Raw genomic sequence first — 143,865 nt, 5'->3', positions numbered from 1 at the left:
TTTACAAGTGAGGAAAGGAGGTTTAGAGAGTATAAAGACAGTGACTAATAAGGGAGGGTTCCATGATGCAACTGCGGGTCTGCTGTCACTTGCATCTCCAGCCCCCTTCCCCAGTCAGTGGCTCTCAGATCCAGAATGTCTTCATGGGGGACTCCAAGGCCTGTCCAGTCCAGGGGTCTCTGCACAGCCTCATGAGAATCCAGCCTAACTACTTTAAAACCCTGATCTCTTTCATTGCTTCTCAGGTTCATGGCTGTTCATGCAAAGGCCACCGCCCCTCCTTACCAGTGGGTAGAGAAAGGAGTCCTAAACTAGGACTCTGCCTCCTAGGTCTAGTCCTGACGTTGGCAGGACTCCCTGTGTGACTTCATGCAAGTATCATAGCCTCTCTGGGCTTTTGTTTTTCCAACTACAAGATGAAGAAGGAGCTTAAACCTAATGGAGTCAAAGAGTCCTTGTAGCTCTGCTATTATGGTTCTGTATTAGTGATGACTTTCCTGGCTACAAGTGATAGAAAACCCTGCTCAAACTGGGTTAGGGAAGGGACAAGGGAGGATTTTCCTGGCTTATCAAGGAGTCAGGAAGCATACTAATTCAGGTACGGCTTGATCCAGGGGCTCTGACAAGGTCATCCAGACCCCACATCTCTGTCACATGCTCTATGTCCAAGCTTTTCTCTCCTGTGTATCAGCTCCACTCCCATACAGGCCCCCCTTGGGATAGCAGGATGGCTGCTAGGAGCCCCAGGATTCCATCCTGTCTTCTGAGAGCCCTGGACAGGAACAGCAACTCCCGCCAAAGGGCCCATGTTGACTCTGCTTGGACAAACCGGGGTCACATGCTCATCCCTGAACCAATCCCTGTGGCCAAAGGGGTAGCATTCATGATTGGCTGAGCCTGTGTCAAGGGAGCACACCTGGATCGCTGGGGCTGGGTGATGTGAGCCCACCTTATGTGGACTGAAACTGGGGAAGAGTGGCTTCCAGAATGAGGGTAACAGATGCCAGACAGGGACACATTTTTAAAAATCCATTTCATGGTCTGAATTACACCTTGTACAATTTACCCTTAAAGAGATTTGCCTTCTGTAAACATATGCTTCTCTGGTGGGTCTACAGAAACCCCGCTGGGTGCCAGGAGTCACCCAGTCCCCAAAGCGACACAGTGATCACCTGTGCTGTCACTTCCCATGTGGCATTGACTGATTTCCTCTCTACTGCAGTATTTTCATCTGGAAAATCATCTCTTTGTACCTCCTTTAGCCCACAGGTAAGCATTACATGCTTACTGCCTCAGGAGTTGGGGATGTATGAGGCCTTTCCTGGTAGTTCCTAAGCCACACTAGCCCTAGAGGAACCTGGGAAACACCTAAGTAACTTTTACTAAGGAAGATGGCTAAAGGTTGGATGGGATTTCTCTGGCTGCTGTAACAAATTACTGCAAACTTAAGAGGCTTACAATGCAAGCTAATTTTCTTACTGCTCTGGAGGCCATAAGTCTAAAATGGGTCTCCTTGGGTGAAAATCAAGGTGTCCACAGGCAATTTCTTTCTGGAGGCTCCAGGGGACAATCCACTTTCTTCATCTTGCCTTCTCCAGATTGCCTACTGTGTGGCACACATGAAAATTCACTCACTCATTCAGTGAGCAGTTATGAAGCACCTGCTATATGCTAGACCCTGCACTTAACCCAGCAGGGTGAAGGCAGTTAAGACAAGGTCCTCTTCATGGACTTAACAGCCCAGTGTGGGACATAAACATTGAACCGATGAAGTACGTACTAATTCATTAACTAATCCATTCAGCCGATGCTTATTAAAGACCTGGCATGTTCCAGCCCTGTGCTAGGAACTATTGAATGGGTGGGATGTAGTCCCTGTCTCCCTGGAGTATGTGCTGTAATGGGGAAGAGAGACAATTAAACACATGTGGCAGTGGAAGAGAGAGTGGGAAGAGGGACCAGCCCAGAATGGAGGTGTTGACAACAGGAAAGGGGCAGGTTCCATGTATCAGTTATCTATGCAGCATAACAAACTATCCTCAAACTTAGTGGCTTAAAACAACCACTACGTATTATTTCTCATAAGTGTATAGGTCAGCTGGAAAGTTCTGCTGATCTAGGATGGTCTCCACTGATTAAGGCTGGGCTTGAACTTGCGTCACTGGAGAGAGAGGTTGAGGCTAGCTCATCTAAAATGATCTTGTTCACATGAGTGGTGGTGGCTGAGCTCGGTGGGGTGACTAGGCCCCACATCTCTCATCTCCAGCTGGCCAGTTCAGGCTTGTTGATGCAGCAGAGCGGGGAGCCCATGAGAGCCAGTGGAAGTGTACAAGGCCTCTCGTGTTGAAACTGGAATAACATCTCGTCTGCCACATGCTATTGCCCAAAGTGAGTCACAGGCCAGCCCGGATTCTGGGAGGGCGGCCTGTTGGTGGGAGGGCACGGCACAGTCACAGTGCAAAGGGTGAGGCTAGAGGGAGCTCAGAGAACACAGCATTTCAAAAACCTACTGCAAAGAGGGTGGATGCAAGAACTGCTCAGGTATTCCTATTTTTCTCAGCATCTCTAGTCTGCTGGAGAGCTTTCACCATCACCCATGCCAGGTCTGACCATGGTGGGAAGTTCTTCCTCTGGCCAGGTCTCCCTGCCACTGCCTCCTGTGTCACCCTCTCTCATCTCAGCCCAGCTCACCTTTGCTCAGCAAACCAGCCTCCCTGCACCTGAGAAAATACCCACAAGGCCCCTGCCGGGCTCGTGCATCTCCAACACAGGAGAGTCCCGACCGCGGGCACCAACATCCTGCTAGCTTGAATGTTCTGCCAGAGGGCTCCTCGGCTCTGCTCTTAATTCCACCCACGAGTCATAAAGCTTCCGTGGAAATAGCCAGGAAGGCCCCCATAGCCTTTTCACAGAACTGATTTCTGGGTTCGCCTGACTAGCGAGGATCTTTCTAGATTTGCAGTAAAATCTGACCTTTGGTTCAACCCGATTTAATGAGCGCACGAGGCTGACAAAGGCCCAGCGTGGTCCCCAGAGCAGCTTTGGGATGAGGCCTCTGGCCATGGGGCCAGCCCTGCCCCGTGATCTCAGGGCCCCCTCCCAGTCCCCACAGAGTCCATGGGGGCAGCTGCGGGGCGGCAGTTTGGGAAACAGACAGCGGCGCCTCTTCTGGAAGGCGGGAGGTGGAAATGCTGAGAGCCGGGAGCGAACTGTTGGGCTGGGAAGGCCGTGCAGGGCCAGCTGGACTCCCAGGAGGCCTGTAGGGCCTGCAGCAGGGATGGCAGGTCTCCGAGCCATTCTGATTGGTCCACTGCAGGGTGGCTGCTGACAGAGCAGGCTACCTGGGTTCACTCCCTGCCACTCACCAGCTCCGGTGTGAGCAAGGGGTTTAACCTCTATAAATTTTGTATATTGTTCAACTGCAAGAGGGGATAAAGCCCACCCACTGTCCTGGTCAGTGTGAGGGGGAGAGGCGACACCCCTTGGAGTGCTCAATAGGTCCCAGCTCCGTTGTCACTGCAGGCTCAGCACATCTCGGTCATTGCAAAGGCGCCGTGCGGAGCCACACCCAGCCCGGTGATGAGAAAGCGTGCGTTCTAGTTCCAGTACTGGTACCAGGAGGCTGGGGAGACACACCCAGGAAAGGAAGACTCACCCCTCTATCAGTGAGGAGAACAGTCCAAGAAAGGCCACTGGCTGTGCCCAAGGCCACCAACAAGAGGGTGGTGGTGCTTAATTTCATAACTCAAATGGCACCTGCTGACCACCCTCCTAGGCGGGCACTGAGCCGGACATGTTACCTGCACAGGCTCATTTTGTGGTCACCCCAACTTGCCCATTCCAGACGAGGAGCTGGGGCCCGGCAATCCCGCCCCGGGCTTTGAAAGTCTGCAATTACACAACCAGGAGCTGAGTGTGGAGACAAGCCTACAAATGGGGAAGGGACCCCGAAGGAGGGGGCTGCTCCTGCAAACGGTCTCTGCTCACGATCGCGAAGAATCTTCAGAGAATGGCAGCTCTAATTTAGGAGACCCATGGGACCAAAGCAGGCCCCCAGAAAGAGACAACTCGGGAAGACAGCTTCCAACTGACTGCCACTTCCTCAGGCCGGTTAGCAGGCATCTTCCACTCACACGTGACAGTAATAATAACAACGGCTGTGATTCGCAGAGAGCTTCACGTAGTGTGTGACTTAAGTGTTCTAGCCGCATTTTCCCACATTCCCTCCCCCTCAGCCAGGGCAGTTAGGGGCTGTTTTTTAACTCCCCTTTTACAAAATGGGACACTGAGGCCAAGAGAGGCTGGGTCCCCTGGCTCCAGGTCCTCCAAGGCGGAGGCAGCAGAGCCAGGCTCAGACCCAGACCCCCAGGCCGCAGACCCCTTGCGCAGCACCGAGGGGCTGATCAGGACTCTTCCCAGGCTGTCCTGTCACTCTGAGCGGCACACGCAGGCTCAGAGAATCAGGGCTGGGCTGTGAGGCGGGGCAGTGCAGTGGCGGGAGTGAGGGTTCTGGAGTCTGGCTGCCATTCTGATCCCCGGTTTCCTGAAATACACAATGGAGATGATGGAGCCGTTGCAAGGATTTAATAAGAAAATAAATGTAAAGTGCTTAAAATTTACCTTGGCACAGTAAACGTTCAACAGAGGATAATTACTTGATCTATTTCTTGCAGAGGAGTATTCCAGGTGGGAAGGGGAAACACAGGCGCTGGCGGCCCTGAAGGTTAAATTCCAAGTCTCCTGGTTTACGGCTCTTCTCAGGCCCCTCCCACGGCTGTGTGTAAACAGGGCCTCTCCCCAGATAGAAATTCTCAGGGCCTCTGCCCCTACCATGCCCCCGCCCTGCCCCCTGACCCCACAGGCACCTGCCATCATGACGGTGAATATGATCCAGCCTGAAGGAGGGGCCTGAGGACCAGGATGCAAAAGGCAAGCTGTCCGGACGGACAGGAGGGAGGATGCTGGCAGCGAGGGGGCCGCCAGCCCAGCCAGGCCCTGCCTCCCGTCCATCTGGCCTTCATCACCGCTGGGAGCAAGAGCTTCCCACACCCCTGCGTGCCCTCCCTTCACCCTGAGCTGGGGGTGGGGGCTGGCAGGCAGGGCAGAGGGCGACTAAAGGAAGGCGGCAGAACGCAAGCTAGCCAGCAGAGAAGCGGGGTTGGCTCGGCACCTGCTCAGATGCCACCTCAGAGGCAGTCTCTGTCATGCCAGTGGTTTCTGAGGGGAGTGGGGAGTCTCCTGTAAAATGGAGGGCTTTGGGTTCTGAGTGCCCTCGGGGCTTCATGGGAGAGAGGGCAGGGCCTGAGGTGGGGAGGGCTCTGCAGGACTTGAGGAGAATTCAGAGCTGGGACTTGGGGGGCAGTCAGGGCAGGAGGAGAGGAGGCCACGGTGGGCAGGCCCGGTGGGTGCTGGCCATCGAACTGTAGTACCCAGGAACCGCTCCATCTGAGGCCCAAAGCAGGCCCACGCTGGGCAGCAACCCCAAATGGGCTTTCATTAGACACGTGTATGTATATTCAAAATGAACAAAATCTACAAAATCCACATTCTCACAGAAAACTCAGGCACACCTCTTCACAATCCCAGACAAGTCCCACCGTGAGTCAGGCACAAATGTTGCACCCCAGGAGAGGACACGATGCTCTTTCCATGACCCCCACCCGTGGCTCCTGGAGCCCCCATTCCCATGAGGCAGGAGCTCCCAGCCACCCTGGACATTCTGTCGAGGTCACACCTGTTTCTGGCAGCCCTTGCAGGCCCACAGCATCGGAGCGGGTGGTTCTGCGGTGGCCCATTGTCTTTACTGCAGGCCAGCGCCTTGAGGCAGACAAGCTCCTGCCCATCCCTGGTGGCAGATTCTCAAAGGCATCCTCAGGGCCTTCGTCTGTCCTGCCTGCCCTGGCTCCAGGCCTGTCCGCATCCACACTTGTCTCAGCTACTCAGAGCACCCGTAGGAGGCACAGGGAAAACAGCCGCTCTTCCCCGCTCGGGGCTGGGGACCCTGTGGGCAGAGGTGGGCACTCTGCTGAGATGCAGACATTCCCGCTCCCCTGCCCCTTGTGTGCCAGCAGGGGACGTGCTCAGGCTTGCCAGCTCCCCAGCTTCTCCCTGGAGAAGGCGACACAGGGCTGCACTGCCCGTGAGTCCCCTTCCACCCCTCTCCAGGGCTCTGATTTTCTGTGTTTAAACTGCAGAACTTCTTTGGAACTCCTCAGGGGGGCGCAAATGGCAGAGCCCCTCCTCAGGGACTTCCTGCGGCCCACCCTCTCCTGCACGGCCCACTTTCGTGGCCCAGGGACTTTTCACATCCTCTACAGAGGAGCAAAGGACGCTAGTTCATACCCCGTGTGTTCCTTCTACTTCAACTCTGTTGGGATGAAAGCCTTAAATTACTTCTCAAAGAACTTTTTGCAAATGGTCCAATTTATTGCTGACGTTTTAGAAGGCCAATCAGTGCAGGTAGTTAATCCAGAACTGGGTGAAAGTTGCTATACTAAAAAGAAAGAAAAGTCTGAAATACTGCTTTGCATATAGAACCCAGGCACAGTCATGTTTTCTCAGAGCAAAAGGACTTCTGATTAAACTTGTAGAAACTCATCATAAGTTTTGAAACCACACTTGAAAAACATACAATGGGCTGACAGTTTTGTGAAAATAAGTTTTTCCAGCTGTTTCTGTCTAGTGTGACTATCGATCTGATACTAATATCTCAATTAATGACTGCTCCATTTTTTCAGTTGCTCACGCCAAAAAAACTTCAAGTCCCTTTCTTTACACTCCACATCAACTAGCAAATCCCTTCAAATCTTCCTTCAAAATATATCCCATGGAATGAATCTACAATTTGGAATATCATTTGATGGTAGCCAAGATGAAGCTGATGGCTTCCCATCCACCAAGGCTGTTCTGTTCCCTTACCTCTTAACCCATTGGAATGTCCTTGGTTATAAGTGACAGTAACCTTGATCAGGCTTAAAGAAAGAGTATTGGCTCATGTGATAGAGAAGTTGAGGGATAAGTCCAGCAGGTGAGGCTGAATCAGGAGCTTACACAACATTAACAAGACCTATTTTCTCTCTGTCTAAAAGCCCACTAGGTACCAGGTTGGTTTTCTTCTCAGATCTTCCCTCATAGTAACAAAACGGCTGCCAGTATCTCTGGAGCTTACATCCCTCTCCAAGCTCTTGCTTCCAGAAGAATAGAGCCCCTGTATCACTGGCCCTGGTTGGGCAACATACACATCCCACAGCTAATCCCTGTAGGCAAGAAGCATGTGAAGTCTCAGTCACTTAGCCTTCAGAGGGAGGTGAGGGCAGAGAATAACCTTTGCTCAAACACTGTGAACTGAGATTGAAGGAGGGTGTTTCTGCAGCACGAGAATAAAACACAGTTTGCCCCACCAGAAGGAGGGTAAATGGAGGTGGGGATACCCAAATATCACATGGCCATCACACCAGGACACTGCCTACCTCACAGGACCCTACCTGCCTCAAAACGGAACAAGAGCCCTAAAAACTTGGAAATACTCCTAAGAAGAGAACTATCTTTTCCAAGATTCCGAGACTATTCCAGTGCCTAACACCTGCCTAGGAATCCTGCTTTCCAGCAAAGCTGACTGTAATTTCAGCCTTTAAAGAATGTCTTCTGATAAACAGGAGGAAACAATGACTATGCAAAGAGCTAAAATATTTATCCTCAAACCATCCCATATGTCTACCCAACAATTCTAGAGATTGTACAAGCATATCGGTTTATGCCTCTTTTAACAGAATTCAGTTACATGACTTTTGTGTAAGAAAAGCTGTAGTTTTTGTTCCGGCTGGTTACAGGTCCAGGTAAGAATCAGGGTTTGTTTTCCTCTGGGAGAAGGTGAGAGGCACAGTGAGAGATAATCAGCAGATCTGCCACGGATAGGTACTACTATTGTCCTCACTTTGGGACAAAATTGAAGCTCAAGAAGATTAAACAATTTACCCAAGGTCACTCAACTGACAGCCTGCCCCCAGAGCTCCCTTCTGTAATAACCACTATCATATAATTCAATTTAATTAGAGTTTCATAAATGCTAATTATGGAAGTAGGATCTAATGATTGGCAAACCCTGTTTTTTATACTATAGCATTCAAACAAATCATGGACATTCAAATATCAGCACTTTGTAAAACAGTCTAATGATGGCAGCAAATGCAGAAAAACATAGGCAAAAAAATGTTGAACAAACAACAAAAATGTTTGATCAAGAGATAAGAACAAGAGGAAAGACCAGTTTTCACACAGATCAGCGGTCCTGCCAGGGAAGAAAAGGCCCATCCCAGGTCCCAGAAGTCAGTTTAACTGGGATGATCAAGAAGAAAAAGGGGATGTATGCAGTGGGGAGGAACTGCTTGAAATCAATAAGAATAAAAGCTCCAGCGCTTGGGCACGCGTGAACATTAAGTGGGCTCTGTGGGCCTAAGAAACACAACTCCACGACCCCCTACAAGTTCCAGAGATGCTGGCAGCCGTTTTGTTACTATGAGGGAAGATCTGAGAAGAAAACCAACCTGGTACCTGGGATCTTGGGGAAATGGCCTTGGGAAGGAGAAAGTTCTCCAAGAGAAATATTATTTGTATTCCATGGTTGTAAAGTGAATAGGCCTCCCCCATCCCGTACCAGAGGAAGGGAAATTTGAAACATGTAATTTAAAAGCTGGATGGCAAGTAGGAGGGGCTGACTCCCAAGGTAGAGTCGCCTGGGGCCTTCTTCAGGCAGGGCTAGAATCTCAGTAGCTCTAATTGTTGGGGGAAACTTTCTGAAATTCCACAGCCTGGTTGACCTTCTTCCTGTTAGGATCAGGTTGCTCTCAAAATCATGATTTCATAAAATGCAAAGAATGAAAGAGTTTCGAGACCATCTAGGACTCTGAGCTCAGTGAGTCTCATGTTGGGGACTGACCTCTAAGGCCCCTGTGGCTGCTTGGAACATTGCATAGAGCAAGTGTGTGAAACTGGACCTGAATTCAGTGATATGGGATGTTCTCCTGTGATTGATGGGCTATGTCTGCTGTGTGCACAGACTGGTACTGGGGAAGCCCATGCGCCGTACGTTTTCAGACCCTGAACTTGGTGAAGCCCCTCATTTTATAGAGGAGGTCAATGAGGCTGTCTGAAAGAAAGCAAACTGTTCTGAACCTTTTGGTAGCTCAGTGGGAATGAGACTCCTGAATTCTAGCCCTGTCTTCCTTTTCCTACTAACATCTGAGGTTGGCAACTAGTAACTTCTCCAGAGCAACTCCTAATGGGCATCCACACTTGACTCAAAGAGGAATCCCTGTTTTTCCAAGAAAATCCATTTCACTTTTCCTTGATTTGCATTCGGGTCTGAGCACGGCATAATTAGAAGACGGAGATGTTTGATATTGGTAGTCACACTTTCCCCCAGGGTAACAGTAAGTGCAACCTTTGATGCTGCTGAAACAACTAACCCCAGATCACAGTGGCTTACCAGGGTGCGGCAGGCTGAAGAAGGGCCGCTCAGAGATGACCACGTTCTGATTTCCAGAACCAGTGAGTAGGATACCTTACACGGCAAAAGGGATTTTGTAGATGTGATTAAATTAAAATCTTGAGGAGGGGAGATTACTCCAGATTACCTTGCTGAGCCCAAGGGTCCTTATAAAAGGGAGGCATAAGGGTCAGAGTCAAAGGAGGCGATGTGTCTGTGAGAGAAGAGAAAGAGAGATTTGAAGATGCTACACTCCCAGTTTTGCAGATGGAGGAAGGGGCCAAGGGGTGCAGGCACTTCTAGAAGCTGGAAAAGACAAGAAGGTAGAGTCTCCCCTAGAACCTCTCGAAGGAAGACAGACCAATCAACACCTTGATTTTAGGAAGTTTAACTTCCAGAACTGTTGTGCTAAGCCACTGAATTTTGGGGACTTTGTTAGCCAGCCACTGGAAACTAATGACATGGTATAAGTTTACTTCTTATTTGTATCTCAATCTATGAAGGGAGGCGGGATTCTTATGTGGCTTTCAGCCAAGTCACAATCAGGCCTCCGGGGACCTCTCCGTCATGAGGCTCTGTGACCCCTGGGGCTCCAGCTGGCTAACGTCCAGTCCAGTGCACCAAGGGAGAGGAGAGGTCCTACGGGAGGCCCCAGGTGCTGGCCGTGGAGGTGCCCTGCACCTACCTGCACTGGGAAGACCAGTCACACCGCAGCACCAAGCTGCACGTGTCTCCTGCGAGCCCCAGAAAACAACCAAAAGGGTTCGATGAACGAATGTGTACTTTTGTCTCTGCACTTCCTAGTCCCCTGTTCCCCCCTCTCTCCTCCCCTGATTCTTTAGGGCTTTGAGAGCCAAGCAAACCCGGCTCTGGTCCCAGTTTGCCACTCAACAACTATGAGCAGCTCATTGCACTGGGCCTCTCTGACCCACTGTATCCTCATATATAAAATGGCAGGGGGGAGCAATTATTATTATAATTGTGAATATATAATTATTATAGACAGATTATTATACAGGTCTAAATGTTAAATTAGATGATGGGATACAAAATAAAAACATTTCCCAGAGGTTCTCAGCCAGTGGTTTTTCAAACCACAGATGGTAGGTACCTCCAGGGGTGGGAGGATCCTCCGCGTGTGATGATTCTGCAGCTGGATAATTACGGCTCAGTTAAAAAAAAAAAGTATAGAGAACCTAACACCCACTCTCAAGAAAGGACATGACATCCAGTCATTCAAGCCCCTGTGTGGCCGTTCCCGAGAACACCTACATCGTGAACCCCAGCTAGAGCTCAGGGAAGCTGAGGGAAAGAAGCCAGACCCCAAAGGCCACACGGTGCGTGATTCCATTCATACGAACTACCCGGAATAGGGAAACCCCCAGAGACAGAAAGCCTTCCAGGGGGCGCAGTCTGTTCCTTTTCTGGGGCTGTAAAGGAAGCCGGCTCCTCTGAGCTTGCGGAGGGGTGGGAAGAGGGAAGGCGCCAGGGGAGGGGGAGGACCAGGGTGTGTGCTGGAGGCTCAAGGCGGGGCACAGGCGGGGTGCTTCCACAGGGAGATGTCAGCCCCACTCCCTGGGTCGCAGGACTCTTACTGACATGGCCGAATGCAAGGCAGGTGTTAACCTGTGACCCCCAAAGGCATTTATATTTCCGTTACACGCTCTCTTTTGATCATCCCCCTAGAGTCGCATGTATCCTGAGGCCTGAAGATAAACTGTTAGTTTTATGGGGTCAACTTTACTCCCACCTTAAAATAAAACAAATGCATTACATGGCGTTTTGGGGAATCTGCATTTCTCATATTATATACCTCCCTTCGGCCTGGAGACAATGCTGCTCCTCCCGGTTAGGATTTGCTGGCTCCTTTCTACCCCAGCAAAGGTTTCCTCTGAGCGCCGGCATGAGCTGCCGCACCCTTCTGGGCACTGTTTCCCATCCAGGCTTCACTCACAGGAACCACAGGAGCAAGATGGGTCTGTGCGTTCACCTTCACCCCGGTGCATGGAGGGAAGAGCACTTCACTTTTGGAGCTGACAAGGAGCTTTCAGAAATCTGTAACATGCAGCTCTAAAAAAAGACTTCCATTGCCAATCTCCTTGTAACAGAAAGAAAAGTGAAGTAGTCAAATGTCAGTCAAGGTATCGCAGCTTTATGAGGCCATACTCCGCAGCCGTGATGATGGATGCTGAGGAAGTGTATTCACGGACCTAGAAAGATATTTGTTTCATGTGCAAAGGGAGGTGGAGGAGGGATTAATGAAGAAGGTTCAAGCAGATGCTGCTGGGCGCCACCCGTGTCCCCTCGGCCTCCACGCCACCTGGGTGCTTCCAGAGCCAGCCCCTGACAGCAGATGCACCCTCCTGGGAGCGGCCCTCAGGCAGTGACTGGAGGGTGGGGGCGGGTGAGTAGTTCGGTTCCTTCACAGAGTATCTCTAAGGTGTGTGGGACTCCCCACGGGACTGACCCACGACAGGAACCTGCTCAATTCTGCCCACCCAGAGAGTCTCTCCTGGGATCAATTCGCAATTCAATCACTTGCCAGTCAGGGCCTGGTGGATAGAGAAAGGAGGGGTTTGCAGCTGGAAGCTGTGGGGTCCACTGGCACAGGGGCAGAGAGCACCGAGGGGCTATGGGACACCTGCTTGTCTGCTATGAGGCAGATGTTAGAAGGCAGTGAGTGCCCTGTGCCCAGGAATCTGAATTTCATACATGCACCTCCACGCTGGGGGGATTCCAGGCTCAACTGGGGCGGAGCCCCTGCCAACCCCACCTCCCGAGGTTGAGGAGCACAGCTGCAGTCTGCTCCTGAGTCTGTGGGGTGGGTAAGTGAGGCTGGCATCTGGCCCCACCCTGGAAGTCCGACCCACCAGGTGTGCAGTGGGCCCAGCAATGAGCACATCACACAAGCACTCCAAGTGGTTCTGAGTTAGGGGTGCAGGGATCACATCCTGAAAAATGTGTGGCTGCACAGTAGATAGTCCTACTGGACAGAGGACACTCTAAGGAGAATGTGTGCCCGTGTCCCTCCTCACAATGGCCAAGGATCACACCTACAATCTCCCCTTGGAGGCCCAGGACAAGGGAAGGAGAAACACCATTTGAATGAATTTCCTATTACTCCCCAAACAGATTACCACCAACTGAATGGCTAAAACAATAGTTACTGTTGACAAGCTATTGCCCCTTCTGCAGGTCAGACATCAGACAGGCTCTTGTTTTTTGCTCAGGTCTCACAGGGCTGAAAGCCAGGTGTGGGCAAGGCTGTGCTCTGCTCCTGGGGCTGGGAAGAATCTGCTTCCAGGCTCATGCAGGTCGCTGGCCAGATTGAGTTCCTTGTGGCTGTAGGGCTGCGGTCCCCAATCTCTGCTGGCCGACAGCCGGGGGCAGGTCTTAGCTCCTGGAGGCGCTACATTCCTCTTGTGCTTTCCACGCGGCCCCTCCAGGAACAGTGGGTTGGGTCACAGTCCCGCTTCAAATCTCCATCTTCCAATCTGCACATCTCTCTAGCTGGAGAAAGTTCTCTGCTGTTAATGGCTCATGGGATTAGATGGAGCCCTCCTGGAAAATCCAGCGTAATCCACCTTATTTAATCAGGTCTGCAAGGTCCCACCTGCCATGGGACACAGCCTGCTCACAGGGTCAGGGGGTGAGCACGTGGGCATCTCTGGACAGCCATTCTGCTCTCGACAACACTGTAGTGCAAACAAAAGCCGACATGGCTGCCCGTCTCCTTTCTCATCTCAAATGGTCCCAAAATCAGAGTCTCCGAGCTTGTAGACCTGAGACAAAGGAGATCAGGAAGCCAAGGAGTCAGGCTGCCGAGAACTGAGAACAAATATTTTCCTCCTTGACAAGAGCTAGGTGTGGGGAGGGGGAAAAAGCCTGCCTTGCTCTCCTGCTCCGAACGCTGTCATGTAAGGGTGCTTGACTTGGAAGCTCAGAGGCCTTCTTGCCACCAGAGTGCCAGGCTAGGGATGGCAGGCCAGAAGGTGCAGCATAGCAGGACGCCACTGCTGAAGTTAAGTGAAGGCATCAAACCAGTCCTGGAACCGCCATCTTCAGATGCTCAGTAGGATTATTTCCTTCTGATGAAAACATTCCTAACAGATATGTGTGATGACTGCGATAATCTGGATTATTGTTTAGCAGTAGTCACTCCCTTTCTTTTGAATTACAGGGAGAGTATCCCTCCCCACCCTATTGACCGTGGACTTGCCCGTGTGACTTGCTCTGGCCAGTGAACATTGTGGTTGTGACACAAGTGGTGGCCTTTGAAGTGCTTGCATGCTTTGGCCTGGCTCTTGCACCCCAGATCTACCACGAGAAAAATATGCCCGGGATCAGCTGCTGCCCCCTCCACCTGGGCCCCAGAGCAAACCCACATGGAGTTGATCATCCACCTCATGGCCTGTAACCCAGCACAGCTGATGCTCAGCCTGGAGCACAGACCCTTGCAGAGCCCAGCCTAGGTCAGCGAAGCCAGAACCAACCCGTCTTGTTGCTGCAGGCCCGGGGCTTAGGCACAGTGTGTTACGTGGCATCATTGTGCCAACTGCTGACTAACACAATGGTGAAAACGCCAGTGGTCTGCACCCTCCCCTTCCCCCAGCACTTCCGAAGTTAGGTAGAGGTGGGTGGTACACTCCCTTGGTACAGAAGCCTCTGCCCACAGTTTGTGGAAGCAGAGAAGCGCGGGGACAGCCAGCCCCTGGCACTCCCCAGCCCACTCAGAGCTGCAGAGGAAAGGTCTGAAGCACTGGGGAACCTCCCAGAGTTCGCTCAGCTCAGACATCCCCCAGTTTGCAAAGAAAGCTTCCTGTGGACCCTGGGGCTGCTCTGCCAGGTGTGGCTAAGGGGCCCAGCCCTCCGGAGAGGCTTTGCTCCCAGAAGCAGAGGGCACTGGTGTGGCCAGTGAGAAGTGAGGACCAGGACAGAGGGGGAGGAGGCAGGCTTGGCAGATGCCCAGGGGACAGCCCAGACCAAATATTACTGGCATGCCTGGGACTTCCTGGGCCCCCTAAGCAACACTCCAGGGAGAAGAGAACCCCAAGTCCCTAAAATTAGGTTTCTGCCACCTGGCACAGAGGGCTTCCAAGAGAAATTAACTTTAGAGTTACAGGTCTTACACCATAGATAGTAAATCAAAATTCACTCCCACTATAGATGGAGAATCTATTTAGTCCCTGTGTAAAGCAGTCAGCTTGCTTCAATTCTGTGTGTCTCAATTCCTACTGGGCTAAACCAAAGTTGGCAAACGAGGGCCTATGCGCCAACTCCAGTCTACTGCCTGTTTTCATAAATAAAGTTTTATTGGAACAGCCATGTCCATTCATTTATCTGTTGTCCATGGCTACAAAAGCAGGACTGAGTAGATGCAAAGAGAGATAGTATAGCCTGCAAGGCTAAAAATATTATCTGGCCTTTTTCAGTAAAAGTTTGTCAACCACTGTACCAAACCACCCCAAACTTTCTTACCAACTCCAAATTTGAATCCCCACCTACTGAGCTCTGCTTCTATTGTGATAACTCAACACACATTTGGGAACAATGCACTGTATTAACAGGAATAAAACTGGTTTTATAAAAGGAAACCAAACCCTTGAGTGGGTCAGGGAGCTATTTCCCACATCCCACAAAATTCTTCAGACTGCTCCCTCCGATTAGCCAACCGGACGCACTGGGGTTGCGAACCGGACAACCTGCCTGGATCACATGGTGTTTGTACCCATTCCTGTCCAAGAAAAGAAACAAATTTGTCTCTATTTGCAGGCCCCTTCCCCAAGCACTTCTCCCAATCCCTCTTCAGCCCAGTGTTCTGAGTGAGAGGCTGAAATGAGAAGAGAAGCTCAGGGTTTGAGTTCCACATGGAAATCGGCTGCAGCCGGACTCCGCCCAGCGCCGTGGATGCCAGCAGAACTCCGACGTTTGTCTGCATTAATCACAGGCAGGATCTGCAACTTGAGCCCCGTGCACCAGAAATGAACGGAAAAAGTGCAACCTGACCACAAAAGTATTATTTCATAAATAAGGCCCTTCAGTAGTGGTTAATTGGATACACATTTTGCAAGATTCAGGGAACATTAAAAAACTATCACACTCCAACGGACTGGCTGGGTTCTTATCACAGCGGTTTTGCCATTTTCTGTGCAATGCCAGGCACCAGGCTGCAAATTCTAGCTCAGAGACTTAATTTTTCCCTTAAGGATGTCACTTCTCCACCCCCACCCTTTAAAAAATAAAAAAAGAGCATGATTGATTTAGTGTATGTTTAACAGCTCCATAAATCACTCAACATACTCGAATCTCATCAAAATTCTGCCAGAAATGATTTCCACTAAAGCAGATGGCCTGTAGGGGAAACTTACTTGGCATGTCTTTATTTCCACCAAGTTTCAGGGAGCTCCTACTGTGTGTCAGCCCTAGAAGGAACCAAGGAGAGTTGTGTCCTCAGTATCCCGGGGGAAGCAACAATTGCAAAAGCTGGAAGTAAAAAGAGGAGGTTCAGGAATAGGAGAAATCAGTGTGAAGATCATGAGAGGCAGGTCGTGCTCCTGTCTGTTCTGAGGCAGTTTAACATTCATAAATCTCTTGTAGAGACAGAAGATCAAATCCAAGACAAGCCTGGAGCGCCATCCCCCACTATGCTCATGCTCTGGGGGTAGCACGGGGACGGCGAAGGGACCTAGCCCCAATGACAGAGGAAGGAAAGGGAGCCAGCTGGGAGGCCAGTAACTTGATACACATCATCTCACTGATTCCTCAGAATGACACTGTAAGATAAGTACAATTATTATACCCAATTCACAAGAACCCCAAGTCTCTTGGGTTTCTCACCTTTCCCATCAAAATGCTCCCGACGACAGAGCAAAACGGGCAGGTGAGCTCCTTGCTGCAAAAGCAAAATTTCCTGAGGGTCTGGTTTTTCTCTGTTAATTTGTTTTTTATGCTTTACTTTATAATATATCTGTTTGTTAAAAGCAGTGTTCTTAATTGTCTATCGGTGAGATTCCATAAACTTTCCCCAGAAGAACTTCCAATAAAATTAACTTTCCCAGAGGAGGCAATTTGTTTGTTCTGGGGCTTTTCTGACACCTTCACCCACTGTCTTGTACCCGGAAGCTAGAAATGCCCCATTTCAGGAAACTCAGCCAGAGAGCAGGGCTTGTAAACTGGTGGCCTTTTGGCCCTCATTTTTCTTTGGCTTGTGTGGTATTTTTAAGTTTTTGTTTTAGAAAAATCTGGATTTCCAGAGGTTCTCTTGAAAAAATAGTCCCCAAATAGCCCTTGTGTGGCTCTGAGTATCTGAGTAGTGGCAGCTTCTTCGGGCTGGGCATGGGTTCTGTAGTTTACCACAGTCCCCACCACTCCTAAGTGTCTTATACCTAGACTATGTTATTGGCTTGTATACTCATTTGGACCCTGGAGGCACTAAGTATTCTTGCCTTGGAGCTACTGGTATTTAGGGTATCAAATGCTGAAAAACCATGGGGTCTCCCCTGGGAAGACAGAGAGGGCCAAAACAGAAAGAAAAATCCATTCACAAAAGAGCCCTGCAAAGCCATGCCGACCTGGAGGGAGAGAAATAGCGCAAATGATGCTCAATTAAGCCTTTTTATTTTCCACTCTACCTCTGATGCTGCTCAAAGTGATGGATTAGAGAAGCTCATTTCCTTTGGTTGGAAAATAAAACCCAACCAGAACGTAAAAGAAAAAGCCGGCGTTCCATAAAACGTGGAAGAATGACGCAGTGGTGTTTGGAACCCTCGGAGCGGAGCTGTTCATGGCTTCCTTCCCTCGGGACGCTGGGTAGCTCCTCTCTCATGGACTAAGATGCGTTTGTCAAAGAAAGTATCAACCCCCTATGACTCTTCAATATGATACTATACATCACTTGAAATAAGCTAGGATCAACACGTTGTTAACTGTTTGATCTCACAAGTCAGAATTAATGATAGGTATTTTGCACAAAAAGAAAAAAATGAATGTTAAAAGCCTATTTATGTTAACTAAAGACATCCCTGCAGCATCAGGGTTGAGTTGGAGGCGATTTCCTGTGGCACAGCTGTTCCACGTTTGTTCGTCTGCGGGTGGGTGACAGCAACTGGTAATCAGAGCCAGATTGAGGGTGCAGGAGCTAAAATGATGGGAGGAGAAGGATCTTCAGATAGAAGACCCCGGTGACCAACGGGCAACAGGGGTCCTGGGTTAGAGTTCAGAGTGAACTCCTGCAGAGCTGGGGATCAATTTCTTCACCTGAGAAATGGACTTGATTCATTCATTCTGAAAATACTAAAGAGCCTCGGCTGGGACCGGGAGTCCCCGGGGGAAACAGACCTGTTTTCATAGATCTTACATTCTGGACAAAAACACTTTAACTGATAAGGAAACAAACAGATTAACAAATAATAAAACTCTAGGTCATGATGCTATGAAAAGAACAAACAGGCTGGGATGTGCCCAAAAGGGACCAAGATGGGTGGTCAGGGAAGGCCTCTCTGAAGAGGTGGCACTGGAATTGAGCCCTGAATGAAGTGAGGTTTGAGTGAGCCAGGCAAATGCCCCCAACAGAATGTTCCAGCACAGGCTGAAGTCCGTGCCAAGGCCCCCAGTCTTGTGACTGATCCTGTCTTCATTTAAAGTTTGAATACTCATCATGGAGTATTTACATTACTTTTGATTTTTTTAAAGCATTGCATTAAAATATTATTAATCGGTCTGACCGAGGGTCTTGGTGCCTTACAGTTTGCACCCTCACCCCTGCACTAGTCAACAAAAGTGAGCGATCACTGTCATTACTGTCATTATTTGGCTTAGAAGCAAATACACAAAAGCTTACCTGGCTACCAGAGGAGGCAGCGTGCAAGGCGCCTTCTGGAACCTTCCCATTCTCCCCAGCCCACTCAAGTTTATGACTCAGGTAGAAAAGACTGAAGCCTCTAGAACCACCTTAGGAGTCTCCGGGCTGTGAGAGGCAGAACCCTCTCTCGTCCAGCTTGTGATCCATGGCAGGCAGCTTGAGGCGCCTGGCAGAACCTGAGGGTGCTAGGCTATGCTGGTGGCACAGGAGTAGCTCCTGGGGAGTTTTAAATTATTCAGATGTTCAGGCAACACCCCTGCCAACGCACTAGAGCCTCTGGGATCTGGCCCAAGCCCCATGGTTCTATCAAACAAGCTGAGGACCTGAGTATCTCGCCAATGGGTTTCAGTCCTGGGCAAATTCACTGTGGATTCAGTGAGACCAAGGAATGACAATGGAATGTTCTTGGGGTGAAAGGGTTATTACCCGGCTTTGTTTTTCCAGCTATAGGTGACGTCTGTCATCCTTCATCTCAGCCTCTGCCCAGAGCACTAGGCAGAGCTCTTTATATAGAGAATACTAGCTTATTGCTTACCGGTGTGGACGCAGCAGCCTAGCAGCAGGCCAGTTACATCATCGAGTAGTTTAGGGTCAGGTGAGGATCCCAGCCATAGGAACTTCCATCTTCCCCACGCTGAGTCTAAGCAGCCAGGCCCCACTGAGGCGTCTGTGGACCTCTACTCCTCTACTTCCATTCAGCAAAGACTCAAGATGTGCCCGTGGGGTATGGAGGCCTGCGCTGGGACCTGCTTATGCTCTGGGGGGACCAGCGGGAGAAGACAGGCAACACATTTATAGCTTCTGGGAAGGCTTTTCCCCTAGACCCCAGCTGGGGTCTCTCAAATCAAACTCTACTGAGAGCCTCTGATTGGCCCAGCTGGGGTCACATGTTGCCCCTGAGCCAATCAGCTGTGGCTACCCAGGCAGGGACTGTGGCCTTAACCTGGCTGCCAAAGGGACCTGTGGGTGGGACGGTGCCCTGGAAAGGCATGGGCTGTCGGGCAGACGGTGCATGCCACGTTTTTACAACAGTAGTTTCTGCTTCTTGGACAGCTGGAGATGAAGATTTAGAAAAAGCCAGGGAAGTTTAGAAAAAGCTGTTTCTGAGGGGCGAAGGGGAAGTTGAAGCTCTGAGCAACACCCCCAGCCTGGCCCGCGTGTGCTCCTTCCTTTCCCAGACCGGGAGGGAGGCTTAGAGCGTCCTTTAATTTCTCGGATTCGTCACATTTGCTGTGCCTGCCCCACCAAATGAGAAGTTTTCTGGAGAGAATCAGGGACCACTGGAGAAGGACTCAGAGCCAGCTCAGCCCCCCTGTGGGGATGGGTTTCTTGTCTGCCAGACAGGTGGAGGCTGGGGAGGGTCACGCTGTCCCCGGCAAGACAGAGACCTGCCTGAAGCCCGCATCCCACTGGCAGAATAGTGGGGGTGAGGACCTGCGGGCAAAGCAGAACGGGAAGCAGCTGACCTTGTTTCAAATATTGCCTCTCAATTCTATCATCACATATTTGTTTGAATTAGCCATCTCTTGCATTCATAAATTTGCTTTATATTGTGAAGGAGTTTCCCCTGTATGTTTGTTTTGATGCTTCACAAAGGCACCTCTGAACACCCCTGGTGGCATGTGAGAGTTTTAGGTAGGACTGAGACAACTCTTTTTCTTTTACATATTTACTTTCAGCTGTATCAGAAAAAGATATAACAAGCATATGAAACACATGACATTGTTTAAGTTGAAGCTAAAGAATGAGAAAAGAAGAGGGGCTGGACTTGATTTATATACAGTGTTGATTAATAATAGGGTTATTTTACGGGTAGAGGTAAAAAAAACATGAAGGTGAGTGACTGAGGTTTGGGGGACGTCGGTTCAGGTGTGGTCACATTTCTGGAGAATCCATCTGATGTGTACTATTGTCTCCAGGTGAAGGATGACGGACGGGGGGAGGCAGTGAGAAATGTGCGTGTCAAGTTGCACCTGTGGCGCTCAGCGCCAGAATGCTGGATGTTTTAACTCTTGGTTCAAAAGTCTTGTCACCTCCACCAAGCTGAGAAGTTACCTGTCACCCTGAACTGTGAGTTTTGCTAAATCACCCCAATACAGTGTTTCTCCAGACTTCTCTAGAAACAGAAAAAAAAAAAACCCCAAAACAGTAAAATGTGATGATTATCACTTTGTTCTCTTTTTCCCCTCTAGGGCTGTAGTTCTCAACCAGGGATGAGTTGGCTCCCAGGGGGCATTCTGGGTTGTCAGGAATGGAGGGGGAGGGATGGGCACATAGCAGATGGAGGCCAGGGAATGGCCCACGAGGCATAGGGCAGCCCCACTACAAGGGATTCGGTCCCAAATGTCAGGATCTGGGACCAAACTCTGATCTCCAATAATGATGACCCCTCACTTCACAAAATCAAATCTCAGCCTGAAGGGTTAGAAATCTGACTCCCTGGTGCATTCCTGAAGTTTGCCCAGAAATTAGCAGTTTGTTGGCTAAAAAGTAAGGAATGTTTTCTCATGAGCGGCCTTCCTATAATAATGTCTTCAATAAGAGCTAACATTTATGAGGAGCCCTCATATTGGGCCGGATGCTGGCCTGACAACTTGTTGTGTAACCCTCACAAACACCCCATCAGGTAGGTACAGCAGGGGAGTCAGAGGCACAGAGAGGTGAAGCCACTTGCAGGAGGTATCACAGCCTCTGCCTTGGATCAGGCCCCAGGTAGCCTGGTTCCCCAGCCTGCACTCTTGACTCTGCTGTTCGTCAAGACAGTATGTAGCCTACGTTGTAAGATCAGATGTTTTCTCTGGGACACTAACGAGTTTCATTATTAAATGTGGAAAAATGCCACCCCTAAGACTTTATTCTCTTGAGTTGGTCTTCATGAAGAAAGAGGGTGCACCACTGGGCCAGGTTATTCCCCTTTATTGCAGTTGTTCCCCCGCTATTTTCCTGTTTGGCCTTAATTCCCCTTTAGTCCTCCAGTGCTGTGTAAACAAGATTGGACAGAGTTCATGGCTTCTGTTCAACTTCTCAGGCCCAGAACAGATCACTGGCTCATTTGAGCAAGACTTTCAGGCTTGATGGTGTGACTGGAAGGATTCTAGGACTGTGCCAGTCTTCACATTTACTTCCAGGGAGCTGAAGTAAAGTCACTATTATATGCCTTATTCTATCCATAGTGCCTATTGCATGTCAGCTAGTCATTATATGCCAGGCACTGTGCACAGGTGTTATTTCATCTCAGGCCTAACTCTTGGGGGGTAGTATTTGTTTTGTTTTTTATCAAGGTGAAATTCACATAACAAAATTCAGCACTTTGACCACTTAAAAGTGTGCAATCCAGTGACTTTTAATGCATTCGCAATTTCATGCAACCATCACCCTTATCTAATTCCAGAACATTTCTATCACCCCAAAAAGGAACCTCATGCGCATTAAGGAATCATTCCCCATTTTCCATCAGCTTAGCCTTGGACAAGCACTAATCTGCTTTCTGTCTCTATGGATTTGCCAATTCTGGACATTTCCTATAAACAGAATCATATATCATGTGGTCTTTTGTGTTTGACTTCTTTCACTTGAGCACCATGATTGCAAAGTTCATCCATATTGTAGTGTGTGTCAGCACTTCATTCCTTTTCATTGCCAAATAATATTCCATTGTATGGATATACCACATTTTGTTTATCCATTCTTCTGCCGATGAGTGTTAGGGTTGTTTTCATTTTTTGGCTATTGTGAGTAATGCTGCTATGATCATACATGTACAAGTTTTTCTTTGAACACCAGCTTATCTTGGGTATATTATCTATGAGTGGAACTTACAGGTCATATGGCAACTCTGTTAGATATAGTTTTAAGCCCATTTTACAGATGAGAAATCTGAGTCATGGTGTAAACTTTCCCAGAAGCATTCAGTAGTATTAGGGCTATATTTGAATGCAGGGCACAAGGCCATAATCACTGGTCTCTCTGCTGGTCATAAATGAGGCTTGGGAGAAATTGCAGATGGATCATATGAACCAAACCCTCATTTACTTATTTAACTTTTATGTTTCCTCAGTTTAGTTTTATATCATTATAAAAGTACCGTGTGTTCACTGCAGCACACCAAATGATTTTTAGAAGCGAGTATATTTTTAAAAAGGCATGATTTAATGGGTCCACATGTTTTACGCAGCTCTTACTTTTGAGGTTCTTTTTATCATCTGTAAATGCCATGGTGGCACATGTGACAGGGTGACACTCAGATTTAATCTCTAACCTTGGGGAGCAGGTCCTGACCCTCAGGGGCTGAAGGCTATGCCGTTCCCAGGACAGGCATTATAGGGACTCCGAGGGCCCGAGCTGAGCCGTCCCAGGAAGCTTGTGTGATCTCCAGAGCCACTGAGGCCTGGCCAACAGGAATGGCCACCCTGAGCCGCTAGCATCAGCTTCCAGGTGAGGGCAACACCTTCTGACCTACATTTATTCTCAGGAAAACTCCTATTTTCCCCTCCCATTGTTAAGATGAAGAAACTGAGGCTTGAACAGGTGAACTGACTTGCCAAATAGCAAGGAAGTGGCAGGTCAGTAGTCCAGTCCTAGAACTGTGCAAGTCTTTACATTTACTTCCAGGGAGCTGAAGTAAAGTCGCTATTATATGCCTTATTCTATCCACATAGTCCCTATTGCGTGTCAGCTAGTCATTATATGCCAGGCACTGTGCACAGGTGTTATTTTATCTCAGACCCAGCTCTTGGAGGGGTAGTGTTTGTTTAAGCTCTGACCTTAAAGCTGGAGAGGTTTGTTTACTATATGCTTTCTGCCTTGGTACCCACAGTCACAGTGGATTCACAACAATCCCAGGAGTAGATATTTCCTATTCTTCATTTTGTAGACAGGGAAACCGAGGCTCATAGAGAGATTTAACTTAGACCATCCATCTAAAGATAGAGCCAGGCTTGAACTCAGGTGCCAAGACTGAGGCTTTTTTTTTACTACAAGTCATTCTTCAAGTTTCAGGTTTTATGAAACATGTTTCCTTGGGCCTCCTGTCCCAGTGGTAAAGCTTCCAGGCTTCCATCTTGATCAGCTGGATGAGCTTTGGTATTATACAGACAGGCTGCTTTCAAGTCCCAGCTCTGGGCAAGTTGCTTAATGAGAAGTCAAACTAAATAAATTAAGGCTTATCTATCCCATGGAGAAATAATAAAGAAATAACCAATTTATCCAAAGAACTTATTTCGTGCCAGCAACTAGGCAAAGCACTTTCTATGTGTTCATTTAATTATAACAACCATCCTTTGATCTAAGTACTATTTTTATTTCCATTTCAGAGATGTGGAAACAGGCACAGAGAGGTTGAGCAACTTGCCTGAAGTCACCCAGCTCGCTCCCAATTGCCAAGCCTGGAATTTTGCAATCCAAGCAGCTTGGCTCCAGCCTATGTTCTCAGCTACCACAGCTTAAAATCACATTGTGGGATACATCTATCAGCATGGAAAACTCCATGAGTTCAGCTCAAAAAGCAGGTAACAAATCAGCATGGATGCCCCTGTTTATTTTACATGTAACACCATGTTTTTTGAGTATTGGCTATATATGCTGGACACTACGGCAAGTACTTGGAGCATATTGTTTAACTTAATCTTCAAGTGGCCCTGTGAGGAGGGCACTACTATAGACATATTCAGGTGCAAAGTTGAAGACTCAGAGAGGTTCGGTCACTTGGCTAGGATCACACAGCCTTGAGCATGGTTGCTGGGCTTCACGCCCAGACCTCCAGGTCTCCAGAATGCACCATGTGGATGCACTCATTGACTGACAGTCACACAGCTCACCTGCCAGAGCTCTGAGCGCCTTCCTGAGCCTGTGGCTGGTGACTGTGATCTGTAGGCATACTGTGTGGTCCTGTTATCCCCAGTGACTCACGACCCCATACCGACCCCACTTGTGCAAGGTGCTTTTCAAAATATTTAACACCACACAGTTGGAGGACAGTACTGGCCGTCCTCCACTGTGTGGACACTGCCTCTTCAGACATTAGGCTAGGGGAGAGCAGGGGAGGGTCTGGGGCAGTGGGAGGGATGCCCAGGGGGCTCAAGGCCAGGCTAATGCCCATGTGACTTGCAGCTTTCACTGTAGCCTAGTGAACACCAGCCCTGCTCTTTGCCCTTGAGATCAGGCTGGCTGGCAGGGGTGCATGTCCCCTGGAGATGCTGCCAAGCCCTGACTCCCAAGCCCCTCATGGGAATGCAGAATCTGGAAGATGTTGGGATCACAAGCAACTTTGGGGAAGCAGCAGAGGGGACATGGCAGGGGACGGGATCAGATGCCCACCCCTCCATGTGCAGGCCAGATGCAGGACAGGAAGCAGGAACCACATCAAAGTAGCAGGCGCCCTGGCTGGAGTGGGAGGGAACCAAGGACGTGTACAGCACGGTGATAAAAACCCAAGCCCCACAGGGCCACCATCCTCTGCAGGCACAGAGCATGGGCCAGTGAGGGGAGCAGCAGTGACGTTGGCCTGAGCAGGCCAAGGTCCAGGATGGCACTGAGGACACCCTGTATCCTGGAGCTGAACTTGGGCCTCTGGTCAGCAGGGGCCACTTCAGGGTGCCAGCTCCGCTATTTCCAGCAAAGCAGTGTGAGGGGCCATGCCCTGCAGAGGTTAGGAGCTCAAGCTCTGGACCCAGCTCAGCCAGATGTTAGGATTATAGCCTTACAACAAGTTACTTAGCCTCTCCAGGCCTCAGTTTCCCAATCTATAAAATGAGAGTAAGAATACCTACCTTACATGCTTGTTGGGAGGACTGCAGGTAGCTAGCCAGTGGCACGTGGGGAACACTGAAAGTCAGCATCCCCAGGAGAGCAGCCCTCAGCGATGACAGACAGAGCTAGTGGGTAAATATACCAGTATCCTCACTGCTCCAAAGTGCACGTGCCTCACTGGCCCCAGAGGCCCCAAATGATTGAGACTCAGCTGCTCACAGCCATAAGCTGTCCTCCTGTTGGCCACCTCCCCTCCCTGACTGCCCCACTCCCCGGCCTCCCTTCCACATGACTTTCTCTCACATTGTCATGGCCACTGCTGTCTCAGCACCAGCTCTCCATGCTGAGTCAGACCTCAGTTCAAATCCTGCTTACACTGAGACCTTAGACAAGCAATGCCATTTCTCATCTGCAGAATGTAGACAACAATGGAAGCCACCCTCCAGGTTGGTTGTCCACTGGTATGTTCCTTTGGTCCGGTGTCTAGTATGGAAATTGGCCAAGGGAAGCCTCACTGACATGGCGCGGGGAGGCCTGCAGGGGGAGCTCTCATGCTCACCACTCCTGGCCAATTGCAGGCCCCACAGGAAGAGACCGACATCTTGCATACTATTTTGGCTACTTTATAGCCCAGTAGGAGGAGGGAAGAGTTTCTGCCTACCCAGCGACAGCCCGGCAACATCCCAGCCAATGAGAGACTATTATAACTCAGCCAATGAGCATCCCAGTTTCCTCCAATGGACTTCTTGCTTATAACAGCACCCCCACTACCTCACCCCACCAACTCTCCCCTTTACTTCTATAAAACAACCTCCTCTGCTTTATTCTCCAGGCTAGCTTGTGGTTCCGTCTGGGTTGTTTGTCCGAAGTTGCAATTCTCTGCTGTCTGTGAATAAACCCATTTAGCTGGTAAAATAATGATAGTTTTATTTTTAAGGTTAACACTAGCTTAGACCCTGGCAGATAGTAACCACTCAACAAATGGTAGCTGTGATTATTGCAGTCACACACTAGCAGCGTTAAGGGCAAGACAGCGAGGCAGCTACTGCCGTAGCTGTCTTGGAATTTGTAGTGATTTAACAAGGGGCCCTGCATTTCCATAGTGCACTGGGCCCTGAAAAGTATGTAGTCTTTCCCAGTGAAACCTCTATGGGCCTCAGTTTCCTCATCTGTAAGACAGGGGTGACAACATAGTAAGCCTTACTCTGCAGCAGTGACACAGGACAGAAGAGTGTGTGCCTGTAAAAGGGCTTTGCTAATAAAAAGACAACCCAATTAAAACACTGGCAAAGGATCTGAATAGATATTTCTGCAAAGAAGATGTACAATCAGCCAATAGGCACATGAAAAGATGCATAACATCATTAGCCATCAGGGAAAGGCCAATCAAAGCCACAAGAAGATAGCACTCCACACCCATTGCAATGGTTAGAATAAAAAAGACAGACTATAGCAAGTGTTGGTGAGGATGCAGAGAAATCAGAACCCTTATGAGCTGCTGATAGGAGTGCCAAATGGTGTGGCCACTTTGGAAAACAGTCTGGCAGTTCTTCAAGAGTTACTTTGTGATCCAGCAATTCCACTCAGGATATACCTAAGAGAAATGAAAATCTACGTCCACAATAAACTTGTACATGAATATCTGTAACAACATTATTCATAATAGCCCAAAGTGGACACAGCCCAAGTGCTCACCAACCAACTGGGGAATGGATAAACCACATATTTCCATATGGTGGACTGTTATGCAGCCATAACAGAGAAGAAAGTACTGACATAAGCTACAGCATGGATGAACCCTGAGAACACTATGCCAAGTGAAAGAAGATAGACACGGACCCCATATGGTATGATTCCACCCACCTGAAATGTCCAGAAGATGGAAATCTACAGAGACAGAACATACCTGGGGCTGGGAGTGGGTTGGAGGAGGAGAGATGGGGGTGACTGCTAATGAGTCTGAGGTTTCTTTTGGGTGCAATAAAAATGTTCTGAAAGTGAATGTGGTGATGGTTGTACAATTCCATGAATATAGGAAAAATATTGAACTGTGTACTTTAAGTGGGTGTGTTGTATGGATGTTACAGTTTTGAAAAGGAGCTTTGCAAATTCTGAAGCATGAGACAGCTGTTAATGATGATGACCACAGCGCAGGGCCCCTGCCCTCACACACATACACACCCACACATGTGCACATCATGTACTTGGCACACACGCATGCTCACATGAACATTCACACACGTGTACAAGTAGGTGCACACATGCATACTCGTGGTCCTGGCTGCCTGTATGCCAGACCTGCACTGCTGCCTGGCTCTAGTCTGTATGTTTGTTCTTCATCTCTAGGAAAATACACCCACTGCCAAGTCCTCTGGGGAGAGGCCCCAAATAAATACACCAAGCAGGAGGAACCCCCCCCCCTTCCTGCTGCTTGCTCCACTCTGCATTCCAAAGCAGAAACCTTGGTCAGAAAGAGTCCCTGGTGGGACAGCATGTGATGTGGACCCTCAGGACCCTCCCCAGGGCAGGGACAGGTTTCTGACCTTGCCAGGAGGTAAAGAGCCTTCTCACCAGGGCTCAGGACAGTGGTGCCCAGATGGGGGGGCCCCCCCTAGCAGTCAACATTCCGAGAGTGTGGTGGTGACTAACGGGGAGGGAAGGGGTGTCTCCCCTCCTCCTCTCCCTCTCACACCCTTTAATCCTTACCTCCTTCCCCCAGAGTTGATGTGTGTCCTCTGACCCTCCGATTCTCTCCCTGTCTCTCCCCATTTTCCCTTCATCCTCATGCAGGGTGGGGAAAACTGCCACAGGCCCAGTCAGGTGGGTCCCTTGAAGAATGGCAAAACAAACCTGATAACTGTAATTACAGCAATAACACCAGTCATTGTGCACTGATTATGCACCATATTATCCTAATAGGCTAAGCATGGTGTTCTTTTTCTTTTTAATCTTCACACCTATGAAGTAGATGCTATAATTATATCTGTTTTGCTGATAAGGAAACTGAGGCTCAAGGAAGCCAAATTAACAGCCAGGAAGCGGGTGGAGCCGGGACTTACCTGCAGGGTAACCGCCATCAAGGCACGCACCTTCTGTCTGCTCCCCTGCCAGCTCCGCCTCGGCCACCGCCCTCCCACCTACCCCTAGTGCCTGCCTTATGCTGGGCTTCCCTCCCTCTTGGTGTAAATCAATTCACTCTTAAGTGTGAGTAAGGTCAACTCATCATGCAAAGATCTGCCTTTTTCTGTTTTAGTTGCTAGTTCGTCCAAATGCATGCTTAGCTGGTGGACCCTGGAAAAGCACCCGTCACGTGAAAGGGCTCCTCCCACATGGCTGTTCCCCTGGAGCCGCCTGGGGGCGCCAAGGACGACCTGGCCGCACAAACGGTGAGAACATCACCTCCAGCCCTGCCCGTGGCCATGAGTAAATCCTTCCAGGCTCTATCATGACGGCCGTTAATATCCAGCCCTAACGACCGCCTGCTCCCTGAACTTCCAGGTCTTGTTTGGACTGGAACGATCTGGACTTCTTGCTTATAATTACAGAGTTGTGCAGGCGGGGCTGCGCCGCAGGGAGGTCGTTGGACTTGGGTGCCCCAGCCAGCAATTTCAGTAATGATAGTCATGCATGCCGTTTATCTTTGGGGTTTCCAGAAATACAGGGACTTTTCCAGACACTTGTGAGTGTCTGTGATATGAGTGATTCAGCTGCACCCTCCTCTGAGGCTGCGAGGACTTGCTCCTTGAATAGCCAGGGTGTTTTCAGTGGCAGTTCAGGGAACATTGAACAACAATGAGTTTAGACAATCAATGGGGTGAAGGAGACCCAGAAGCTGCCCCTGGATAAGTAGTGTCCTGGGACTGAGGGATTTCCTGGGATGCAGGACTTTGAGCTATAAAACCAAGAAAGTCCTGGGCAAACCAGGATGAGTTGGTAACCCTATTCTTGGTGAACCCAGGGAAATTGCACATGTGCGTTTTCCTGTGCTGCATCCAGAAATCCTGCTAAAAAGGTAACAAATGAATTTTTCCATAAAGGTATAGACCTAAAGAACAATAGGAATATAAGGGGGGATAGCAACAGATGATGGACACCCATAAAATGTTCGAAAGTGGATATCAAACAGATGGGACAATCCACTCAGCCCAGCAGAAAAGCTGACTGCTAAGAAGCATGGTGGGTAACAAACCACAGGAGGCACAGAAAAAGCTCTCCCTAATTTTAGCCCCTCTTTGGTAGGAGACAGGAGGCCTGCCGTGCAGAGAGATCGAACCTGAGCTTCCCCAAAGCCAGGGGTGCCAGCACATAGAAAGACAAAGCAGGCCTGTCATGAAAACAGGGTACCTAAGTGCAAGCCAGTATAGGAAATGGTGAGACCTCACCCTGTCCCATCACAGATTGCCTCCAGACCAGAACCAGAAACCAAAACACACAAGTAGAAAACCACAGAACATGGAAGAAACAGAGACAACGGACAGAGAAGAAACCTGCTTAAGAAACAAAAAAACACCCGGTTAATGTCCTCTCAGAGATAAAAGATTGAATCTGTGGAATGAGAAGGAAATGCTATTTTTTTTAAAAAAAAAGAACTTTCAGAAAAGCAAGAATGCTGTAATAAGAGCCAAGAGAATAACTTGAGAGATAAAGGTGAAGAAATAGCCCCAAACTTAGCATAAACACATAGAGATGGAAAACTAGAAGCAGTAAGAGATCAGAAACTTTCAGCTCACTGGAGCTTTAGAAACAAGGGTGGGAGACATGATCAAAACATGAACAATTTTCAGAAAACTAGAGAATTAAAAAAACACACTCTGAGGGGTTGACTAAAAAGACACATGAGGGAATTTTTACGGATAATGGAACTGTTTTATATATTGATTGTGGTGGTGGGGTTATATGATTGTATGCATTTATCAAACTTCATAGGACTATAAACCTAAAGAAAGTACGTTTTATTGTATGCAAGTTTGACCTCAATAAACCCAACAGAGACTAAAGAAAAGAAAAGAAAAAACCTCACACTTTGAGTTTTCAGGGAGAAAGAAGGGAGAAAGTCCATATGCAAATGAACAGGAATCAGAAGAGCCTTGGACTTCTTCGCAGCAATCCTGGACCTACAGCGACTGTGAAGCGCACGGGGCCTTCAAACATCTGGAAGAAAATTATTCTCAAACTAGAATTTTATGTTGGGCTGAACAGTCAAAGTGTAAGATAGAGTAATGATGTTTTCAGATCTCTGAAGTTTCAAAAGTTGCCCCCCATGTATCTCATCCCAGGCAGCCCCTAGAGAGCGTGTCCCAACCATACAGCAATGTAAACTGTGAAAGAAGACACAGGATCGGGAACTGGGGGCCCCTCCCAGGAGGGAGGTGAGGGGATGTCCCAGACGTGCAGCAGACCTGGAAGCCACGGAGAGGGGACCAGGAGTAACTGACACACAAAGACACAAGGGACATCACCCCGTAGGTCACCTGACGTGTATGCTGAGAACATTTTTAGAATTCTTCTGGCGAGTTGTGGAAAGACATTAGTGGTGGCTACAAAGAAAACCAGATTATTTTCTAAAAGGCAATTATAAACTCTAGGAAAAACAAAAGGTTGCATGAGAAAGAAAATGATGCTGTAACGTACTACCTTGTGTGGAGGTCAGCGATATTTACATGGCTATAATTATGTAAGCACTAAATATGCAATTCATCAAAACTTTGGATCAATAAATCAAAAGGATGTGGGAGGAGAAGACTATATATGGAGGTGGTATAAGGTTTTCCATCCTCATTTTTCATAGCAGACATCAGTGGGTAAGATCTAAAATAGGAAATCAAGAAGGAGCAGTATGAGCATATTATTTAGAAATATAGAGGTATTCTGACAACAGAGCTAAAAGAGTAAAAAGGCAACGTGGTTTCTTCTAGAAGGCACTGATGTCCAGATCTGAGGTGCCCAGTCCAGTAAATTTCAAAATGATGGATACCGATATGTATCCCCATTGGGAGTAGAAGCCAGTGCTGGAGAGGCAGGTAGGGCACAGCTGCTCTTTATTACAAATGTGTATTATAGTTTGACTTTTTATTTACCTGCACAAATAGAAATTAAATTATAAAAAAGCAACAAAAGGACAGTTTCTTATGGAAAAAAAGTAATAAAAGGAACTCATTGGTATACACGCCCGAAAAGCAGACGTGGGGGTGGGGTGGCTTGTTTTCAAACACAGCTGGATTCAATGGCTTGGACTGTCTCACCAAGGGCTGGGGTGGCTGACTCGACCCAGCTTGCCCGGGCCTTCCTCAATTTCAGCACAGAAATTCCCACACGATGAGGAAGCAGGTCGGTCCTGGGCAAACCAGGACAGTGGGCCACCCTATCGCGGGCCCGGTTTTTCTGTCTCTGATCTGCCTTCCGCAAGGCAGCGCCATGCTCAGACCCCATGAGGTGGCCACGGAGGCACACCGCCAGTCACTTCACCATTCCTTTTAAAAACCTCTTACTCCAATTTTATTTTTACTCTTCTATTTTTCATGTGTTTAAGTTCTTTTGTTAGACCTCCTAACACAACTGCTCTGTGGGAAGCAGTCCCTCTATAAATCCTAAATCAATAAATCCATCACTCTTCTTTCCCAGCTGTTCTGGCGAGAGGTTCATGGCAGACCTGCCAGGCTTGCCGATGGGTTGGCACCGCCCGAGCAAAGTGAATTCCTTATCCTGAACTATCAGGTTTGCTCCTCTAGAGTGGTCAGCAAGCAGGCAGGACAATTGACAGTCCCCTCTTCTGCTGTGCTTGGTAGGTGACCAGTGAGGTCACTTGTTTTTATTTTAATTTGTCCAGCTACAGGTTTGGGCAAGAAGCTGTTTTTCTGGATTCCGGTTCAGGTTCTTAGCTGGTGGGCCCCCACGTTTGTCATGTTCAAGGCCTGGGGCAGATGCCAAGAGGATCAAGAAATGATTTTTGGTCTGTAGGAGTAGAATCCACCTTGTGTCCCATTATTTGGGCAAGGGGAGCACCTTCCTGGGAGGGTAGCACGGGGGTGGGAGCAGGTTTTGTCCTGGACCCAGGACAAACCTGGGTTCAAATTCCTTCTCCTGACTGACTGTGACAAGTTACTCACTGTCTCTGAGCCAAAATCCTTTTCCCCAAGGCTGTCCCTAAGCCTGCCCAGTGATTTTTGCAGAAGGAGGGCAGAGGTGGCCTTCTGGGTACATGTGGCCCTGCACACAGCTTGGGGGGCCAGTCAGAGCATCCTGCTTCTGGCGTGGTCTGGGACAATAGATGGGGATGCCCAGAGCAGCGCTTGGCCCACAGGAGGTCTGCAGTGCATGGAGCAATGGAGCAACGACTCTCAGACAGCTTTTCTCTTTTCTGTCTCTGGTCCTGCTCCTGACCCTAAATAGTTTTGTGTGCTTGCAAATCCCCCTCCAAAAAACTAATGCAAGTTAGAAAATTAAAAATTCAGTTGAGTAACTCATCAGAATAGGTTTCATAAGACAGATACATCAAGTGTTGGTGAGTATGCCAAGTGTAATGTGACCCATGTAAACTGGCTCACCTGCCTTGGAAAACAGTTTGGCAGAAGCACCTGGAGTGGACAGTTCACAAATCCTGTGGTCCAGCTATGCTATTTACTTCCTAACAGACTCCACAGAGCATGGACATATGTTCACTAACAGACACATGCAAGAATGTTCACAGCAGCATTCTCTTACTAGACAGAAACTGAAAACTACCAAATGCCTATCACCAGTGGAATGGATAAACAAATGTGCTACATTCACACCATGGAATATTATACAGCAACGAAAACAAACACATGCCAACTAAACACAACCCAATGGCAAATCTTACAAATGGAAGGTTGAGGCAAATAGGCCAGACACACATGAGTGAATATGATGCTGATGTACTGGCATAACTTCTAAAACAGGCAAACCAATGGATAAGAATTCAGGACAGTGGTTACCCCGGGGTGTGGGCCCATGACCAGAAGGGATTCTGGGGAATGCGACACTATTTAGTGATTTCTTATGGGTGCAGAGACACCGTCACTCTGTGAATATCCACACTCACAGGTTTGCACCCTTTTCTTGCACGGATATCATACTTCAGTAGAAAACCAAAAATAAATACATTCACATAATCTTGATTGTGTTTCCCTTGTTCAAGGGGTTGTGGGCACTAGGCTGATGGTAACTTCGCTTGTCATCCTGTCTCAGCTGAAACGTCACCTTTTCAAAGAAGCCGTCTCTGAAAACCTGTCCCGACGCACCCACCAGTATGGCCCATACCCCCGGTGATTCACCACTCACCGCCCTGCCCTTCCTCCCAGGTGCCACTGTCTTCAGTGTTGGCTCTGTTGGTCAGTTCTGTCTCACCTGTCTGGCCTCTCAGCCTGAGAGTGCGGGAGAGCAGGATCTTGCCCGTCTCCCTCCCTACTGCGCACCCTGGTTCTGGAACAGTGCCTGGGGCAGTCAGGGCTGAAGTCCTTGAGCACGGGCAGCAGTGACTGGACTGGGCAGACACTCACCATCGGAGGAGAGGGAAGGCACACAGTGTGCTTCATGGCAAGAGGAGAAGGTTGGATCAATGGGCAATTTTTTACCTTTTCTGGTGCGCTGTTCTTTATTTCCAAATCTAGGATCAGGAATAATCAATGTTAACCAAGCAGCCCAGTGGCAGAGACAGGAAGTCACAGCTGGGCAAAACTGGGGAAAAGTGCCATCTGGGGTGAGTCCACCCAGCGTCCCCAGTGCTCACAGGCCCCACTCTGGCTGAGGACATGTGGGCAGAAGTGGGGGCAGGTCTCTGTGCACCCCTGACTCTGGGGTATCGTAGACCAGGTGTGCCGGGCTCTGCCACTGATGCCCTGCCTACACAACCAGGCCTCCAGCCCATTGGACTGTTTACACCCTAGGAATGCCACTAGGTCACCTGGGAAGCAAAGACCCTTGCAATGCGTCAAGCCCGTGGCCGCTGCCCCATCTCGGCCCAGGGCTTCCTCGAAGTCCCACTCAGCGTTATCAGCAGACCTGCTCCAAAGATAAGGAGCTTCGGCTTGGCTCTACTAATGGTATTATTTTAGGGACCACTCAGAAGGCCTGGATAGGATGGGGGCCCAGGTCATCTGTCAGCCTTTCCTTTGTCAACACGCTGAGCGAGGGTGAGACAAAGAGCAGCTCCTTTCAGAGGCCTGAAGGGGGGAATCATTCTCCCCAAAGGCAGTCGGAGGAGGAATCTGCTCAGAGCAACTATTTCCAACCTCCTCATCACATCTCGAGGTGACCCACCTGCCCCCGGGCCAAGATGTGGTGCCAGGTGGAGGGACAAAGCTCTCCAGTTCTGGGCTAGAAGGCATAAGATGACTTCTGTGAAAACTTCTTAGAATAGAGGGATCCCAGATCTGGATTCGGGTAGAGTGTCAGAGCTCAAATATGTAATTTTTCTGTTAGCTTTAGCAGATGAAACCATTTTTGCTCAGCATTTCTGTAACTTCGGTTGGACATGCTCTGTTGGAGCGCGCTCCTGGACGCACCTGGGGACACTCGCCGATGACCCCGTGCTGCTGCCCGCTGTTGCCGCAGGAGGCAGTTCCAGGAAGCTGACTGAAAGCCCCCGACTATGACCTGGAACTGAGTGGGGAGGCCTGGGGGGGCCAGGGTAAGCTGCCCAGGGTCACTCAGCTACTAGGGGCACAGCCCAAATCTGATTCCACGCCTGGTAATGACAATAATGACATTTACTCATCAAAACTTGTCAAGGAAGCTCTGCTGTGTGCCAAGCGCTGGGACCACAGTGATCAAAACAGACTGACGCCCTTGCCGTGAGGAGAGCTCGGGCTCAGGGCAGCGTGCGGCAGAGATCTGAGGGAGGCTGAGGACCAACGGACAGCTGTCTGTAGGAACACTATTCCTGGCACAGAGTGGAATACACCTGGGGTGCTGGGAACAGCAAGGAGGGTGCAGCTGGAACAGAGTTTTTGAGGGGAGAGGAGATGGGGGGAGGCCCCTCAAAGATGTCCACGTTCGGATCCCTGCAACCTGTGAATAGGTTACCTTACAGAAGGTGACACGCCCTACTTTGTATCAACTATTTCACTGTCAATACTTCTGACACCACATGTGGGGTGGGGGGGTCCCCCAACACCAATCAATTTTCCAAAGCACCTGGGTGTCCTGCAGTGCCAGTCGATTCTCACACTAGCTATCTGGAGTTAACACAGACCCCACAGGCTGAGGGCTCAGGCGCACAGGACTGCCTCCACCTCAGACACCAATCACAAGTCCCGGGCTGACACCTGTGCCTCTGACTGACCGATCTAAACTGGGGGCTCCCATGACCCTCTCCTCAGGTTTCATAATTTGCTGAAACAGCTCACAGAACCCAGGGAAACATGTTACTATTTCTGACTTATTATAAAGGACACAACCATTTTTGGTCAGCATTTCTGGATGGAGGAGACACCGAGGGCACAGTGTGGGGAAGACGAGGGGCTTCCCTGTCCTTTTAGGGTGCCTCCCCCTACTATCTCCTCCATGAGCTCCCCAGCCTGGAAGCTCCCCAAACCCCATCGATTAGAGGTTTTTGTGGGGTTCCCTTGTGTAGGCATGACTGGTCATTGGTGATTAGCTCAGCCTTCTGCCCCCTCCCCTCCCTGGAAGTCAAGGGATTGGGCTGAAAAGTTCTGGCCGTCTAATCACAGGGCCATTCCTCTGGCCAGCCTACGGTCACCTCATTCACCTAAACTCAGGTATGGTTGAAAGGAGCTAGTTACGGAAAACAAGACACGCAAAACACCTTTCCATCACTCAGGGAAGTCCATGGATTTTAACAGCTCCGTGCCAGGAGCCAGGGACAGAGACCAAATGTTGGTTTATTTTAATTATATCCCACCTTGCAAAAGGGACTTTGTCGAAGTGGTTCAGTTGAGTATGTTATGGTGGAGTTATCCTGGACTATGCGGGGGGAGCCCCACGGAATCACAAGGGTCCCTATAAGGGGACGAGGAGGAGAGAGACAGAGATGTGGACAGATTTGAAGATGCCCCCCTGCTGGCCCTGAAGATGGTGAATTGGCCACAAGTGGAGGCGTGTGGGGGGTCAGTGGGGTGCGTGGGGGGCTCTAGGAGCTAGAAAACACAGAGCTCCTTTGCGTTTCCAGAAGGAACCAGAAGGAACCAGCCCTCTTTAGACTCCTGACCTCTAGAACTATAAAGGAGTAAGTTTGTGTTGCTTTTAGTCTGTGGTCATTTGTTTCAGAAATCACAGGAAACTGGAGGTGGGGGCAGGTCCTGGAGGGTCTTTTTGGTTATTTTACTCGAGCAGCAGGCTGGGAGCTCATGGGGGCCTTGAAGCAGAAGGCTCTTGCTCAGTAGGACCACTCTGTTCACTGCAACAGGCCATGCGCCAAGGTATGTGCTCGGCTTACATCACCTCAGTCACTGCTCCCGACGACCCTAAGAGGCTGTTACTACCACGCCCATTTTACAGAAGAAGAAACTGAGGCTTTGAGGAACTAGGTGGTGCGTCCAGTTTGCTCAGCTCATGCAAGGCTCAAACTTCCATTAGCAGGGCACACAGGTCCTTTGTCCAGTGGCCCCACTTACTCTACGAGTTTCCCTTCAACTCTTTCCTAGAATAAATGCCCAGCTGTCTACTCCCCCCACACCACCCCTGCCTCCTGCAGATGTGTGCTGCCCTCCCGAAGAGGCAGGCAGGCTGGACAGCAGACTCATGATCGCCAGTCTAGCGGGCTTCACATCACTGGGGGCCTCTCCAGGAGGCAGGAGGCAGGGCTGCAACCCCAATTCCTTCCCTTACTGGGCTGTGGGTCCTTGAGTGAGGGGGCCACACCCCTCAAACTCTCCTTTGGCTCTTAGCCTCCTGCGTGTTGGCTTGATTTCAGTGTCTCCAATTTGGCAGTCCTCAACTGGGAGTGACTATGTCCCCAGAGCACGATTGACATTGTCTGGGGATAGCTGTCGTTGTCCCAGCTGGGGCAGTGGGTGTGCCTTGGCATCTAGTAGGCAGAGGCCAGGGACGCTGCTAATATCCTACAGTGCCCAGGATGGTCCCCAGCCCTGAATGTCAGCGGTGCTGACCCCCAAGAATCCTCTCACTTACCAGCCTTTTCCAACCAAGGGGCTGCTGCTGGCCTTGACCCTCCCCCTCAGGCTCTGCCTGCAGCCTTGTGAGCCGGGCCATCACCCATGGAGTTGCTGCACATGGGACCTTGCCCACCCTTATTATGTTCCCTTTCTGACACTCAACTGGTCCTGATTCGAGGGCTTTCCGTTTCCTTCTGAGCCCTGACCGAATGTTCTGCCCAGCCCTGCCCGCTGCAGCCTTCCCCTGGATTGGCTGCCTCCTGCGCTCTCTGGCCCTGGATGTGCGGTCCGAAGGGTGGGGCCCTCATCTCCCCTTGTTCACGGTGAATCCCAAGTGCCCAGAACACAGTCCACAGTGCATAGATACTCAAAATGTACCTGCTGAACAGCGAATGTGTCAGAGACCAAATTGGACCCTGGGCTCAACTCCAAAGCCCTTGTTCTATCCACTGGGCACAGGCCAGGCTGCAGAATCTGCCAGGCACAATGCAAAATGAAACACAAGGAAACCCTTGCTCAAAAGGAGTCGTGAGTTTCAGGAGGGTCACGGTGGCACATTCAACCAAACTTGGGGCCATTCAGGCCCTGAGCCCGTGTGCCTGTCCTGGCCACACCACCTGGGAAGCCGGCCCTTGGCGGGATAGTTCGCATGCCTGGCAACACTGGCTGCTGATGCTGCGATGTGACCACACCTCAGTGCTCACAGCACTTAATGCCGGGCGGCTCTGGGCCTTGCATTCCTGGGAGTCGGGGCTTGAGACTCCGCCTGGCTTGGCCCCCTACTCCGCCTACTGGATAGCCGGCCAAGCGAGGGCAGCGGCAGGGCCCAGCCAGGGAAGGAAGCCCGGCGCTCCCAGCCCAGGTGCACTTTGCCTCCGTCCAAGCAGCTGTTGCAACTCCAAAGGCTTTGGCGAGTTCTGTGTTTTTCCTCTTCTATTTATATTTCCTCAAATCTAAGACCAAGAGAGGCTAATGCCAGAGTTCTGAAGTGGTCTGAGCCAGGAGGACTTGATCCCCAGGCAGAGGGGAAAATGTCTAGAAGAGGTCACTGTGCGTATGCTTGGGAGGGATGGACGGGCTCCAAACTGAGTGTGGGGCAGGCCCTGATCAGGACGGGGTTGTGGAGTGGGGGGCTTTCCTGCCATCAGACACCCCCACCCCACTCCCCCGACCCTGCTCAGGGCTGCGGCAGACTGCCTGTGCATTGCCCCACCCTGGACGGTGCCATTTTCATCGATGCCTGAGTGAACAGCGCCCCCTGGAGGTGTGCAGGGCCCTGTCCACTAACATCCAGCGAACATTTAGTGGTGCCTTTTCCAGCTCCCTGCACTTTAGTCTGAAGTGGGAAAGGCAGTGAGACTGTAGCTCTCAGGCTTGTCCCGAGGATTGGAGTGTAAAGCACTTCCCGTGCCTAGTGTGGTGTCCCTGGCCCACAGGGAAGGTTCAGGAGTTTGTACTGTGATTTGCAAAGATTCAGACAGGTCCTTCCGTCATCCTTCCCAGGCACCTCTGAGAGTAGCTGGGGCAATGAGTTCTTTATAAAGAATTTGGGGACCACAGGTAATGATACCAGGCACGTGAGGGTCACAACTCAAATTGTTCAACTCACTTGGTGGGGTGGGGGGATTCTCAGTGGGAGAAACCTGCGTTCAGTTGTGGTCACTAGTGTTTTCTTGTGTGCCTGCTGTATGCCAGATCCTTCTCTGCCCGTATTGTCGCTAGCGCCTTCTATATTCCTCAAATGCGTGGTACAGCTTAGGTTCTGGACCCAGCAGAATCCAAGATAGCCCCCAAGGTTACTGTCTGATATATAACTATCACCCCCAAAGGTGAAGGGGTTTTGCAGATGTATTTAGGGTCCCTAATCAATTGACTTTTGGTTAATCAAAGGGAGATTCTCCTGGATGAGTCTGACCTAATCAAGCGAGTCCTTAAAAGAAGTAAGAGATACTCCTGCTGGCTTTGAAGAATGAAGCTGCTAGGTTGTGAGATGACCACATGGAAAGGACTTGAGAGTGGCCTCGAGGAGCTGAGAGCGGCCCGTGGCTGACAGACAGTGAGACAACAGGCACACCTGCCAGGAACTGAATTTGGCCAACAACCTGCATTAGCTGGAAAGACCCAGACTCCAGGTGAGAATGCAGCTGCCGACACCTCGGTCGTAGGATGGTGAAATCCAGAGCCAAGACTCCAGGTATTCCTTGTTCAAACTTCTGATCCACCCAAGGTGTAAGATAATAAATGGGTGATGATTTAAACCACCAAGCTTGTGGTAATTAGCAACAGAAAACCAACAGTGAATTGCCAGACTCCAGCATCCATAAAATTCGGATAGCAATAGGACCCTGACTGCTGATTTGTTATTGCTGTGTACATTGTCACCCAGAATAAAACACTCCAGTTCCCAGTCTCCCCTGCAGCTAGGCATGGCCATGTGACTTTATTTTTGCTAATGAGAGGTAAGTGGATATTTTGTGTCTACTCTTTGGGATGGCTGCCTAATGGGAGCATACAGCTTATACTATAGATATGATGGCTGGTGCTCCAGCAGCCACTTTGGACCATGAGGTATATTGTGCCGCTGGAAGCCATGAACTAGAATGACAGAGCAGAAAGACAGGAAGAGACTAAATCCCAAATGGCACAGTAAAGCTGCCATCCTGACTTTGGTTCATTTTAAGACCTTTTTTTTAATGAAAGAGAAATAAAGTTTTACCTTGCTTAAGTCACCGTTATTTTTTTCTGCTATATACAGCTGATCCTAATGCTAACTAATCTGGGTGGGCACCTTACCACCTCACAGATGAGGAAACAGGCACAGAGAGGTGGAGGCAGGGGACTCAAGCTAACTAATTAACTGACCTCAAGACCCTCTGGCAAACAGACACTGCTTCTGACCCTGTGGCCTGGGAATTCTCCTCCATTTTAAATGAATATTTGTAAGAAGGCAGTGGAAGTCTTCCCCCAGGGGAGGTCAGTGAGTGTCCTCGCAGCTGCATCCACAAGCAAATTTGATTGGGTGCCACTTCCTCATCCCAAATTCCAGGTAGAGAGGCTTTATTTAGTGCTCCCCCCACCTCCAGCATCTGCAGATGAGGAGGTGGGAGGGGCTTGACTGGGGCAGGACGGATTGAAATGCCACCTCCTCCTGGAAGACTTCCCCTACTCCCTTACCCACCCTCAATTCTGCTCCACACAATGCAGGTCTCTAAAACCTGTGCCATATCATGTCCTCCCCGTGCCTTCAGCACTTCCTATGACCCCAGCACAAAGGCCCCCTGCGGCTCTCAAAGCCACACACATCCGGCCTCCCCTTCACCTCACAGATTTCCCTCCTGCCCACCTCAGTCTGCTCCGGCCACACAGGTCTCCTTGCTGTTCCTCCAACTTGCCCAGAAAGCCCCACCACAGGGCCTTTGGGCATGCTAGTCCCTCGGTGGAATCGCTCTTCTCTACACGCCTCCACTGCCTCTGATGGGCCTGCTCCGTCCTCCATTCAGGTCTCAGCTGCAAGGACCCTCCTCGGAGTCCTTCCCCGACCGCTCTGTCTGGGGGCTCGGCCCCCGGCCCCCCTCCTCCCCTGCTGCTCCTTCCCCACACTTACCAGTACGCGCCCGCTGCCGAGGCCGGCCTGTCCGCTGCACAGCTGACGACATGCCGAGTCCACCGGTACTATTGGGGCCTACAAGATATTTTAATGTCTTTTAAAATCAGAAGATAAGAAGTGAATGTGCTTCAGCCTGGTTTGTATTCTTCTTCACACCAATGCAGTCACAGCACAGGATTGACACTATCCTGTGTGGAGGAAGGGGCCCACGCCGTCTTGGTGTGGTGGCGGCTACCGTTTGTCTACTGTGCCGCATGAACGCCAGCATCCCTGTGCAGACACGTGGCTTTGTCCACCTGTATCTCTGGTACAGCACACTGGCACACAGTGGGCGTGCAGTGAATGAGTGAATGAGCGAATGAGCAAAGGAATGCTTCTGGCCAAAGAGGAAGCTTGTGCTGTCCTCAGAGCAATCTTTGCTCCTATGAAGTGCACTGTGGTCTGGCCACTCTTGGCCATGGTCCTCCTTATTGTGGTCTGCCCACTCTCCCAGGACGCTTGGCCTGGAGCCCCTGGACCTCATCTGACCCAGCTGGAGGAGACCGGCTCAGCAGTGCATGGATGAAGGGCCAGAACTTGGGGTGGGGGGCTGGGGTTCGGCTCCTGCAGCCCCTTCTCCAGCCGTGGGTCAGGGCAGAGCTGCAGTGCTCATACCACCAGCATGGATGGAGGTGGGGGTTGGGGGGGTGAGACCCAACTGAGGCTGCCTGGAGAGTTCTGTGGGGCCCTACAGCTCTGCTGGGGGCAAAGGGGGGAAGCCTCAGGACAGGGGCACATAACCTCACTGTAATGGGTGCAATGGTGGCCCCAAAAAAGATTTTACCACATCCCTAATCCCCTAGTACTTGTGAACATAACCTTATTTGGAAAAAGGTCTTTATAGGTGTAATTAAATCTCTAGATGAGGAGGTCAGCCTGGATTACCCGGTGATCCTAAATCCAATGGCAGGTGTCCTCTAAGAGACAGGCAGAAGAAAGACACACAGCAAAGAGGAGCAGCATGTCAAGGGCAGCAGAGACCCAGGTGGTGCGGCCACGGCCACAGAAGCTGAAGCCACCTCGAGCTGGAAGAGCTGTAGAAGTTTCCTCCTTGGAGCCTCTGCCAGGCCTGCTGACACCCTAATTTTAGACCTTGGCCTCCAGAACTATGAGAATAAATTTCTGTCATTTTAAGCTGCTGGTTTATATTAATCTGTTACGGCAGCTCTGGGAAACTCATACATGCACCTTCTCCAAGAGCTGCACATGCACATGTGAGAATTTCCCAAGCAGATGGTCCCAGGGATCACTGCTACTCCTCCCAGCCTGGTCCACTTAGAGGTGAGCAGGCTACACTGCACAGCAGGTGAAGCCACCAGTCCCAGCCAGGGTGGGAGGCTAAATGCTCAGCATCACTCTCACAGATGAGGGCCCTCGAGCAGCTTGGAAGCAGGAGGGAGACCCAAGGGCTGAGCTGGAAATTGATACGGATTCAGAGACTGACAGACTGGATTGGGAGCATCAAGGCTTGGGGGCCAGGCACCCCCACATTTCATGAGCAGCTCCAGGAGATTACAACTCTGGGGAGTCTGGGGTAGAGCTCTTTTGGCGTCCAAATCCCAGTTCTAGCACCCATTAGCTGGGCCTTTGAGTCAGTTCCTTTTCTTTGCACCCTCTTAGCACGGCCAGTGATGATGTCAGGCCAGGTGGTGGGAGCAGTGGTACCTGACACCAGTGCTTAGTGAGCAGGGCTTGGGGGAGAGGCAGCAAAGGATGCTCCCAGGGTGAACATGAGCAAGAGAGGGGAAACCAGGCACGGCGAAGGCAAGCTACCTGCCTACAGGGGCTCAACAGGTGTGAAATGGGGCAAGTGAGACAGAAATGAAGAACTTTGTTCTCTCCTCTTCTTCCCGAAGTGTGCAGCTCTCTCAGCCCACCCTTTATTTTCCTACATGCAGTGGAAACAGGGGTACAAATAAATAGCTACCTATAGTTTTTAAATTAGCAAATGACATTTGCACGAGTGAGACAGGCAATAGGGAGTGGTGGAGATTGCAGAAACAACCACTCTTGGGCTGCAGCCAAGAGGTTCTATGTGGGGAGGGGGCTCAGACTAGCCAGACCTGCAGAGTTCTCACAAGAGGCCAGAATTTGGGATTTTTTTTTACCCCAATTTCCTGATTTTCAAAAATATGTTGGCACTGAATTCATTTTTTAAAAAATACATAAACACCATGCGGTGGGAATAAGACACGTCTGCAGGCTGCATCTGGTCCTCCAATTTGTGGCTCTGGTCTTTGGCCTGGATATAGAACAAAAGCTAAATCATGCATCAGGACAATGACAGGAGGGTTTGGAAATCATAGGGGCTGGAACTTGTTAGGAGCGGCTGCTTCGTTTGAGGCAACATGGAAGAGCGGGTAGCCTGGCCAAGGAACAGCCGGGATTCTAACATCCATCAGGTGACCTTAGTGTGCAGTTCAAAGTCAAAAGGAACCTAAGGTGCTGCTCTAGGCTACACAGCTGGGGGCTGCTCTGCGCGGTCACGCAGCAGGCCCAGGCTGCCTTCACCAGGCCCGTGCCAGCTCCGCACTGCTGGAGCCAGGAGCCACCGGCAGGCCCCCTGTCCCTGAACTAATTCACACTGGACAATGTCAGCTCTGGAGCCTGGGCCGCTTTAAAGTTTTGGGTGTGCACTACCCCCCACTGCTTTTTTTTTTCTTTTTGTGCCTCTATTTTATTGGGATGACTAAAGCTTTCAACTATGTTCGCAGTAAACACAGCTAATTTACCCCTTGCCTCTTTGAAACAGCTGCTGACAGCTGCACTGTAATTCAATCAAGGATCTTTGTAGTCGAGCCTACCAAATTCACATTTGTTACTTGGTTCCATCTCTCCTGCCTGGAGCCCCACACAGCTGCACCAAATATTGACAAGCGCCCCCTTTCTCCCCAGGACCTGGATGATAAACAGTGTGGTAATGGTGGGGCCAGGCAGAGGAGCATTTTTAGCAGATCCAGAGAAACCCAATGTCCAGGGGTTGAGAGAAAAAAAACCAACACACACAGACGTACACAGGCCCAAGAATCAGAACCAAATGTCTCTTTTTATTGTAAAGTCAAAACCCTTTTTATATGTCTATTTATACAGAATTTTTGCTGAGGACGGCTCTACGCAACAGCTGAAGGTACATTGGTCTGACCGTTAATAAATAGTCTTAAATAAGAAAACAAACAGGTTAGAGGGAAGCAAGCTCATCGTCTTGAACAAGGGATTGGATGAGGGTGTAATATGAGCTTCAAATGGACATAAATAATTTCTTTGTTTTGTAACAACTATTTACATGTTTCAATGTACAAATGACGCTAGCCAGAGGCTGGCTGGAGGGTAGGTGGTGAGACAACTTGCACCAAAAGGGAATCACACAAAAATCCCCAGATCTGCCAACAGATAAAACAAATATAACAAAAACAGTGACTTTTCCCCATTGACCAGGCAGAGTGAAGGCTACATACAGCCTAAGCTACTTGAAGAAAAAAATTAAGGAAAATGAAAACAGGGCCCCAGAGTTTCTAGGACCCAACTTGATCAAGGTGGAGAAACAGGTTCCCACTGGTCTGGATTCCAGGGGCCACAGTCCTCCCCTGGGTAGCCCTGCCCTTTGTTCACAGCCAGTCCCGTGCTCCACAAGGCCTTGTGGAGCTGGAGGCTGGGGACACACCATTTAGGGGACCCAATGGCCAGAGTGAGGGAGGCTCACACCAAAACCACATCAGAAATGGCACCTTCAAGTCAGGCTACCTGATTCGGGCATCATTCTCAAAATGGCCTGTAGATCCTTCTGTTCAAGATTTGCATGTGGCAAAGCAAGCAGCCAGGAGACTTCCCACCACAGCACTTCCTGGGTAAGATCATTTGCAAAGCCCTCCATAGGGATTTGGGAGTGAAAAGAGGTGGCCATGGTGGCCCTCACAGGGGACGAAAACCATTCTCGGTGAGTAACGGAGGAGCCGGTGTGGGGGCTGGTAGGACCCCTCCCCGCCGCAGCCCATCAAGAGCTGTTTCTTTGGGGGCTGCTTTAACTAGGTCTACGTTGGCTAGAGTTCAAAGTCGAGTTGCAAGTTCTGTCCCGGTCGCTGTCTTCCTGCACTCCTACTATGGGGACAGCAGGAAAACCAATTCCAAACATCTGCCAGCCCTTCACAGGCCTATTTTAATTTCTGCCACCATGCACCCAGCTGAACGATGGAACATATTTTTCCTTCAAGATCACCATACGCACTCCTCTGAGCAGAAATTTGCTCTCACCCCCCAAGCCAAATCTTGGGTTTGGGCAAGTCTCCGTAAACTGGGCTTCTGCGAGCCTCAGGATGAAACGGGAATGGGATGGTGCAGGAGGGGCCTCCTTTCCCTCCACCCGCCACAGCTTCTGTTTATGAAATCAGAGTAAACCAAGAAATGGGGATAAACTGTTTAGGAAAATATATCTGTAACATCCTAACCATTTTCATTCATTCGTTTTATTGTGACATTTATTACAGGAACTTCCGTCCGGGTTTTCCTCTAGCACAGACACAGACGTGCCCACCCCTCTCCGCACCGGCTTCCTCCTGCTACTGGGCAGCCTGGCTGAAGGGCGCTCACTACCCCTGGAAACGAGTCAGCACACGGCTGAGGCTTTACAGCCAATGACTGGCCAGGCAATTTCTCTTTATAGATATAATATGTTCCTGTAAGGTTTGGCCTGCAGCAGCTTGTAGGATCTTGTCCACAGGATGCTGACAAAAGACTGATCCAAAGTCGTTTGCCTCTCACGTTCCTTGTCACTCCTGCACCGTTCAAGTCGGGGAGGGGAAGGGAAGGTCTCGCCAGAGGCGGGTGGTCCACAGGTGCCTTGCCAAGGTTGGGCGGTGGGAGGACCCAGGGTCCAGAGAAACGTGGCCCCAAAGGGTCTGACTTCTGGGAGGTGCTAGTGGCAGCCGCAGGCCCGCACGACCATGTTCCTGTATTTCTTCAGGATGACGTTGGAGCTGTCGTCGAAGTAGAGGACAGAGATGGCGTTGAGCTGAGTTGGAGCGCAGCAGGGCTTGGGCACCGTATCTGGGTTGATAAAGTGGACCTGGAACACACACCACAATGTTGGCAGCCGGGAAAGGCGGTGAGTCACTCCTCTCTGGCCACCTCGTTCCTATGAGGAACACCTACTGCTTGGGCAAAATGACTGTGTGACCATCCCACGCACTCCCAGTTCTGAGCATGTTACGTGGAGCTCACTCAGTTCTGAGATCATGTTTTACAGACAAGGGAATCAAAGCAGGGAGGTCTGCACGGCATGGAGCTGTGAGGGTAGTGGCCAGTCAGTTCTCCGTGGCAGGGTCCATCCTGTGCCCCCCTGGGCTCCACCCACGAGAAGTCAGAAGCCTGCAACCCCACCCCACAATCCTGACAACCAAGTACGTCTCCAGATATTGCCAAATATACCTGGGAGGCAACACTGCCCCAAGCTGAGGACCCCTGGGCTACCCTGCAGGCTAAATCCTGCCCCATGGCTGGTTTTTGTGAGTATGGTTTTATTGGCACACAGCCCCGCGCATCCATTCACCTCGAGGCAAGGGCTGCTTGTACATGACAACAGCAGAATCCCACTCTCAAAGTCAAAAATATTTACCATCTGGCCTCTTTCAGAAAAACATTGTTGACCTCTGGCTAGACCTATTCTAGCCAAGAACAATACAACGCAAGTCACACCTGTAATTTAAAATGTCCTAGCAGCCACATTTGAATGGACAGAAAAAAAAAACAACAGGTGAAATTAACTGAAATGATATATTACATTTAACCCGTATTTCAAAAATATTATCATTTCAACATACACAGAACACACAAAATCATGAATGAGCTATTTTACCTTTTTTGTTTTGCACGAAGACTTCAAACCAATGTGTATTTTATACTTACAAAGCATCTCGGTTCGGACTAGCCACGTTTCAAGTGCTCAAGAGGCACTTGTAAAGTGGTTACTATAGACGGTACTAGACGGCACTAGATTATTTTGCCTCTTAGGCAATACAAGTAAGAGGCAAGGAATTTGGCAAACACTTGGTTGGACAGCAACAAGAAAGTAGAGGGCCTAGAAGGTAAGCCTGGCATTCAGGTCTTCTGCTATGTCTTGTTCACGGGCTTCTGTGCATGTTTACAGAGGATGAGGGTCGGGCAAACACACTCAGATGCCTGCAGGGACCACACAAGTGCCCCTGGACGTGGAAGTAGGCCTGGAGTGGTAACACAACAGGGAAGAGTGAGGACTGGGGCAAGCTAACGAGAGAAGGCCTCCAGCTTAGCGTCGCCAAATCAAAGCCAGGCTAATCAGATGAGCCGAAGTGTTCAGGGCAGGCCAGAGACTCAGTTATGTTTTGTTTTTATGTGAAACTTCCAAGTTCCCAACACACCACATCCACCAAGTGAAAGTACTTTTTGCCTGAGCCTCTCTCTCTGCTCACAGGCCTCCAGTCTATAACCTCTGACATAGGCCGGCACACTTCTAAAACTTTTTATTATGGACAATTTCAAGCCTTACCAATATAAACCTTCCTCCACCTCCTCCATTCTTGGATAATTTGAAAGCAAATCTCAGATGTCAGCTCATTTCCTCTATTTCTCTGGGAGGCCAGGATTCACTCCTTTTTAAAAGGTGACCACAGAACCCTCATTTCAGAATAATCGGGGGATTCATTCCGACCCTGGCACTCTCTGGTGCAACGCGGACTGCGTGGGTAGTCACAGGGCAGCCAGGCTCCTGAGCCAGGGGCCATGAAGGCAGAGGTCAGAGGACAGTCGGGGTGTGCCCAGAGAGCTGAGGGTTCTTGGAGGAGGACCTTGGAGGGGACACTGGCCCAGGAACCAGGTCAGGCCAAGGAACAGACTGGCTGGACTATTCATTTCCAGCCCAAGGACTTTCAGTCCTGAAAGGGCTTCAGAGTTTCCTGCTGGGGAGGGAGGGCCCTGGGAAGGCCCTGGTAAAAAGAGGTCTTCCCTCCAGGGTGGGACACGGTCCGAACGAAAGGAAAAGGGGAGCCTTCTGCCCAGATGTCACCCATGGGGAAGAGGGGGCTGAACACGGAACAGAGGCAGCAGAGAGCTGTGTGACCCACAGAACGGCGGGACAGAGCGGCCCTGGGGCGTGAGCTCTGCCACCAGAAGCATTCATTCAGGCCAGGGAGGGTGACTGACTGTCCGAGGAGGCCTAGATAGCGCTCACGCAGGGAGCTGGATAACCAAGGTCCCCGAACCGTAGATTCTAAGTGAAAGCAGCAAGGCCCTGACCCTTACCACTCCTGTGAGCACAACAGTAAAAACCACATCTATCACGTGGCCCCCATGCTGGGGCACCCGGCAGAGAGCTTTAATCTCACTGCCACACTGAGTCCCCCAGTGACCGCATAAGGTCCAACCTGAGAGAGCCCAAGGCTCGTCCACCTCCATCCTCCTGTCCTGCTTGTCATCTTCCCATCACTTCCACCAAGTGTCCTTGTTGACTTGACTGTTTCCTCCTCCAGTGATTGAGGCCCTGAGGGAAGGGACCACATCTGCTCTGTTCCCTGCAGCATCCTTAGGCCCCAGTGCAGGGTCCACATGCAGCGGACACTCGATAAAACACCCCTGACGACTGAACCATGAAGTTCGAGGCAAGGAGGCAAAGCCATGAGCTCTGGGAGCGGACAAGCTCTCTAGGCCACCAGACACAGGGGAAGCCCAGACACCGGGAGGCAGGTGAAGCTTGTGGCCGTGGAGCAGACATGCTGATGACCAAGGACAGCAGCCCCCAGACAGAGGCAGGGCCGGGGCCCCCCTCCCCACTAGGCACCATGATCACTGCCCAAGACACCTTCAGGAAGGAGCCCTTGAAACTGTCCCAAGTTCTTTTAACATTAGGAGAAGTACATGAACTTCAGGGTCGAAGATTATACACCTCTCTATGCCAACGCAGTTACAGAATAGCTTTTAATCTCTTTTTACGGAGGAAGGGACCCCAATAACAAAGATGCTCAAGACCTATGCTCTCTCCCATCTGGCCCCAGCCTGGGGGGCACCAGGCAGGCTATGGTGGCCCTGCTGCCCAGAGCTCAACGCAGCCCAGCTGGCGCACAGGCCGACTCACCAGTGTCTGCACGATGGCGTGGTTGGTAGCATTCATGTAGGAGTTCAGAGGGAAGGCACATTCCCCCTCACAGTAGTACGCGGCATAGCCTTCGGGCGCGATGATCCAGTCCTGCAGGGAAAGAGGAGAGCGCTGGGGTCGGCCGCACCCAGAACCACGGCAACACGTGGCCACAGGGGCCCGGCCTGCCAGCAGCCAGGGATCCTGCAGAGGCGGAAGTGAGTGGCAGCCTTTCATGGTCCCAAAAGAATGCAAAATGGGGGAAAGGCTATGGCAGGGCTGAGCTGGCCCAGAATGGATGCTTGCATGGCTTTCTCAGAAGGTGGCAGAGAGAGGGAGGTGGCACCGACTTCACCCCTACTAGGTGACAGCACATCAGCAGAGTGCTTAAACAAAGCCTCCACGCCTGGGTTCCCCGACCTGCGAGGGAGACTATGCCACAATGGTGAGAATTACGCTACAGTGTACACGGCCTGCAGTGCCTGGTACGCGTGGGCTGCTCCCCAAAGCATGCTTTGCCTTCAGGGCCACGTTAACACAGAAATACCGTTCTAGCAATAAATACACTCCTTTGATTGACTCATGTACATGGAATCTTCCAGCAGAGATCCTGGAGTTTGGGGCTGTGCTCCAGCACTAGAACACAAGCATTGCCTGGCGTCCCTTAGACCATCAGTGTTTTAGGAACGCAGACAGAAGCAGGAGGGCTCCAAGTTGGCTGCGCGCACAAGCGCCCTGAGGGCGTATTTGTGCACGCTCCCCAGAGAAGAATCTGGACTCCCACTGAACCACAAGCTTGCTGAGGGGTGAACAACAAAACCAGCGGCCCTAATAACCTTATGAAAACCCCCTATCCTGGGCTATTTGAGCTCCACGAGGGTGGCACACTGCAATGTCCTCTGCTGCATCTCCAGTGCCTAGAAAACGGCCCAGAATGGTACAGAAACACAAAAATAGTTGCTAGATTATAGGACCCTCACTCTTTCTCCAGGATTCATTCCCTGACCTTTACCCCTCTTCCTCCAAATGGTTCCAGAGGGGGCAGCTGTGTTTCTGTAGCAATGATTCCACCCCTGAAACAGCTGATTGGTCCAGGAACAAGCACCTGACCTGAGCTGGGCCAATCAGTTCCTTCCCTGGGATTCTCAATCACTGAAGGGGAAGGAGGGACAGACAGGCAGACAGTGGGACCTGGGCTCTCCAGCAGCTGTACTGTAGCACACGGGCTCGGCCATGTCTGAGAGAAGCAACCAGCTGCAGAATGGACATGTAGAATGGGGTTCAGCATCCAAAGTGTTGGGGTTTCTGGTTCTAGCTTGAGTCTCAACCCCATTTCTGCCCTTGAGTTTCTGTATGCTGAACCTAAATTCTCTGCTCTGGTTAGGACACCTGACACCAGAGTCTTAAATGGTGTAGATGAGAAACACAACTCACTGCACACATGGGACGCAACCCCTCTGCCCTGGGGGAGCCCACACCAGGGGCCGCCAACATCTGGGGCAGACCCAGCCACCCTCCTTACCTGCCATCCCAGGTCTCGGAAGCTGACGTAAAGCTCGTGCTTCTTACAGGCCTGCCTTTGGTCACTGCTGCTGTTTTCTGCATGACAGGAAGCAGGACAGCAGAATGCACAGAGGAAAAGGAAACACATATGAAAATCTCCTGGGCCTAAGGAAGTGGTGTGAGCACAGGCGAACCCAGATGGCTGGAGGGCGACTCCCCTGATACAAAAGCCCCTGTAGCCTTAAAAACCCACCTCCATCAGTAAGGGAGGTGCCTGTGCCCCCAGCCCCTCACACAGTCTTAGCTCACGCACTCTCTGGATCCTTCTGTGGACACTGGTTTTTCTTACGCACATGTCTTGTTTAGATACCGACATCACCCAGTGTCCACATGGGAACCAAATCCGTCCATACCCCACAGCGCTGGCTGCAGGGACCTGCTCAGAGGGCTCTGCTCCCTACCAACCCTGCCTGGAAGGCCGGCACACGCCACAGTGCTTACCCCTCTGGAAAGGACAAGAGGGGCACAGACAGGGTGTGGGACAAAGCCCCCACCGCCCAGGAGAAATGAGGGGGCAGAAAGTCAAATTCCACTGACCTTCCTGTAAAACACACTACGGGAGGTTTTACGGGAGCTTTCCTCTGAGGAGCGAAAATTATGCACCGGGATTTTCCAAAAGTATGTAAAGTGTGTTGGCATTTGGGTTAGGGACTGACTTTGTAAACATGCAGATAGCTCTCTGTCTCCGTCTGTGTCTCTCTCCATGCCTCCCCTTCCCTGACACACACACACACTTGCTCATTCAATGTACAGCCCCCTGGGCTACGCCCAAGTTGAGAACAACTTTGAAATTGAGAGGCAGGGGGGTGAGGCTGGGACACAGAAAGAGAAAAGGAGTACGGCAGACGGGCGGAGGGGAGCGGAGAGCAGAGGGTGTGGCCAGGACCAGAGAACGGTCAGCGGGTGTCCAGCAAACGCATAGGTCTGAGCTGAACCAGTGCGCAGGTCTGGATGCGGTCAGTCACATGCTGCCACTTCGTTCATGGGCTCTTTAGAATATTCTCAATTTTACACATAGCTTTGTATTTGTAGTTCAGAAAAGCAGTTTTTAAAGCTAAACAAACCAATAGAAAAATTATATTCAATTCATTACAACAGAATTGCCTGTGTCGTCATAGGAGGGATCCTGGCTCGCAGGAGACACTCAGAGCAGCTGGGGGCAGGGAGCCCTCGCCTTCAGGGGGCTTGGCCCTCGTGACCTTGGTGTGTGGTGCACCCCACCCATTCACCCACTCACTCATTCATTCACCCACTCACTCATTCATTCACCCACTCACCCATACAAATGGTCAGAGTGTCTACTGGTTTGCAGATGCTCTTTCTGGCATCAGAGCTACAGGCGTGAGCAACACAAAGCCCTGCCACAGAGGTGCTTATCTTCCAGGAAGAGAGGCAGGTACATAAACAAGTAAACATAAATTACATCCCATTGAGATGAGCACTATGGGGAAAAGCAGGGAGGGGACAGGAAGGGGGTGCAGCCAGGGAGGTGTGCAGAAGACCCTTCTGAGGAGGTGATGGTTGTGGCAGAACCAGAAAGAGTGAGGGAGCAGGCCAGGATGGGGACCAAGGGAGGGGTGCTCCTGGGGAGGCACGCAGAGGATAGGAGAGGAGGCTAACTTCCATGACATCAGCAAGAACCCTGGCAGGGTGACAGAGGGGCAGAGCCAGGTCCCAGGGCCCTCCGGGAGTAAGGGCGAGTGGGCTGCCAGCAGCACGCATGGGGTGGAAGGTCCACTGTGGCGGACTGAGCTCCATGGCTAGAGGGTGGCGGAGGTTAGGAAGGTCGAGCAGCGGTGAGGGTCTGCCTGATCCCAGGCGCCCCTTCCCCACCTGTGGGTCTCAGCTGCGGGGGAAGGTCGAGGGAGCCATCGGAGAAGAGCCACAGAAACCCACTGGCCCATTCACTGCACCGCCGGGAATGCACTGTGGAAACCCAAGACGGGTTCTGTCGCTGGGGCGATGCCCACAGCCACAGGCTGCAGTGTGAATCCATGAGCCTGTTCACCCTCCCTACCAGGAAGGGGCAGGGGGAGGGAGGCAGGGGGAGCAGCCCTCAGCCAGTGATGTTGTGTGAAGCAGCCTGAACAACACAAAGGTCTGGGCACATCTTCTTTGGCCAAGGATGTGGCAAAAAAGCTTTGGGTCAAGTGCCAACATTGCTGCTCGGTGCTTGGTGCCCTGAAAGTAGCCCGAGCTATGTGACAGCTCTTGCAGCGACCGAGTCTGCCAGGAGCAGGTGAAGGGCAAGTGGCAGCCTGAGTGTCACGTTTCCCAACCCTGTCCAGGCAGAGCAACGCTATTTGGCATTATGGTGAAACCCAAGGCCCAACAGACCAAGGCCGTGAACCACTCATGAAGCTGGTTTCAGGCAGGTGTGTGGGGTGGGCACCGGGCCTGCCCTCAGGAACCTGCCGCCTATGGCTTCCTTGGATCGTGGCTGCTGCAGGAGAAAGAGGGCAGAGCTCTTGTTGTACGCTGACCTCTCATTAGCAGACAGGCTAGGAAAGAGGAGACGCTCAAGAAGCCGGCTCCCAGCCTCCCGTCTCTGCAGCCTGGCACCCCCTACCCTGCCAACAGCAGCCTGGAGGCTACAGGGATGCTTCTCCCAGGCCACCGCCCCCACCCAGCTGACAAGTTACAACCAGTGCTGGGGCTCAGCTCCGACCCCACCGGTCACGTGGCGAAGGTGCCTAATTACCAGGGCGTTGGGGCTGAATGTGGGTGGGGAGAAGGGACTGTAAGGGAGGCGAGAGATGCAGCCTCTTGACCCCAAACCCCACTGTCTGAAGAGCAGCTGAAGGCCAGGGCGGGCTGGGGGACAGTTAGCCTGCAGCAAGGAAAGCCTCGTACGGGCGGCATGCTGGAGCATGTGTCCCTCCACGGCCGCGTGAGCCAGCACTCCACGTGTGTGGCCCCATCACACGAGGCAAACACACACACTTTCTCTATCTCAGAGATTCTGTTTTACTAATAAGCCTGTGGTGGGACCCAGGCTGTGTTTTTTTTTTTTTCCTTAAAAGTTCCAGGAAAGTTTAGATGACCTTCAAACAGGGCCAGGAAGCAGAAATCTACAGGAAGGAGGCAGTTTACAGGGAAGGTAGAGCAGCTGCCCTTTGAGGTGGTGAGGGGCTCGTCCTGGGGGCATGTACATGGGGACTTGGTGAGGGTGTGGTGGGGAAACCAGGTGCCAAACCCGAAGCTTTGAGGCCTAGGCCCTCCCCCTTCGTCACCAAGGTACACCTGGTAGACCTGCAGGACCTGGAATCTGTGCTGGGCTGGAACCGAGCCGCAGTTCCTGCCTGACTGATACGGAAAAGCCTCGGACAAGTCTCCCTGCTTGGTCCTCCCTGAGTGCCCTGCCCTGCTCCCCACCACCCAGTGCAGCAGAAGGAGCATCGGATCACTTGCACCCCAGACCACTTCTTGAACCTCTGCAGTTCTTCAAACTGGCTTGGGATGAAGTTCAAGCTCTAGATGCGGCTCCCAACGGGACACCTGATCTCATTCATCTCGCCAGCCCCGCCCTCCCCTGGGCCCAGAGACCACAGCCTGCTCCTGCCCTCTAAGGGGCCTCTGCACCTCCCTGTGGGCCCCACTCCTGACTGCTCACATGGAGCGAGCCCAGCCCGGCCTTGTGGGCACCCGCTTGGCCCAAAGCTCTCAGCTGGTGAGTCTTCTCTGAACACCCTCCAAGTCACCCCCAGAATGCGTCAGTCCCTAGTCACCATCTCCCAGCTCTCAGGCCTGTTATTAAGTGTGACTCAATGATGGCCACCCCCTGCCTGCCATGAGTCTTGAGGCAGACCATGGCTTTCTCCACTGACCCCTGACCCCCAAGAGCCCAGCAAAGAGGAGGTTTCCAATAGAAATGAAGGGATTCAGTTGGTTTGGGGTACCACACACCCCTTTGGGAGGCCTAGAAGAATGAATCCACCTGTCAGAATCCCTACAAAATCCTAGCACGCAAACTCCAAGCCATACACATGCTCCGAAGTCCATCTGAGGGTCCCAGGAGCAGGGAGCCCTGCTCTGAAAAACCTCAAGAACCATGGCAACCATGCTTTTCTTCTCCCTCAAAGCAGAACAGAAATTTCAAAATGGGTTTAGGTGGGTGAAAGACGCTCATGACAGTATAAGGTTAATTTGGGGTGGGGGCTGCTTTGCCACCTCACCACCACATGTCTGAACGCCCACACCCTCCTTCTGTGATTCCTTGGGACGATCTGGGGCCCAGGAACCAGGCGAGCTGACGAGCTTAATTCAGCGCCCTCAACACAGCCAGTGGGGCTGGTTCCTGCCTCACACCCAGCCCAGAGCTATGGGAGATGCATGCTGGATGGATGTAGCCCACCTCGGGGCAACGTGCAAATCACTTTGCAAGCAACAATACACTGGTTTCTTATTGCTGATTTAATAAATGACCACCGACATAGCAGCTGCAAACAGTACAAACTTATTATCTTCCAGTGTTGCAGTTCTGAAGTCCAACCCAGGCTCACGAGGGCAAATGCCAGGGGTTGGCAGGACTGTGTTCCTCCTGGAGGTCCCAGGGGAGAATCCATTTCCTTGTCTTTCCCAGTGTGTGGAAGCTGCCCACAGTCCTTGGCTCATGGCCGTTCCTTCTCCAAAGCCAGCCAAATCACATCTCTCAGCTCCTCCCTCTATCCTCTCATTTTTCTGACAACTAGCAAAGATTCTCCCCCTTTAAGGACCCATACGATTATTGTGCCACTGGGCCACCTGGACAGAATCATCTCCCTAATTTAAGCTCAGCTGATTTACAACCTTAATTCACCTGGCCATGTAAAATAACATATTCACCAGTTCCTGGAATTAACAAGGGCATCCTGGTGGAGCGACAGCATTATTCTGCCTGCGGTGAGCGGCGTCCTGCAGAGCCAGGGAAACACCTCTCTGGGCTGCAGCACAGCCGAGGTGAGAGGACGAGGGATTGTGGGGTGGGGGGTGGGGGCAGTTTCTTCCAGCCACAAGCTGGACTCTTCAGATCTGGCCGGTCATCTCTACAATCTACTGGGAAAACAGCTGTTCATGGGGTTATTTGAAGCTTTCTTTTTAGCCTGGGGGAAAATCAAGATGCACCTTCCACTAGCAGAGGCAGCACCTAACATGCAGAAGAGCATGGGGCAGGGCAGGGCTGTAGGCATGCGGTCCACAGGTGTCCACAGTGCTGGAGAGGCTGGTCCAGGCCAGCTCAGCCCCCAAATCATGCCAGCAATCCCAGGCCACCAGATGCCATCAACATCTTGCTGCTCGATCGGCCTGTGGGAAAGGGACCACGTCCCAGCCAAGCCACAGTACTGGGACAAAAAAGCCCACCCAGGACTTAGCAAATGGCTGGTAAGTTGTTAGAAGATGCTTAACAGGATTGTTGGGGACACCGACGCTCCTTGAGTAAGGTATATGCCTCCTGGAACACCAAACAGGGAAGAATATCCAGAGCAATAGACAAGCAAACTTTCCAGGCTGGAATCCCAGAGCCGTCACTCACTTGCTCTGAGCCCTTGGACAAGTTACTTAACTTCTCTGAGCCCAAGTTTGCCTCCTCTGTAAAATGGGAGGCCGTGCTCCTTGGAGCTCAAGGACCCACAGAACCTGTGCTAAGCTCTGTCCACCCTACAATGAGGACCTAAACGCTGCAAGCCTCTGGGAGTTTCCTGTGGGGAATGCATGAATTTCAGTGTTCCTGTTCAGCCTTGCATCACAGGCTATGAAAATGTTACCTTTATATTTACTTTGTTTTTACTTATCATAATGAAACATTCCAAACAAACCTAAAGAATCTCCCCAAATGCACCTCAACCTCTATTGATCTTTTTTTTTCCACTTAAAACATTTCCAACAAACCCAAAAGTGTCCCCTGTAATATACCAAAAAAACCCCACCACCCATATTTAACAAGTATTAAAAATTGCCTTGCATTTCAAATATTTTAAGAAATATAATTAAACATACAATAAACTTCCCACTTCCGCCCCCCAGGCAGTGGCCTCCCTGGGGAAGCTGGTGCAGAGCTTTTTCACACTTGTTTTCCCAGTTTTCTTTCATCTCTTTGTAGCCATTAGTGAAGCCCTGGTTCTGTCTATTTAGACAAGACTGGCATCCTGTTAGGCTAATATTTTGCTCCTTGCATTTCTAAATGAAATTATTACTTTAACACAGTTAAGATGGTGAACTCTGTGTGCAGGAGGGGTTTTTGTGGGTTCTGCTTCCTGCTGCACCGGTTCCAGAATCATCTGTTGAGCACATGACTGTCCCTCTGGGGCCACTGTGGGCTCTTCAGGGTCTGTGACCTAACTCCCACCCTAGCATACCTGCCACGTTGGCCACCCGCAGGGCCTCCTGGTTCTTGGGCGTCTTGGAGCGGTTCTGGCTGCGCTGCTTGCCCCCCGTGGAGCGGGTGCTGCGCAGGTGGACCTCCGTGGCCTTGAAGAAGGCCACCATGAAGGGCTGCTTGTTCTGAGGCCCGTGCCGCCCAATCAGGCCCGCCAGCTTGGGGTTGATGCTCTGCCCTAGACCGGAAGCAGCCAAATGCAAAGATCAGTTACAGGAGAAGCAGTCAGCAGGGCATGGCTGCACGGATGGGATTTCATTCCTGCCTCATGGTTCGACCATGAGTTCATCATGCATGCACTGTTCATCCATCCAGGGAGTTTTTATCCAGCACCTGCACTATGCCAGCTTGTTTTAGGAGTTTGGAACACAGCAGTGCACCACATGGAAAACTCCCTGTCCTCTGGGCATGCATGCTGGTGGGGCAGGCAGGCAGGCAGGCAACACACACTGCAGGTAGCCCAACGCGGTATGTGTGCATGCATTGTGTGTGCATGTGCGTGTACGTGTGGTAGGAGCCAGGCTGAGGTGTTGCAGGTCTCAGGCTAATGGAAGTTCCACTCACATTGCATTGGCCAAAACAGGTCATGTGAGGCACCTAATTTCATGGGGTGGGGACAATCGTGCTTGGTGCTAAGGAGGGTGGGGACAGTTGACAGCAGCCCTAATGACTAGTACCTTCTGCATGGAAGGGAGCAGAGAACTGGCCAACAGTGAGGGAGGGGGCCATGTGGGGGTCTGGGGAGGGGCCCTCCAGCGGACCACGCCACAAGCAAAGGCCTGGGGGTGGGAGCAAGGCGGGTGTGTTCAAGGGGTTATGAGGAGCAGAGGCAGGGGCCAGTGGGCGGTCAGGGCTGTCTGGGTGCAGAACGTAGTGTCCTGTGGGCAACTGCAGGCACTTTGCTTTTACTCTGTTCACCAGGTTGAAAGGTGTCCCCCCCAGATTCATTTACCCAGAACCTCAGGATGTGCTTGTATTTGGAAATAGCGTCTTTGCCATGTAATTAGTTGTAACGAGGTCATGCTGGATTAGGCAGGGCCAATCCCGTGACTGGTAACCTTAGAAAAGGCCCCATGAAGACACAGAGACATGCGCACCCACGCCTACGCACGCACACGTGTACACGCACAGGGAAGACAGCCACATGAAGACGGACGCCAAGAACACCAAAGCAGGCCAGGTGCTGGAAGAGGCATGAAGGACCCCTCACTGGAGCCCCTGGAAGGAGTGCAGCCCCAGGCACCTTGATTTCACTCGTCCAGCCTTCAGACTGTGAGCAAATAAAAACCGGCGCTAGCACAGCTGTGTGAGTGGCAACCATGGGGTGTGGGTCTCTGGAGACCACCTTGGGGGACCACCTGCCCCTGGAGACAGGACTGCAGGGCCAGGGTGGCCAAGGCAGGCCAGGTGGAAGTGATAGAACAGGCCAGGGAGAGGTGACAAGGGGCCTGGAGCAGGGCCATGGGGGCGGAGATGGTCAGAAATGTCAGGTCCGCCATAGTTCATGCTTTAAACCCATCTTTAGAATACAGTTTATTTTTAGCGTTTTGTTTTGAAATCATTACAGATTCATGGCAAGTTGCAGAAGAAAATGTCAAGGGAGGTACCGAGTACTGTTCCCGTTTCGCCCCATGCCACAGAACTGAACACAACATCCCTCCTGGAACACGACAGATGCTGGATCTGTTCTGAAGGAATCAGATGGAGTTTGCTGAGGGACTGGGTGTGAAAGGTGTGAGAAAGCGAGGTGTCACAAGTGATTTCCATGCACTGGGCCCGAGCACTTGGAAGAAGAGAGACCGTGGACAGCATGGGGACACCGAGGCAGGCGCTGGGGGAGGGGAGGCCCGGATGGAGGATGAGATGCCACGTAGTTGAGCAGCTGTGGCCTGAAATGACCACCTGACACCCAAGAGGCCAGCCTAGGTGTGGCTCCTGATCCAGCAGGAGACAGACTTGGAACCCAGACGTGCTCGGGCCCAGTGCCAGACTTCCTGGGTTCAAGTCCTGCCTCTGCCAGTCAACACACAGATGCTCCTCAGAGCAGAGCTTTACACATGGAAAGTGCTAGATAAATGCTGGCTCCGGGCCAGCATGGACATGGGTGGAACTCACCTGGGGCAAGTTTGTAGCTAGCCATGTAATGTGACGGCTAAGCCCTGGTGCCTGCCTCCACTGAGAAATCAGGGGAATGTGGCAAAGGCTGGGCAGGGCTGCCAGTGAGGGCGGGTCTAGAAGCAGCCTGGGCAGGAGGAAGGGGCACACCAAGAGCATAAGGGGCCCTGGAGACAGAGGGGAAAGCAGACAGAGCAATCACTCTGCCTGTCTCTGCTCTGCCAATGGCCGAGGGCAACAATGGTGAGGACAGGCCGTCTCCGGCTCTGACAACAGTGAGGCCACTGGTCAATGTGCATTTACTGTCACATCTGCTGGTGATAAGTATTCCAAAGACAGATAAAGCAAGACACATGGCAAGAGAGCCTATCTCATGACAGAACATCTCAGAGAGACTGAGTAACCTGCCCAGGGACACCCAGCTTGGCGGTGACGGAGCACGATTTGAACCCAGGTCATGCTGCATAACCACAACAGAGAGGATGCCCTCAAGGTGAGTGAGAGGGGTCAGAGGCCAGGAAAAGCAGCACCTCTGGAGCCCTGAGCACCATGCACATCTGGAATTAACTTCACCAGCAGATGGCCAGAGTCAAGAAAGCCAGCCTCCCAGGGACCGGATCAGCGCCAGGGGGTTCCCTTCAGTTTTTTTTAACAACTGATGTTTAAAAAGCGAGTTTCCCATCCACCACTGCATCATTACCCGAACCCCTGTTCATGTTTGGGTCTCCTGCATTCTTCAGTGGGGTTTGCCCAAGTTCACCCATCTATAATTTGAATGATTCTATAAAAGAAACCGTGAAAGCTGGGCCCCTAGGAATTGTTTCCCCCCTGGAAGGTTTTTAGAGCAATGTAAAAATGCCTCGCCTGCTGTTCCAGAAATAGTAAATCTCAGCGCTGGGGGCAGCGGCCATACCTCTGAGGGAGGGTACCCGGCTCGCAAAAGCAGCTGTTAGGACAGTGGGGTCCAGGGACCCACAACCTCAGCTGAGAAACAGGCGGACAGAGGGGAAAGAGGGCCTCCGGGGGGCTTACACCCACATCTGCCGCTGCCAGCCTGTGTGGGTGGAGAGGTGGAATCGCATGCTGCGGCCTCGATTTCCTGTCTGTAAAATGGGGATAATGCCGTTTAACCTCAGCCATGCCCCCCTCTCCTTGGGACCCAACCCAATTTTCACTTCAGCTGGGGGACCTTAGCAGACCCCCACCCTGGCCATAGGGGTGGGGCCTAGGGTCGAACAGACACCAGCGAATCCTCTGGCTACAGTGATTGGCTCAGTGAAGGGCACATGACCCAGTTCAGCCAATGAACGGAGGGTAGGTTTCCTGGACGTTTCTGGCAGAGAAACATCCCTCTCTAACATCCCGAAGCAACCTTCTTTCTCCCTGGACAGGACTGAGGGAGGATGCATGGAGCCTCAGAAGCAGCCACCATCTGGCAACCACAGAGGAACCCTATTTTCAAATGGGGCTGATATGGAGAAAGGAAGAGCAGACAGACAGACACAGGGTTTCTGGTGACATCACTGAGCCACTAGATCAACCCAGCCCTGAAGCTTATTGCCCAACAATTCCACTCTCAGGTATATACCCAAGAGAACTGAAAACAAAGGTTCACATGAAAATCTGTACACCAGTATTTACAGCAGCATTATTCACAGAGGTCAAAAGGTGGAAACAATCCAAACGTCTGCCAGCTAATGAACAGATAAGCAAGACGTGGTACATCGTGCAATGGAATATTATTCACCATAAAAAGGAATGAAGTGCTGATAAATGCTGCAACATGTACAGACCTTGAAAACATTACACTCAGTGAAAGACACCAGTCACAAAGCATCATGTACTGTATGGTTCATGCATATGAAATGTCCAGAATAGGCAAATCCATAGAAACAGAAAGTAAATTAGTGGTTGCCAGGGGTTGTGGGAGGGAAGGGACTGGGGGCAGTGAGTGTTAATGGACAGAAAGTTGCTTTTGGAGGCGATGGAAATGTTCTGGAATTAGGTGGTGGGGTGGGTGCACAACAACATGACTGTACTAGAAATTATTGGCTGTATACTTTAAAATGGTTAATTTAATGTTAATGTGAATTGTATCTCAATTTCTAAAAGGGTGGGGGTGGGAGAGACAGGAATGACCCACCAGCTGAAGCCTGGGGCACAGATTTGTTAATAAATAATGACGCCTACCACGGTGCCTGAAATTTTTGGCGCTTGATGATAATTTACAAAATGAATGAATGCCTCCCGTGCCGAAACAGATGGAATGCTCACAGCCCACTCAACCCACAACCCAGTCCCAAGGGTGGACACTGTGACCTCACTTTACAGAGAGAAACAGGCTCTGTGCTTAAAGCCTTGCAGCTGGTTAGTGGAGAAGCCAGGGTTCAAACCCTGGTCTGTGGGGAGCCAAAGCCCATGCCCACAGCCACGACACCAGCATGCCCTTCTCCTGCGGAAACACCCATGCCTCCCTCCTAGGCCACCCCGCATGCTGGTGCTAAGCAGGAGTCGAGGTTCCCCAACATGGGGAGCCCCAAAACAACCTTATTTTGCACGTGAGCCCGGAGAACCCCTGGGCCAGGGCCACATCTGCAAAGGGCAGCCCGGGGGTGGGTAGCAGACAGCTTCCTCCCAGTGGCAGGTCTCTTCCTCCCTGGAATTCCCTGAAATGTCAGATATGCGACCACGGTTATTTGGAAGAATTGGGAATGAAAGACTCTGAACTGGGTTCATCCCCACTGGCTTTTCCTTGGGGTGATGGGAGTTACAGAAACACCAGCCAGTATCTGAGAAAAGAACAAAGTGCAGAGAAGAAAGTGGGTCCCCTGGAACCTCCCACACAGAACCCACTTGGGGTGCTGGAAGAGGGTCCAATCTTCCAGCCGTCCCCAGGCACCAAGAATGGCTACTCAATCTGCAGGGTCCAGAGCAGAATGAAAGCACAGGACTCCTTGGCTGGAAGTGATCATGAATTTCAAGAAGGTAGCAGAAGAGCCTCGAATCAAGCACAAGGCCTAAGAACAGGGCCCCGTGTGGGTCGCACCCCGGGAAGCCAGCCGGCCACACACATGCAGCCCCAGAAACACTGCAGATCCTTGGGATCGCGGCCCTGCTGGCGCTGCTGTTTCACATAAGCCTGGATTTTATGCAGTCGGCCGTGGACGCCTTTCTGCCTCAGTGGGACACACTGACCCTCCCCCCAGGGCCACAGAGGAGCCTCGGATCTGGAAATTCCTTTGCTCCTCTTCTCCCGCCAACGGGCACTTAGGCTCTGTGTCCCAGGCTTGCACGACCACTTTGCTATTCATTTATTAGTTCACTCGACAACTACCTATGAAACCCCTACTGTGTGCCCAGTGCTGGACTGAGTGTGGGGTTCCGAGAGGAACCCAAACAGGGCTGCCATCCCGGGAGCTCAGCAGTGAGATTGGCTCAGGAGTGTTGTGCCAGGCGGTGGTGAGAACTACGGAGCAGCCGGGGGCAGGGATGGGGCACCAGCCAGAGGGCACTTCTCAGCCACAGGCATCCGGGCGGAGGGAATTGCAAATGCCAAGTGTGGCAGACAGGCCTGAATGCAGCACATCTGAGGAACATCAAAGAGCCCGGCAGGGGACAGTGACAGGTGGTAAGGCTACAAGGCAGGGGCTCTGGATCAGGTGGTAGGTATGATGGCAGCCGCAGGGGGTCTGGAGGTGGGGCCGTGGCCAGGTCATGGTCAGAGTCCCACTTGGGGTGGCGTGTGGGGTACAGATGCTGGGAGAGCTGCAGCCAAGTGGTGGCCTCGAAATGAGTCCCCTGCCACCACACCCACCTCGGGACCCCACAGCACCCTGGCAGCCTCCCTGGGCCCTGCACACTGTTCCAACAAGCTCAGCAATCAGGTGCAGTGGGCTCCTTTCTCCTGTGGCCCCAGCACAGGGGAACTCTAGACTGGGCCCACTGCACATCACCAAACAGACGACTGCACACAGCCCTGGGCGTTTGGGCTGGGTGATTCTCTGGGGGCCACCACAGGCACTGCAGGACAAGGAGAACACTGGCCTCTAATGCCAGGAGCACCTCTCCAAAAATCATCATGTGTCCCCTGGGAGGCAAAACATCCCCGGTTGAGAGCCACAGTTGTGCCCGTGAAGTTAAGCCAGGCTAGACCAACCCGCAGAGACAAGGCACTGCAGTTGCATTTTTAACAGCAAAGCCCCAGAGACAGCGTGGCTCTTTACCCAGACCAGGTAATTAAATCAGGAAGCACGGCATCCAGTGCCAACCAGCCACCTACACAGTTCATTTGTCTGCTCGTAACTGCATGGCGCATGCACCCCAGAACCCACTGTTCTGCACGCCAAGGTGGCGGGGTGGGGGGCTGCAATGGGAACAAGGCCCAGAGAAGGAAGGGCTGTTGAGTGAGGGGAAGAACATGATATAGTGTGATTGCACATGGGAGAAAGGAAATTTAAAGCATATACCAACATATGTGGGTATGAACATACATAAAGTTTATTTCTGTTTTAATACCCCAAAAAGGGCCGAGAAACGTTTTACTGGAGGAGGGGACATGTGGGTTGGCTGAGGGAAGAATTCCTTTCCATTTTATGGTGTTACAATATATTGGCTTTCCTCAGCACACGCAAGTATTTGCTTTGGTTATTTGTCTTTAAATGTCCCAGCAAGTCACCCTGAAGAGAGAGCCAGGCCTCGTGCATTAGGCAGAGACACTGAGGTGGGTGAGTGAACTAATGCAGGCACGAGGAAAAGGATAAGCATAGTATTTTAACCACAAGGTTTGTATCCTTGGGAAAGTAGGAAAAGATTTATATTTTAACCAAGAGCTGAAAAGTTTAAAAAAAAAAAAAAAGCCTGAACATTTGCCCAAGAATAGGGTTGCCAGATTTTGCAAATAAAAATATGCCTGGTAAAATGTGAATTTCAGATAAATGAATAATGTTTGCAATATGTGGGACATACTTGTATCTGGCAATTATTTGTTACTTATCTGAAATTCAAATTTAACTGGATATCCTGCATTTTATCTGCCAAGTGGTGCTCCTTAAGTTGGGATGGGAAGGATTTCCCGATGTGCGATGATAACTGATCCCCCGCGGGCTGCAGCGGATGTGATGGGGGCGGCCCCCCACGGCAGGTAAGGGGGTCCAGAGCAATGACTGTGCTGGTTTCTTCTACTGTAGAGCTCACGGCTGGCCTCTCTGTGGGATATTTTGCATCTGTTTTTGTTGTCTGGCTTTCTTAAAGTTTCATTTTTAAATCAGCAGAGAGTAAAACTCACCTTTTTTGCATGTAGGTCTATGGGTCTTCACACATGTATAGATTCATGTAATCACTTGTACTGACACAAGAACAGCTCCAGCGTCTCCGAAGGAGTCCCCTGTACTGCCTTGTATCTCAGGGCATGGAAACCAGAGGTGACTCTACTCCCCAGGGGACCTGTGACAAGGCCTAGAGACATTTTTGCTTTCCAAAGCTTAGGGACGGTGCTACTCATGCCTGGAGGCCAGAGATGATGCTCAACATCGTGTATGCACAGGACTTCCCCAGCAGAGAAGCAACCAGTCCAAGGTGTTTGGCTTAGTGCTGAGATGGAGCAACGCCGCCTTCTAGTCATGTCCTTCCCCCACTCCCAGCCTTTGGCGACCACTGACCTGTTATCCCTATAGCTTTACATTTTCCAGGCATTTCATGTAAATGGACTCCCACTGTCCCTTGCAACGGCTTATTTGAATCTGCATGTCTTTGAGATACATCCACAGGGTTGCATGTTTCAGCACTTTGTTGCTTTCTATTGCTGAGCAGAATTCTATAGTATGTATGCACAGTGCTGGTCCGTTCACCCGGTGAGGGACGTTCAGGTTGCTTCCAGTCTGGGTGATCGCGGGTAGCATGAGAAACATTCACATACAGCTTTTTGTGAGAACGGGTGTTTTCGTCTCTGATGTAGAGCAGAAGTGAAATCTTCCATGCCCCAGTCTCTGCCCACCTAGTGTCCACCTGTTCCCGAGTCACCACTCCTGCTCTCTGGCAGGGCTCTGCTCTCAGGCACAGCCAGTGGCAGACCCCACCACCATGCCACAGGCCCTCCTCCACCCAAGGAGGCTGCAAATCAGGTCTTCCTAGCCCCACCTGCAGCTGCTTCTAGGACGGGTGCTGCAGGCTTCCTCCCTAAACAGGCAGGCATGAGAGGACAGCATCCTTTATCCAGCCCACCTGCTTCCTTCCTCCACGCTTGGGAACATGCAGGCAGCTTTCTTGCCAACTGTGATGACTTTAGGACACACTCAGGTGGTAGGGCCAGGAAGGAAAGTCTTGCCTGCTGTCGATACTCTAGCCCAGGAGCTGGCCAACTATAGCCTGCAGGCCAAATCCAGCCCACTGTCTGTTCTTGCAAATAAAGTTTTATTGACACACAGCCTTGCACATCCATGTACACCTTTACCATCTGCTTTCACACTGTAACCCCAGAGTTGAGGAGCTGTGGCAGAGAACATGTAACGCACAAAGCCTAAAATATTTACTATCTGGTTCTTCATAGAAGAAGCTTGCTGACTTCTGCTCTAACCAACCCTAGATCCACTTCCTTCCAGTCTTGTAGAAAAAACCCAAAGATGTCCCCAGGAGATAAGATGCCTCTGTTGTATGTCATCTGCCAATGAAAGTATTCCTGACAGTTGGTCCTATTCAGTGCTGACCCACAATGAAGACGAGAAACCACCAGAACGGAGCTCTTGCTCTGAGCCAGGCACTGTGCCGACCCCATCCGGTATACTGCTCCTCACGTGGATTTCCTGATCCCACATTTCCAGACGGCAAAAGCTCGCCTGAAGTGACAACCACTGAACGATCGCCGAGTCCAGGTGGACAGAAAGGCAGAGAGGAACAGAGAGGCGTGGATGAGCATAACCCATGGGGCCTCCGAGGATAGGAGGGATTCACGGAGGCCTTCCCAGAGGACAGCTGGCTGGGCAGCATGTGGATGCAGGGCTCTGGGATGTGAACGGGGGACACGGATGAACCCGTCCACCAGACCAGTGCTGGCAGGCCCTGGGTGGCATGAGCAAAATCAGCCCACCCAGCCCAGAAGATGCCCAGAAGTGGGTGTGGAACACAAATGGGGCCTCCTGGGAAAGGAGAGGATGCAGCCCACCCACAGAGAGGGCAGCATCTTGGTTTCCTTGTGGTTTCTTTGTTTTCCAGGCCCAGAGCCACTGGTTGCTCCTTGGAGGCCCACAGCACAAGGGTGTTCCTTGTGGATTGTGCAAAACACATTAATTCCAGCCATTTCTCTCAATGGACCAAGGCCCAAGTGACAAGTGAGAACACAGGGAACACTTGTGACATCTGCTGGCCCCTATTACTCAATGCCCACCCAGGCCTAGAAGGATCAATCCCAGCGTCTGGGTCATCAAGGCCTCCTTCCTCCCCTTCTCCAGCTTCTGGACAAACAGGATGTGAAGCAATCACAAGGGTGAAGGCACCTGGGAGCCGGCTGCGCTGTGGGCGGGATCACTCAGCACCCGCAGCCTTGCTGGGCTCAGCCGCCCCAGCTGCTGTGGGCGACAGCTTACTCCCTGGTCCCACCCCAGCCGCCGCAGCCAAGCCTCACCCCGGGACAGCACCGCCCTCAGTCCTCTAAATGCCCTGCAACCCATCCGATCCCATCTGGGGTGATCAAGAAGGACACGTGCTCTTGAGCCCAAGGAAAGAAGCCTGAGGCTCTCTTTGCACACAAGTGTCCACAACACCCACATGCCTGGCTTCAGGAAGCAGGGATGGGGCAGGCGGAGGAGAGGGGCCCTCCTGGGCTTAGAGCTCAGGGGACTGTGAGCAGCAGCTGAAGGCCCTCGTCAAGGAGTGTGAGCCGGGCCGTGAGGCCACAAGATTGTCTTCTAGGATCAGACTGCTGCCCTCCTAAGCCTCCAAGCATCGCCTCTTTGTATAAGGAAGGGGAGAGGGGCCTGTAAACTCAGACAAGATGCCAGAGTCCTTGTCTTGGGAATGACAGGAGGCACTGGGGACTGTACCCATCTCCAGGACTTCCAGCAGGAAGCCCTCCCGTGCCATCCTCAGAACCTGCCTTCATAGCCTCATCTGTGACCTTCAGCATATGGTCCCTCCACTGTCTGCCCTCCCATGAGAATGTGCACAATGTGACAGCAAAATCCTGGTCCTGTTCGGGCAGTAGCCTCAACAGTCCCTGGCACATCCAAGTGCACACACACGTTTGTGGGGTGAAGAGGCTCTCGGTTGTACAAAACTGCTTCTAACAGCGAGTTGCTGGGCAGGAAGGGATTAGCATCCCTCCCTGGCCTGGGATACAGGGCCCAGGGCCAACCTGCCCATCAGGCATGGTGCCCAGGCCCTGGTACTTTTAGGGGCCTATGAAAATGTTTTAATGTCTCTTAAAATCAGAAGATGAAACATGAATTTTTTTAGTACTGGAGATAATGTTTTAATTTTTAATCCAACCAGGATTATATTCATCTTTTATGTCATAAAACATAATTTTTAGTATGTTTTTAATGGAGGGAGGAGCCCTGCATGCAAGTCAAGTGCAGCCCTGGCCACTTCTGTGGTGTGGGCTCCTTCAATTAGTCCTGCAGGAAGCTCACTGGCTACTGAGTTTTTTTCTAAACTCTTTCCTTCCCAGGAGAGGCAATGTGGTGAGAACAGCTGGGGGGAACCAGCATGCTATAGGGTCCTGGGCCGCCTGGATGGGCCAGCCGTGTACCCAGCAGGGGCTCATTAATCACCCCCACACCCCACCAAGTCTGGTCCCGGTAACCACATTCTTGGGAAGGTTTTCCAGCAAACAGCGAGGTTTGGGGTTGGGGGTTTGGACTGAGTTTGCTGAGTGAAGCCCAGGTCTTCCCCAGAGCCAAGCAACTTCAGCCAAGTTGCTCCACCTTCTCAGCCTCAGTTTCCTCATCTGTTACAATGTTGGCAATAACTGTGCTACCTGGACAGAGTCACTGTGAGGACAACACAGGCAGATGGCAGTAATGAGATTATCTAACACTCATGAGCACAGACAGGGAGGTCGGCCCAAGGCTCAGCACTGTACAGAATTCCCACTTTTCTCCTCCCAACCATTATCACGCCTGTGGAACAGGTGAAGGGACAAAGCCCCCAGAGGTCGCATCAGCTGCCCAAGATGAATGAGCTGCCCCAAAGAGCACCAGGGCGTTGGCTCTGGGCTCTGTGCAGGGACCGCTAGCCTGTCCCCCACGTGACCCTGCACAGGAGCCCCGAGACAGTGCCTGCTGCGAGGGTTCAGCTCCCAGGGCACTGTCAGGACAGCCTCCTGTCAGCCAGCTGGCCCTCCGTGCTGGTGGGCTGGAACAGGTCATCACCCCCGCTCAGGGTGCCACTTCTCTGCCACGGTCCCTGGGCCAGGGGCAGCCTGTGGGTGGGCTGCCTTTCCTCTCTTCTGTACAAAGGGAAAGACATGTTGACGCCAGCCCTCCTTCTTGCAACGGCCTGTCCTGGGGGAGCCAGACGACACTCCCCAGCTGGGTCCTGATGAGCCACAGGTGCCCAGAGAGTTTATGGGCTTCTCCCCCGCACAGGCACGCGGAGGCCCAGCTGCGCCGCCCCAGGGTGACTCACTGAAGGGCTGCAGCTGCAGAGACGGAGTACGCTCCCCTCCTGGGTGGTCTCAGGCGGCATCTGGAGACCCAGGGAATGGCAGGCTCACCTCTCCCCAGACCTAAGCTTTCTCAAAGGTCTGTGGTATCTGTGTCACACTGAGATGGAAGCAAGCTTGCCCGCGCTACGTCGTCAGCATGCCTCTTGTATGGGAAGCTGGAGAAACTGAGACCCTGAAAGGTGATGGGGCTCCATGTGCTCACAGCCACCTCCTGCTGCAAGGTGCATCTACACTCTGGATGAGGATGAGGTGCTGTGCCCCCGAATTGGGGCCGTCTCCTCCCCTCCCAGACTGGGCACTGTGGACTGGGCATGGGTTTCCCTGCCAGACTCGGATTCTCCAGGTGCTGCCCAAGGCCACAAAACTCAAGAGGTTATGTTAACGCTAGGAGAGCCCCGGGGGCAGTGACCAGGTGGGCTCTATAGACGACACAGGGCTGGCACACCTGCAAATGGCTCCAGAGTCAAGGACCTGTGTAGGCATCTAAAATGAAAAGATTAAGACACACACCTGGAATAGAGCTGGTCAGCCTGGGTACCATGTTATTAACAGGGTACCCCAACACATGGGGCATGACTGGGCCACATCCCAAGTCACCCTGTAGCTTGCTAAGAAAATGCAGCTTTCTGGGCCCATCCTCAGGGACTTGCCATCAGGGTGTCTGGATCGGAGCCCAGGAATCTGTATGCTCAACATGCCTCTGAGGGGTGCTGACACTGGCTGCAGAGCCCAGTGGGAGGGGAAACAACTTCATAGCCAGGAGCTTGTGGCCTCGGAGACGCTGGGCTCACCAGCTTCTTATCTCATCCCCCAAAAGACCCCAAACCATATATGCCCAGTTGGCCATTGTACCCTTTGCCCCTTCTCAGCAGTCCAAGCGGGTAGTCCTTCCCCGACCCGGGCAGCCAAACTAAACTGTCTGCCTCAGCGTGCACAGCGCCTGGACAAGCCAAATGTCACGGCACAGACATCCAAGCCCAGAGCCTATCTGAGGGGGGGGCGACAGGAAATGGGGCACCATGTCAGGGGTAAAGTGAGTAATCCTGGCTCTGACTCTAGGCAGCTTCTTGTGACCACTAGGATGCACTCCCTGTGGATGAAGCAGGATCCCCAGGTGGCTGCCAGAATGGGGAGCGCTGGCGCTCCCCAGGGGCCTCCGTTTCCTCACCCGTACCATGGGCATGTGAGTGACAGCACCTGCCTCACTGGATAATGCTGAGGATTACAGGAGACAATGGCATAAAGCACTTATTTTGTGCTTAGGAGCCACCACATGTTGAGCAATTCACCTCTTCACTTGCATGAGCTCATCTAATCCTGCGCAGCCATCCTGGGAGGTGGAAGCTATTATTAACCCCATTTTCCAGATGACGGACATTAAGTGACTCACCCTTGATCAGGTGGCTAGAAACAGCAGACCTGGGATTTGAACCCAGGTGTCCGGCCAGCTGCTGAGCCCAAGCTCTAACAAACCATCAGGCTGTGCCCCCTCAATAAACGCTAAGCCTTATCCACAGGGGGCAGAAGCTGGACAAAAGGGGCACAGAGACCCTGACTTTGGAAGAGAAAGACGACAGCCCGGCACTGAGGAAACTGGGTTGAGTGTCACTTAAGAAAAAACCAAATCTGGGCCACTGTGAGCCAGCAGGGCAGGTAGAACAGAGGAGCACAGGACCCACTGGGGTCGGTGTGGACGGTCTAGCCCATATCCACACGTCCAGGGGAATGGCTGCTCCGAAGGGAGGAATGAGGTCTACCTGCACGTCATCTTCACCTCAGCCCCGGTATGTCCCACAGGGCCTTGTAAGACCAAAGAAGAGGTGAGCCACTCAAGTGCCAAATAAGTGTGGAATTCCTCTTATGCTCTGTTCTCCATCCAGAGATTCACAGTGGACACTGGCAAACTAAAGGCTCTGGGAAGTCCTTGCAGAGAAACCTCTGTAGTTTACCCACCTAGCATTGCTCACTTAACTGACCATAAATTCTTCCCTTGGCCCTGGCACACCCATGGACTGTCACAGAACACAGTGTAAGAAATTGTGGTATAGAGCAGAGGTGGCAAACTTTTTCTGTAAATAGTATTTCCGAAAATCATAAATATTTTCAGCTTTGTGGGCCACAGAGTTTCTGTGACAACTACTCCTCTATTATTGCTACAGCACAAAAGCAGACAAGATGGCACATCAGTTAATGAGTAAGGCTGTGTATTCATAAACTTTAATTTACGAACACCAAAATGTAAACTTTATCTAATTTTACATGTCATGAAATATACTCTTGATTTTTCTCAGCCATTTAAATATGTGAAAACTATTCTTAGCTCACGGGTCTCACAAAGACAGGCGTCACGTGGAATTTGGCCCACCAGGCATAGTTTAGTAATCCAACAAAGGGCAATGGGAAACTCCAGCACCTTCTAAGACCCCCCCACCCCTTTAAGTGTCAGGGGCATGGAAAGGAGAAGGAAGTGGGGGTGATGTTGGGGGGACGCCATCAGTAGAAAGACAGGTGTGGTCCTATACTTGGTGGCCGCCCCCCACACCGCATGTGGCCTTAGGTAAGTAATTCTGGTTTTCTGAGCTCAGGCAGAGAGGGTTCTGAAACTCTAGGCTACCCTGATAGGAAGGAAAGAAGCTTTTTTTCCCTCCAAAGCCCAGGAGTGATAAAGGGGAAGGTTACAAAATTTCTCTACACTGTCTCAATCCACTTGGCATCACCCAGTATTAAAACCACAGCAAAAAGAAAATCTGAAAACTGGGATAATATTTGCAGCTCAAATCCCAAAGGACCATGTCCCTAAAATACAAAGAAGACCAACACCCTATTAGAATAGTGGGCAGAGGCTACCAGCAAACGGGGCCCAGGGGAGAAACTGCAAATAGCTTATAGAAAGGGCTCAGCTTCACTCATAAGAGGGGAAAGCGAGCAGAACTGTACGATCCTGTCTGTCGCCTGTCAGATTAGCAAAGATAGGCAAGGGTGAGAGCTTGTACTGACAAGGGGAACTGGTGCTCATGGGTACCGTTTGTGGAGGTGCAGATGGAATGCAAAGAGGGCAAAGCGACAGTAGCTCACTAAACTGCAAACAGACCATGTCACTTTCAGGAATTTATCCCAGAGCCATACTCACTCAAGTGGATGCCGACACATGCCCTGAGGATTTCCCCAGCCCTGTTTGTAAAAGTCAAAGACTGGAAAACACTTAGACGACCATCCCAGGGGACTACATAAGCCAATTTTGGTGGTGATAATACTAATATTACTATTAAATACAACAGCTCTTATTTAGGGCATGTGCACTATGAGCCAGGTCCTGTTCTTGGCCGTCACTCCTCGAAGCAGAGTCCAGGGACCAGCCGCCTCTGTACCACCCAGAGGCTGGTTGGAAAGGCAGATCTGCCCCAGACCTGCTGAATCAGCCTGCATTTTACCAAGATGGCCGGGGATTCCCTATGCACATTCATGCGCTGCTTTTAAACTCTTGTACTAACTCAATCTCAGAGCAACCCAATGGCCCAGCCCTCTTATTACCTGCAAGCTAGAGATGAGGAGCCCAGGGTCTGAAAGGATAGGGAAGCTGTCCAAAGCCACACAGCGAGCGAGCACAGAGCATCCCTCACTTCACAGGTACACAAAAACACAATGGCCTTTAAACAGATGACAAAGCTCTTTCATGTCTCAAAGGACCAACTTCCAAGATAAGCTGTCACATAAAAAAGCAACGTGAAAAACACAGTATATACTAGGCCACTATTTGTGGGAGAGAGAAAAAGAAAAGTAGAATCAACATGTTTTCAGCACCCAGAGGGCACCTCTGCAAAGACATCCAAAAACACGGAAAGAGCAGTTGCCTCTGGGAGGTGGAACTCAGCAGCTGGGGGATGCTGGGGAAACTATTCAGTGTCGCACACATCTCTAACTTGAATTTTGAGCCACGGCAAGTATTTCCTATCCTAAAATAATATTTTTCCCCTTAAAATTTGTATCAGGAAGAAGCTACATTCCCCCAACCCTTCCACACTTAATAAGAAACACACTCTGGAGGAGAAGGAATTGGCACAGCCAGGCACCCCTAGTTCCCCACCCACTTTCCTGTCCACGCTTCGCAAAGACCAGCCATGGGAGCGAAAGGTGCAGGCGGCAGGCAGGTGAGCAGTGGATACTCTGAGAGTTTGGGACTCAGAACCACATCCAGGGTCTCTTGGAAGGGACTAGGGCAGTGGTCCTTAACCAAGGGCAATTTTACCCTACAGGGAACATTTGGCAACATCTGGAGATACATTTGGGTGTCACAACTGAAAGATGCTCCTGGCATCTAGCAGGGAGAGGCCAGGGACACCACACAGCCCCAAGAGCCTATATAAGTCTGGGGGTACAAGCTGCATCAGAATGAGCTGGAGTGGTGGCTGGGGACTTACCATCCAACGTCTCTACAGAGAGCTGCAGGCCCAGGTTGTGCCGCGGGTTGACGACCCAGTGGTTGCTGGTGGCCGTGATGTCAAACACCAGCCAGCCCTCCTCCGAGGCCCAGAGGGTGCGGCTGTCGAGCAGGAACAGGTCTGACTCCCTGTAAGAGAGATGAGAGAGACTCAGGCTCTAGGTCAGTGGGTCATGGCTCAGCCACCCCATCAGCCAGCTGGCCTCAGTCCCCAATGGAGAGGAGGACCATGTGGGCAGGGGAGGCAGGGGAAGCCCAGCAGTCCTGTAAAAGTGGGTGCACCCGACCAAGATCCAGGCATGAAGACCCTAGAGGTGACGGGGAAAGGCAGTTCAGAAGAGGGGTACAGAGGCACACGCAGGGCCCCTGGAGCTGCTACGAGGCAAGCTCGCCCTTCAAACTTGTTAGGGGGGAAGGCCAGTGGGACAGAGCGCAGGAAGGCAGAAATCACTCCAGGTTGCTGGAAGCCTCGGGGAAAAGTCGCAGGTCCACATCGCTGGATTATTCACCACTTACCAGGCACTGTCCCGCGTTCAGCACACATCCCCTCATTCTCACAGCCCCAAGTTGTACGGCTATTATGTTAACTGAGGACATGGTGAAATCAGGACTCGCCCATCGTTTAGCCAGGCTGGGTTTGAGCCCAGGCGCTGAGTGCCGGTGCACACAGTCTTCAGTTCCAGGCTATGCGCTTGGGGGGCCCACTGAGTGGGAGCTGACGCCCAGGCGGATGTCATTAAGACAGGGAACTTGTTTTCTCTTCTTCACATTTTGCAGTAGCAAAATGGGTAAAACCTCAATTGACTGTGTGGTGGATAGAAGATGGATGAATCGATAGACAGATGGGTGGGGGCACAGGGGGATGGAATTTTAAATTCCTGGTTAGGAGAATTCTAGTATATAAGGTCCATAACATGTCTTGTGTACTTTTAACTATAAGCATTCAAAGTTTCAACATTTTAAGTCCTTTGATAGTCAATTAAAATATTTGAGCCCCTGTTCGTTATGCTTCAGAAGATTGGAGACTGATGAGAACTAGGCTTGAGATGGATTAATGATTGTGCATTGAGCATTGACCCCCCCATACAGAATTTTATTGTTGTTAACAACCATTTGATCAATAAATATGAGAGATGCCCTCTCAAAAAAAAAAAAAAAATTTGAGCCCCTACGTTGTGCCAGGCACTCAGATGCAATGATGAACCACACCCAACCAGCTCCTGCCCCCGGGGCCCTGACAATCTACCGTACCTGAAGTGATCTAATTCCCTTAATTGTCCTGGGCATTAAGGTGAATTTTCTCTGCTCACACATAAAGACAACAGACACAATGACTATTTACTGAGAGCTTACCATTTGCCAGGTTCTGGGTTGAAATGCCTGACCAGCACCATGCCACTAAGTCCTTACAACAAGCCTATGAAGTGGCTAACACTACCTGTTCCATTGCACAGATCTCAAAACTGAGGTTCAGGAAGGCACTGCTGGATTGGAATCCAACCAGGCTACCTGAAAGCCCAAGCTTGCAACCACAGATGAGGACAATTCTTCTGGACACTACCTTTGATGGGGTGTCACTGTCATCATTTCAGAGCCTTTGACAAATCAAACTCATAATGTAAGTCACTAAGCCATCAGCTGAAGCCAAGGAGCAGGTGTTCCCCCATTAGCTGAGGCACATGTCTCCTGTTGGCCCCTGTCCCCAGTTCTCCCTTTTAAAACTATTGCCAATCATCCCCATTAATCTCTCCTGTGTAGCCTGGAAACCTCCAAATTTGTGAGGTTGGCCAAATTCTAATTCTATTGCATGTTACAGACATTTACTAGGTACATTAACATATACGAGTCTACGAGTCTCACAAGAAGGCATGTAGGATATACAACGGAAATGTTAGCCAGTGTCTCAAATTCACTTTAACTGAGATTCCATGGGAAATATACCAGGAGTTTAACAGGTCACCCAGAGAAACCTACATAGGGATGAAGAACCAGGTCCAGAAACAGGCAGGAGCCCAGGCAGGTGTGAAGGCAGAGGGCCGTCTCGTCAAGCTCAGTTATTGTAGCATGAACTTGGAGTGTATTTCCCCCTTGCAACCACCATCTGAAAGTCAGACAATCCAGCTAGCCTGGTCAAGTCTGTGCCCAGCCCTTGGCCACGGGAGGGCAGGGCACTCCACAGAGATGGACATCACCAGACCACAAGATGGAAACAGGGCTTATCCCCACCCCAGGTCCCTCAAAATTCCACTTTTAAAGTAATACTCAACAATCTGTTAGAATCCAATTCAGAAAATGCTGAATTATATCATGCGACCTGTGTGGATGGAACGTGACTTCTGACATTATGACCAACAAAATGTAGCCACAATACAAGATAGTACATTGTCTCGCAGACAGCGGAATGGAAGTCCCTAACGATCTGCCAGGAATGCACTCCCCTCTCTACTACAGATCATAGAAGCCAGGGAGGCTTTTTAGAGCCACAAAGGACCGTGAAGACCCAAAATTTGACTTTCATGTCCAAACTGAATAAAAATAGCAAGACAGTCTTTCCATGACCTGTCTGCTTCTGCTTTCTGAGTGTCCTCATAAAAGTAGTTTCAGAGCTGGCTTAAGGAACGTCCACACAGATTTTAAACTTACAAACAAGAGATTTCCTGCTGTCTTCATTTCCAATTTGCCTTGATGACTCTCCTAGCTATGGAGAGCTACCAAGATTGTCCATGAACCAGTCAGCTGTCTTCAATAATTAGCAGATGACAGAAGAAACACCACTCAGAACCAAAACAATCCCCCTGCTCAAGACAGGCTCCCAGGGCCCCTGGGGGAAACACACACACATCACAGCACAGAAGTCACTAACCTGGGTGGTGACTTTGCTGGAAATTTTTTATTTACAGGAAAATGTGACCAGATATCTGGAGGCCCTTATGGACCTAAAACAATGAACAGCCACATAGGGAACAGAATGAGGCCTTTGAACAGTGAACGCCTTGCCAAGTGACACTCCACATTCTCTTATTACAGGCCAGGACACTGAGCGCCAGATGTTCCAGGCTAGCGCTGACTCATCTGTGAATCAATGTGGACGCACCGAGTCCCCTCCCTCAAGAGATGGTTTGCTGTTTGTTCCAGGCATGCTTGGAGGGGCCAAACGTTCGTTTGAAGGCATCGGGACAGGAAGCCTTGGTGAGATGGGAAGAGGGAGACGCCAGCCAGGGCTTTGCTTCCAGACTGAAGGCCCAGGCCTGAGGTCGGCCCACACAAAGGGACAATGAGAAGTCACCCAGCAGCTGAGGCCACACGGACAGGTGGGAGAGGGGGGATTTTTAGCTGCCACCTTGAGCATCTCACTAGAACACAATGGTTCTTACAACCAGGAGGAACTGAATGAAGTCCGCCGTGACATGTTTATGGCCCTGGAACCCTCACCTCCCTGACCCAGCCCTGGTGGGAGCAGAGGTGAGAAAGATGCAGGAACCTGAGTGCAGGCCTTCTCCTTTTCCACCGCGGACATCCAGGTGTTTTCCTGCATCACTTCTCTGACTCTTCCCAACAGGAAGATTATTGTTGCATCTCACAGGCAAGGAACTTGAGGATCAGAGAACTGAGGCCACCTGTCAGCACCGACGGAACCAGCGTACAAGGGACTCGAGCACTGAGGCCTTGTCACCTCCTTCACCGCCATCTCACCGGGGGGATGAGAGACACAGGAAGTCATTGAATCCTGCCCGATACCACTGTCACAACAAAGCATGTGGCAGAGAAAATACCAGAGGGGGACAGAGGACGGGAGGTGAAGCCAGCTGATTCTAAAGCCTGTTTCCTCCTCTGGGAAATGTGTTAATGCCGTCTTCTTCGGCAGTGGGGACAGCCAAGGGAAGACCAGCCCGGCAACACACTCAAGGTTCGTCGGGCATCTCTACAGCTTCTACAACTCAGGCAGGCATTTGTGTATATCCCCTGCTAGGCTGAGGCAAGTTCTAGGACAGGGATTGGATTTGTCCTGGCCCTAGACAACAGTCTGTGGTTTCTGAAGATCCACAAGTCGATAGCCCACATACCCACTCAAAGACTGTTCACTTCGACTCCAAAATTCATCACACAAGCATATCAGGATGTTTGCAGTTGTCGACCTTCTGCATATATGGCCACCAAGCATTCCTCCTATGTCTGTCCCCACAGGCAGCTCTCCCAGCTATCACAGCAGTCAGTTCCCTACCTCTGAAGTCTGTGCTGACCGTGTGACTTGCTGGGACCTGGTGGAAGTGAGGCCCTACTCCGTCCGGGGCTGGGATGGGAGAGGCTTAGCAGTTCTGGGTTTGCTCTGTGGGAAGTGAGCCACCAAGTCGGGAACTCTGGCTACTGTGCTGATGAGGGGGAGCACTAGAAAGGGGAGAGGGCAGCGGCTGTGGGGGACAAGGGTCTGTAATGGAGACCGTGAGGAATCAAACCCCGGATGAGGCGCCATTACGGGCATTCCAGCCCCAGCCCAGCTTCATCAGAGACCCCAGCGAACACTGCAGACTAGAGGAACCGCTCAGCTGAGCCCTGCCCAAATTCCTGAGCAAGAAAACGATCGGTGTTTTAGACACTGTGTTGTGGGTGGTTTGGCCCCTGCAGGGATCACGTTGTTTATTAACAACAACTGAAAACTGCTTACTTAGAAGGACTGGTAAAAACATGGCACATACCAGTGCTACATAGCTGCTTCCAAGGACCATGGAAAGGTATACTTCTTGACAAGAGAGAAATACAGTATTAAGCAAAAGGTGTTATAAAACACAATGTGTAGTATGCACATTTTTGGAAAAATACAAAATGCTAAAAGTAGTGAAAAAAAATAGAAGATTTGAGTCACTCTGTGTGCATTAAAGAATTGCTACAGGAATAAAAAGCCTTCCCCACTCCCATCCAGATCGTTTTATACTGTTATTTTTACCTCATTTACCAAATTATCAGATAACTGATCAAGAAAATGGAAGAGGGCAGGTTGGAAACACATATTGTAAAGTTAGTATGCCACTAATTACAAAACTGGGTAAGGCCAACCTGAATAGACATTTCTCTTCAAGATCTACAAATGGTCAGTGAACACATGAACAGAGAGTCAACATAATTAGCTATTTTGTAAACCAGAACCACAAGAAGATAGCATTTTACACTCACCAGGACAGCTGAAACCAAAAACGTAGATAATAACAAGTGCTGGCAAGGATGTGGAGAAACTGGAGCTCTCATACACTGCTGTGGGAATGTGCAATGGGGCAGCTACTTCGGAAAAAGGTCTGGCCATAAAGTGAAACATAGAGTTACCACATTTTTATACATGTATGTGGGAGCAGCATTATTCGTAATTGCTGAAAAAGTGGAAATAACTCAAATACCCAACTGACAAATGGATAAACAAACTATGGTAAATCCACACAATGGAATATTATTTGGCAATAAAAAGGAACAAAGTGCTGACATGCTACAACATGGATGAACTCTGCAATCATCATGCTAAGTGAAAGAAGTCACACACAAAGACCACATGTTGTACGATTCCTTTTATAGGAAATGTCCAGAAGCAGCAAATTTACAGAGACAGAAAGATTACTAATTGCCAGTAGCTGGGGAGGGTGGTTGTTAATGGATATGAAGTTTCCTTTTGGGGGCAGGAAAACTCTCCACACTGAATAGTGGCGCTGGTTGCACAGCTTTGAATATACTAAAACCCACTGAGTTATATACTCTACAAGGGGGAATTATATGGTATGTGAATTATATTTCAATAAAGCCGTACGTCTAAAAATGGCTGAAGTTAGCATAGCTCAAAATACAGAGCTTGGTGCCATTATGTGAATAACGTACCTGAGGCTTACACACGGAAGCGTGGAAAGCCTCAGTGCCTACACTCCAGTTTCAGCAACGATTCATGCCAGAGTATGGTGCTCCCCCTCCACACATGGACTCACATCAAAACTGTTTCAATTTAGCAAGCATGCTTTCTGAAAGAAGCGGAACTATACAGAGGCATCATATGGCCGTGTTCTACTTGATCTGAGGACCAAACCTGGACAAGGTAGTTGCGCCTGGCTCTCAGCCCCCCTTTCTGGGGGGTCTTACGCAGTTTTGTCCTCACCTCCAAGTTCACAGGGGCAGCCCAGCTGGAACTCAAACATTCCTTCCATCTTCTCAGGCTGCTTCTGATTAAAGAAAGAGCAGTAAGGGCCAGAAGGCCACCTGCTCCCCTCCTGAAACCCGGGTTCCCCCCGAAGCCCTACTCTTTGCAAGGCGTGAACTGCCGGTGACCCCAACTTTGTGGCGCAGGGGATTGTTAATATTTAACCACCAGCCTGGGAAGAAAGCATTGCTGGGGCTTGCGGACTCCTCCCCGCAGGACAGCCATGAGAACTGGCCGCAGTCTAACCCACGGGAGAGGCAGGGGGAGCCACGCACCACCGCCACAGCCGCTGCCAGAGCTTTCGGACCACCGTCCCCTGCAACATTCCGCCACCTACAAGTGCCAAGTGGGTATTTAAAAATCTCCAACGTGGGAAGGTGGAAAGTCCTTTTTTTGGCCCTGTGACTCCTCAGAGGCTATTTCAAGACTATGATCTCAAGGGCCTTCACCCACAACGCACTTAAGATCCACACATGGGTCCAGGGATGCCACCCCCTGGACGGGGGCCTTTGAGAAAGTGTGAATGCTCTGCACAAACACGGCTCCCGGGCAGACAGACAGAACAGTGGCCCTGGGGGCTGAGATCAGAGGGAGCAGGAGTCCCAGGACCATGGATTTTGCTGGTCACTCAGAGGCCACTGCTTGGTCCCCCAGGACAGTTCTGGCTGGTCTCAGGAGCCACTCCCACCATCTTCCCTCCTGCCTGCAGACCTGAGCGGCGATGCATCCCCTGCCCCCTGCCGGTGGGCTCCAGCGGTGGAGGGTCTTAATTGCTGAACAGCACCTCAGAAATCTGCTAGAGCTGCTTGCGCACAGGCCGCTGATGGCTGCCTGAGAACACCCAGTTCTAGCCCCATCTAGCTGTGCGGAAAACACTCTTGCTGTCACAGCCTGAGACTGGTCTGGCTGCCCCCGGAGTCCCTCAGACACAGCCCAGCACCTTCAGGGAGATGAAAGCCGGGGTTTGGAAGGGCCACATTCCGAGGGAGCCAGCATCTCTCTAGGAGGCCTGACTGGTGGCTGGGGGCCTCAGCACCCCAAAAGTGCATGCTGGGCACCTCTAAGTGCCAACCTCAAGTGATGTCCCTCACCTGATCCTTCGTCTTCCAAGGAGGTACATACCGTCATGATCCCCACTTTGCAGGTGAGGCCACTGAGGTGCAGAGAGTTAAGAAAGTGTCATCAACTGGTAAGCAGCAGGCCTCAGACAGGAAGCGACACAGGGCGCATGAAGTCATCCTTCACAATGGCACCCCCAGCAAGGAATCCCTTCCCCAGGGTTAGAGGAGGAAGACAGAATCCAAGAGACAAGGTGGCTGGTCCAGTGCCAAGAGGTTCCCCCCATCAAGGAAGGGAAACGAGCTTCAGATTACGGTGGGGGCAGAATAAATCCCCCCTGCCCCCACTGCAAAGATGTCCATGTCCTGTCCCCAGGAGCTGTGAATGTGTGCCCTCACATGACAAAAGGGACTTTGCAGATGAAGTTAAGGACTTCTGAGATGGGGAGCTTACCCTGGCGGCATAATCGCAAGGGTCTTTGTAAGTGCCAGATGGAGACATGGGAATCAGAGAAGGAGACGTGAGGACAGGAACACAGACCAGAGCTGTGGACCACCTCATCGGCTGGAGACCACAGGCCACAGGATGCAGGCACCTCTAGGAGCCGGAAAAGGCAGGGGAGTGTGTTCTCCCTTACAGCCTCCAGAAGGATCCAGCCTCGGGGATGCCTTGATAATAGTCCAGTAAGATCCATTTAGGGCTTCAGACTTCCAGAAGTACAGGCGAGGAAATCTATGTTGTCTCAAGACACTAACGGTGTGCTCATTCGTTACAGCAGCCATAGGAACCAACGGCGTCACTCCTGAAATCCACCCTGAACACCTCCTATACCAGGTGCTCCGCTAGGAGGCCCAGACGCAATGGCAGCCAGAGCCGGAGCGCTGGGTCCAGAGGCCGTGGGCACACTGCACAGACAGGGCGCCTGGGTGGGTGGTGTGAAGGAGAGGAAGGGCCCTCTGGGTGAGCACAGGCGGCAAAAGGACTGCTGGTGTCTGAGGGTGCTCAGGGGGACACGCCATGGGAAATGTCTCCCAGGGGACAGCAGAGGGTGGAGCAGGGCTAATGCAGCAGGAGGGCAGGAAGGGCTGTCTGCCAGAGGGAACAGAATGCACAAAGCATGAGAAGAGAAGGGAGGAGAGGGTACTGGTGCACAGTAAGCACAGAGGGTGGGGGTGGGGGGGCCAGAACCAGCAGGGCCTCTGCCACAGGAAGGTTCTAGTCCTAAGAGATCTGGGAAGCTGGGAAGAGTTTTAAGCAGGAGTGGACATAACCAGCTTCATGCCTTGAGGTTACTGGCACCCTCTCTCCCTCACCTCTGCTCTGACCCTCACCCTCACCCTCACCCTGTAGCTCTTTGGAAAAATGGAAGGTTCTCCCCACCTAGGACGTACCCACCAGCAAGAGAAAATAATCAGGTCGGAGTGGAACCCAGAATCCTGGTTGTGATGAAGTCCCCAGGGCAGTCCTCAGGCCACACTTTGATGGTCAAGGATGCAGGCCTCACAATACAGGGCTTTCGGTCCTAAGAAAGTTATAGCAAAATGCCAGTGGAGTGCAGGGCTGGACATTTTAAGAAGTCGCATGTCATGAACTGCTGCTGGGCCTTGAGAACATTCCTCAGCAGCCAGAGCGCAAGAGAGAGAGTGATGGACATGCCAGAGTTTCCCCAGGCTGACAGGATGTCAGAGGGCGAGCAGGCCTGTTGCTGCTTCAGGATGTCAAGCTGGGAAGCCACAGCCCGCGCTGCACCTGGAATCGGCCCAGCACGCAAACACCAGCCCTGCAGCAAAGCGGAAAGGAGATCAAAGGCCCACGAGGAGGCCAGGCGTGGCTGCCTCCTGGCCCAAGGCCAGGGAGTGTCCCTCCGGAGCCCCAGGCTGTGGGGGACCCAGCCCAGGTCCTCAGCACCCCACCTGAGGCTTCAGAGAATGCCCCGCCTTTCTCCCAAGCCTCCCAACAGTCCCGGCCATCCCTGGAAGGGGAAGATGAAACAGGGAAGTCTGAGTCTTTTTAAAACATCCTTTCCGTAAGATGCACATACCCAGGAAGACTAAAATTAAGTCATTTGGGAGAAAGGTGGAAAAATACACAAAGAAACATGAAATTCCCCTCCCACAGCCAGAGCCCGAGTTGCCAGCCTATGGCTCCTCCACCTCGGACCGTCTGCCTGCCTGACTCTCCTGCTCCCCTGCCCCCCACCTCCTTGCCTAGGCATTCACAGGAGAATCAAGGACTCTCCCGTCCAGGGTCCAGGAGAGGCAGGTTGTCAAACTCAGAGAGGAAGTCAGCAGCCATTAAGGTTTGGGCCCCAGTTTCTCCATCTGCATGATGAAGGTCAGAAGTTTATCAAGGTCTCAGAAACTGTCTCCTATTAATAGGATAGCCAAGAGAGGAAAATGAGAGAGAGTCACAAATCAAAAAGGTTCTGTATTTAAATAAGGTTGGAAAGCACCACATGATCATTGCTCCTGACAGATTTTATAATGCACATTAGCGCTTTAAAGACTGAGAAGCCTTGCTGCCAAGAAGGGTCCATTCCAGCAATGGATAAAGTGTGATAAAGAGGATCTCAACTCTGTGTGTACATGCGGGTGGGTCACAGGGGCAGTTGGGGGAGAGGAAAGACAAGCACAGCCAAAAATGGAAGGTTCTCCCTCACCAAGGATGCACCTACCAGCAGGAAAAATTAATCAGGAGGTCCGAGTGGCCCAGGATCCTGTTTGTGATAGAGTCCCCGAGGTAGTCCTAGGGTCACAATTTGATAGTCAAGGATGCAGGCATTACAACACAGGGCTCTGGGTCCTAGGAAAGTTACAGTAAAACCCAGTGGAGTGACTGGCAAGCCAACCTCTGTCCTTCAAGCTCTTCTGTCTGGATAGTGGGGACAACAATGAGGATTGCTCTAAAGGTGGATGAAATGAGATGATACAGTCAAGATGCCAGCACAGAGCCAAAGGCCCAAAACTCTGGGTGGGAGCAGACCTCCAGATGAATCTTCCCCTGCTGGACTTAAGCTGCCCCAGCCCCAAAGTAAGAAGCTCACAGCTGCATCATTCTGACCCTGATTCAAGATGCAGTGGTCTCAGACTGGGCCTGGCTCCAGGACTGGAGTGCTTGCTGAATCCCAGGACACCTGACAGGTAGGCGCTCTGTCCCTCTTACAAGTGAGAAATTTAAGGCTCAGGGCAGCTTACAAGAGTTCCCACAGTGGAGAGCTGCCCCCTGGAAGACCCTATTCCGACCCTTCTGCCCCACACTGTCCCCTGCCCCCAGCAGCCTGTGTGGGCTTTCAGAATCTCAAATCTGAACAGGTAGCTGCCCCGCCCTAAGCCCTTTATTAGCTCTTAGGATAAAGGGCCAAAGTGGCCTAGGGTGCTCCATAATAAGACCATGAAACTGAGGCTCAACCTGGAAAAGCTGTGGGAGAGGAGACACTATTAGTAATTCCTGGAACAAGCCAGAACAGGGTGCTACAGGCATCTGGGGCTCACACCTGCAGGACCCCTCAGGAGGCCGCGTGATGAAGCTCTGAATGGGCACATGAGGCTGTTTATAGCCACCCCACCTAAAAGGCCCTGGGCAGACCATTCCCCTCCCCCGTGCCTGGCCCCCAGGGCTCTAGCTGTCCCTGACTCTTTAGGGTTCGTCTGTTCCAGGCTCCAGCCCACCAGAAGCCTGCACACATGCTGTTCCACTGCCTAGAACGCTGTTCCTTGTCTTTTCATCTCCATCATACTTGCTCCTCCTTCAGCTTCCCCAGGGAAGCATCCAAGGACACCCCGATGGTGTCACTCGGTTTCTCTAAGTATCCTTAGACTCCCCCAGAGCTTCTCCTTTCTGGCACTTAGGCTGGAGTTTAAATTTGCTTGCACGATTCTTTAGGGTTTTCTTCTTCCCCACCAGATTTTAAGCTCTTCTTGTTGGCAAGAACCAGTCCTACTTTGCTTGCCACTGTTGTAGCCCCAGCACTAAGCAAATGGCCCAGCACATAGTAGGTCTCAAGTATAAGTTGAACGAATGTGCTAGTATCTTTGGAGTATTCACACCAGCCAAGGAGGTTTTCTGGTGTCACTTTATGTAGTTTTTGTTAGGCTGAAGAAAGGAAAAACAAGGACATGCAAACAGAACAGAAAGATGCCATAGGGGGAGAACAGACCAGACCCCAAAGTCCATGCCGTATATGGAAAGGGGACAGCTCTCCCTGAATTCCATCCTGATGTGCCAACAGGGACCCGGATGTCAGCCTCCTCCCTCCTGGAAGGAAAAAAGTTTCTCGTTGTCTATTATGTCACCTTTAGCCAATCATACCTCTCCACGCCCCCTAGGATAGCTTGCCCACTCCTCCCCCTCCTAACCCCTTATAAGCCCCCACCTCCCTGACCCGGTGTGACTTCTCTGGCCTCTGGCAATAAGGCCACAGAACCTCCCCCAGGGGTATTTAAATAAATTACCTGGCCCTTTGTTGTTTCTCTTTGCCTGCTTATTTTGGCTAGAATTTATCTTACAGTTTTGTTATTAAAAGAGGAAGAGTGAAGGTTTTCTCCAATTACTCAGGTGCCTCCAGAAATGGATCTGCCTTCAGTTCCCTGGGGCCTCCACCCACTACCCCACCCTGTGCCCCCAGGGAGCCCAGGCTGCCTGGTCACACTCGCTGGTCAGTTCCCAGGCACCTATGTGCCTCCCCCACTTCTGCAGAGGGAAACCCCTGTATAATCTCAGGGTTGCCGAATTACCACCATCAGACCTCTCCCCGCACTGTGGGGACTGCCACGTTATTTGGGCTTCGCCATCTCCGTTCTTGTGCCCCATCGCTCATCAGGGTCAACTCCTCCACCCGTGCATGTCAGGAGGAACAGAGAGGACACTGGCAGCACTGGGAAAAAAGCCAACATCAAATTTACTTTCAGATCTGACTTCCGTTCCCCTTGCTTAAGATTCCAGGTTTGGGCTCCAAAATTTCTGGAACCTGGACGGCCCTGTCCCTGTATTCAGCTTAGTCATGAGCCAGACAGAACCCCAATGATGCGGGGTGAGCCGTCCTGGTGATGTCAGTGCTCAGGAACATGTCTGTGTGAAACACAAGGACTCTGGGAGGCCCCCAGAGAAACCAGGCCTTGCGGGGAGCGCCACGGAGCTTCTGAGATTGCTCTGGAGACCCCAGGCTGCCTGGCAGCTGTGTGCGTCTGGCACTGGGGTGGTTGGGCGAGACGCCAAGGACAGGAGACTCATCTTTCGAGACTTTCCCTGGTTGCCCCATTTCCTCCGGCCTCCAGCTCCAGACCAGAATAGAACGAGGTAAATTCAGCCTCTTGGACGCAAACTCAAGGAATAAACAAACCAACACAAACACAGTTTTCGTGCTAGGTCGCCTTTCCTCTGTTTTCTTTTTTCTAAAGAACCACAGGCTGTTTTGAGATTCCAAAGCCAGATGAAGCCAGCAGACCACGGGGAAAGGAAATGAATTTAACAGCGGAACTTAACTCGCAGACAGACGCATGTGTTGCAATTACCAAATTCAAAGTTTTCAGAAACAAAGGCCTAATCAGAACGACCAATATACAGAGCTGGGAGTGGTCCAAGACGTCATTCTGCCTGTGGGTCCCTGAGCCCACAGGGGTGGCAAGGAGGAGGGAAGGCCAAGGAAAGGCCTTGTGCTTGATAAGCACGGGCTATGCCAGGTGGCATTTCTGCCACTGAGCCCCCAACAGCTTGTGAAGTTTATCTCCCATTATGTCTTGGGGACCACCTGATGTGGATCCTGAGTCCAGGACTTGAATGCAAGGGGTTTGTCTGAGAGGCAGGATGGGAAGAGAGGCAGTGACGGAACAAGCCAGAACAGGGTGCTACGGGCATCTGGGGCTCACACCTGCAGGACCCCTCGGGAGGCCGCATGATGAAGCTCAGCATGGTGTTCTGCCAGGTGCGAGGATACTGGGCTGTTTACCCAGCAGCCCGCCTGCCGGCAGTGGAGGGCTGCTCCCAGGGGCCTTGCTTGGCTCCTCAGCCCAAGGAGGGCTGGAGGCCCTGTCCAAGGTCACAGTTGGCAAGGCCGACAGGGCACGAGTTGTCCACCCAGATGTGGAGTGGAGAAGAAACTGCTTCCTGGCCCAGGGCGCAGACCCCCAACCCAAGACAACCTTGAAGTGACACTGGCCAGAGGTGACTCAGTGGCAAAGGGGAAGCCTCCCGATGGCCCCAGAATCAAGACTAGGGGCCTCACAGGCTCTTCTAGGAACTCAGGGCCCTGGACACAGACCCTGGGCTCTTGCACATGTGACTCCTGACAGTAAGGGACCCAAAGTGGGGCTCTGTCAGGAAAAGCTCTCCTACGAGAATCCCACTTTCTTTCCTTTGACAATGATAGGTTTCTCCAGGCACTCCTTGTTTCAACTCTTAGTTCCACTTGCAAACCTGACTCACAAACTACCCCACCCTCCCTCTTCTACTCCCCGGGCCTGTGGGAGCCAAAGGTCAGGCCCAAATCCCTAAGCCCTCAGCAGGGAGGAGAGAACGGGAGTCTGCTTCCACCACCCAAGGACCATCCTCAAGGAGTCCTTAACTTCACCCTGGGGAGAAGTCAGGAGAAACCCTCCCACTTAAAAGGTCTTACAATCTAGTTTTCACTCAAGAAGCAAAACCATTTGCTCTGTGCCAGGCACTGGGGAACAATGGTTGAACACCCCAAAGATTACAAGACACCTAGTGATCTTGACCACCAGCTGTCCAGGTTGAGAAGCCGGTGAATCCACAGCACAGGTGGGGGATTCGAGGTGGATTTTAAAGTCAGTGGGGTTGAGATAAGTATAAATAGTGGGAGAGGACTGTGCATAAATGTGGGTTGACTGTCAAGGTCATCAGAAACAAGCAAAGTCTAAATCTCACAGGCAAGAGGGTGTCTCAAGGGACAACTAAATGTCATGTGATGCTCTGGATGTGTCCTGGGATAGGACATCAGGGTAAAAACATAGAGAATGTGGATAAATTATTGACCTTAGTTAATAATAACAATGCATCAACAGGGGTTCATTATTATAGCAAGTATACCGCACTAATGTAAGATGTTTATAACAGGGAACTGGGCTCAGTGTGTATGGGATTCCTGCACTATCAACTCCGTTTTTCGGTAAATCTGACACTGTCCCCACAACTAAAATCTAGTAAGCAAAAGCAAATTTTATTTTTTTAAAAGCTGGTTTCTGGAAAGTGGGAGCAGGAATTAAACTAGAGCAGAAGACTGGAAAGACAGCGAAGGGAATGGGAGAAGAAAAATAGGGGGAGAGAACAAGGTATCTCCAGAGAAAAAGCAACCTGTGCAAATGCCAACCTGGCCACACCAGAGGGCATGTGTACACATGCCTGTCTGTGTCTGCATGTGTGTCCATGTGGGTGCATGTGTGTTTGTTTAGGTGGGATGCTGCATGGCTTTCCCCCACCCACTTCCCCTGCTTCTATCTTCCCTGGACACATTTTCTAATCCCTTGCTTTCACACATAATCTTGTCTCAGGTCAGGCTTTCAGCAGCCCAGCCTGAGACCAGTGGCCAGTAGGCTTCACTCAATGGCAACTTCACTCAAGCAGCAGTGGTTGGAGCACTTACAGCAGGAGCTATGCTGAGGGTTCAGGCCAAGCACGGGTTCAGCAGGAGGGAGTGCTGCAATCCATTAGCAATGCCTGCCTTGGGTCTGGGAGGGGGAGTGCAGCCCACATGCCAGCTTTCCTTCCTCCATTCTTAAGAGTGGCAAATGGAAAGCCATGGGCATTGTGGAAAGAAGAAAATGGAACTCACAGAGGCAAAGACTGGGAAGACAAAGGAAGGACCAGTGTTTGAAGAACCAGTTGAGTATTTAGCCAGATGCCTACTTCTGCCCCAAACTTGACATAACCAAGGACTTCCTTAGCAATGGTTGGCTCCTTTAAAACATTATCTTCCTGGTGAGCCTGCCTTCCCCATCCCCACTGAGTTCACATGTGAGCAGGCACTTTTCTTCCCAGCTACAGATGACCACTCATGACCAAACTGAAAAGTATTAATTCTCTTTGTCTCCTGCCAGAAAGGCTAAAGCAATTACAGGCCCTGATATGAAACACAGATGTTAATACATTTGGAAAAACAGGCTCCTATAGGCAAGCAGAAGTCCAAGTATGAAGCACTTTTTGGAATTAAAGCCCCAGATCGAGTTATACAGCCGGCCCCCAGTCCAAAGGCCCGTTCTCCCAAAATTCATCCCAGTATAGGAAACCCAGGTCCGTGGCACACACACTGCCATTTCCCCTAGTTGCAGACAAGAACCAATCCGCCCTTGGGTACCCATTGGCACAGAAGTTTTATGTAACATTAATTATAATCATCACAGGGAAACTTCCCTAAGATCGAAAAGTATTATAATTACAGGCAATTTTCACTTTTTGGAAATTGGGCTCAGATGCTGAAGAAAGACTGCAAACAAGACGTTCTCGGGTTTCAGTTCTGGAATAGAAAGCCCAGCGGTTTTGCTGGGATGGACCAGCCCAAGGCTGGAGGTGCTGGGAGAGTGAGAGGCAGGGGCCAGTGCTCCTTGGCCAGCACTCACTCAGCCTACAGGTATCTGCTTGCACGCATCTCTGCCAGGCGCTGCGCTAGGTAAGGGAAATGCCTCAATGTGAGAAGCAGCCATGGCTGTCAATTCAGGATGCCCACACCCTAGCAGAAGGCCCATGGTTCTTCCGTCCATGCACACATACATACTGTCCTGAAAATCAACTACGTGCCACACTCCAGGTACAAAGGCTATGTGACACTGGACAAAACAGAGCAAACTCCCACTCTCGTGGAGCATCTGTCCTGCCCTGCCACCGGGCGACCGTCATGGTCACTGCAGTTCCCATCCAGACCTTCACTGAGGCTCAGCAAGGGTCCATGACCCAGCCAAGTTCGTGCAGCTTCCAAGTGGTGGGACGAGGGGCAGACCCAGCTGTCTCCAAAGCCACTGGTCTTTAGCTCCTTGTCACATGGCATTGCTGGGACAAGCTGGGTGGGTCTTTTGTCTTCTCTGCCTCAGTTTCCTTGTGCAAAAAATACGAGTTCTCCACCATTATTCAACTCCTAGGATTGCCGTGAAGAGAAAGGAAAATGTGTATCTGCCAGCCAAGAGAAGACAAACCTGGTGTCCCTAACCTGGTGCCGCGCCTCAGTTTTCTTGTCTATAAAATGGAGTGGGTGAGGGTACCTCCCTCATGGCCTGTGATGAGAAAGGTCTGCTGCATGGTGAACACTCCGGACAGTCAGCTGTGCTGCATGACCGCTGTCCAAGGCAGCCGTCCTTTCTCCCAGTTTAGAGGTGTTGTCAGAAAGTTGCGGGGGCTGGGGGTGGGGGGCAGCAAAGATTAAACTGTGAATTTGGGAGGCTCAGTCAGATTGGTCCAGAGTAAACAGAGCAGCCCTTTCCCACAAGGAGGGTCTGCAGAGGGACCACTTGCTCGCCTTGACCTTCACAATCAAGCATTAGATCCCTGCAGAGTGATCAGAGCAGGTGCTTCAATGGTGCCCTTGGTGTCACCATCTGTGCTGTCCTCTCCCAGAAAGATGTCTAGACCCCCATCCACTGGTCCTGAGGGACCTTACGCTACCGCTCACCAGCACTGTTCATGGCCAGCGCACCCCTAGGTGGGGAGCAGGATGGGGGTCTCCATCCCCACTAAAAGGATGAAGTGACTCATCCAAGGTCCTCAGATCTTTAGGAGCTTTAAAAAATTATCAGTGTTACAGGGCTACTGGGACCAATGACATCAGAATTTGTGGGGTGGGACCCAGCACTCCAAATTGTCCTTATTACCTGGGTCTCAATTCCCCCTCTAGTGGGAGACCTCGGGAGGGTCACTGACCACTCTGTACCTTATCCACAAAATAGGAACAGAGACTTTTTGAGTTGTTCTGAGGAATAAGGGGACACATGCAACTAGCCAACCTCCAACCTGACCCATTGCAAGCACTCAACAAATGGAACCTGTTGCCATTAATGCCCCACCACCATCCACGTTCTGTTCTCCCTGCAAAGCCAGGCGTGGCATGAATTAGGGAAAGAGGGGCACAAAGATCAAAAAAGCCACTAAGGCCTACCAGATGGCCTTAGCCTGCAGGACAGGAAGCCCCCAGGCCATTCAGCCCCAGGAGGCCAAGCAGGGCAGGCCAAGTTGCTTAGACCAACTCTACTGGACTGGACACAGTGCATGCTGTCCCTGCCCAGCGGGGTCACCGAGCGCAGGCTCTTTCTAGCAATCCTTTGCACAAGTGAGAGCACCCCAAGGGGAACCAGGAGGAGTCAAGGGGCCTTTGTTCCTGCTCGAGCAGCTCTGAGCTCGCAGACGGGAAAGGCAGCAAGGAGAGTGCCCTGCATCCTTGGCCAGGCTGCCTTCCGGCGTGCTCTCCCCTGACCTTCCGGAGCATCTTGGCAGTGCCCTGGGGCCAGCTGCTCCCTCCTTACCCTGAAGAAGGGCTACTGGGGAGCTGAACCAGCAACTCCCAGGAAAGCAGCTCAAAACCTGAGCTCCTGCCCCGGGGCGGAGGTGAGGCATGGGAGGTGGAAGCCAGGAGACGCGGAACCAGGCATGTAGGCCTTCAGTAACAGCAAGAAGGCTCCAGGAGCTTCCGGAGGCCTCCAGAGCCCAAAGGGCTCTCCACCCTCAGCCAACCCCTTCCCTGTGCCAGTGAGACTGTCAGTCGGGGCCTGGACCACACTCGGGCTCAGTCGCATGGGAGAAAGTCATCTTTGGGGCCAGGCAGCAGGGAACACGGGGACCTGTGCTAGAAATCTCTCTCCTTCCATCTGTTGGACATATTAAGGCAGCTCACAGATGAGAGACAGAAGAGATTTCAGCCACCTGTTCAGAGCCCTAGCGCCAAAGGGACTTACGTGGAAGCTTTAAAAAAGGGCCAATGCCCAGGCCCACCCCCAAGACTCCGATGCACCCCAATTTGTAAAAGCTGCCCCAGGGAAGCTGATGCCCAACCAAGCGTGAGAACCACAGCCTGGGACTTGCCATCACTCCACTGGAGCCCCAGGTGAGGAAATCAGACAAGCAAGAACCCCTGTGTTGCAATGTGAGTGCTGGACTCAAAGACCTGGGTTCAAGTCCCAGCTCTGCCACTTTCTAGCTGTGTGACCTCAGGTAAGTTTACTTACCCTCTCTGAGTTAGTCTCTACACCTGGAAAATGGGGACAGCAAGTCTTTCTAAGGTCATTTCCAAGGTACACAACAAAGCTGAAGTGCTTGCAGAGTCACACATCCAGTGAGTACCAAGTAATGAGAAGCTAAGAGCACGGGGTGGGGACGTGCTCTGGAGTGTGACCATGTCCCTCTGCCCAGACATGCTCATGGTGACTGAAGTCAGATAAAAGTCAGACCTTGCTACCAAGTCCCTAACCTTTATCTAACACCAGGAAGACTGCAGAAGGGTCCAATGACCTGCCGCCTTGAGCCCCTGGGGGTTAGGACCACGACACTCTCCCGGTAAGATGTCCTTTACACCCGGCACCCACCCACCTGCTCGCCAGTTTCCATGGATGGAAACCAGAAGGATATCCCCCAGAGCTCGTCAGAAATGCAGCAGCTCAGGCCCCAGCAGAGCAGCTCACTGTGCATTTCCACCGGCTCCTGGGAGCCACATCACGGAACTGAGCAGTTAATGGACAAGGATGCCGCTGGACCAGCTCAGGGAAGCTCTGAGGACGCTTCCTTCTCAAGAGGAAAGCCCTTCTCCTGGAGGGCGGGGAGCCCAGGGGGAGGGCCGCAGGTGACAGAAGCCCCACCTGGGGGCAGCTGGGGGCCTGGCTCTGGCTGCCTTCCTACTGCCCCAAGGCTGCCTCGGGCGAGCCACCACCTGGACCCCTCCAGCCCACCACAGGGGCAGCTCCCTCTCCCTCAGTAACAACCTGTGGCTGATTCAGCCTCAGCCCCAGGGACCACTCTGAAGTCCCCCTCCTGGTAGCCAAAGTCCCTGAGATGGACCGAGGGATGCATTTGGTCCAGCTGCCAACATCATCTTGACCTTGGCAGCTACTAATTCCCTTTGAGGGGGTTCTGCTGCTCTGGCTGACCGGTGGCCCCTAGGGGTGCCTCACAAGCACCAGGGTCCCCCACAGATGGGGCAGCACTAAGGAAGGAGGCTTGGGACCTGTGGGGAAGGGAAGGAAAAGGATGAGGATGGAAAACGCCCAGCCCATTTCCCACAAATGAAACCGGTTAAGTAGTGCAGCCCCTGCCCCGAACACCTCCACCTTCAGCAGGAACCAGAGTCTGAGCCAATGGGGACAGAAGAGAGTCCAGCTCTGGGAAGCCAGGCCCCAGCTGCTCTGGCCCTGGGCCCGGGGTGCAGAAGAGGGGGGCAAGGCTCCCATCCCTTGGTGCCCCCCCACCCCCCGACAGGAAGGCCGGACAGCCAAGGCCATCGCCTCCAGAGCTGCCTCTCAGCCCCTGCCCACCCCACAGCCTGCCAAGGGCGGCCCGGCACACCTCTCCAGCTGTCTGGGCCGTGCTGCAAGCAGGGCCTGAGGGCCATGGAAGGCCTCCAGCTCAGCTCATTATCGGAATTTAATCTGGATTCTGAGAGATCAAGAGGACTGGGAGGAAAGCAGCTGCCACAGGAGGAGAGAGGCTGAGGCCAACCCAAAGCCCCTAATCCCCGGCACCCCCAGGGCTTCCCTGGAGCTCGGCAGAGGCTCACCGGAGAGCCAGATGTCCCAGCTCTGCACAGCTGGGTGGCTGGCAGCAGCGCGGCCGCGGCTCTCTGAGCAGAGGGAGCAGGCCGGCCACAAGGCAGGGCGCGGGGGCAGGATCTGGGTCCCACCGGGGATCAGGAGAGTCAGATCTATAAAAACGGCCTCAGCTTGGACAAATGCAAACAGGGGCTCCATCAGCACACAAGGTCAGGCCTTCATCTGCACAAAATCCAGCGATTTTTGCACAGGGAGAAAAAGGGTGCTGCAGCCAAAACCTGGAGCTCTCCATTCCCCTAAGGAGGTCTCCGCATTCCCTGCAATGAGGATGATGGAGATGACGATAGCGACGGTTATGGAGACAGGGAGGGTGGTGCTGCTGGTGAAGGTGAAACTGACATTCATTAGTGAACATTTACTGAACACTTACTATGTTCTAAGTAAGTATGTCAACCCCCTTCATCCTAGCCATGACCCTGGGAGGCAGGTGCAATTATCAGTCCCACTGTGTGGAGAAGGACACTGAAGCTGTGAGGGGTTGTGACTTCCCAAGGCCAAAATGGTACGTGGTGCTGGGACTCGAATTCACAGTCTTACTAGCTCGGAGATCCCTCCTGGAATTATATAATAGGACTGTTTTGCTTCTGGATTAAAAAACAAAACGCCACCCAGAAGAAAAGTAAATATTTTTTTTTTGTTTAAATGTTAACCTTTAAACTTCCAGAGCATGAGGGCCTTGCCTCCTTCTTGCACGTACCGAAAGGGAATTTAGAAATCTAAAGACAGTACCCCCTTCCTTCCCACCAGTGCCCCTCACTCCACTCCCTGGCCCAAGATTGGCACACTTTCAACTGCCGCACTACCCCCTCTGCTTGCACGCAAGCTCCTAGAGGGCAGGGACTTGGGTGGGGTTACAGCAGCCAGTGCCTGGCATATATTTGCTGATGAGGGACTTTGTATCTCAGGAAATCAAAGTCCCCAGAGGCAGGAACCCAGAGTCAGGCACCCCCAGAGATCTCCTGTGACCAAGCTACTCACTGAGGACAAGCCCACCAGGGAGCCTCCGACAGCTATCCCCACCCATCCTTCTTCCAGCCAGTGACTCAGGTCTCCTCTCTCCCCTGGGGCCTGCAGATCCAGCCCACGGCTCTAAGGCAGGGTTGATGAGGCAGCCACCTCAAACTGTGACAGGACCACGTGCCCACGTTCTTGGCAGGTTGACACAGGTAGAAAGATGAACAGCTGCTGGCAGCCTGGTGGGGAAGCCAGAGGCTCATGTTTCATCTAGGCAAGAACTGTGGCTTACCCTGCCCAGCATCACTGTCCTCCCTTCTGTCCTTCCTACGACCCCTGCTTGCACGTCTTCTTCACCCCATTATAGGTTCAAGTCCTGCTGGGCCTGTGCATGTGGCCTTATTGGAACTTTATTTGGAACTAGGGTCTTTGCAGGTGCAGTCAGTTAAGGAAGATGAAGTCATACTGGACAGGGTGGGCCCCTAGCCCAAGAAGACTGGTTTCCTCCTAAGAAGAGAAAGGCACACCAAGGGAGCGCCGTGTGAAGACACAGCGCCATGGGGCTGCAGAGGCAGAGAGCAGACTGACGCAGCCGTAAGCCAGGAGCGCTGACAATCAACAGCCACCACCAGGAGCTGGAAGAGGCACACGGGACCCTCCATGCAGGTTTCTGAGGGAGCACAGCCCCGCTGACACCTTGATTCCAGACTTGGAGCATCCAGAACTGTGAGAGGACATTTCTGTTGTTCTAAGCCACCAGCTTGGGTACTCCGGGCGGGGGAATGGGGGAGACAGCCCCGGGAAATTATACACTCCTCAGCCAACATTTTAAAGGATATCCCACCCTTGTGACCTGGGCTTACTTGCCCCCACAGTCCAGGTCTGAGGCCAGCGGGTGACACATGGGTGCTCAGTGGTGACTGAATAAATGAATTGCTGGGCTCACACATGCCTCTCCAAATGCAGTGGCCTCTGACCTCCATGAAGGAGGTGCCCTGCCCACCACGTCCCCCTTGCCCATCTCAGAGTCTCTGGTGCTCTTTCCAATGCATGGAGCAGAGCAGGTGTGCACAGGAGGTGTGGGACATGTGGGCGGGGCCTCCCCTCGCACTGGGGGCAGCGCCTAGGGATACTGGCAGTCCTGAAGCAGGCTCCTGCTCACAGGAAGGAGGGACGGCCTCAGCAGCATCCCAGGCCACCGCAATGACCACCGGCCAAGGAGGGTATATGTGTCCCGCCTGGAGAACTTGGAGGAAGAGTCACCCAGGTGACACCAGCCAGCCCTTTCAGTTCTGCTCAGCCAAACACACTCGGGCAGCTGCATTCCTGGGGTTAAATGTCTTGATGGAACTTTCTGAGGCCGGCCTGGGGAGCCTGCCAGGAGGCCTGGGGTATGAGCAGGGCTCGGGTTTGCTCAAGTGGGCTCATCAAGTGCTATTGATGAATAACCTCTGGGTACCTGCCTCACCCCCAATTAATCAGCCTTCATGAGAAAAGTCAAACGTGTTCTTGCTCAAGAGCCCCGGGGGATCTGTCAGAGAACAGAGCAAATACATGTCACACTCCAGGAATAAACTTGATGCTTTTTCTTGTATTGGGCCTGAGGTTAAGCCCGCCAGGGTTACCTGGGGCACCTGAGTGCCTCAGTAAGATGTAGAGGTAAGGTCAAGGCTATCTGCCACCTCCCCCCTGCGCCGCACCCACATTCCTTTCTGGCACCACCCCTTGGAAAGGATCTGGCACCCCGTCTGTAGGGCGATGCATGCATGTGGGGGCTCTAAAATGCAAACTGAAGCCACACTGAGATACCATTTGTCACCCATCAGACTGAGAAAGATCAAAACAGTCTGATAAGAGACGGTGCTGGTGACACATGGGGTAGCAGGCCTCTCACTGCTAGCAGGAGGGCACCCTGGCACAACCGAGGCAAGCGGTTCAGCAAAATCTATCAGTGACCAATGTGTGCACCTGACCCCACCATTCTCTCTCTAGAACTGTATCTAAATGATAGACATGCACACACATGAAATAAGGTGTCATGGAAGATACCCTTCCTACTAGGTGCTGCCATCTATTACATGGGAAAACGGAGACCCTAAGACCCTGCCATGTACGTGTAGGGAACAGATTAAATACTGATGGCCCTGCACACATGAGGAAGGGAAGTGGGGGTGAAAAGAACAAGGACTCTCCCTGTGGAACCACATGGAAGGATTATCAAGGTTTACTGCCAAGTGGCAGTAGTCAGGGGCAGGACAGAGTGTATGATGTACAATTTCCGACAACACACAAACACACAAATATATTTGCTGATTTGCTCAAACCAATGGCTGCCTAAGGTAAGCAACTTTGCCACAGTTGCTCATCTTTCTTTTGAATTCTATACCATGAATGTATCTTACCTATTCAAAATCAAATTTCTTAAAGAAAGATTTTTTTGCATGCCCGAGCTCAAGTCCTATTTGGCCCCTTTCTCTCTGGGTGATCTTGGGCAAGTGACACACCATTTGCTTCCAGGTCTTAATTCTCCCCATTTCCCAGATGAGTCACTCTTCAGAGGGCCATTGTGAATATAAACTGCGAGAGTCCTCTGCCTGCTTATTTATGGCTTGAGGGTTTTTATCCCCTAACATTTTATTACAAATGGTCACTTTCATGACAAAAAGTTTCTTCCTCCTCCCCGTCCCCTTCTCTGTTATGCCCCTAAACACACGTACACCCAGGCCACCCGGAAACACCTAGATAGGGCCACACAATTCCAGAGTCACCTGAACATCCCCTATACCTTCATTTGCTGACAGTGACAGTGTGAAGAAATAGTGACATACACCGTATCTCTTCTTTAAAAAGGTCTTCAGGACAAGGACTGTGCAGGGGGTCGGTGCTCCGTGGTGGGAGCAGCTGCACATGCCCGCCCAGGCCCACTCTGGCCCCATCCTCTGGCCGCCACCCGCTTCTTCCTCTGCAGCTGGAGAGAGTGCAGCACCTTCCCAGCCACCGCCAGGGCACCCACCTGCCCAAGTGCTCCTGCAGCACCTGGTAAACGCTGATCCGGAACGTCTCGTTATCGAAGCGTTCCCGGATGTAGTCCTTGTAGATCCGGAATTCGGCTGCAGTCACAGCTTCCCCTTCTGGGATCTTGGAAAGATCAAACCGGAACTCCCGATGGTGGTAGCGCGGGTGGAAGAACTCTCTGTCATGTTCCACTGGAAAGGCAAGAAAACACACCCCAGCACCAAAAGCTCGTTAGTGACTGGGTGTCATTGTCCCAGACCACAGCCCAAGTTCCCTGACTGAGCTAGATGGAGGCGGGCACACGGCCAGCACCTCCTGGCGATGACTGCCCATTCCGCGCTGACCTGCTCCAGCCTGGAAGGCCACAGGTGCAGACCCAGGGTCACTTGAACGACGAAAGCAATGCGGAAACAGTGGGGCACTGGCCTCGCCATCCCAGAGATGCTGGGCAGACTCGGGTTCCAGGAGATCAGGCCCGGGTTCAAATCCAGACTTGGCCACTAACTAGTTGGCCTGGACAAGATACCAGGTAACTTACCTGGACCTCAACTTCTTTCTCTAAAAACTAGGGTAATAATCCTCATTCAAGGATTGTTGAGGTAAGTGATCTAATCCACATAAATAGTTTAACCTCTGGCAGGGATAGTTAATTGTAAACATAAACCTTACTACGCTTTTTGCAGGGTGCCCTAGGCCCGTCATGCTCAGCCCCAGCGGCCTGTGAGAATCACCACGGGAGCTTTGAAAAATGCTGATGTCCTAGCCGAGGTGTGAGCTGGTGACGTTTAAGAGTCTGCAGTGTTTGCCAATTTCCAACCCGGCAGGTTCCAGGCTACCACGGTGAAGTCACCAAAGATGGAGGCGGGAACGATGGCACGCAGTGGGCTCTAGCACCCTGCCCTGCCTGCCTCCTCTGGACCAAGTGAACCTGTACCTTTGATACTGCACTTTTTAAAGTACTCCAGATGTTTCTCATAGCAGCCAGGGTTTACAACCACAGTTAGATTAAGAGCTGAAAAAGAGGCAAATGGCAGAGTCTGGGGGTGGGGGGCACTTTTGAAAATGACTTCAGGACAAAACAAGGCAAAGGTCTCAGCTTTTTTCCCTTATACTGGCAATGGTACTAGACTGAGACATTATGCCCATCTCAGAGATGATGAATACCAAAATGGGTAAGCCTAGCAACAGTGTTTCTGGGAATGGGCCTGTTGTTCCCAAGGATCACGCATCCTCTGGTCCAAAATGGAGCTGGGATGAAGTCGGGGGTCAAGTGCAGGACGGAGGCAGAATGGCCCAGCTCAGCCAGGCCTGCAGCACATGCTGCGAGATACAGTCCCACCTCCACTTCCAGCCTGGGGGCATGGGGAGCAGAGAGAGAGGGACTGATAATGCAACCAGGCTGGCTGGCCGGAAGAGAGGACACACATGAGCCCAAAGGCTCTCAGGCTGGGTTAGAGACGCACACAGCATGTGACGCCTTTAAGGCAGGCGGTTCCCAGCACTGGTAGCCCAGAGGTCCTGTTACAGGTTTCCATTAAAAAAATTTTTAAAAATCTGTTCTAAACCTTAATAATAGTCCTAAAAAATATTGGCATGAGGGCAGGGGGTGCTAAGGAATTATCCACTCAGCAGGCTGTTCCCTACAGGGCAGAGAGGGCAGATGAAGTCCTTGAGAGTGAGGGGCATGGCAAAGAGCCCAGCTCACCGTGGAGATGCCCTGGGCCAGTCCTGTCATCCTCCCAGTTCATCTACCCTCCAGGTCACTCTAGGAGGTGGCACAAGCCGTGCCAGTAGGGGATGCATCTGACACCCAAGAGGTGTTGAAGGCATGCCCACGGTCAAGGTGCTGGGACTCAAACCTGGTCCCCCCCAAATTGGACAGTCACCAGGCATCTCAACGGCTGTGCTAACTCAGCAAGAGTGCCTTTGCCTGTTAGGACTTCACTGCATTACAGCATGTCTGTAACATGTGCCCACACCTTGTGTGTGCAGCCCAGCGAACTGTCACAAAGCAAACCCACTCATCAAACCTCTGCCCAGGTCAACGATCAGACTGTCACCAGCATCCCCCTTTTCTCCCCTGGCTTTGCAAACTGTAGGTTTGTTTTGCTTGTTTTGAACGTGGTAAGCAGAGAATAACACAGTATATATATTCCTTTGTACCTGGCGTCTTTGATTCGACAGTGTCTGTGGGATTCATTCGTACCACTGTGGATGTTCACATCCTCACTGTATATAAAATTCAGTTTGATTACAGCACAATCCATTTGTCCCTTCTAGAGCCCATGCACCTTTGGGTGGTTCCAACCTGGGCTCCTGCTGCAGTGCCGCTCCTGCACTCTGGTGAGAAAGGGCAAGCAGAGCTACAAGTGGAAGTGTGCCCAGCTTAGTAACACTGACCCTCCCCGAGTGTTGTATCAAGGAGCTTTGTCAGTGTGTGCAGGGAGGAGTGATGCAAGAAGACTGGCCTGCCTATGAAGGTGACAGCATAGCCTGGAGACAATGTGGTGGCCTCCTTAAGGGCTTTTCCGCAGGGGAACTGGGAAGGGGTGGTGAGGCAGTGACCCCCTGCAAGCAGTCAGTGTGCACCGTGTGCTGCCTCAGCCTCTGCACCCTGTGAGGCCTCAGTGAACACAGGGGTGCCCCCAGCACCCCCCACCCAGTGCAAGGTCACCCAAGCCCATCTTGTAATTGAGGTCATCACCTTGCCTCCAGGTAGCAGCGTTCAACACGTGGCTCGTTCAGCCTTCACAGACCTCGGCTGCCTGCAGCTCCCATCTGTGAGCACTCCTAGGTCTCCCCCAGCTCTCTGGCCACTCCTTGAAGCATTCCCTGAGATATTCCCGTTTGTGGGGGGTTAACATGGAGTTGTGGAATAGGAGGGGGGCACTCCACAGGCCACTCCCTGCTCCTCACTGCTGAGGGTTCCAGGCAAGATCTCCAATGGCAGATAAAGTCTCCGTTTCTGTTTCTAACCATCTTCCATTCCCCTCCCACAGTGGTGCCAAATCTCCGAAGGTCATGAAGAGCCCTTGACAGGTGTAATGCTTCGATGTCAGCAAAGAGGGCTGCTCCACACTGTCACGTGCAGGAACCCCAACCATGATGCCAACGCCGTGAGGCCCCCAACAAAAAACTCCGAGCTGCACCTGCTAGCAAATACAGCAATCAACCAAAACCAAGACTGGGAGTGCAGGACCCCCGGTTTACAATGAAGACGGCTAAGAACATATTTATTGAGTGTGTGCCCTATGATGGGTCCCCCACTGAACACTCCTCGCCACCATCTGATGGAACTCAGTGAGACAGGACTGACACCCATTTTATAGATGAGGCAATTGCAGCTCAGGGAAGTCAGGTAACTTACCCAAGGTCACACAAGTTTAGTAAGTGGCGGAACCTCAAAACCCCCACTCTTGACCTCTGCGCTGTCTGCAGCCAGGTGTTCTGAGTTCGAATCTCAGTGTGCACCAGTGTGGTTTTGGCCAAGTTATTTAACTTCTGCCTCCCCTCCCAGTGGGAAAAACAGTAATGGTCCTTTTTCATGAAGTTGGTTTGGCACTTAATAACAGTGCCCGACAAATTGTGTCTGCCATTGTTACGAAGCCTCTAAAACAATGAGCTAGAGAGTGCCAATCACTATAAAAGAAGCAATATGTGCATGTGAATATTTACATAATTCAGTAATGATAACTTTATTGAAAAAAATTACAATAGATGAAATAATAAGGTTTGAATAAGCATGACATTCACACAGGTACAGTTACTGAAATCACACCCAGGGAAGAAGGAAAACTCTGATACATAATTCAAAAATAAAAAGTTTACTGCAGCAGGGGTATATGTAACTTTTTAAATGAGTAAGATAAAACGTATCTTGACTGTTAAGAAAGTTTTGATAAGGGCTTAAGTTTCTTTTTTAAAAATGATATATGGCTGAAGTGTCCATGTAAATTTCATGCAAACATGCGCAGGCTCTTTGGGAAGGCTTTCTGAATGAACTTTCTCAATTATTTTAAGACAATGAGAGGTATGAACCACACAGCCATTCTGTTCTTCCTGAAAACCCACATCATCACGTGTTCTGAAAATAATTTTGTATTCTGTCAAAGGAAGAACAGTCATTAAAAAAAAAAAAAGGCACTGAATACTTCAAAGTCCAAACCAAATTCTAAATCTCACCTTCCTAAGATCTCCATTTTATATGGAAGCCACAGCATGGAATCTCCACATTTCAACCTCAGAGTTGAAGAAGGTTTGTCCCCACTGAAGCAGATAGAAGCATGCATGTACTTTCAGTGAGAAAAAAACGTCCTTACCGCTTTCTTCTGATGTTACCATAGTTGATTACCCAAGGTTTGGTTTTAAAATAAATGTCCAGAGTTGGTATCTCTCCGTGTCCATAAAGAAAAGCTTCCTAAGGAAACCTGGAGCCTAGGAATCCACCTTTTTTCCCACCGCCCTTTACATTCCAGCACCCCACCGGCTAGGGAAGCTCACAGGCATTAACAAAGACTTTCATCTTCAAAAGATTAAAAGGGCCCAAATCCCCGAGACCAAAAGATAAGTCCAAAGAAAATGGACTCCCGAAAACACCATCCTGACAGCAACCAGCCCCATGACGGTCCCCAAAGCGTATTCTCGTGTCACTCTTTTACAAAAGCATGAAATAATGCCCCTAAAACTGGCCCTGGAAGGAGGGTGTCAATAAAGGGCAGAGGCAGGTGGGAACAAGAGGCCGCCCACCTGAATGTCCCCTCTCATGACCCTCTGACTTGTCAGCAAAGAACTCTGCCCCATATGCCAGTCAAGCCTGTGCCCCAGCACCACCAGGAGCACCGCACCCCTTCTCAGCATCTGGGGTTCCTCCTCCCATTTACATTACACAACACGTACATGCATACCCCCACTCAGTTTTAGCGCCTCTGAACAAGGGGATTATGAAATCCAACCCGCCGTGTAGACTTGCAAAGGGCAGCATGTATTTAAAGGGTACCTAAGCAAGGGTATTCAGAACCATGCTTTACAGAACTGTGTTTAACACCCTAAAATTAGGGGTGTGGATCCTCAATATACAGTCTTGTGTGCATACATTATTATACACAAAGATAAGGAATACAGTAAATTCTTGCAAGTGTGAGAAAACAAATATAGAAGATACCACATTTCTCTGCTCCCTTGTGGATTATTTTGGGCAAGGGCACAGCTCCCTGGGACGAGCAAAGTGCCTGAGGCACAGCTCACAGATGTCACAGCAGGTGCCACAACCATGCCATCTCTCTCAGAGAGCCTCACAGTCACTCTCCCAGTCATGCCATCACCTTGTCCCATGTCCCCCTTCTCCAGAGTTGAGGGATGGGTGAGAACAAGCCCCAAACTGGGCCAAACATAGGATTTCTTTTATTTTTACTGGACTCTGGCAGGGAAGAGCCCCTGTTTGTTTTCTCTGCCTTGAACTCTAAGGATGTAACTCAGCACTCTGTGCAGAGGAAGCTGGTCCAGAGAAAAGAAAACTCCAGGCAGAATGGGCATCGTACTGTAGGAAGGAAGCCTTCCAGGTTTGAACCTCTGGTCTGGCAGTCCCCATCCCGGCTGAAGTTTGGGGTTTCAGTTCTTCCAATATGAGTCATGTGGAGGCCCTTCAAGCAAGTCCCCTTTAAGCTAATTAGAGTCAGGTTTCGCATTCTGACACTTTGCAACCTACTATTTGCAATCAAGGCAGCTCAGAGAGAGCAAAATGATCCTAGTCAGTTAAGCACACATCCGGAATGGATGGGCAAGAAGCACGCCAGGTAACAGTGGTTCTCTCCAGGCAACCATGTGCCGTGAAAGCTGCTTTCTTTAGACTTGGACAACTTCCAAATACAAGATGACCCCTTGATCAAGCTCCACAGAAAGATGGGCAACAACGGGCTTGATCCTGAGCTCCCAGTGCTCAGGCTCAGCACACCCTGACACTTGATAGAGCTCCATAGGTCTACTGGATCGAAAATTTGGCTCTTTGTGTAATTCCCTTCTGGTCTTTATAGACTATTTTATTGATAACGTACCTGCCTAAAGGACACAGATTATATGTGTGTGTGAAGCTCGATGAGCTCTCTCAATGAAAACACACCCAGGCAGGAAACAGCACACTCCTTTCTGCACCCAGACATCCCCACAGGCCCCTCCCCAAAGACTGCCATCCTAACACCAACACCACAGACTCACTTGGCCAACTCGGTGCCAACCTTCTGCGTCTGCTTCCCCACTCAGCCTCCCACCTTGTGCTTACACACAGTGGTAGCTCTTCATTTCCACTACTGTACAGAATTATGTTGCATAAATAGTCCACAATTTACTTTCTGATGGGCATTTGGGTAGTTTACAATTTGGGTCTATTACAAATTATGCTACAATTGGCATTCTTATATGTGCCTTTCAAACACGTTTCTATTGGTTAAACGCTTTGAGGAAGGACTGCCAGGTCAGAGGGCACGAGGGTGCTCTGCTTTAGTATATGCATCTGTTTCCCTTGTCAAGACGGGGGTGGGGGTGGGGAGCAAGCTATGGGGCCAAATGATACATAACCCCTAAAGAGATAAGAGATAGTTCACTTTAGTTTGTTTTAGTAAACCCCAGAGCATCTGTTTGGGTATGAGGGAGGTGGGAGTTCTTCACCAGAAGTGTTGAATAGAGTCTTAAGAAAGAATGGAGGTTGCCCAGCCCCAGGGGACAGGGAAGGCACTGCAGACAGAGGGAACAGCATGACTAAGGCCTGAGAGACAAGCAACAGAAAGTGTTGGTAAGTGGTAAGAAGTCTGTTCAAATGACAAGAAAAAGGCATGTTAGTTCCCCATAGGAAAAGTTCTTGGATGCCATGCTAGAAGTCAATCAGGACCCCATCAACCATGGCAGGTTTGATCTGTTATGCTGGGCAGTGCCTTGATCAAATCTGTTGTAGGTAGAGGACGAGTGGCACTGTGGAAAGTCAGTTACAGGGGGGTGAGAACAGAGACAGGGAGCTCAGGGGAGGGTCTGGTCCCAGGATGGTGCATATCCAGCACACATGCCCCCCTTCTCCCTTCGTGCACCTAAGACAGGCATCACTAAACCATCCCAGCTCTCTTTGCTTTGACCTAGCACTCGGGCAGCCACTACCAATCCTGGCTGTCTGAGAAAATGACTGTACTTTCTGTCCTTGGTCCAGACTATGGGGAAGATGGAATGGACAAGAAGCACCTCACTAGGGGAATGGATAGAAGTCAACAATTATCAAACGCAGGCATTTAAAGAGAAGGGGAATAGAGAAGGGTTGCCCACTGCTACTTGGCAGGCCTAGCGGGCAGTAACACCATTGGCAGGAAAGAGCATAGGAGGACAGCTCTGGGTGAAGAAGGAGAGAAGGAAACAGCTGCAGACGTGTCCGACTAGAGGTGACCTGCGGGAGGGGAATCCAAGCGGATCACTTGACTGGACGGCTGGAGAGAGGCAGGAGGGTACGGGAGAATGTCCCTGTCGGGGGCTGCTGAATTGGGTTTATGGATAAAATTCTGTGGAGAACATGCACATGCAATGAGAACGACAAGCACAGCCTTGGACCCACACTGGGGTCTGCGTGGCAGACAGAGAACACAGTCGCCAGGAGACCACGTCCAGGGGAGGAGCAGGCCCAGAGGGCAGGTAAGATAAGATGGCCAACGGAGCCAGATTCTGAGAAAAGGAGAGGGAGGCCATCCCCGGGTTTGGCCCACAGCTTCTCAGAGACCTCAGTGCGTAGCCACCGTGGGGACAGCCATGCAGAAAAGAGCAAGACCCCAGCCACAGATGAGAGGCAGTTGCGTCGCGGAAGGGGAACTGTCAGCTCATACAGAGCTGCCTTCCTTTCCTCCTCGGGCTGCTCCCGGCCAGGGCTGGGGGGTCCGATAACTGAGCAGTAAACAAGCTGATCACCTGGCAGCTCCTTCCAGAACTTTGTGGTTTCCAGAAAAAGCCTTGTTCACCTTCTGGACTACGTGGTTCTCTCACTGTCCCCAAAGCTCCCACTAGCCTATGAGATGGGACCAAATATTTTATGAACAAAGAGACAGTTTTCAAGTGAAACCTGCCAGTCCAGCATTACAACTTTGCTCCTCACTCCAAGGAGGTCCAAAAATCACCAGTTAGGAGCTGGGGACCCACCCATGAACCCCTTCAATGAGGATGAGGCTCTGAGACCCAAGAGAACCAACCAAAGCCTACAACAGGTACAGCCAGAAGCTAGAACTGAGCTTCCAAGGATGCCGACTGCTTAAGATCCCACGGCCCAGAACCTCCCCCATCTTGACTTAACCCTGAAACTTAAAACCCAGACTCCTTCCTTTCCTACAGGGGTACAATTCATCCAGAAGGTTCTGGCACATGCCAGAATTCACTGGAGCTGTTACCACAGCTGCTGTTGGAAGGCGGTTTATGGCCCCACAGCTTCAGGGATGTGAAATGGCTCTTCCTTCATTCAAAGATTTACATGGCGAGATTAAGGAGCTTGAAAAAGCATGCCATAAATTGGGAGTTCTGGAAAACAGGACACAGACACACAGATGTACCCAACTACTCTTACAGAAACATGTTCTCTTATAGCATGAGCGTTGATGCGCTTTGCTGCACAGCTCTCAGAGCAGGAGGACTGTCCTAACACCAGAAAGAAGGAACATAAGTCTAAAATGATACACACTGCCAAGAAAACATCCTGGTGTCTCCTCAAATCCCACTGTATCCATGTGACAAGTATTCCTTGACCACCCCAGCATGATATGAGAGACCTCCATGTCCTGCTAGAGGAGAGAAGTCGATAAAAGCCCAGTTAGAGGGCAGCTCTGTCACCTGACGAACCCCTAGGCTAGGTAACAGCCATTTATTTTATTTTATTTTTAATTGTGGTAAATACACATAAAATTGACCATCTTCACCATTTTTAAGTGTATGGTTCAAGCAGTGTTAAGTACATTCACACTACTGTGCAACCAATCTCCAGAACTTTTAATCTTGCAAAACTGAAACTCCACACCCATTAAATAACTCCCGTTCCTCAGCCCTCCCCTCCCAGCCTCTGGTCCCACCATTCTACTCTCTGTGGCTACAAACTTGACCACTCAGGTCTCTCATGTAAGTGCAATCATACACTATTTGTTCTTTTGTGTCTGGCTTATTCCAGCACAATGTCTTCAAAGTTCGTGTTGTAGCATGTGGCAGAATATCCTTCCTTTTTCAAGGCTGAGTAAGATTCCATTGTCTGTATAGCCCACATTTGATTTACCACTCATTTTCTTTTTTTTATTTTTATTTTGGTATGATTTATTTTTTTATTTGTTTTTTTTTTGTTATCATTAGTATACAGTTACATGCGCAACAGTGTGGTTACTAGATTCCCCCCCCCATTATCAAGTCCCCCCCACATACCCCATTACAGTCACTGTCCATCAGCGTAGTAAGATGCTTTAGAATCACTACTTGTCTTCTCCGTGTTACACTGCCTTCCCCATGCCCCTCCCCTACATTATGTGCACTAATTGTAATGCCCCTTATTCCCCTATCCCTCCCTTCCCACCCATCCTCCCCAGTCCCTTTCCCTTTGGTAACTGTTAGTCCATTCTTGGGTTCTGTGAGTCTGCTGCTGTTTTGTTCCTTCAGTTTTTGCTTTGTTCTTATGCTCCACAGATGACTGAAATCATTTGGTACTTGTCCTTCTCCGCCTGGCCTATTTCACTGAGCATAATGCCCTCTAGCTCCATCCATGTTGTTGCAAATGGTAGGATGTTTTCTTCTTCTGGCTGAATCATATTCCATTTGTATATGTACCACATCTTCTTTATCCATTCATCTACTGATGGACACTTAGGTTGCTTCCGTATCTTGGCTATTGTAAATAGTGCTGCGTGATTTATCCACTCATTTTCAATGGACACTTGGGTTGCTCCTACCTTCTGGCTACTGTAAACAATGCTATGAACACAAGTATGAAAATATCTTTTTGACAGACTGCTTTCAATTCTTTTGGATACATACCCGTAAGTGGAATTGCTGGATTATATGGCAATTCTATTTTTAATTTTTTGAGGAACCTCCATACTGCTTTCCACAGTGGCTACACCATTCCCATCATCAGTGTACAAGGCTACAGTTTCTCCACATCCTCCTCAACACTTACTATTTTCTGGTGTTTTGACAGTGGCCATCCTAATGGGTGTTCAATGGACAGCTACCTTATACAAGCCTTCCTTCTAGTCTGGATGCCACACCACACGTGTCACACATCATCTTACTGAATCCCTGTAAAACCCTTCTCAGAGGTAAGTACGTGCGTTGCATCCATTTTCGTGAGGACAACACTGAAGTTCAGAGAGGTAAAGGTACTTCCTCATGACCACAGAGCTGGTCTGAGAACCCACATGGTTCATCACTCACAGCCATCCTGACTGTCTCCCTCACCCTGGGAACCACTGCTGACTTCATAGCTGTGGAGACAATGAAATAAGGACGATGGCTGTGAGTCTACCAAGCTCTTGGCACATGACATGTTCAAAACATTAATCTTATGAGCTCAGCTCAGAGAGTCAAGACGCTGCATCCAACTCAGATCTCTCTCTGGATTATAAATTTCGCTTCTGCCCGATGCCAAAGTCACCCTTGAGAAAGGCTGACAGCTTGAAGATTTCGTAGCAGCAACTCATCTAGGCCCATCACCCCTCCCCAGGCCCCCCTAGCCCGGCTAACACAAGCAGCATTGTCTCCCCCGGCCCTGGACTACCGTCTCAACTCTCCAACTTTCCACCAAATGCTTCAGCTGCCAACAAGACCACCTGGAGTCCCACAGCCAGGCACTCCGAGAGGGTCTTCAGAGACACTGCCTCCTTGTTAGATGCAGGGGGCTGCGACCCGAGAAGCAGGGTGTGGAGGCGAGCCTGCCGGCAGGCCAAACATCCTATCCTGAGCACTCCAGCACGCACAGACGGGGGCGTGGGCGTGGGGCAGAGCGCATTACTGTACCGCAAGATGAAACACTGCAGTGTCAACATGTGTGTAGAATTGCTCGAACAATGTTATCATTGTGAATTGAATGGACCCAAAGGTTTAGGGGATGGGGCGGGAGGAGAGAGAAAAGATGGGTTTAATTATCTCTAGGGCTGAAGCCAGTTGTTTGCCTAAAAACACCCAGATGCTGGTAGAGCTGAAAAGAAAAAGGGGCTGTAAGTGTACATTGATCTTCCTGCCATAAACCAAGGCGGCCGTCCTTCACCCAGCGGCGCCCCATCTCCTCAGCCAGAGCAGCCCACCCCTTCCCCAGCTAATTGAAAATGAGGGAAAGAATGGAAACAAGTTACTATTTTCAGCTGAACTAGTGACTCTCAACCAGGGGTGATTTTATCCTTCCACCCCCACCAAGGGACATTGGGCAATGCCTGGATTCGCCTGTTTGCTGCACCTCAGGGGGTGTGTGCTACTGGCGTCTAGTGGGTGGGGGGCCAGGGACATTGCTCAAACCCCACAAAGCAGAGGGCAGCCCCCCACTAGGGGGAGGGTCCAGCCCCAGCTTTCCTTCATGCCAAGTTCAGAATCCCCGAGTAAACAGGCAGGAAAACCTCAACAGAGTCAGGAAACCCGGGTATGGTTCCCATCTGGGTTCTTGGCTATTGGGGTGGGGCCCCAGGCTCCCTGGACCTCAGCGCTTCCCTCTGGAACAAAGGGATGGATTTAATTGGTCTGAACTCCCCTTTCTCTAACCTACTATTCCACCAATTCCGACCTATATATGGTTCCAGCTCATCCCCCCAACCTTGAATTCTACATGTGTGCCGTACAGTACGGCAACCGCTAACCACGTGTGTCCACAGAGCGCTTGAAATGTGGCCAGTGTAGCTGGGAACTCCATGTTCACATTTATTTCAGTGTAGTGAATCTAAACCTAAACAGCCATGTGTGGCCTGTGACTCTCATATCGGACAGCACAGATAGAGACCATTTCCACCATCACAGAAAGTTCTATCAGATAGCGTCACTCTGTAGCGTCACTTCACTGGGTACTTAGAGCAACAGGATGATATAAAGAGCTTACTGCAAACCAGAGTCCTGATACATGTTCCCAGAGATATGAGGCTTTCCCTTAAAATGACAGTCCTAGTGTGGGAAATTCCACGGAGGTAGGGAGAATTCCAGGGTTGTGCGAGAGGCCTGGGATGGCAGCTGGCTGCTCCATGGCTCTTGGTTTTGTCTGTAAGACAGGCATGATAACCCTGCTCCGGTCACAGGGCCACCTGGGAGCTTGTCACTGGTGAGTGACATCAGGCTGGATGATTATCACACGCACCAAGTTCAGGAGCCCAGGGGCCTGGCTCCACGCCCACCCTGGCACCGCGGCCCCCCACTTTGGCTAAGCTGGGCTCAGGCTGACCGTCCCAGCTCCACAGCCTCCCCTGCCACCCTCCCTGAACACCCCTGCCCCTTTCAATTCCTTCCTGGAACGTAATTCTTTTTTTGGTTGGCCCGTTGACCTGTTTGCTAACTGTCTTCCCTTCTAGATTTTAACACCACGAGGGTAAGACCTAAGCAAAGACACAGATCATAAGAGGTTCCAGGCAGGGAGCCTGGCTGAGATGAGTCCCCATCCTACCACCCTCTGGGCTCTTGGCACATTACTCCTCATCTGTGACATGGGAGGATGCTGACAATACTGACTTCATCGGGTTGTCATAGGACTAAAACAGACCAGGGATTCTCAAACTCCAGAACTCCAGACTCACCTGGGAGCTTGTTCACACAGCGCTGGGCTAGCCCCAGTGTTCTTCACTCAGGAGGTCTGGGGTCGGGCCAGGACTTGCATTTCTAACACATTTGAAGGGCATGCTGCCAGTCTGGGGACCTCGCTTTGAGAACTGCTAGAACAAAGATCATCTGCGGAAGCCTGGCAGAAGGAAAGTCTCGATCGTGTTCGTTACTACGTTGTTGTTCTCCGCTGTTCCATCTACTGCATTGACCCGCCTGGCATTTGGCAGGTTCTCAAGAGAAGGGTCTGGGGACTTTCTCCACCGACTTCCTTAGGAGGGTAAAAACCACCTTTTGGCCTCACTCAGCTCAAGCAGCAGGAGAACCCTGGAGTTGAGAAGAGGGCCATGGGCCTGACCGCCTGGGTCTGCACGTAGGCTCTGCCAATCACCTGCAGTGACTCAGGACAAGTTAACTTGTCTCTGGGACGCTCAGCTTCTCCCTCTATTAAAGAGGGACACTAAGAATCCCTGAGTTAAGGGGCCACTCTGAGAATTCAAGACTAGCAGTCATGGGGCACAACAGGGGGACTTGCGCCCTGCATACTGTCAGCCAGACCAGCGCAGCTGCAGAGTGGTGGGGGTGGGGAGAGGAGCTGCTGCAGCCCACCCCCCTTCAGCAGGACAGGAGGGTGCCTCCCCAGGCCTCCCCCAAAGCAGCCAGAGACTCCTGGGTCAGCTGGGCAGGCACAGCTGGTTTAAGGTATTTTAGAAGCAAAGCAAATCAAATGAGAATTTATAATCCTTCCTGAGGTCTGGGTTCCATCAACCTAAACTCATTAGGCCCTGGTGGTGCAGGTGCAGCTAAGGAAGAGATTGTTTTGCATTTCCTTCGTGCTGGGCTCCCATCTCCCTTTCAAAATAAGAGTCTTCTTAAAGTCCCATACTTGGACCAAAACAGCACAGAGCCATCAGCACCCATTTCTGCAAACAGGTGGCACAGAGATGTGCAAAGGCCATGCCAGGGACTGGCAGGGGCAGCTTTGGTAGAGACCACAATCTTCAAGAGCCTTGTTCATTTCATGTTCTTGTTTTTAACAAACTGAACTTGAATTCCCAAACTGAATTATCAAAACACCCTCAAAACGACACTGTTGCCCCTTGTACCTATTTCTGATAAAGGAGGGAGAATCTGAGATCAAACCAGAGAGTGGCTGTGAAATCACATTTAGGATTCTTTGTTGGACGTAACTGGCAGAGTGCAGAGACTCCCAACATGACCCTCCAGTTTACACATGACAGCTCTACGTGGGATCACCTTTCCACATCACTGGAAATGACAAGTAATGATTTAAATGAGCTCTTATACAATCACATTTATATAAAGTTTAAAAACAGGCAAGACTAATCTCTGCCGTTAGAAGGAGGGCGGTGGGTCCCCTTGGGTGAGGGTGATGGGCTTCTGGGAGATTCTCAGTCTTGGGTGCTGGTGACCCAGGTGTGTTCACTTGGTACAATCAAAAGAATACTGTTACCAATTTTAAGACACTTTGGTTTTGGAAACTTTGATAAAGAAATGGGACATTTGCATAAAATACATAACTAAAACGTTTATGTGGCTTCCCACTGCCTTCACAGGTGACCCTCCTGTCTTGCCGATGGGTTTCAGCCCCGTGCAAGTTCACTACGGATTCAGTGAGACCGAGGAACGTTCTGGAGGTGAAAGGGTTTACTACCCGGCTTGTTCTCCCGCCGATAGGTCGAGCACTAGAATTACGTCTGTATCCAACAGGCTGCAGGTCTGTAATCCTCCGTCGTCTCTGCCCTCAACCCCTCAACGCTGCCACCACTCCAGTCTCATCTCTGCTCTCCTGCAGTCTTGCAGCCATGTCACCATGTTGCCCAGAGCACTGGGCGGAACTCTTTATACAGCGTCAATAACAACATATTGCCCACACGTGTGTAGTGAGCTAGCCAAACGGCCAGGTGAGAATCCTGACCATGGGAACCTTCACCTTATCCACACCTCTCATTACCAAGGCTTCTAACTAACCTGCTTCAAACCAGTTCTTTGAGCCTGAGGGGCACTGCAGAATCAGGTTTAATAGAGAGGGCTCAGGAATAGGGCCTCCAAATTCAAATACACGCTCTGGCTATTTATCCCAAGACAGCTACTTATCTGTGCTCACTTTTCCGGTCCATAAACTAGGATAATAATGGCCTCCACCTGAAATAGTTGTTATGAAAATTAAGTTAATATAATAAAGAGGATAAAATTTGCTTGGCACATAGTAAGCCCTGGACAAATGTTAGCTACTCAGATTACTTTTATAATGGCTAACACGGCCATAATTCAACAGACACACACCCCAAGCCCCCAACCCAACTACACAGAGCCAGAGGCTGACTCCTAGCAATCTTGTTTATGTAGGATGATCTATCTTCTACGCCAATTGGTTCATGAATGAACATGATTCAAGCTGCCTAAGAGTCTCTCCCCAGGAATTTTAGTTGGGTGCAGTAGCTCAACTGTGTCATCAAGAACCCAAGTCTCTTCTGTCTTTTTGCTCTGCCATGGTCTGCCCACTGATTTTTAATCTTAGGTTTGCTGCCTCATAGTCACAACATGGCTGCCATGACCCCAAACACCACATTTTCACACAACTGCATTCAAGGCAGAAAAAGGGAGAATAGACAGAGTTCTGTTTACCCATCTGTCACTTAACAGGAAGCAAAATATTTTTCAAAACCACCTCCTACCCCATTCTACCCCTAGCAAATTTCCTCTGTGTCTCACTGGTTAGGACAGCACCCTGTGGCCATTCCAACCTGCTAGGGAAGCTGGGAAAGCAAGTATGAGCCTAACCAGATAGCTATAATTATAAGTTGCTGTGGGTGGCCATCCTTCTCCCAATAGGCAGGATAGCAGTGGAATCCAGTGAGGTGGAAAGGTAAGAGGGAAGCTGTTCTGTAACAGAGATGAGGAATGCAGACAGAATAACCCCTGGATTCTCTAAGAACCTTCTAGCTGCTAGTGTGTCCTATCATAAGGCCTGGAAATACACTGATTTCCCTTTTATTTTTTTTTTGAAGCTGAATTTTAAATAGGTTTTTTTGCAACCAAACAACTCTGTTCATGTACGTTATTCAAAAAACACAAATGCATGCTGCCTAAAACTAACCCCTGAAAATACCTCCTACTTCCTTTTCCCCTGACCATCTCCTCCAACTGGCAGGCCTAAAGATACACTCAGACAGTCTCGTGTTACTCTGCATTAGAAACAAACAGAAACAACCAGGGGCCCAGAACCCACTTGCAGGAAAAAGTTCTTTCAGACTCTTCAGTGTACATACAAGGTTCTGCCAGGACGGGCAGGCTTTTCCTCCAAGCAGTTCTCCACCCTTGGCTAGCAAACAATGACACAGATTCTTAAAATGCCTTGAGTATCTTGATCTGTTCATCCTCTACCCAGAGGGACACAGGAGCCACCTGTCTTACAAGCAGAACTCAGACCAAGCCCCACCCCACCTCTGCTTCTTCTCAAGGGACAGTGACCCCTAACCTTTTCTGGTGATTTCCAAGAACTTTTGCTCCTTGTCTAAGGAGACCAGGAGAGTTCGGTTGAAAAAGTAACGTTTGTTTACAGCAAACAATTGACTGTTGGCTACAGTCCTATACAGTCTTCAAAGTTAGGACTGAAGTTGTACCTACTTACAGGTTTGCATTAAAGAGGAACAAAGTCTCTCCATGGGCTGCAGAGAGTCTGGTTGAATTAATGTCAACAGGCAACAACTTGGGCATATATTTACAGTGGTAGTCTATTATTTGGAGACTGGAAACTAGTGTAGGGCCTCTGTCATGTAGTGGGGCCAAATCATATGTGCAGTAAGTTACATAAATTCACCTATAGAGCACTTAATAACAAAAAGGTAGAGAGAAACAATTTAAATCACTTGAATGTGGCTACCCAATAACCACTTCTAATACACTTTTCCCTCACTTACTCCCACAGTGTTGGCCAGAAGCCAGTTTCATACCTTGTAATCCTTCCTTGCTGCAAGACTGGCCTTATGCATCAATTTGGCCTAAGGACCTAAGGAGAAGTTCCTAGGGAAGTTCTAGGAAACCAACAGATAAGAAAGCAAGGAGAACGCTAAACCCTCCCCCTTTCTCCTTCCTTGAACATGAGATTGTATGAGGATGTGATGTCTGGAGCTGCAACAGCCATCTTGTACCCATGAAATAACAGGCATGAGAAATTTGAGGGTGGCGGAGAGAAGATGGAAACTTCATGTATACCTGGATGATATCATTGAGCTGCTGTCCCAAACTTGGAATCACCTCCCTGAAGACATGCTATTTCAGATTATATGTTTTTTGTGCTAAAGCTGCTGTTATGTGTCTCATGAGACAGAACAAGTCCCAAATGAGACATCATTCCTCTCCTAAGGAGGGTGCAGGCTTTGGGAGGTATGCATCTCACAGCATCTCCTGGCCCAGAGGGTGGTACTGTTTAAAGAACGGTACTTTGGGTGCACCACAGGCCCTATACTCAGGCCAGTTGTATCATCTCATGTGCAATGGAAGCAGCAACACGTGCCCCGTTGCTGGAAGGAAAACAGACTCACACGGAGACAGAGTGTCTACCTCCAACGCGGCAGTTTCCTAAAGGTTTCAGGGTAATTTTTACTCTGACCAATTTCTGTCCCACCTACTGCCTTCAGCTCAGCCCCCACTGAAGGGGCAACTGCAGCTTCACATCGTTCTTCAAATGCTCAGGGCTTTTGTCAAAACCTCTAAGGGTTGTTGAGTAAAACACGTAACTTTCAAACTGGGAAGCTATTTAATGAAATGCATAGCCTTCGATATGAGGGCACAAGCTAGACTCAGGAACTTACAGGGGTCCTCACTGAGTTGCAGCTGATAGACTAACCAGGACATCAGGCGACAGTCCTTTATCTAGAAGGACCCAGAAGGCTCTACAGCCTGACTGGGCCCCACAGGCAGCCCCAGGAGCAGCCCCTGTTTCCTGAGAATCCCCTGCCATTACCTCACCCAATCCAATTGTCCTGAGCCCCTACATTAGAGGAAATGGCTACAGACTGAACTGTGCCCCCAAATTCATGTGGTGAAGCCTAACCCCAGCATGATGCTATTAAGAAGGCTGTGTCTTTGGGGGAAAACTGGTTTGGATGAGGCCATGAAGATGGGGCCCCATGATGGGATTAGTGCCTTTATGAGAAGAGACCAGAGAGCTCTCTTCTCCTGGCCATTAGGACTCAGCCCGAAGACCGCCGTCCACACACCAGGGAGAGAAACAGAACCTGACCATGCTGGTCCCCTTAACTTGGACCTCAGCCTCCAGAACTGTAAGGAAATTAATTTCCGTTGTTTAGGCCACAGGCTTTCATTACGCAGCCCAAGCTGACCGAGAAAGAGGCAGGCCCAAAGCACTCGGGTGCCTTCGGTAACGTGCCTGGGCTCACACGGTGACCTGGGACTCAAAGCCAGACAGACATGCCATCCCCAGAGCTGGGTGAGCGACCCATCACCCCCGAGCCCCAGTTCCCTCACACTAAAAACAAACGTGGGAATCACACTATTTGATGGGCAGCCAGCATGGGTGGGTTTTCACTTAAGACAGAGAAATGTCAGCTGCCCATATAAAAAACTGGGGCGTGTGATATGCTACCCCACCAAGTCGGACATAAACAGAGTCCAGAAAAGAAAAAGAAAAAAGGTATAATTTGACAATTTTTTCCTGACTCTTAGGAAACAGGGGCTGCTCCTGGGGCTGCTTTTGGGGCCCAGTCTGACTGCAGAGTCTCCTGGGCCCTTCCAGACGAGGGGCTGTCACCTGGGATCCTGGTTGGTCTATCAGCTGCCACTCAGTGAGGACACCTCTACGGTCATTAAATAGCTTCACATTTTATAAAAAAGGTATACATTTTTATTTATAATTTTTTTAAAGAGCAGGCCAGCCCACAGCTAAGCATACAAATCTGAGGGGTGGTTTGTGCCCTAAGCTGGGGGACAGACACGGAGCTGGTCCTGATGATTTGAGTCAGTGTTTCCTTAAACTGCATCAGTAAACACCGATTGTAATCAGCAAGGGCAACTTTCTAGTATAACAGGATTCAGAACAAAAACCCAGCTTCCTGGTCTGTCTCGTGCCCAGTCTACACAGAGGAGCTTCCCTCTCACCACGGGGTGGAGAGAGGACCATCCTGACCACAATCCTGCAGGGCTCAGCTTGCGAGACCTGGGCACCTGCTCTCATGCCCAGCATGAGCCGAACAGCACACCCCACTGCCCTGGACGAGACGCTGTGCTTAGGATCTGGGCAGGCAGGCCGGCTCCAGAGCGATCCACGCTGTGGCCTGGCAAGGGACAGCGTCACGGCCGGCAGCTAACTGCTGGGCACCTGCTGCCTCGCAGGCGTCAGTCCCAGTCTCCTCCTGCCTCCACACAGGGCTCTTCACCCCAGGCCCCGTGGGCAGCCCCCATGTCAACCAAGAGGAGGAGACGGGGACCCTGGCCAAGGCCACAGAGCTAACAAGGAGCAGAGGTGTGATTTGGCTCATGGGCTCCGACCACAGAGCCAGTTTTAACTACCACCTGAGACACTGTAGGAGAAGTTTTTAAAAACAGAACATGGAGAGGACACTGCTGGGCTGAAGCAAATTTAGGAAGAGCCATGCAGTGGGCTACGTGAGCTCCATGGGGAGGTGTAGCGCACAGCTCCCAGGAGAGACGCTGAGAAGTCTTCAGAGGAGAAGTCTGTTTAATCAGTTTCCTCAGCGTAGGAGGGGTCCCTCTGAACACGCAGGAGGACAGTGTCTGTGTGTCACTGGATGTCTGCAGAGGGACAAATGTACACAGCAAGCCAGATAATAAGCATTCTAGGCTGTGGGAACATGCGGCCTCTGCTCAACGACACTCTGTGCAGTGTGGAAGCAGCCGCGGACAGCGCGCCAATGGATGATCATGTTCCAACCAAGTTTTATGGGCAGTGCAATAGACTTTCATCCGATTTTCACTCTGCGGGAAATACTATCCTTCTTTTTTAATCATGCTTTTAAAAAATGTAAAAACCATTCTTGTTCACAGGCTGTACAAAAACAGTGGGCCAGTCTGGCCTGAGGGCCACAGCCTGAAGCGAGCAGGTCTCTGTGCTTTAAGTAGCCTCTGAGCGACCGGGGAGAACACGAGCAGCTTCCCTGCCCACGCCAGCTTCCCACGCCAGCTCCCACCCCCAAACGACCTGCCGAGAGGGGGGAATAGATAAGAGAGGGATTTTTGTCCTATTCCCTCCTGGGAAAGTTGGAAGGAGAAAAAAATAGGGACCAGTTCTAAGTGGGTGTTTAGTAATCTGTTAGTATCACCCGGCAAAAGGCACTGTGAAAATATTTTGGTTCCCAGGAGGAGATGCCTTAGAGAGCTCACCTCCCTTACGTCCCCTTTCATCTCTGGGGTGTTTCAAACCCAGGCCGAGCTGTGTTCCCCGGAGAGCGCTCACGTTTTGATTGCAATCGGTGTGCCTTTCAACCGGAAAATGATCCATCAGTGGAGAAACGCTCCTTTCCCGACTCACTGCCACGGGCCAATGGTCTTGAAGCAAAGACTCTCAAATCAATTTCCAGATTTGAGGAAAGTTACCCTAAACTATGGGTCTCCAACTGGGGGCAATTCTGTCCACCAAGAGGCATCTGGTAATGTCTGGAAACACTTGGGGCTGTCACAGCTTTGGGGTGGGCATCCCTGGCATGTGGTGCGCTGAGGCCAGCAATACTGCCCAGCATCCTGACAGCCCCACAGCAAGGCACCCTGCCACTCAAAATGCCCTTGGTGCTGAGGCTGGGGACCTCTGCCCTCAATCTTCCTTAAAAAGGCACTTGTGAGTTCCTAAGGGGTCTGAGCCACAAGAGACCCAGAGATTTCGAGATTCCCCTTTCCCATCCCCCATCCCAGTATATTAAGACAACAAGGAACTTGGGTTCGGGTAGGTATAAGGCAAGTAGCTTCATTTATTGTTTCCTCCTAAAGGAAATGACCAACCGGTGCCTCCACCCTATAAACATTTACTGGCCCTGGAAGGTTCTGAGGCCCCACTGCCATTTTTAAGGGTTTCTCTCTCAACAAATGTTAGGTCAAGTCAGTCAGAAAATGGAATGGGGAGGGGGAGATGGAGGGGAAATTGTTTCCAAGTTCAGGACCCAGAGGAAAACTGAGAGACCTAAACTGATCCCCCGTCCACCCCCTTTTCTTGCTCATAAACGAATGACTGCTTTATTCTGGGCGTCTTATGAGGGAGGCAGAGAATTTTAAAGGTCTCGGGGCACAGCCGCAAGGAGTTTTCGTTTGCTGGCTAGTCCCTGTCGTGTGAGTGGATCTGTAGCCTGATTAGTTACTGGCCTCTGGGGCGTGCTGCCCTGAACACACTCTCAGAGTGCCTCTGCGGAAGGCGTTCTGGCTCACTAGAGCTTGGAAAAATATGTCGTCACAAAGAAGAATGCAGAGAAAAATGTAACAAATACCCAGGTACCCACAACTAAGATTAATAAGAGTTAATATTGTGGTTGCTTCCTTTTTCTTAAATAAACTTTAAAACTTTGAGTAACCTCAGACTAACAGGAAAGCTGCAAAGACCATACAGAGTCCCCGCACCCTCCCGCAGCTTCCTGCAGTGGTAACACCTTCCACAACCATGGGGCACGGGTCAGAACCAAGCAATGAGCTTTGCTGTGTTGCCATTAGCTAAACTCCAGTTTTTTCAGATTGCACCAGTGTTTGCACTGATGTCCATATTCTGTTCTAAGATCTGCTCCAGAATAGCACATTGTACTTCTGATGGTTTCTAATTATTAAAAAGAAGAAAACTTAAGGAAACAGTTGACGGTTATTTAAAATCTCTCCCCAATCCCATCAGTTCCCCACCTCCCCAGAGGCAGCTGGCTCTGAGTCCTGTTGCCCCAGGCTTCCATGGTGTTACTACATATGCATGAACCCACAAATGACAGAGTATTATTTGGTGTCTTTATGCGCGTTTTGACACAATGACAAATGTTTACACCCTACGCATCCTTCTGAAACTTATCACTCTCTCTTGACAAAGAAGTCCTTGCATTCATGTCTGGTTCATTACAAATTCGTAAATAAACTTTTTACCCATTTATTTCTCCAATCTCCCATTCAGGACATTTAGACTGCTGGTAATTTTATGCTAGTATAAACAACATGCACTATTTATTCTGTACACACGGTAAAGACTCTCTCCGTCATCTTCTGTTTATAGTATCTTGAGGTACTGCTATTCAGACACCAATCTTCAGCTGCCTCTGGAATTTTCCCATCAAGGGGCTGTGGGGTGCACGCAGGAGCCCCAGTACATGAACACCTGGGGCCTTCTGCACTGACAATTTTAAGCCATAAAGACAGAGGAGAAGGGAGTTATCATAAGCAGGATGGTTAACGCAAGGGTAAGATGTGTGCTGCTCATCGTTATCTCACTCTTCCTTACACAATGTGAAGGTCAAGGGCTCAGCGTCCGTTTTGTGGTCTCACTCCACTCTCCTCCTTCCCTGCGCACCCCCAACATGGCCAGGAGGAAACGGTGGCTGGCTTTACATTCAGCAAGAGCTGGATTCAAATGCCAACACCACCACTTCCTGGCTATGCAAGTTCGGGCACCTTCAGTTTCCTCTTCCCTAAAATGGGAATGATACACTGCTTGCATTGCAGAACGCCAGAAGAATTGAATGAGCCTGATAAAGAAGTCGGCTATAAATCCATTATAGCTACAGAAAGATCTCAAAGCTCTCACTTTATCACTATGATCTATTTCTGTGATGCATTTAGATAATGAAGGAATCTCTGAATTCACTTTTCTAGATTCGGCCATGCAAGATCCTGCCTGGACCAGGAAATACCTCTGAAGCCCAGAAGAAAAAGCAGCGCTGAGGCCCAGAAGAATTCAGAGCAGCAAGACTTCATGACAAGGTGATAACCTGCGGCGCCAGGACAAACGCCAGCCAGGACAAGCACCTCTTGAGCTGGGAGCAGAGTCAGGCTCCTTAGTTCTCTGGGTAGTGAACCAGACTAAAGCTGCAGCCTGCTTTTGCTGAAAGACAAGTCCTAAAGAGGAGAGTCATTTTACAAGTGGGAATTGAGAGAAGTGGTTATTCTTGTTGAACCACGTGAATACCTCAGTGATGCGGAAGCTTCTAGAAACACAGTCTCCAAAATATGGTACAAGCATTTGGGGGAGGCAGGAAGGATCCACTGGGACGCAGGAGGAAAAATATTACAATCACAACTGAGTAAATTTCAAAGACTGATGAACATCAGGGAAGGTGGAAATTTACCAGCCAAGTTTCCATCAAAATCTCTGCATAATTGGTGAAGTTGAAAAATAAGGATCTTTTTTCAGAAATGCAGTCAACTGTTCATTCACTTGCTCCATCTTCACCTTTTTATCCCGTGAGGCAGCCTTTGCCTTCAATAGTGTGGGGGTCATTAGAGCCACTGGCAGATTGTTCCGGGTGCTGCCCTTCCCACGCTCGGGGTGGAACTGTAATCTCCTCTCCACTTGGATGACTAGCTCTGGCCAATCAAATGTGAGCAGAAGTACCACATCACTTCCAGATGGAAATTTTACTTATTTCTGTATTGAAATATAGTTGATATACAATATTATGTTGGTTTCAGGTGTACAACACAGTGATTCTATAATTACATACATTACTAAATGCTCACCGTGATAAGTTAGTTACCATCTATCAACATTCAAAGTTAGTACATTATTGACTGTGTTCCTTCCCTTGATTAATTTATTTTATAATTGTAAGCTTGTACCTCTTTATCCCCTTTACCTGTTTCACCCATCTCTGGCCCCTCCTTTGCCCTATGACAACCACCAGTCTTTCTCTCTGTTTGAGTCTATTTCTGCTTTGCTTTATTCATTTGCTGTTTTCTAGATTCCACCTATAAGTGAAATCATGTGGTATCTGTCCTTCTCTGTCTAACTTCACTTAGCCTAATACCCTCAAGGTCTATCCATGTTGTCACAAATGTCAAGACTTCATTTTTTTTTGTGGCTGAGTAAATATTCTATTGTGTGTACATACCACATTTTCATTCTCCATTCATCTATCAGTGGACACTTAGGCTGCTTCCATATCTTGGCTACTGTAAACAGTGCTGTGATAGACACAGTGGTACATGTATCTTTTTGAATCAGCGATTTTGTTTACTTCGGGCAAATTCCCAGAAATTACTGGGTTGTGTGGTATTTCCATTTAAAGTGCTTTTGGGGAACGTCTATACTGTTTTCCACAGTGGTTGCACCAACACTGTGGGTACATTCCTACCAACAGTTTAGGGGGGCTCCCTTTTCTCCACATCCTCACCAACACTTGCTATTTCTTGTCTTTTTGACACTAGCCCTTCCGCCTGGTATGAGGTGATATCTCACTGTGGTATCTTTTGCTTTGCCCCGATGATCAGTGATGTGGAGCATCTTTTCACGTGTCTGTTGGCCATCTGTATGTCTTCTTTAGAAAAATGTCTACTTATGTCCTCTGCCCATTTTTTAATTGGCTTGTTTGGTTTTCTGGTGTTGAGTTGTATGAGTTCTTCACATATTTTGGATACTAGCCCCTTTTTGGATATATCATTTGCAAATTCCAGATGGAAATTTTAAAAGCTCATGCACAATTCATAGTGTATTTCCCTCTGGCACGGTAACTGGTGACATTTGAGAGGGTACCAGCTCCATGAGCAAGAGGATCTAAGCACCCTCTCTCCTGGCCAATGTGCACAGCCCCTACCAACCAGCGACAGAGCCACACCTTAATACAAGACAACAACAAACCTCTGTAGTTTTAACCTACCAAGACCGTAAGGCTCATGGTTACCACACGATAACTTCATTCATGCTGACCAGACAGACAAAGAATCTAAATCAAAACTTAGTACCAGACCTTTAGCTCACCAATCTCAACCTGTTGAACCATGGACTCTGAAAGCCATCAAATTCCAACACACTGAAAATTTCAGTGATAGCAAAATTGGTTAAAACTTGTCTTATTAATTAAAATTGCAACTTTTGTATGAGTTAATGACCAATTTGTAAAGTGTGTATGAACATTAGAATTTTGTTTTTATCTTTAGTACTTCCTACTTAAATTTCTAGTTTATGTTTTATAAGATGTAAAAATCCTAAAATGTAGTTGTTGAATTTATTTCTATTAGGGTGTGTATGCAAACCTTTACTGGTGGGGATGCATGATTAAAAACATCTAGAAGATGCTGCCCTGAAGCATCTTCATCTCATTCATGCACACAAGAAACCAGTGTCTGAGCACCTTCTGTGCCGTAAGAATTCTGCAAGGCAGTACAAGCATAAGACAGTAAGAATGTCTGAAAAAGCAGTCAAGAAAAGTGTCCTTTATCAAAGGCCAAAACACAAGTCACTGAACCCACAGAATAACTTTCTGTGTGTGTGCCTGCCTTTGTGTGTGTTGTTAAATTGCTGTGCAGATGACTCCGGGACCATTACAGAACGGTTCTAAGCCAACTGTCATGCTGAGTCCTTAGATTTTTTTTTTTTCAAACTACATAAAAGCAAGAGAGAAGCTGGCATTACAAGATGGTACAGGCCTAACTCCAATGCTTACAAACATTCGAGTCCTCAATTTTGGTAACACTGCAAGTTTTTCTTCACAGCCAAATTTAATTAAGCCAGACAACAAAAGATTGGAACTTGAAAGCTACTCTAGGCATATAAAGATGTGAACACAACACGTGACCTCAAAGATGCAGGGAAACTTAATACCGGCTGTCAGATTTTTCACACAGCATAGGAAGAACTAAAGGGAGTTTATGGGAAGCCTTGAATGAGAAAGCCCATCCCTCCTCTTGGGCCCAAACACAGGGTCTTTCCTCCTCTGGCTGCCAGAGGCTTCTAGATACACTGAATCCACACAGGGCTTTGTTGTAGCCTAACTCCAGGTAGAGGAGCAGAGGCCAGTTTGGCACCTGCTCCAATAAAAAGTGGGGAAGCTGTGCTGTTAATGAATGCTTTGGACTTGTCACTCCCTCGAAGGGAGAGACAATTTGCACTTGGACCGTCTTCCAGAAAGGAGTGGAAAGAAGCAACTGGGTAATGCTTTTTTGAAATTAAAACCTTTTATTTTGGGATAATTTTTTATTTAGAGAAAAGCTGCAAAGATAGTACACAGAGTTTCTGCACGCCCCTCACTCAAGTTTCAGTTTCCCTAGTACTAAAATGTTTAAATAGCCATAGATGCTAAAACCAAGAGAAAGAATAGGCACTAAACTCTATGTAACCTCAAACTGAGGCCGGTGTGCCCAGTCAGACTTCACCCATCTTAGAAAGAGGAGGGAAATGCGTGTACCCGCACAGCTTTGGGGCAATTTTCTTGATATCTTTAAAATAGTATGGGCTTAATCTCAGTGATTTAAGAGTAACTACCTAAAAACTGAAAGTTGGACCAATATATCAAAGTGATAGTGATCTGGCCACCACAATAAAAAAACAAGAGCTACCATTTATTGTGCAGCTATGCCAGGCTCTGCACGTGTGTGGTACGATTTGATCTTCATGAGGGTCTGGCAGGGAGGAGGTTATCATCCAGCTTTATACAATGAGGAAACAAACTCCGAAATGTTAAGTAACTTGCTCAAGGTCACACAGCTAATATGCAACCAGAGCGGGAACACACATAGCTTACAACACACAAGTTTAAGCTGTGTCTAAGGAGAATCACTGTGGATACCGTTCCATCCTCCCCTGCCAAGTCACACCCTCTGCTGTCACCGAGAACTTCCGTTACATGGCAGTGAAGCCCCCCACCCCCCCCACTCCATATATCACCCAGAATTAGCTGCAAAGTGTCAGGAAACTTGGCCAGGCAGCCCCAAGTATCAGCGAGGGCTGGAAGCCTTCACTGTGAAGCTCTTTATAGAAAGCCGCAGTTGGCAGCCCCTGCTCCTGCATGGGAACAAATTAACATTGGCATTCCAAACACAGGAAAGGAAGGAAATTGGAAACACAGTTTATACTTGGCCAGCCCTTTGAAATACTGTACCATGCTACCGACATCAATTAATGGAAAGCAGGGTTGTGCGGAGAGGCTCTGGTTTGGAAATGCATTAACACACGTTAAACATGTTTGTACAGGAACCGGATTATAAGCACCCTGGCTCCAAAACAATAAAGCAATTACCCTAAAACTGGTGCTCACGGAGTTGTCATTAATTCAATCCACTCCACGCGGATCAGCAAGGCTTTGCGCGGCTCCCAGACACAAGGCCTTCAGACACAAATGCTGAAAGGACAGCATCACACATGCTACTCTGAGTTTCACATAAGGAAGTGTCAAACTTTGTGTGCTCCTAATAGCCCCCAAATCATAAACACTCTGCTTTCAAATGGGGAAAAATACACAGTGGCAGCCCTGGGAGTCATCGGCATAGCCATTTCATGTTGCGTTCAAGCAATTGTTCAACAAGGAAACTTAACTACGAGATATCTGTTCCATATTAAGAAATACCAAGTCACATTTTTGTCAAGTATTATTTGTCAAATGCCATTTGCTGCAAAACTCAGAATTCAACTGCAGCTGAATACACAGCTAATACCAAAAGGTTCACATAATAGCCGTGGTCGTACATGGGATCATTTGCAGTGAAAGAACCCCCCCTTCCTCTTATAAATGGTTTCAGGAATTGGAAAGAAAAGCATCTGAAGCTCTGGAATAAATAAAGTACTGTGCCTTGAGCTGCCCCATACAAAGGACCCAGCATGCTGGGAGAACAGACTCAAACCCACCAAAAAGGCAAGTGCCCGCCTGACAATCCTGTAAGAGTGCTTAAGAGAAAAGATTTTAGGTGATGTGGGCTAATCTCAACCTTTCTGGCTTGCAGTGAAAGAATCAGCTAGTCTCCTTAAAGACTACAATTTTCAGGTTCTTTCCCAGGGATATGCCCACCTGTGTGTGGCGTCAAGAGTCGGCTTTGCAAGGTTACTGATGTCACTGCCCTGTTCCCTCACCCTGGTAATGTCATCCCTTAAGTCCACGTTGATCTGGGATCCATCAGGTCGGAGCAATTTGGGTGTGTAAAGCTAAATGTGTTATCATTTTCACCACAAATTAACAGTTTCTATGTAAATATTGGTATTTCCTCACCCCGTGAAGGTGAGAGGCGGCAAAATGGCATCGGCACGTTTGATTTAAACTAATTAAAAGCAGAGGGTCATGCAATTCAATATATTGATTTTCCCAGTGAGACTTAAATCTTTTACAATAAGTGTACACAGCTGCAGCCACCATGTTTTAAAGGCTAATCCTTGCATTCCTTCTGACAATAACATGACAGGTCCCACTCATCCCTGCCTGTGCCCTAACCCCAGTGACACCGCCAGAGTGCATTAAGGCAAAGCATTGCAGTGACCTGTCAAAAAAAAAAAAAAAAAATGTGTGGACAGCCCCCAGGTAGGTCTGAAGAATGATCACAAAAAAATGAATGTGGCTAGTCATTTAGTGCAAAGGGCTCTCCATTCAAAATATTCATCTGTTTAAACGGATGGGCAGGCTGGGGAAGGGTGGGGATGAGAGAGTGTTAGGACAGTATGATTCCTGCGATGGGCCAAATATGACCTTACCCAATAGGGAAAAAAGATATTAAAGCAATAGGGGTGATCAATCAACTTCGATGGACTCTCCCTGGAATGAAGTCATCACTTGTCTCCAACTTGAGCGGACATGTGACATTCGCTCACACCGCAGGCATTCCCGTGGTCAGGGGATCATGCACCAGCTGTGTTTATCTCGGCCGAGGCTTGAAACCCTACTATGAGATGTCAGGCCCCAAACTGTGGCTGGCAAGAGCAGCATCTGAAAAGCAGCTTCTCCTCTCTGTGCAGTCATCTCTCAGCTGCCCTGCGGTTGGTTCTAATCTGGGCCCCTCCCTTATCCCTGCAATGGGCCACTCCACAGCCAAAGGACAACCCTGAAATAAAAACCAATACTAGCCATGCAAGCTGGCATCCGGGACTCAGCCTTAACCCGCCCTGATTCCAGGAGGGAAATACAAAGAAGATCAAAAAAGTTCAAATCTGGGTCACACATATCCTTGGGAAAAGGGGGGGGGGGGAAGATCTTTGATTTATAGAAGCAGGAAAATGAGGTTTAAAAGAAGTGATTTTGAAAGGGTTACTAAAAACACAGCTGTTGGTGCGCTTCTATCGCGAAGGCACTCTGCAGAAAGAATGAAGGAAAGAAGGGGAGAAGCCTGTGTGACATCTATATTAACCTCTGGCTGCTTACCAGTGAGGGCCGGCGCTCCAAGTGCTGGAATGTGAAGCAGCCCCTTCCAAATTTTAACACAAGCCAGGTTACAGCTGCAAATGCCTGCCGCCCATGCTCCTTCGCCAAGCACTCCCTGAAGGAAATTTTTAAACTGTAACAGAATCTTTTTCTAATACTCTACAGTGGTAGGGCCTGTTCTTAAGGGGCAAAGGGAGAGATCTTAATGCCAAACACTTGTCAACAAAAAGGATAGCCAGATGGTATAAAGTAAAAAACTTTTACAGCCTTCTCTCTGCTCTTCAGCTGCATTAACAAAAGCCACTTTTTTTTTAATACACCAAGTCCAATGTGATAGTTTTCCAACTTTCTCTTTTTTTTTTTTAATTTAGCTTCAAAGATTGAACAAATTTGGTTCCTTCATAACGGGGACCAGAAATTAACATGCGTCACACACCCCTAATGCCAGCCGGCTTCCTTAGAACATTCCCTAGGAGCTGCTGGGTTTCTCCAAAGAAAGAAAGAATAGCAGGGGGCGATCCTTAGATTCGTCTGCAGCATCCACATTGCCTGGGGACAATTTAAGAGAGGGCAGTCTGTTTTAAATTCCAAAATTAAGTCCGCAGAGAGGAATCGGGGGCTTGTTAATCCAAACCAGTTTACAAATCTCGCCATTGAACTTAAGAGGCCCAGGCTGGGCAGATGTGCATCTCCCTCCAGCAGCCCAACCAACTACCATCACCGAGGCTTCATAGTACAGGCTGGTCTTTGTCATAAGGTGGGGGCTGAAGTCCTCATTCTGGTTTTGTCATAAACTCTCTAGTTCCCTCTCTAGATCCCACTCAGCCTGGCAAAAAACTTGAATTCCAAAGAGAACGACTTATAGGAACAAAAACCAGTTTGGCTGCAGACAGAAGGAAGAATAAACGCACCAGGTCTGCAAAAGCCTTCAGAATTCAATCAGAGGTTCCCCAAGCCCTGCAGGACAGCAGCGGAATGCAGCAGAGGGAGGAGGGGCAGTGGAGAAAGTCAGTTTCCCCTCAAGATCTCCATCAGCAGCACCCCAAAGTCCCCCATGTCCTCCCATTGTAAGTAATGGTTTGATATGGATAAATGACATCTTCTCACTCTTATGTAAAGTATGAGGCTAAACACACCTTTAGAAACTGTTTGATAGCGATCTATTATGATTTGCAGTCCAAGGAAAAACAATGTGCTTTCTTAGCCAACTTAGCTTCCAAACAAGTCGGCTACATACTCCCCTCCACCCCACTGCCACCCCAAACCCCTCCGGGAGTATGGAGAAATTCCGGAGCCAGAAGAGAATGGCAGGGACAGGCATTCATTCCTGTGCAGTTGCTGGCAGAAATTAAAGGCAACCTTAGAAGCATCTATCAGAGAAGAATCCTACCAAACTGAAGTCTAAGTCTTCCCCCAACTAATTACCTCGAGTTTTAGGGACAGAAAGAGAAAGAAAACAAGGTCAGGGCACTCTGTTATAAGCCACTCCGCCATCTAATTTGGAGTGATGTTCCAGAAAGCAAGACCTGAGAAAGTCAGGACTGTCCCACAAAGCCCAAAGCCAGCCCAACTGATTAAGAGGCTCAGACAAGCCGGTCTTTGTCCTTTCAAGATGAAAGAAATGGGGCTAACGGGGTTGAAAGGTGTGTGTAAAGGCTGAGGAGGAAACCACCCAGCTGTGGCCTTCCCAAACAAGTCCCAGCTTGCTGCCACCAAGGGGGAGCACAGCCTGCCCCAGGTTCCCAGAGGCACCCAATCTGCAACCTGGTGCTTCTCTGGGGTGGGGGGAGCCCCAGCTCTGACTGCTCCTGGTCCGTAAGAAAAGCGGGGTGCTTTTTGCACTAGGTTTGCAGAGCCTTCCACAGAAGCTAGGGCTTACAAATACCTTTTTAATGACTCCAGCCAGGTTCGAAAGGCCGCCACTGGGACCTGCGCCATTCAAGGGTACCCAACAGAACAGAAGATGCCATAAATCCCCCCGCAGAGAAGGCGCCCCAGTTAACCCCCACCTTCAGGATGGCTACAGAGCTGCTTTAATTATATGTATGTCCTTGGAATTTTTCTTTAGTTTCTGGTATAGGTCATAAATACACATTGTAAAATAAAATTACTCAGACAACAGTGCAGTGAACAATCAGACCCCAGCTCCCACTCCGAGCAGGAGCCCCAGTTCTGCCCCGCCCCCAGTAAACTCTATTTCCAGTTGGTGGTGTCCTCTCCCAGCCGGAAGGGATGATACACGAGCACACGCGTACCCTCACTGGTCCGCACCTTGCTCTCCCACCTCAGACATCTTGGAGAATGTTCTAAATCAGGACATGTGAAGATGCGTCGTTCTATTAGGCTGCTTAGTACAATTCTAACTTTCTCTAAGTTATTTTGGCATCTAAAACTCCCACTTCTTGCTCTCTGAAACTCGAGTCACAATTTGATTTGGGGCTGTTATTAAGGACAGACAATGGCGTCCCGGGAACTCCAGGAACCTTATCTAGAGCGGGAAGCATTAAGGTTGATCCTCCCATCTCTGCGCCCCCATCCCCGGCCCCGGTACCCAGCGGGGGGTTTTCAGTATCATTATTTCCATGTTGACACAGCGCCGGTGAGCGTTGAGTTTGCTGTCTTGACTCCGTTTGGATTTTCGCAGCAAGTCACACATGTAGAATGAAAGCGGCTAGGAAACAGCGCTATCAGGGTGTGTTATCTCGGAAACCAAATATTTGATCATCAGCCCTACAGCGCGCTGCCGGGGGCTGCGTATAAGCAAGTCCGGTGAATATGCGTGCGCAGTTGGAGCGGGAGCCCCCGCGCCCCCGCAGCAGCGCCGGCCTCGGGTCTCCGGGGCCATAGCGGCTACAGTCGCGAGCCGGGTCCCCCAGCCACCGCCAGCGGCGTCTGTAGGAGATCCCGCGCCACCCATTCGCCAAAAGCCGCGGTTTGCGCGCCACACGTGATAAACGCTGAAAATGGATTCTGCCCGCCTGGGACCTATCATTAAATATTTAAAATAGAAAACTCGCAATAGCAACAGTTTTTCCCCAGCTCCCGCCAGGAGAGCTGAGCACGAGGGGGGGCGCCCGGCAGCCAGGAGAGGGGCGCGTAGCACGCGCGAGCCGGCGCACCGGGAGGGGACAGGTAGGGCTGGCCAGGGCCGGGACGGGGGCGCGACGCCCTCGATGCCAGGTCCGTGCAGGGCTGAAAGGAGCCCAGAAAGGGCGGGAAGGCTGCCTCACCGACCAGGGCCCTTTAAACCCAGGTAGCGCAGGCCACGCTGGGCCCGCGCGGCTCACATGACCCAGCCCCGCGCTTTGAACTGAGCCGCGGCCGGCTCGGCGCCTCCAGACCCTGAGGTGCCGCGGCCAACTTAACCCAGTGGGAGTTCCGGACCAGTTTACTCCCCAAAATAACCACAGGCCAAATGAGCCCGGGAGCGAGCCCTACCTGGGGCAAGCACTGCTTGGGGTCCCCGGGCCGGCGTAGGAGACCCTCGGCTAGGCGTGCGGGTTTGCAAACAGCCGAGTGGAAAGACGGGCGGGCTGCCTGCAAGAAGCGGCCCCCTCCTCGTCCCCAAGCGCCTCCAGTCTCGGCGGCTCACCCTTCCCTCTTGCCCTCACTCACCCAGGTTGACGAAGCTCATGACCATGTCGGCGTCGGTGAGGAAGTGGCTATCTTGCAAGCTGGCCAGAGGGGGGCCCTGGGTGCTGAAGACGGCCTTGTAGGGGTAGGAGAAGCCCTGGCCGTCGGGCCCGCCGCCCTCCTCCACCGCCATGGCATTGTACAGGTCCAGCATGAACATGGGCGCCGAGTTGTGCTTGCCCTGGAGGTGCGGGCGCGGGCGATGGGGCAAGCCCAAGATAGAGAGGATCTCGCGCTGCATCTCCCGCCGCTCCTGGCTGCGGAGGCGCCGGTGGATGAAGCTCGAGTGCACCTCGTTGTCCAGGCTGAAGTCAGCCAGGGCGGAGCGCAGCAGGAACAGGGGCGCCCAGAGCGCCACGAAGCTGTGCGGCGCCGCGGCGCGCAGCGAGCGCACGTGCATCGCGCCGGCTCTACGCGCGACCCGGGCACCCGGCACCGGGGCCCGCGCCGCTCCAGGTGGCTGAAGGCGGCAGGCGGCCGTGCACGCCGCTCAGTCACTTGCTGCAGACGGGCCCCGTCGCGCCCGCGCCGGACATGGCCCCTCCCCGGGCGGCTGCGCTCTGCCCGGACCCCCGCCCCCGGCTCGGCGCTGGCCCCGGGGCCCCTCGCCCCCACTCGCCCAGGCGCACCACGGGGCTTGGAAACCGGCTTGAGCGAGCCAGCCAGCGAGCCAGAAGGCGGGCGCGGGTGGGAGGAGCAGCCAGCACACCCAGGAGCCGCAGCGAGCGCCGGGGAGGCAGCGAGGCGGCGGGCTAGCGAGCGCGCCCCCCTCCCGCTCCGCTCGCGCTCTCGCTCTCGGGCGGTGGCGAGCCACCCTCGTCCAAACTCCGGCGCCCAGGACAGGGGCCCTGGGTCGCCCTCCTGGCCCTGCGCGCCCCCGGCCGCACGAGAGGCCGCCTGGGGAGCCCCAGACTGGTACGCGCTGGGCCTGGGAGGAGGAGGAGCACGAGCGTCCAGGGCCCCTCCCGCGCCCGCGGCCTCCCACCTGCCCTTGGCCCCGCCCTACCCCAAGCTGCGCCCAATGAGTTCATTCATCCTGCCAGGGCGCCCTACAACTATTTACCGCGTGCCCACGGGGTGCCCAGAGTCATGCCCGGCGCCGCGGGGATGCGAGGTGGGAATCCGAGCCCACGCTGCCCGCTCCGCATTCGCGATGGGGACAGGGAAGGAGGCCTGAGGGGGACCCTGCGGATTCCGGCTGCAGCAGAAGAAGCTGCGGGGAGTGCTGGGGAAGTCCGGGCAGCAGAGGAGGCTCCCCGGAGGAGGTGACCTCTGATCCCTCTACTCTCCGCTCCTCCCTTTAATCCATCATGTGAACCCCTCCCCACCTCCCCGAACTCGTCACCATCTTGTCTTTGCATCTATCACCCCAATGCCTGGAACTCTCTCCCCCTCTATCCCTCCCCACCACGTGTGCTGAACTTGCCTGCCCAAGGGTCCACCTCCCAGCGCCACTCAGGTGCCACTTCCTCCCAGACCAGCCAAGATAAGGTGGCTCGCCCTGCTCACCCCCACACTGTTTTATTTTAACTCCTGTCAGTCTGGAATTACTGTTTGAATTCTTCCTGCCTTCATCATCTTCTCTCACACTAGACATGGAGCATCCTGGGGCCCAGGCATGGCTCCTCTCCATCGCCCTTGAACCCAGGGCCTGGTACCACTGTGGCTGCACAAGCATTATTCGCTAAATGATTGAAGTTATGTGAGCTGGAGAATTCCTCTCCACCCCTCCCCCATGGGGCACCATTTATTTCCAACCTCTCCTCAGCCCCAGACAATACCCAGGCCCCACTGTCTGCCCTTCCTGGTCAGCCAGGCTGGTAATGTCTGTGGAGCCTGCAGCTGGCCTTGCATCCGGGTCACCTCTGCCGGCTGTGCCCTAACCCGTCCCCTCATTCATTCATCCCACAAACAACACTGGGCTGCCTACATGGAGCTCAGTGCACCCTGGGCATGGACACAGGTGCCCCAGACAACCTGAACCTGCTGTGGGGCCTTCTGTGAATTATCACTCACTTGTCAGAGCCCCTGTTCTGCATCTGTAACAACAGGGCAAAATAACACTTCACCAGAGCTGCAGTGATTTCAACCATGCTCCTTCCCCTCTTGGGGCTGGGCTGCCCAAGGAGGCAAAGCCACAAGCCAGTCGCTCCCAATATGATGGGTAGACAGAAAGTCAACATGGGATGTGGGATAGAAGGTGAAGGGCTGAGTGTGAACCCCTGTCCATTGCCCTCCTTGGGGATGGGGGTGGGAGGCGGTGGAGGGCAGTCTGGCTAAGCCTTACTTGGGAGCAGGAGAAAGCTCTAGGGCTGGTAAACAGGAATCTGGTCTTCTAGAGTTTTCTGGAATGGAGGTGGTTCTGCCATGCAGACTTTGGGGGCTTCTGGGGAAGGGCCACATGGGTGGAGAGAGGAAAGCAAGGCAAGGAGAATGAAATGCAAGGCTGCAAGTCCTCTCCATTCCTAGGGCACCCACTGGTCCTGGTACAGAGGCCCTAGGCTATGAGATGCCGCAGGTCCTGAGCCCCCTTCAGGGCTGGCTTTCGCCTAGTGTCAGTCAAGAAAGGCAGCCAGATGGCCTGTCACGTGACTCATCCCTAACTCCTCCCTTCAACAAAGGCTTGGTGAGCACTTCAACAGGTAAGTGTCAGGCAGGTGGGCTTCATGAGTGTGGGACCTGTGTAGGCACCCAGGCCCCCATGCTCAGAAGGGCCTTACACTTGGCTTAATGATCTACTGCTGTCATATTGCAATGCTTCATATATGGTCTATGAACAAAGAGCCCCCGTTTTCATTTTGCACCGAGCCCTGCAAATTCTGTGGCCCATCCCTCTGCCAAGCACAGCGCTGGGCTGAAGGGAACAGCAGTAAGTCTGAACAGCACAGTGGCCCCATGGTGACACTTGCTTTCAGACCAAGGGGTGACAAAGCAGGAACCTTAAATACATTTTGGGGGCAGGAGGGGAGGCAGTGCTTGTCCATCAGTTCTCTCAGGGAAGGATGTGCTGCAGGGCACTCAAGTGCCAGGGCCAGGCAGAGCAGGGCATGCAGGAGGGTCAAGGAGGAAGGGCCTGGGGCAAGCATTGTGGAGGGTGGGGAGCAAACACAGGGCCTACAATGTGCACCCCTGGCCATTTCCGCCTGGGCAAAGAGATAGGAGGAAATAAACTAAGGTGGTGAGAGGTGGTGGGGATCTTCCAGAGTAGATGCCTTTGGCCTGAGTCCTGGAAGGATGAGAAAGAGACCGCTTTCCCAGGGAAAAGCATCCTAGGTAGACTGACCAGCATGTGCACAGGCCCTGTGGAGTGAGGAGCAGACCCCAGGCTGTCTCCCCAGAGCTGCTCCTGCCCCCATGGCTGGCTTTCCAGGGGCAAAGCCACAGCAACTGCTATGCCTGCTGAGACAAAGGAGCTTGCTTTCTTCCAAAATCTAAAATGCTGCTCCTCTGTAGCAGCTTTCCCTACCTTTTAATCTACTCTCCCTGCTTTGAGGGGGGAGAGCCACTGATTGATCAGTGTCTGTCCACCTTTGGCCACCTAGAAGGCCCTGAAGCAAAGATTATAGTTGATTCCTCTGTGCAGCTCACCTGAGCCCACCTGAGCCTGACACACAGCAGGTATTCAGTAAGTGCCCAGTTGAGTGAATAGTAATAAACACAGACAACATCTAAAGAGCACAGCATGGTTAAATGAGGGCTGACTGTGCAGGCACCAGGCGAAGGTGTCTCCCAGAACCCTCAACCCCAAGACCCTTCTTCTGGGATGCCATCTTTTCTCATGCAAGATGAAGAGACAACACGCTCTCTAAAGGCAAAACCTGGGAGAGATAAGGTTCCCTCTGAACTCCCACAACCCTCTCTTTATCCTCCTTATCTTCCCTGTGATCCGTGTGGGAGAGGGTGTGGGCTCTTTATTTTCCCTGTTCCCTCCCCCAGAGGAGTCCCCAAGCCTGCACCAAGCCCCCAGTGAATATTTGCTTCATTGCTGAGTGCATCCATGCAGACGTGCAGGCAAGAAATCCTGGCAAGGGGTGCATCAGACATGGGTTTGAAAGCTGGGGCCAACAGCAAAGGCTATGAGATTGTTTAAGGCAAGTCTCAGGTGGGAGCTAGCAGCCTGAACTCGCCTGCCACCCAGTTACACACTCTAGCCCTGCCACTTGCAATTGTATGCCAGGGGTTTAACCTCCACTCACCTCAGTTACCCCATCTGTATAATGGGGGACTAAAAGCACCTGTTCCCTTGGGTTGCTGTGAACATCCAAAAGTTAATTCAATTCATGTAAAGGACTTTGCAAGGTGCTTGAGGGGGCAGAGAAAACATGTGATAAATGTTAGTTAGAATCTGGATGAAAAGAAAAATAGGTTAGCAGGAAAGCCTCCAAAATTAAAAATAACACAACTTTTCTCATTGGCCAAACAGAGAAAAACAAATGCACCCTGACCGTGAGCTTGGGCGGGAGAGCTCGGCAGAACGAGAAGAGTGGCATTGGAGGTGAACGGGTGCTCCCTGATTCTGATCCCCTGAGTGTCCCCCAGCTGCCGCCCCACCTCCCACCATCCGATGCCATCCAGGGCCCAGGAACTCTCCAGGGCCTATCTCATTTCCCCAGCAGCCAGCCCCCACCCCACCCCCCGCTGCGGTGCCCCAAGCCAGGGCACCCAGCGCTGGACTCCAGGGGTGTAACCCGATCTGCCCAGTCCGCTCCACACCTGGGCTGGCTGAGCCTGGATGAAAGATGGCCTGGAAACGTGAGGGGCATTATTGTGTCTGGCCGCCCCAGCTGAATGTCCACACCCCTCACTTGCTGGCTTCCCAGCACCAGGCAAGGAGTTTTCATTTCATACATCATCAGTCACATCTTGCCGAAGCAATTTTGACCAAGTCAGCATATGTCTCGAAGGCAATAAAAAGAAGAAAAGAATTCTGCTGATCTCCACATTCAGAGGGAAGTAAGGACTTCATCTTCATCCACAGATCTTATACCATCTGCCCTGGAGGAAGCTCAGCAGCCCTGGAGGTGCTCTGCACCACCCAGGGAGCCTGGGGACTCCTTCCCCACCCACCCTCCTGGCCAGGGCCTGTGGACCTGGGCCTCAGAGCTCAGCAGGGAAAAGGGGACCCTGATCCTCCCCTTGCACAGCTTTCAAGTCTTTGTGTGCAAAGAGATCTACCCTGGAGAGGAAATGAGTTTAGCACACCTGTAACGAAATGTTGCTTTGCGTGCAAATCCAGTTGCACCGCAGATACAGACTCATACTGCTCACTCTGGGGCTTTCTTTGCACAATTTTTTAAACAGAGGAGTAAGATACTAAACTGCTTCTAACAGTCTTAAGTAAATGTGGCAGCAGCCATAGTTCCAAAGGGAAAACACACACAGACACGTGCACATTCCAGAAAAAGCTGAGGCCAAAACAGGACTCCAGGGTCTCCCAAACATCTAGGCGGAAGCCATGGTTTTATACTAGTGCCGTTATTATGCCTTCTGGAGAAAATCTGATTCAGTTTTGAGCATTTGCTCTTCTGGGTTCAGCTTTAGAGGGGCCCTTTTCCTCCTTCCCAGACATGAGTAAGAGCAGCTAACTAGTCTAAACTATTTCACTGCCACCAGGCACCTGCTAAGCTCTGCACTGCCTTAGCCCATGTCACCCTCCGACTTGCTCTGCTTCTCCGACCACAAAGGAAACCAAGATTCTGAGTGACTCTCCCAGAGTCACCCGGTCCATCTCTGGTGGAGCCGTGACCCAAAGCCACATCTCTCTACGCAGCCCAGGGTCCTATCCAGCCAGTGGTTCAGTGATCTGGAAGCAGACCCTTTCTGCCCCTGCTCGATCCTAAAGCAACATGTCTCCATCCTGACCTTGCACACAAATTCCGGGGGAGCCGTCAAGATGCAGATTCCCACACAGCTGGTCCGAATGGGGCCTGAGATTCTGTGCCTTTACCCGGTTCCTGGAGGTACTGATGCTGCTGGTCTGAGGGCTATATGTTGAGGAGCAAGGCTCCACATTCCTAAAGTTACAATTACCTTTCCTCCTAATTCCACTAAGGGGACCACAGCACAGACGTGATGACAGGTGGCAAGGGACGTGGGGACCAGGTACAGTGGTGGGGCAGGGCCCAGGATGACCTGGAAACCACATTTCTGTGGGTGATGCCAACCAGGAATTTGACTCCAATGTTACCAGATAGTTCTAATTTCCAAGGGAAGCTGGAGATCTGGCTTTGCATGCTACACTTCTCAATGTGTATCTGTTGGCAACCAATTAAAAAAGAAAAATTTTTTTGACCATGAAACCAAAGAAAACCCATCTACCAGTCAGATTGTGAACTCCAGTTTGTCTCTGGTCTTATAAATGGCTCTGCTGGATTTGGAAGATGTATCCAGCCTCCCCAGTCCCCAACCCAAAGGACCCCAATGTTGCTGCATTTCAAAACAGTTTCATTTAATTTACTATTCAAGGAACACTGAGTGAGAGGTGTGAAACACCTACCATCTCCCAAGCAAAATCAGACCCTAATCCTCTCCAGTCTCCTTCCCACCGAGATTCCTGCTATTTGGACCTGATAACTTCCAATAAATTCTTCCAATAAATTCACCGTCCCCATCATAAAATTCACCCCAAAACACCAAAACCCAGAATTCACTCTTTGGGAGCGGCAGTGTTCACTGCAGGTACTTCTAAACATCTCCATCCTCCCAGCTCCATCTGATCCCTTTCTCATGCTCACGGAATCCCCTACCTCAGGAAGAAGAGCCTGCATGTGCCCCCCACCCACCCACAATAGAACCTGCACTTCCCAGAGATGTACTATTTCCACCTGCTTTGCCACCAGAGCATCAGTATGTGACCAAAGTCTCAGCCAATCAGAGGCATCTACCCCAGAAGCTATTAGTCTGTGCCTGGACCATTCTACAGAGTGACTTGGGGCCATCCCAACTGAAGAGCCCCCAATCCTGGTTCCCTGGCCTTTCTAGGGTTCTGTGACCCCCCCAATATCCTTTAGTAAAACCTTCCCTGCACCAGTCAGCCCCAGATGGTTTCTGTTGCCCACAGCTATGAATCCTGCAGGATATGGCATCAGGGAGCTGGAAGGGGGTCATATACATCATGTCAACCTAAAGTTTACAGACCTTTTCCTTTTTTTTTTTTTTTAGCAGCTGAAACTTTTGGTCAAGAAAGCTTTTCATAGATGCCCAATACAAAAGATGGAAACAGAGCTTCTCTGGTTAAATAGAGCAGGAAAGAGTACCAGGGTGGCTACCTTTAGTAAATAAAAACATAGGATGCCCAGTTACATTTGAATTTCAGATAAACAATGAATAATTTGTAGTATAAGTATGTCCCGTATGTTATATGGGAATTATTTTACTAAAAATTTATTTGCCTGTTGAAAAAGATGTTTGATAGTTTAAGCCATTGTGTCTTGAGTTTCCAGTTACAACCAAAGTCCTACAAATGTTGGTTCAGCTCCATCTTGAAGATAGAGAAACTGTGACCCAGAGAAAAACTGTGGGGCCCCAAGCCTTACAGGGAGCCCGGGCAGAGCTGGGACCCGGCTCGGTTTCCTGGCTCCCAGAGCCCCAGGGGCCCTTCCCTACCCCACTTGGTGTTTCTCTCCATCTCTTCTTCCTGTTCTTGCCTCCTTCGCCATGTTTCTGCTCATTTTTAAAAAAATGACTCTTTCCTCTACTTCAGATTTATCTTTATCACCTCCCCCCCTTGGTAAGCCCTTACTTTAGTCCTGAATCGAGTGAAAAGATAATTTGGGCAGATTAGTAGATTTGAGCTCGTCTCAACATATGCAAAGATTAAGAACAGTTAGCATTACTGACAGGGCTATCCGGCATTGAGCACATTACAGATTATCTTGAAACTTCTAATAGCCCTGATATCAGATGCTATGTCTCTCATTTCACAGATGAAGATACAGAGGCACGGAAGCCAAAGAACGTGGCTAACACCACACAGCTAATGAAGGGCACGGCCCGCACTCAAAGCCTGGGCAGTGTGGCTCTGACTCCCTCTTCCAGCCACACCTCTCCGTAAAGCCAGCTCACAACTTTCATTTCCGTAACTCACACAATGACTGACCGCTGAGTAAGGTTGCCAGGTTTTGCAAATAAAAATGTAGGTCACCCAGTTAAATTTGAATTTTAGATAAATAATGACTTAATTTTTAGTATAAGTATGTCCTGTGCAATTTGGGACATACTTATATTTAAAATGTTTTTATCTGAACTTCAAATTTAACTGGCCACCCTATATTTTACAGCCGGCAAGTCTATACTAAGGGGATCTTCTGGGTAAAGCAAGAAGCATAGCCGGTCGGAGCTGCTGCCTTATAGGTTTCCTGCCTTTGCACCTGCTGTTCCATCTACCTGGAATGCTCACCTGCCAACATTCACGCGGCTCCCTCCTTCTCCACCCAGTCACTGCTCAAATGTCATTTCTCCATCGAAGCCTTCCCTGACCCCCAGTATCAAAATTCACAATGTCTCCCCATCCTCCTCTCGGTGTTTTTCTATGTAACTCTTACCTCCACCTGAAACATTTAGTTACTTATTTACTAGTTCATTGTCTCTCTCTCCATTAGAATGTGGGCATGGCTTTTGGTCTGATTTGTTCACTCCCATGAATAGAGCCCAGAATAGTGTCTTGCACATTGCAGGTACTCAACAAATACTTGCTGAGTGAATGAATGAACTCCCTGAGAGAACGTCTTGGTTTCTGTCTGGAGCACCACCTGACTCGGAAGCAGGAGCCAGGATTGTTACTGGCGCCCTGTCACCACGGCACTGAGTAACTGCGGGCATGCTCCTAGCAGCTCAGCTGAGATCAGGTGACAAAATAGCCTTGACAAGTACATACAGACAAGAATGGCCACGTGTTCGAGTATTAAAGTGTGGATTCTTTTCTCCTTCAAGGGCTGATGCCCCTGGACACATGAGTCCCAGGGACACAAACCCTAAAAGCCAGCTTTTCCCATTTTCACCTGCTGCTCAGAATTGGTGCCAGCTGCTCTCCCTGCCCCCACCCCAAATCACCGCAGGCAGCCATGTAAGACACTTCCATGTTGGATGGAAGGAAAACAAACTGACAGACATTGTTATCAACACAACTAATAGTCTAGGTTTCCAGACACGTTGAATTCATTTCATCTTCACAACTCTTGAAGTTCTTCTTCTTATTATGCCCATTTGATGAGGAAACTGAGGTTCAGAAAGGCTAAGCAGTTTTCCTAGGGTTCCACTAACAAAAGGGCAGTGGAGGCAGATATCTATGCAGACAGCCTGATGTCAGTTTCAGGGTCCATCTCCTTACCTATAAAACAGGTGCAATAATAATGCTGCCTTGCTAGGACGTTGAGGATGTTGTGTGAAGTACTTGCATGGGCCCAGGCAGGTTCTAAACATAGGTGCCCACCACAGACAACCCAGCCCCCAATCTCTAGCCAGAGAAAGTGGCCACTATGCCAAGCTGGCCAGAGAGACCTATGACATGATTTGGGACAATACAACTAGCCAGACTTACAGATCTGCTCTCTTGGGTATTTGAATTTGAAAATTCAAGAAAATGACACCCACCATGAGAAAATGGGAGTGAGGCCAGGTCAGAAGGTAGAAAGTGAAGCCAGTATGGTCATGCTGGGAAAAGAGCAGGTGGGCATTATAAAGTTGCTCAGGGCCACTGTACCCCATGGTACAGGTTGTACACTGAACACTCCCGGACCACCATTCCTGTCCAAGGTTTTGAGAGTGGTACCTCTAGAGTCATGCTGTGCACATCCTGAGTGACTGTACCTGGCAGCCTTGGAATAGTATTTATTCACCTATTCATTCACATGTTGTTTATTTGGTTTCTACCATGTGACAGTCTCTACTGAGGTACCGAGGTACCAGCAGTGGGGACATTAAAAATCCTTTATATTTTAGTTGTGGAGACAGATAAATGAATGAGTGACAAGTGCCCAAGAGGAAAAAAGCCAATGGAAATGCTGATAGCAGCAGGTGGTAAGGCTCCTCTGACAAAGTGATGTCTGAGAAGAAGCCAGGCATGTGACAAACAGGGAAAGGGAGCTCCCGGTAGAGGTAACTGCAAGTGCAAAGGCCCAGGGGTGAGTCTGAAGAGCATCAGGTCTACTTGACTCCAGAAATATCCTCTCACTCTAGCTTCTCCTGGGGCCTGATAGTTTCCTGTGGCCAGATCCCCAGACACATTATTTGGGGTGGGTTGAGTGGGTGTCTAATTCTTATAGTCAGAAGAACTCAGCCCAAACCCCAGCGTGGGCCCCTGTCCCCAGCAGAATCCAGACATGGGTGCTGCTGGTTCACATCCACTTCTCCTAGGCTGCAGCTCAGTATCCTCACCAGCCAGAACCATCCCAGCTGCCTCCCAGGCGGCTGCTCCCAGGAAGCAAGCCACATTGCAAAACCGTGATGTTCCCAGACATCAAAGAGGCTGCAAAGATCGCGGTTACCTAAGACCCAGACCTCTTCCGGCAGCTGCTGTTTAAATACCAAGCCCGAGGACTTTTTCAGGACTCCCGTGAAGGGTAGAAGCTACAGACACCTCAAACCACTCCCCACCCCCACCACAATATGGGCTTTCCATGTTCTTCTATATCTCTGGCTTGATGGCCCTGATTTTGTTTTATGGGGTAATATTCTTTGATTCCCAAATGCCTTGTGGGAATTTGCTAGGGGTGGGGGATGGGAACCAGGAAACAAAAGGATGATTTACAGGGGTTCAAAAGCCTCATTATAACCAGAAAATTTAATTTATAGACATGTGGTTCTTTCCTTTCCATTTTTTAAGGAGAAAAAAAGTCGATTGAGTGTGGCCACACAGAGTTTCCCTCGCTCGGAGGTTAGTTTAAGGCATCTGTGACTTCAGAAAGCCGCCTTGGCATTAAGCAATAAACAGGCCAAGAAGATAAAAAGTGTTTAAAAAGTGGGTCTGTCTCTGAGGCAGAATTTTTATAGATAAAACAACCAAACGTGACTCAGAGAAGTCATCTTGTGACAATGGCCCATGGGGGACACAGATCTCCTCACTCAGCAACCAAACCCTAACAGGCAGGAAGGTTTGGGAATCTAGATAATTCTCTATGGCTGGCTTCAGGCAGCCACCTTGAAACCCCACTTCCCAGATGAGTTTGATGTTGAAAATATCACCTCCACACCTCCACACATGCCCTGGCCTTCTCCCTGCATTCATCAAAACGGTCACATGTCGATGAAAGGATCTACTGGTCAAGAAAGCTTAAGAAATGATGAGTTTGGGAAAGATAAACAGGTTTCTTCACTCCAGGACTCCTCAGTCTTTTACTAGAGTACAGTGTCTCCCTGAGCTGTTATATTAAAGTGTCAGGGATATAAGCCCAAATCCACATGTTGCTTCCCAGGGGAAGTCCTGTCTGGGCAATGTTGGGTCCAGGGGTTCAGGGATGACCTCTTCTCTGCGGCTGTTACTCACTGTTTTGCTAGTTTTTGCTTCAGCATCTGATTGAATGTTGGCTTCATTATTCTACCACAGATAGGCTTTCTCTGTGTGGCAGGGGGCCTCAGCTTCTCAGTGTTCCACACAAACACTGCTAGCTGGGGATCCTGGGGGAGGAGGGAGCTTCTCACTCCCAGGAGAGGACGTCCAGGTCTTGGCTCATCTCTTAGGCCAGGGAACAGAGCACCTGAACTTCCTGGCCTATGTCACTGTCCAAACGTCCACAAGCATGTGGTGGGTGGGGCCAGGTACCCATACCCAGCGGCACAGGAGTGACTCAGAGGTCATCTGTGTCTTTGGGGGAAGAAAAGAAATAGCCACAATTGTGACAGTGTGAAAAATACTATGGTGGAGAAATGCTAAGTCACGGCTCTTTCCATGTCTTTGCCCAGCCTCCTAACTGCTTATAGAAGTGAAGGAAAAAAGAGGCATTAAAATGTATTCCTTGCCAAAACATGTCACCTTACCACCCTACCCAGCATCCAGGATGCCCAAAGGCTCAAAGACTTCACTTCTGGTACTACCAACACTAAATGACAATCACTCTTTAAGCACTCACTGTGTGCCCACCACTGGACTCAGTCTATGAATGGGAAGGATTACATGTAGCTGCACGTAACAGAAACCTGTCCATAATGGCTTGACCAAAAGGTGGGTGTGGTTTTTCTCATACAGGAAATAGGTAGGAAGTCCCAGGCTGATACAGCTTCTCCGAAAAGACCTTCCTCCTCTTAAGCTGCCTGCTCTGCTGTCCTGGCCCCAAGGTTTGCTTCTACACGATTGCACTGTGCTCTGCTGAACACCAGCTCTGGGCATCCCATCAGGCTTCCAGGCAGGATGAACAGAGAAGGAGGAAGGACAGAAGGAAACAACAGTGTTCCCTGGAATCAGCACACGTCATCCTCACATCTCATCAGCGGGCACAGGTCAAGCAGGCATCCTCAGGTGCAGCAGAGGCTAGCTGGCCAGTATTTTCAACTGGCACCACATTGTTTGTGTAGAAAGGAAGGAAGGGAGATGGATTCTGGGTCAGCCACCAGTAGCATCTGCCTCAGCACACCAGAGGCCCCACATCCTTCTGAGCTAGGGACGTTTGTACCCAGTCTCAGGACTAGATCAGGGTTCAGCAAACTATGGCCTGGGTGCCACGTTCAGTTGCCTATTTTAGTTAATAAAGTTTTATTAACAGCAATGGCCATTTATTTGCACTTACCTATGCCTGCTTTTGTGCTACAAAGGCAGGGCTGAGTAACTGTTGACAGAGGCCATATGATCTGCAAAGTCAAAAATATTTGCAATCTGACCCTTTACAGAAAACATATACTGACTCCTGAATTAAATCCTTGCTACCTGAAGTGTGGTTGGGGGACCGGCAGCATCGGTGTTGCCCAGAGCAGAATCTCAGGCTCACCCGGCCTGCTGCCAGAACCCACCGCTCACTCACTGTGTGAGCCCACAGAGTACACCAAACCTTTACGAGGCCCCATTGCCTCATCTGTGAAATGGACAGAATTTGTTTTCTCTCGTTCATCTCCCTCAGGCTGCTGGAAGAATCAGAGAGGGAAGCCATGGAAAGTGCTTGACATGTGACAGTTACTGAAGAAATAGTGACTAATCACTAGCACTGGTCTTCAGGTCAACTCGTGATCCACACTGACCCCACAGGGTGCGTCGGAATTCCTCGGGGAATAAAGACACGCTCGCACTGTCCTGGTTGCCGGGCCCTGGGAGAGCAACATCGGTGATACCAATCTGGTGTTGAATTCTCTTTGGGGCTTTTATTCGACATCGCACAAAAATGCTTTGATCCAACTGTCCTCCTGTGCTTTCTCACTAGTTCTTGGGTGTTTGCACTTGAGGGACTCCTCAGGTCTCAGCAGGCACATTTTCCCTAAGCTGAGTCCAAAACAGTTAAGACTTGATCCTTTGACTCCCTGTTTCACATCTGCTTGTCACCCTGAATGAAAATTCCGGTTTCTGAGCTGCTCTAAGTCCTGCATGACAAGAATAACCCACAGCCCCGTGGGGAGACTGTTCCGGAAATACGATCCAAAGGTCAAACAAGATGAGCTTCGGAACCTAGTCATCCCTAGAAATTTTATCCTTTATCATGTCGAAACAATAGAATTTGAAACTAAATTTTTCAAGCCAAAATTTAAAAATAACTTATTTTATGTGGTCCATTACAAAGGATAGGTAGCACTGAACTCATTTGATATTCCAGAAAGCTGGCCACAAAAGTTCCCATCCCCCAAGGACACATAAACAGCTTCACTTTGGGGCAATTCTCCTTGCTTCTGGAAGATTCTGGAGGTTTACCACAAATGCCCCTGTCCGTTTGGAGCTTCTCATCAGTAGAAAATCACTCACCACAAAGCTTCCAGGACAGTCATTTAAAATCAGCCCAGAGGTGCTCCCCTTTGACATGCCCCTGCCTCCGTGCACCTTTTCATAGTCCCTTGTCACACTGTTCTTCGCAGACAGGATCAGCATCCAAACCAAGAATTCTTTCAAGAATTCCGTATGCACGAATATGATCACCTTGAGCTTGTGCAGGAAAAAGAGAGCTCCAGTTACCGGGGCTTCCGAAGGCTTTTAATAGGAAACATTTGTGCCAAATAAAAAGGCTTCTCCTTGTGTGTTGCTTTA

General features: G+C 50.7%; 1 protein-coding gene across 1 annotated transcript; it reads right to left on the bottom strand.

Annotated features, from left to right (window-relative positions):
• Nucleotides 1-45,272: 45,272 nt before the first annotated feature.
• On the bottom strand, nt 45,273-130,631 carry BMP7 (bone morphogenetic protein 7). Its single transcript, XM_017648899.3, has 7 exons — nt 129,693-130,631; nt 97,007-97,199; nt 73,040-73,188; nt 56,829-57,026; nt 50,453-50,529; nt 48,931-49,041; nt 45,273-45,891 (listed from the first exon to the last, which is right to left on the bottom strand). Exons 1-7 carry the CDS (start codon nt 130,108-130,110, stop codon nt 45,742-45,744), a joined length of 1,296 nt encoding a protein of 431 aa, XP_017504388.1. The 5' UTR covers nt 130,111-130,631; the 3' UTR covers nt 45,273-45,741.
• Nucleotides 130,632-143,865: the final 13,234 nt, after the last annotated feature.

This window comes from Manis javanica, chromosome 5 (genome assembly GCF_040802235.1).
Source record: "Manis javanica isolate MJ-LG chromosome 5, MJ_LKY, whole genome shotgun sequence".
Classification (NCBI taxonomy): Eukaryota; Metazoa; Chordata; class Mammalia; order Pholidota; family Manidae; genus Manis; species Manis javanica.
Note: the sequence above shows the minus strand (reverse complement) of the source record. Positions and strands in the feature narration are given on the sequence as shown.

Coding starts and splice junctions, on each gene's coding strand:
- BMP7 (XM_017648899.3), bottom strand. CDS start 130,110: ATGCACGTGCGCTCGCTGCGCGCCGCGGCGCCGCACAGCTTCGTGGCG. Junction 97,200..129,692: donor CATGAGCTTCGTCAACCTGG/GTGAGTGAGGGC, acceptor TTGCCTTTCCAG/TGGAACATGACAGAGAGTTC. Junction 57,027..73,039: donor CTCTGTAGAGACGTTGGATG/GTAAGTCCCCAG, acceptor CTTCCGGTCTAG/GGCAGAGCATCAACCCCAAG.